The sequence below is a fragment of the Loxodonta africana genome, chromosome 16 (genome assembly GCF_030014295.1).
Source record: "Loxodonta africana isolate mLoxAfr1 chromosome 16, mLoxAfr1.hap2, whole genome shotgun sequence".
Classification (NCBI taxonomy): Eukaryota; Metazoa; Chordata; class Mammalia; order Proboscidea; family Elephantidae; genus Loxodonta; species Loxodonta africana.
The window spans coordinates 20298994-20420889 of record NC_087357.1 but is presented as its reverse complement, the minus strand read 5'-3'; the positions used below and the strand labels follow the sequence as shown (position 1 = coordinate 20420889).

Here is a 121896-nt window from a genome sequence, read left to right as displayed (position 1 = left end):
GTTTCACAAAGCAACCTTGCCCATTTTCTCCTTTCCCCGGGGCCAGATCCTTTTGGCTCTCCACCTCCTCGAAGGGTTGGACATTGTACAGGAGAAAAGCCACTGGCAAAGCTGCTGAGGCACAAGACAGCATGGTGTTTGGAAGGGCCAAAGTGCAGGATTGCAAGGAGGGGCATTGTCAGTGTGCAGCTGACCTGAAGGCCAATGGTGAAGGGTCTCAGACTCCCTTTGCTTTATTGTGTGTGGGAGAGGACTAACCACTGAAGTGAGACAGGAAGTCAATTTTCAATGACGGGACAGTCAACAGTGCCAAATGCCACAGAGAGCTGACGATGAGGTCTGCGGAGTGCCACTGGCTGTGGTCATTATTGCCCAAAGTGGTGGTGCTAGTGTGGTGGGGGAAGAGGTGTACGGAACACAGACCTGGGGCCCAGGCCTCCTGACCTGTTTTCTACAGCAGAGAAGTAAACATGTTGACTGTCTGGAGAACCACTCCAGTGTCAGCTTCCATCTGAATGCCAAAACGACGAGCATGTACAGGCTTGACATACACACAGTGGAACAAAGGTTGTGGTCAGAGGAGGACATCTCAAATATGAATAAGACCGCAAACCAAACCCAATGCTGTCAATTCCGGTTCATAGTGGCCCTATAGGACAGAGTAGAACTGCCCCACAGAGTTTCCACGGGGTGGCTGGTACATTTGAACTGGCTGGTAGCCAAGCTCTTAACCACTACACCACCAGGGCTCCTCAAGATGAATTAAAAAAAAAACACCCAAAGCAAACTCATTGCCGTCAAGTTGGTTTCGACTCATAGCAACCCTATGTGACAGAGAACTGCCCCATACGGTTTCCAAGGAGCACATGGTGGATTTGAACTGCCGGCCTTTGGGTTAGCAGCCTGAGCTACCAGGGCTTCCTGAATTCGAATAGACCCTGGGCAAACCCAGAATCTTGGCAGTGAAGATAAAAAGCAAGCTGAATCTAATACATAAACTCTTGGCTGCTAACTGAAAGGTTGGTGGTTGGAATCTGCCAGTGGCTCTGCAGGAGAAAAGACCTTGTAACCTACTCCCATAAAGACTGCAGCCTTGGAAACCACACGGGGCAGTTCCGCTCCGTCATGCAGGATCGCTGTGAGTCGGAATCGACCTGACGGCACACAACGACAACGCATGGGAGGTCAAAGATGAACTATGCTTTTTAGTTTTTATTACAATGATCCACATTCATGATGGCTCAGAAGCTCTTGTCCTCAAACCTGCTCAAATCCCCAGGCCCTTCTAAATGATGAAGCTGTCGCTGTTCTGCATCACAAATAATATCAAACACCAGCTAGACCAGCACAGTGCAACAACTCTATGTAACTTTTTATTTTGTTGGCTTGGTCAATACTGTCTCGATTATTGAGCCAACAGCACCTGGTATATACCGTTGCTATTTGTTATATTTTCTCTTTCAGCTGGCCTTCCTATGCATTTCCTAAGGTTTTGGTTTGATTTAGATTTTTTTTTGGTTATTAGAAGTTGCGTTGATGCTTTTTAAAATAGGGCAGACCTTTAAAGAGAGAAGCAGAACAAGAAATAAAACCCGGAGTGGTGGTATTTACGAATAAAGCGCACAACTTTATTCATTGCGTTGCTCTGAGTACAACAGTGGTGCGGAGTACAACGGCAAAGAAGTGCAGTTAAGTGCTGCTTGCAACAGGAGCGTAGGCAGGTGAGCGGCTGTAAAGCACAGCAACCTGGAGCCTGGCAGGCTACCTCCTCCCCTGCGGACAAGCACTTGGTACTCAGGGCGCAGACAGACAACCACTCACTTTCACAGGGGACACGACACAGCTTTCAAAACGGGGTTCTTCCAAATATTTGCTTTCATATTTTGAAAGAGGAAGGAGGGAAAGAACTGTATGCCTTCCAAACTTTGAAAAAAAAAAAATCCACAAACCCAACTTGAAATGAAAAACCTGGGACAGCTTTGATGCAGGGTTGTCAGCGACTCACAGGTATTACACACATGATGAGTGGACAGGTCTGTATACAACACCCAGAAAGAACATCCGTTTTGTGGACAATCGTCTTCTCTTCCACCAGGTAAAGCAACATATGCAGATATAATCACTTAGCGGCTCATCGCCTTTCTGAGTCAACCCGTAGAGTATCATCTCCTCCCACCTTGGGTCAGTGGTTCAGGAAGTGACTCATGGGTATTTCACTCTCACGAGAGACACTTTTGGAAAAAATCTTAATTAATGATAACAATGGCACTCAATTACACTAAGCTTCAAAAAGGCTGGAGTCATTTAATTTTGCAGCGTACACACACACAGTTTGGAAAGTTTCTTTCAGCTTAAACTGACCACCCTTCCCCTCCCCCTCCCTTTCCCTGTCCATTTGAGTTTGCCGAAAATTCAACCAGACCAAATGAAAATACAAAAATCCATATGCAAAGCATATTGGTCACCATCTCTCCACTGCTTCCTGGTCAGCAGATGGAAAAACAATTAAAAAAAAAAAAATGCCAAACAGAAAAGTTTCTCTTGTCACAAGGTAGTTCCCATTATATGTATCGTCACCATAAGGTGGTATCATTGCAAATCTCAAGCCCTATCTCTTTTTCTGGAAAGTTCTTTGAGAGGGAACAATGAAGAGTGCATTTTAGGGCACACTGATGAACACTTGGCTCCTCAAAAGAAGACAATTGTAAAAGTCAAATACAATCAGGGCTGCCATTGGAAGTACAGATGAAATCCCTTCTAGAGATACAAAGAGATGATTTACAGAAACGGAGCTTGCTTCAGGGGGCAGAGAGGGGCTGATGACGCGGGGTTCATTTTCCTTCCACCGCCTTTCATGAGAATCAGGTAAGGTGCTGTGAGCACGGAGCCTGGTGTTGCCACCTGTCGCATCAACATGACAGAGAAGGCTGGCACCAAGGTTTTTAAAAAGATCTATCTACTCAAAAGTGGTTAATTTGATTTTTTTTTTTAATTTGCAAAAGCATATAGAAAGCAACTGTTTAGAGAAAGGTGTTTGCTTCAAAGTGTAAAGAAATTAGGCGAAAGTTTTTATCAACATTACCAGTTCGACAGCTCCAAGTCAAGTTGACTGATGTAACCTGACTGGGGCGGGGGGAGGAAGAGAGCTGAAAAAGAGAACTGCTCCAGCCCTCCCTTGAAGAGGAAACTTGACTTGGAAATAACAGACTTCAGGCGGAGTGGGGAGGCAGGGAGAGACGAGAGAACATCACAGATAGAAAACTCTTTTTTTTTTCTTTTTTGCACCTTATTACCTATTACTTAGCTTTTCTAGTTTCAGAGAACCGGCTATCCTTAGTTTTGAAAGAAGTCATATTAAGAACACCTCATAACTCACCCCAAAGCAAAGTGTGGATGCAAAGTTGCACGAGTTTCCAAACGTTATTCCTGTGATATAATAACATGGGAAGACTACATGATATCCTGGCTTTTCTGGAAGAAACTTGAAAGGAAGCACTGGCTCTCACATCTCATGTATCGTGTATCTCATGTATCTGTCACATCTCTGACTTTACAAGTCACAGAGGCGTACATGAGATGTGACCTTAAACAGTCACAAGTACACTGAATGCTCAAGAATGTAGCCCTTTATAGATGCACAAGGGAAGCTCGCTGAGGACAGAATTCCTCCTCCGAGTGACCTACCCTGGCAACCTGTGTTCCCAATCTGAATGTGAAAGGCAGTGTGGGGCAAGGTTTAAGCTGAGAACATGAATGTTCTGTACTGTGGCCTGGACATTTTGAGGACACACATGCTGAGCCTGGGCTCACATCATGGAGAGAGAATTATAGCCCATACATTGGACTGGGGGTTAGGAGAACCAGGCTGCCCCATGACCTGTTCTCCCAGCTGGAGTCTTCTACTGCGTTCTGGTGTCCAATGTCCCCCCCCCAGAGCAGAGTACTGCTCAGCTTGTAGACAGGAAGCTACTGGTATTTTCTGGCAATGTGTTTTTCTGTGGGGTAGTTTAAATTAGGTAGTATGCTTGATATTGAGACAAGTCTTTTTTTCCCCCTCAAGCTGGATACAGAACTGAGTTCAAAAGATACAAGAAAAGTAGTTTCATTAACGGGAGCAGATTCAGAGCTTAGCTCTTTTGACTATCACTGCCATCTTGGGCAGGCCCCTTAACTCAGTGTCTCTGCAACATAAGGAAGTTGACGTTTTCTTCAGACTAACGTCCTGATCCTAGGACGCAGCTACTAACAGACCAATGGGCAGGAATTTTAGCAAAACCATCTGATTGTGCCCATGTTTCCCAAATACCTTGAGTTTTCCTACACTGACGTCTGATCTGCAAAGTATACTTGCGTCAGGCCTCCTTAACTCATGAAAATCTTGGAGGCCCTTTATGGTATCCATAATGAAAAGAACTTCTCTGCCAGCTGATTGCTGGGACCCCCTCGGCCACCATTGTTAATGACTGTCGTAGGGAAAGGCTGGGGTATAGTGGTCCCTATTCCCCACACCCTCACACCCTGTAAGAAGCCTGGAGGGCAGGAACCCAAGGACAGGACACACAGGCTTCGGGCCAAGGCTGCCAATGTAGGATTGCTCAGAGAGAAGATGGGACAGCAAAAATACCGGATGAAGCAAGACAGAAGTGATACGTGAAGAGGCAATGCTGCAAGCTGCAGCTGGGCTTCAGGTCCAGCAGGGGCTGGTCTCATCTCCTCATCACCAACCCGTCCAATGCACGCACATGCGTGCACCATGAGTGTGCGTGTGCGCATGTGCACACACGTATGCGTGAGAACGGTTCTCAGACATTCAGTGCATAGCACTGCAAAGGCAAGCAAACGTCGATTCCTCCTGCAAGTAGGCAGGAGAATGCTGCAAAGCAATTAGTGTCCAGTCCAGCACCCAGGGTGCAGGCGTGTGCTGCCAGTTGTAGGTCTGCAGCTCAGGCTCCGGAAATATTCTACTTGCTTTTTACCATTAGCGTCAGCTAGACAGCTAGCAATCCTAATACTTGGTGCCAGTAGGAAGAATTTCTAAGCTTTTGTCAGTGACTGATGCAGGTGAATTCAAATGCTTTCTCCTTTGGCTTGAAAACAGAGCTTTAAATTCCTAAGCAGAGCCCCAAAGCAAGAGAATAAATGTGGCTTAACTTTTCTCCGTGTGTGTGTGGAGTTGAGAGACCCTCCTTATCCAGCTCGCTTCCTATCTGAGTCATAGCGAGAAGCCTTCTGGAATCACACTGGGGTCTTATATACGTGTGCTGATGAAACCTTAGGCCCGGACTTGAATCTCGTGTTGCTGAATTTGAAGACTCGGTTGAGATGCTCTGATCCCCACACACGGCCTGGACTACATCTATGGTCTTCAGTCTGATCCCGACACTAGCTACTTTGGTGCATGGCTAAGCACCCCCCTTCTGTGTAGGAGGCAGCGTTGGGAAGCGTTGGGCATGAGCAGTTTAGCCTCATCTAGATCTTTGAGTTGTGTGCCCGCATCTATGCAGATGTCCCTTAGAAGGGTCAGCACAGCGGGACAAACATTCAGGCAGAAATGAGACTGAAAAGCAAATGCAGACTTCACGCAATTACCCTGGGTAAGTTACACACAGTTACACACACACACACACACGCAGAGACACAGACTCGGCTAGGCAAGACGAAGAGCTGAAAGGCCAAATTAAATCCATTTTGACGCAATCTACTTTGGAGTTGCAGGGATTTTGAAAAAGAGAAAAATGTGCCTTTCCCTAGCCTGTTACTGAACTGACCTTCAAAACCAAGATCAGTGTTGGGCTTGATCTGAGTCACAGGAAGCCAGGTACAGAGCAGAGGGGCTGCGTTGGTGAATCTGCATTGCTAGGACACACAACTGTTTCTGTTTTTTTTTTTTTTTGCCAAGAGTGATGCGGCCCCTGGCAAACATGGCTGCAAACATCAGCAACCTGGCTAATCTGGAGAAAGTCTTTCCCTCTCCTTTCTTTGCAAAGGTGGGGCTCAAGATATCTCCTAGTTCTTGGTGGGGAGGAAGAATTAAGCATACTATCTCAAGCAGAAAACTGTTAAGGAGGTTTTCTTTTCACTCCTTTTCTTTCTCTTAAAACAAAACAAAAAAAAAACCAGCCAAGTCCTTTGCCAACCACATCCTAGCAGACAGTAGAGAACAAGGAGCTTGTTAAAAACAACTTTTGCTGAAACTCAAACATAGCTGCCCAGCTGCCGGACTCTGGTTTCCATTCCCGCTGAGCGTGGGCAGAGCTGCACGAGGCCAGAAGGAAAGGCTTGTGCAGAATGGCTGCAGCCACATGGATAGGTCCTGGGGCTCTCTCTTCCCAGCCACACTACTAAAGAATAAATACTCACACCTTGGAGTTCTTACAACTGGGATTTTTTTTTTTTCTTTCCATGTGGCATCCTAAGGGCACTTGCTGGCTCTTCTCCTTACAGTCAGCATGACTGTTGGACAACAGTTAAAGAAAAACAAAGGAAAGTAGCTCCTGTTGTGTATGTAAGGTCATGTAAAAGGTCACATGTGAACATCACTGTTGAGTTTGAGAACACAGAGATTTCTACCCCATGGCTTCTTGGCAAGTGTTGTTGTTAGTTGGCCCAAGAGTCGGCTTGTGGGTGTTTTAATCAGATTTTTCCCTTTTTCTTGTTGCTGAGAGACAGTAGTTAGCAAATTCTCCAATCAAGTTTTGAGCCTTAATACAACATCCTATGTGTCCCTGCCACAGTCACTCCTTTTTCTAATTGCTGTCTACCCGTGGAAGTTAGAAGAGTTTTGCTTTTTTCTTCATGTCGTTGCGTCTCCAAAGAGGCAACCTGTCGAACTCCTGTATAGACATTCCAAAGACTTCCCGAAACACTTCTGGGGCTAAGTGGCGCTGCAAAGGAGGAAAGAGCAGGGGTCAGTGCTGATGGGGATGCGGATGGCTCAGAAACTTGCTCTCTGCTTTATAACTAATTATTTTTAAGAGCAAGGTGGGATGGCTAGAGAGGAGCTTGCCTCAAGCCACGGGGCTCATTACAAGGCCCTGGGCATAGGGGCTCCTTACCTGGTCAGGCCAGCTGAGGTGCCCTCCCACCAGATACCAGAGCTGGCGGAGTAGCAATGATTACCATGATAACACCGAATAAACAAATCAAACCAAACCAAACCTGTTGCCGTCGAGTCAATTCCGACTCAAACAACAACAACACAACAACCATAAAACCCCCAAATTAAACCCATTGCTACTGAGTTGATTGTGACTCAGGGTGACCCAATGTGTTAGTGTAGAACTGAGCTCCATAGGGTTTTCTCGGTTGTAATCTTTACAGAAGTAAATTGTCGGGCCTTTCTTCTGCGGCTTTACTGGGTGAATTTGAACCACCAACCTTTCGACCAACACCTGAGTACAAACCGTTTGCACAACCCGGGGACCTAGTAAAGGTTATAGGAAGTGATTTATTTTGCTGGAGGTGACCCCACTTCAGCTCCTTGGAGTGTTGAGAAGATACAGGAAAAATGTGCCACAACAATACGAAAGCTAAACAGAGAGGCCTTCAGGGTAGTCCTCTGGGAGCCCCAGGGCCTCCTTCTGGCTCAGCAGCAGTTCAGGTGGATGCTGGGTCTTACTGGGGGGACCATCCTTCTGTCCTTCCTCCTAGGAAAGTTCCCTTAAGATACTGGAGACTTTATTCTCTGGGCCAGGCTTACCTCTTACACACAGGTGCTGCCTTTTGTCAGGGAAAAGTAATGGTTCTTTAAGAGGCTCACGGCCAGAGTTCTTAGTTAAAATCATTCGGATGTAAAACAACAAAGATCAGTCTTCCATGTCTAAGGAGATCTTGGGTATGTGGACCCAGCTAACCCTTCAACAAGGAACGCGGAAACAGCGGAGGGAGACTTGTGCAGTGCTAACCTCTTTATTGAGGGCTCCCTCCGACAGGGACCTAGGGGTATGTGCAGAGGGATGGAGACGCCCGTTCCTTCATCTCTAGTCATAGTTATGGCACCGTCAGATTTCCAGACAGAATGACGACATTTATGCTGTGGCTCTTGGGTGGTACTTCTGGATTTTACCAAGCTTGTCTCTTAAATGTAAATTTGGGGTTTCCTCCAAAGTTACCTCTTAATTCTACCTACAATATTGGGTTGATCCTTTTTATTTCATTTCCTTTTTGCTTTCACTGAAGACATAAAACATTTCTTAGGAGAAGGCACAGGGAACTGCAATTGGGAATGGATTTTTTTTTTTTTACCTCCAGCCTGGTTCTGTCCACGTCTCTTAGGATTTTGTTGCGCCCTCTGTTGGTCACCATGAGCATTTCGTATGGAAATATCTGATAAGGAAAGAAAAACATCTCTTCTAGAACAGTGCTGTCCATTTCATTACCAAGCAGAATCCACTTAAATCTGCAACTCCCAGGACAGAACTTCTAAGAGGTTACAATTAGAGCATCAGAGCAATGGGTGATCCCCCTTCCAGACCAGCTGGAGCTCAGGTTCCCTAGTGCACAGGGACACACTCTCAATCATTCCTGGCTCTCCAAACAAGTGTCTCCCATAGCAACGTGCCTTTGGAGAGACTTGCTGAGTGAAAGAATACGAATGTACTATGTATTGGGGATGATGATAAAAATTCAAAGAGAATTGATTATTCAGACACAAAGAGAAATGAAGTTCTGATACGTGTGACAGCACGGAAGAACCCAGATCTCCTTAGATGAACTTTGAAGATATCATGCTGAGTGGAAGAAGTCAGCCACAAAAGGACAAGTATCGTATGATCCCACCTATATGAAATATGTAGAACAAGCAAATGCACAGAAACGAAAGTTTATTAGTGATTGCTAGGTGTGGGTAAGAGGAGGAAGCAGGAGGTTTTGCTTAAGAGCTTCTGCTAAGGTCGATGAAAAAATGGGAAACAGATACCCATTGCCCTTGCCGTCAAGTCGATTCCAACTCAGTGTTTCTACAGGACAGAGCAGAACTGCTCCATAAGGTTTCCAAGGAGCAGCTGGTGGATTCAAACTGCTGACCTTTTGGTTAGCAGCCGAGCTCTTAACCGCTGCGCCACCAGGGCTCCTGGCAACAGGCAGTGGTGATGATTACATGACATGGTGAATGTAACTAGTGTCACCGAATTACACATGTAAAAAAGATTGAAATGAGGAATGTTTTGTTTTAGATATATCTTAACACAATAAAAAATGGTTGAAATGGCAAATGGTTTGTTACAGATTTTCACCATCAAAAAAAAAAAGAGAGAGACAGAATTGAAATTACAGGTACCATCTTGTCTTTTACATGATGCCTTTTATCTGGCAGGATAACTTTGTGAAGGGTTCAACAATCTTGTTCCATGCCTAGCCCATGAGTCCTGAGCCGGGTGTGCTAGAGCAGTGCTCCTGGGCTGACATACTGAAATAAGCCCTGGTCACCAGGGAGCACAAGCTCTCGGGCATCTCTGGGTGTACGGGGTGTTCCGGAGCTAAGGTTTGTCCAGGGGCCTGGGACTGAGGAGGTTCCTGAGATGCAAGACCTTCATTGCTAAAACTGGGAAGGTCCTGGGCAAACCGGGACAACTCAGCCACCTATCTGGAGCACTCTGCTGCTGTTCCACTCTGCACTGGGCACGCCTTGCAATGCTCATGGCAGGGTCCAATTAATCCCTTGGTCACAGGGACAGATGTGCCAGCACTTCACTGTACACACAGAGCTTTACAGTGAGGGCTTAACTTGCTGACTTGGTGGGGCAAAACCAAAGAATGGCAGGTTGCTTTATGGTTTTGCCTGAATGCACCAGCCCAAAACAAAGTGGGCACAACCCTCTGACATGGTGAAAAAATAGCAAAATGAGAAATTTTTAAGGCTCTGTCCCAGCCTGTCATCCCTGTATAAGAGCAAAGAGAAGAAGATCCGCACTTGCCTTTGGTTCCAACATGTTGGGCATAGACACTCCTCGGTCCATCCGCATTCCAGGCATGTGGCCATCTGGAAGGGTCTGCAACAGAAATACCAATTCAGGAGGCACACAGAACAGCGTGGGGAACTGAGAAGATGACGGTGGGCTCCCAAACGTCCCTGTTAGAGTCTCTAGTCCTTGCCACCATATATCTCATAGACATGCCATCTTGATTACCACGTATTTTTCAAAATGAGATTCTTGCTGAATAAGGGCAGGGATACTTCTCTTTCATATTTAAGTCGGGGAGAGATCCTGACCTAATAGCTATTGACTAATTTGTGAATGTGGGCTGTATGTATGAAAGCATATGGTACGTCAAAACATCTGCCAGGTCTATTGCTACTTTCTTATTTTTATCTTGCTTTTCTTTGCATGTTTCCTTTCTCTCAGTCTCTATCACAATTTTACAAGGTTTAGGCTCTAGAAAGTAAGCAATGGTACCAGAGGAAACTGCTCATTCCTATTGTCCAATGCATGAGTTTCTCTTCATTTGGGACGAGACAAGGGAGAGAAGGACCTGAAGTACTGAGTGGTTATAATTAAAAGAAAAACAAAACAAAAACAAACTAAACTTATACATGGGCAGACTCTTGATGCTGGTCTACTTCTAACCCACAAATGACTCCCCAAGGCCAGATCAAGGAGTCCTCCAGCACCTGGCCTGGTTCATGCCCTGTCCCCAAGACCTGCAAGGACAACTTGAGCCAAGCACCAGGCCTGCCTGCTCATTATGGTTATGGACATAGGATCAGATGAATCAATCAAAATAAGCATCGTCTCAAGAGAAGCCCTTCCCCAGGGCAACGATACACAACTAGATGGAAAAATGGTTGTTCTGGTGGTGTGGTCAGCTCAAGAAAGGGCAAGTGTTCCATACCTGGTAGTCTGGAAAGGAAAGGAAAAGAAAGGATCATAAGGCTAAGTCCACAGAAGATCACGGAAACCTTACTAGAGAAACTAGCTTCTATTGCAGTTTACAAAATGTTTACCCAATGAATCATGTTCTCTTCCTGCTCTGCGTCTCTAAACACACTGTCCCCACCTGCCTCCCTAAAGCCAGTAAATGCCTGCTCCATTTTTAATCCTCAATGAAATCATCCCTCTCTCCTGGAGGCTTTCCCTGATAACCTAAAGGTGCCCCCTTGCCCCCTTCCTTCTCTCTGAATCTCCAGTCGTTGCATTTAACACACTGGGCCGCCATGGCCTCTTCAGATGCACGTGCTCTCCTGCTTGCTCACGCTCACTCTCTCTTGCACTAGGCCGTATACACTATGAGGGTAAGGGCCATGTCTTATTGATGGCTGGCTGTATCTCCAGGTATCTAGTACAGGGCTCAGCACATAGAAGGAGCAAAACATACTTCTTACAAACTCTCTCCTCATGGTTTTATATCATCAGAGATCCCCTGAAGTTTTACTAAATGCTGTCTTAGCTCACAGAGGCTATATGTGATCCTATATTGGGATGCATGACGGCGTGGACATAGCCGATATGCTTGGGATAACAAAGCCTCTCATGGACCTCAGCCAAGAGCGGAGGATGTGGCCAGCATCAGTCAACGGCCTGGCCATGGAAGACTCACCTCGGACTCCACCGCTGACGTCCCCGTAGCTGTTATATTGAGCAAAGTCTGTGGAAACAGGCTGAAACAAGGAAAACACGTTATAGCAACCATTTCGGAGTCAGCCGAAAAGGGAATGGGATTTAATAAATCCCGGGGATTCTTTCCGAGTGAAATTCCTGGACCATACTTTTCTTCCCTAAGGCGCCCTGGTGGCGCAAAGGTTAAGCACGCAGCTGCTAACTGAAAGGCTGGCGGTTTGTACCCACCCAGCAACTCCTCGGGACAAAGACCTGGCGATCTGCTTCTGTAAAGATGACAGCCTAGAAAACCCTGTGGGGCAGTTCTACTCCATCACATGGGGTCACTAGGAGTTGGAAGTGACTTGACGGCACCCAACAACAATTCTTCTACTACTATCAAATCCGTTTTTTTTTGTAGAACGTCCAATGCCACTGCATAAGAGGCTTTAAATCTCCTGCTGATAAGTAAAAAAAAAAAAAAAAAAAATCACTTCCCTACTTAGTTACACAATTGCATTTGTTCTACTTTTTGCCAGGAGGATGGTAACAAGCGTTCCCATTTCATTTTACAGCAGAGATGATGACTCCAGTGATTCCCTTTTGCTTGACTGTAAATGTTTTTGCTGCATAATTATTTGATCTAGTCTTCCTCTAAGCTTACACAGGCTATTCTTTTGCCTACAGTCAATTTCTCTTTCTCTCAATTGAAGTATCTGATCTTGCCTGTGACCCAAAGTGATTTCACCAGGAGGTCCAGGAGATGGTCATCTTCATTATATCCCAACATTTAGATCAAGTGTTAGACGTATTCAGGTAGTACATGAGCACTGTAAAGGGGACTGGGGAAGGAGTTAACACAGAAATAATTAACTGGAGCCACACATAATGGTCATTTGAGGATAAGAGGAATCTTACCCGGTGAAGCCCATTTTTGCCATAGCCTGGGAGGGATGAGGTTTTAGATGATGGAGCATGTGAAGCTGAATGACAAAAAAAAGGAAAAAGACTGTTAGGGAACTGAAGTCCAATTTTCCCACGCGAATTTGGCAGCGTAAATTTACCTTGCAGAAGGAAGTTTCAAAGTAGATAATTTAAACAATATTGGGCCCAAGTATTCCCAAAACTTCACCATCATTTGTGTGACGCTGGGAATGGGTGGCCAGTGATCTCACTGAGGAGGAGTGGGGAGGGAAGTACAGCCAGTTCGGCTAGGGCTGAAGCTACCTGTACTTCCTAAGATCCCGGAATGTATCTAAGTGCGCAGCACACTTTATCTCTTTGACTCCTCGTTACAACCCTAATAACACAGTTAATATCTTCATCTTACAGAAGAGGAAATAGGGGTAAGAGGTGTTAAATATTTTGCCCACGATCACTCAGCTAGCAAACAGCTGAGCTAGGATTTGAACCCAGGGATGTCTGAGCACAAAACCTCATGCCCCAGTTGGTAAGGTAGCAATAACTGACGTGGAAGGTAGCCATGTAAACAGTTAAGATCTAGTAGGCAGCCAGACCCCTGAGGGGCCTGGTATAGGGTATCACGTCTACCAATAATCTGGATGCCTCACAGGCAGCTAGGCTGGGGTGGGGGCTGGGGGGCAGACCTGGCTTTGCATTCTAGCTCTACAATTTAACACCTCTGTATCTTTGGGAATGGTATTTAATCTTTTTAAGTCTTCATGTCTTGATCCACATAGGTAAAGTGCTATATACTTTTGTAGAACAGAAGCTCTGAATTAGAAGGACCTCTAAAGATTTAAGATTAAATAACCTAATCTAAGATCAATGCCCATGAGGTACTTTTCTGAGGCAGCAGGGTATTCTATTAAGAGTGTGGGCTCTGGAGTTAGAATACCTGGACTCCTAAATCATAGTTTGCTAATTATTAGTTATGTGACAGTGGGCCTGTTACTTAAACTTCTTATGCCTCAGTTTCCGTATTTATAAAATGGGGACAGTAACAATAATATCTACTTCATTGGCAGACTGGGAAGATTAAATAAAACAATACTTAGCAAAAGTACTGGCAGATAGTAAATCCTAATGATACTAATTTTAAAGGTACCCACTGGACAGAAAATTATGCTGCTGATTCAGAACATGTGAGAAAAGATCTTGTGGGTTAAGAGAATTCACTTATGACAAATATAAACAGGTCAAAATGTACTGACACACTATTTCGGATCCAGTGGATCAACGATCTCCTTTCAAAAGTGTCAAGAATACCGTCGGTCCTCAGATTCTGTATGGAATAATATCAATGTAAAGTCACAATGCTTTGAAAATGCCTTGCTTATTCTCTCTCCAGTCAAAAAAGCACCCTGTTCTCTATAAAGATCTCCTTTTTGCTACTTCCCTCTGAGATGATTGTTCTAGAAGGTTGCCCTAGCACATGGGACTGACTTCTCAGAATTAGATCCTCCAAGGGCTCCCCATTTCCGGCAGGAAGGAAACACAGGTAAGGAAGAACCATGACATGCTCATCAGCTGATATGAAGTGGGCTTTCCAGGCTCCCCTTCCTGTAGACCAGCAGAACTGGTCTTGCCTCTCTTGGGATGGTCAATACAGGCTCCTTGCGTGTGGGAGGCCAGCTCTCAGCTGAGGGAAGGTGGTGCGTCTGGGGCTCACCTGAGTTGATGGGAGAATCATAGCGACTGGCTGCGAGAGAGGCTCTTTCCCGGCTCTCCTTCTCCCTCTCCATCTCTTCTTTCAATATCAACTGCCCCAGGCCTGAGTTGAGCTAGTCGCAGAGGAAAAAAAAAAAAGTAAATCCTGCAATTACTTTCATGGAAATGCAGTTTCTTTTTAGAAGATCTTGCAAGACGTTAGTGGCTCTGGAGGGGCCTGGAGGCCTGTGGTCCCCGTGGCTTGGAGATTCCTCAAGAGGAAGGTCAGGTTTTAGACCCTGAACTCCTCTTAGCCTTTTCAATTCTAAGGCTCTATTTCCCTAAAGCCGGGCTGTCAGAAGAATATTCTTCCTCCTTTTCCCTCCCCCCAAACTGCAAGCAGATGACCTCAGGAGCTATGTGCAAATCTGTGTGAATTCTTTATGTGGGTGGTGGTGGTTGGGAATGGTAGCCTTTGAAAAGACGTGACACTGATTTGTTCAAAAACAAAAGAAAAAGTCATACACGCTCATTGTACAGATTTTGGAAACTAGAGAATAACAACCCATAGCCTACCACTCAGAAATAAGTACCACCCAGTATTTTTCTCCGCACGTAAGATATAAAACTGGGATCACACTATAAATGCAACTATGTATCCTTTTTCCATATAACTAATATCATGTGCATTTCCCTATGTAATTAAGGATCTTTGGAAAACATCATTTCAAGGGCTTTATCAGCCCCTTGTTGGTGGGAGAGTTTATAATCATCTGGCTCCCTCCACTCCAGGCCATAGTTGGCTATCCCTCTTTTGGTCTTCTGAGACTCTATAGGTCCCATGCTAGTGAAGGACGGGTATGATGAGGGCGTCTTAGGGGCAGTCCCCCTTCTTCCTTTTCTCCTGGCTCAGGAGTACATACAAGGCCCCCTATCCCTGGGAAAGATTTGGAAAAGTGCTCAGTCCCAAGGGGATCCCAGCAGCAGAGTGGGACTCTGGGGGAAGGAAAGAAATATTGTCCCTCTCATCCAACCTGTACACCACCTTGGCTCCAACTGGCCCTTAAGCATCCTTTCAACACATAACACCTGCACACACACACACATCCCCTACCCCGTCTCACTCTTCTTGCAAAAGCCCAAATATTCCATGTCCCTTTGGTCAATGGTCTCAATGTCATCTCTAGAACCCACTGTGTACTGGCCTATTGTAGTTACTAGATGCCTGTCTTGTCTCGCCTACCAGATTACAAGCCCCTTGAGAGCTGGGGTGACCTCTTCCTCATCTTGGCGACCTGCACATAGCAGTGATTCAAAAAACATAGAGTGAATGGAACTGAATGGAAGACAGCAACAAGGTAGTTCAAGGACAAACCTTCATTAACTGCTCTTCTTGAAGCTGCCGGCGTCTCAGAAGTTCCTCGTCATCTTCCTCTCTGCCACTAGATCTGCGTCTTGTATCAGTTCCTAATTCCACAGCAAAGACAACTTCTCACATCAGCCCCACGACAAGGGATCCTTAAGGGACTAGTCCATCTGTGCTCAGTTTGTTAGGCTGGCAAAGTCAGCAATGTTTTTTTTAACATTTTACAGTGAACGACACAGAGGAAAAGGTGCTCACCACCCATTCAGCACTACTGGCTGGTTTCTAGAGAGAAGAAGCCCAGCGTGACAAGCCAGTTCAATGTGTGGTGCCAGTGAAGCACAGATTGTGGCCTCCCAACCACTGGCCTGCTCAATTAGAACTCAGATTGCTTTTGTGATTGGTCTAAGTCATCACACGAACCATTTGCTCAGAGCTCACTATAGCAATATCTACGGTTATATTTTACGTCCCTGGGGTCAATTTTCAAAAAGCGAGGAATCCAAATTCATCTACCTACCATCAAATAGATACGATGGTCACTCTCCTTTGAGAAGTTTTAAAGTCTTGTTGTTTTTACTTTTTCTGAATATTGAGGCTTGTCATAAAACCATCACCCCATCTTTTACCCTCACGACAGTCAGTAACAAACACATCTTTTGTTTTTAAGGGATGAGTCCCTAACATTTCCTTTTTCTCAACACTTCAAAAAATGGTCACAAAGGAATTTTATACTAACAGAGTTAAGAGTATTAGTATAGTTTGGAAGTTATTTAGTTGGGCAAAATCATGTAGAAGTTTTGAGCTTCCAGGAAAAGGAGAGACAGGCAGGGGAAAGAATCTGTCTGAATAGCTGGAGGGATCAGGATAAATTTTTTTCCCTAAACTGCTTGGATTAAGCTGGCTGTGCAAGGGAACAGGAAAGCTTGCTAATCTAATCAAAATAAACTTCAACTGATAGTTTTTATCATTTTGATTAATGGGCCCACAACTTGCCACATATTACAACCCAAAGGAGCTTTAAACTATTTAGATATAATGGTTTTAACAACAAAATTTTCATTCTTCCTGCCCAAGCTCCCCCAAAGTTTAGCTGCTTTACTGTCTCCACTAAGCAACACGGCTGAACCAGGAATCTCAAGGGTCTCAGGAACTTTCTGAAAGGCACAAACTGGTGGAGAAAAGCTGACTCCTGGCTCAGTTCTAAAACTCATAAATGCCAACATGAATTTTCTTTCTTTAGCCCACACTAATAGAAATGATTAGACACAAGTTGGCAAGAATTAGATAACTCTCAAGTCAACGTGATCTATAGAGAGTCATGAATAATGAATGGAGGTGGTGGGTTTTCCTTCAACTCTTTCTACAAATTTAAATTGCTCCCAGATCCACTTACATTGTTTATAAAGTTATTCTAAAAATAACTTGCTAAACAACAGCATGATGAAGAAAAATGAGAAATTTTGGAAAATTGAAGGCCTTTTAGGTTGTCCAAAGTAATGGGATAAGACAGTCCTATCTTTGTAAGTCTGACTCATGAATTTTCAGTATTAGCCCGTGTTTGCTAATACCTCTTTTTAGGCCATGTGATGTCATTACTGACAAAACAGTGAAGACAGAGACATAACTGTAAAGCATAAATCTGTGGTTCAAAGCAAAGAATGAAAGAGCTCAAGTGTGACATAGCACAGAATTCATGGAAATGATAGATGTGAAATCAAGCAACTTCACACAAGTAATATTTCAGAACACTTACTGCTCTGCAATAGCCCTTCTTAGTAGCCAAGAATGTGATCTTGCAAGAAAAGTGCAAGTGCTTAAATGTTAAGACTGGTTGTTAAGAGAAAAATACCGAAAACCCAGAAACCGTCTAAAACAAATTTCACTGCAAGCAGTCATGCTTATAAGGACACTCGGTAAATTCACCCACCAGACTCTGAGTATACAGAACAATGTTCTTGCTCTGAGGTCTTCATCCAAACATATTAAAAAGAGTTCTGGTTTTGCAGTCCTAACTCCGAGAGTTGCTGTGAACCAGCAGTTTTAGACTAGTTCTGTGTCTCAGTGGGTTTGGTTAAATCAAGGCCCTGGCAGTTGGTTTTTGTAGTTTTTAAACATTTTCCACAGAAGTTAATACCACACTAGGCTTTTACCCAACTATACTACCTCTTGATCATATTTTTCTTAAAAATCATTAAAAAAAAAAAAAAGGACACATTTTCTGGCATATTTTAAGAATTTCACTTTGAGACCCCCTAGAAATTTGTCCATTTGACTTAGCTGTAAGGGTTGCATACCTATGGTGGCAAGTGAGGGGGGACCAGGCCAGTGGTCTGTCTCAATCTTTGGTATTTCGTTGGGGTCTGGAGCCTGGGCTGCTGGGAACTTGGAAAACTTGATGATGTCTTCTGAAGACTTGCTCTGGGCTGCCAGGGCAGCTGCATCTAGGTGGGAATCAGGGGAGCTTAGCTGTGGTCTGCAAGGCAGGGGTGGGCCAGCCCCAGTTCCATGGGTTTTGGTTGTTGTCCTCTGGCAACATTTTCAACCCTAGAAGGCTCTGCTTATCACCACTGTTCACTGCCCAGTCATTCAGTGGCGACCAGTGACAACTCAGCTCATTTTCTTTACTTTCAGTCAGGAGCAAAGCTCCATTCCATGTCTGTTCTACATAAAACAAAACAAAACAAAACAAAACCCTGTTCTCCAGCTGTGCTGTCCAATACTGGCTACATGTGGCTATTTAAATGTAAATCATTAAAATTAAAGAAAATCACAAATGTAGTTTCTCAGCTACACTAGCTACATTTCAAATGCTCAGTAGCCACAGGTGATTAGTGGCTCACTGTCTCAGACAGTGCAGTTATAGAACAATTCCGTCACCACAGAGAGCTCCACTGGCTAATACTCCTCTTTTTTTTTTCCCTCTAGGGGAATTAGAAATTTAAATTATTAGTTTGAAATTAAAGAGCTAAATTAAAACCACAACACTCTTTCTTGGCTGTATTTGTTAATTATTAGAGGGCTGGCTTGCTTCGTATCCTTGGGTAACAAGCCACAAATATACTGGTCCAGTTCATTTTAATTCTTACATACTATATATATGCTCTGGAGTCCCAGGACAAATGGGGATGGCAAGATCCACTTTCAGTTCACAGGAATTTAGCACGGCTCTGTGGCTTGTGTTTGCCATGCCTACTAGCGTTTTGTTCAAGGGTCTGCACATACATGTAAGTCATCCAGCTGTACAACAACAAAAGCCAGGCTACCAGCAACGATTAGTTAACACAGTTCTTAATGGCTATCCTTAGAGGAGGACTCGCTGGCTTAGAGCCCAAATCTAATCACAGAAAGCCACAAAAAACAAAACAAAACAAAACAAAAAAACCTGTTGCCCTTGAGTTGATTCTGACTCATAATGACCCTACAGGACACAGTAGAACCGCCCCATATGGTTTCCAAGGCTGTATATCTTTATGAAAGCAGACTGCCACATCTTTCTTCCACAGGGCAGCTGATGAGTTCAAACCTCCAGCCTTTCGGTTAGGAGCTGAGTGCTTAACCACTGCGCAACCAGGGCTCATAATCACAGAGATGGAGCAACCCAAATTGAGTAAAATGGTCAGTCCTTCCCGCTAACTTTGTAAACTGGCCTGGAATGCTACTAAACATTTCAAAATAAAATGCCATAAGTAAAATTTCCCCATGAACTCGGATATTTTTATATTTACATTTTTTTTTAAATCTGGAAATAACTTTCTGACTCTTCAGCTCCAACTCACACATCCTTTGAGTAGCTCTCTGGGCCTAAATATACTTAAGTGACTTGATCAAGGTTAGGTCTTGGTCAGGCATGGAACAGTACTTCTCTGAACATTAATCTGAGAAAAAAAAATTCAATTTGGAAAACTAGTGCATACTACATTTTAGCATATTAAAGACCGGGAAGTACTGCATTTAAAAAAAAGTGTGACTTTATTTAAATCAGGTGGTGTGTGTTATTTCAATCTAGCATTTCCTAAATACATCAGAGCACAGATACTTCTTTTTTTTTTTTCCCGGTATAACTATTTCTATTGCATGGAACTTTAGGAAGTACTGCTTTTGCTATTCTTAGTTAATTTATAACTTCAGTCAAAGTAAATTCCATGCAAAGAAGCCAATTAGCCCCTTCCAAACAAATAATCTAACATTACCCAATCTCCATAAATCTTAATCATTTGATCATTTTTGTTCAGAGAGGCATGGCCTAAACAAGGACTCTCTAAATTGATAAACCCAACTCTGGGATGCTTATTCTCAATTAAAAACAAAACAGAAAAGCATGACTTCAAACAGTACTTACACATTAGAATTGGTGAAGTCAGCAGTTAGTTAAACATTCACATGTAAATGAGTGGGTGGGAAGACATTAAACCATAAAAAAAAACACAAAAACAATGTTAACAAACTTAAAAAAGCAAGCACACAATGTAAAACCTTAAAAAAAAAAAAAAAAAGAAAAAAAATCAAAAGAGTTCTAGAACCACTACAATACACACTTTCTCTTTGTCTCCCTAGAATTTTGGACTAATTTTTTTTTCCCTTGTATCTTTTCAATTTTGTTTTTTATATCATACTAGTAATCCTTAAGGGGTAATTAATGTCAACTGGGTTCGAAAGGCAGCCTTCAAATTTCCAGGCACAATTTGTGGATAATTATTTGAAATTACCCAAGGGCCAGTCTATCTATTCACAAAGATTTGTGGCCGATTGAGCCCTTTAGAGACCCAACACTGGTAAAGGAAAATGTGATTTACATAAAGGAATGTGATTTTCTGGGCTTAAGAATTCTATATTACCAGAAAATGGAAACACGATAATAAATCCATTTCAGTGATATTTACTTGGTAGGAATTTCAAAGATGATCTTGTCTAACTCACTGGTTTTTACCAATGAGAAAAGTGCCTGTGACATCAGAGAGCCATTTGGGAAAAGAGCTGTGACCAGGACTGGGGCTTCTGGTCTTCAAAATGACTATTGAGGCTGGTTACATTATCTGATACCCTCCCCCCCCCAAAAAAAAGACTTGTTAGGGTGTTTATGATTTGTTTTCTGTGCAATACTTCCCCTTCTCTATGGTAAAAATGACACATGGTTTCATGGGCTCAGACACAGGCTACAAGTCACCTAACTAACCAAAGTGTTCTCCATCTAGAAAATTAATTTCACGGTATCTGCATCTTAACCAAAAACCAAGCCCATTGCCAGCGAGTCGATTCTGACTCATAGTGACCCTACAGGACAGAGCAGAACTGCCTCATGGGGTTTCCAGGGCTGTAACTCTTTATGGAAGCAGACTGCCACATCTTTCTCCTGAGAAGCAGCTGGTGGATTCGAGCCTCCGACCTTTCAGTTAGTAGCCGAGTACTTAACCACTGCACCACCAGAGACCATAAAAGCATAATCTGCCCCAGAATCAGTTTGTTTCTCAAAAATGGCAGCAGTTAAGTCTTTCAGGGAACAGCAAAGAGAAGGGATTCAGCGGGCTCTGCTACTAAAAGCTACGCGGAGGGGAGCGGGTTTTACCATGCTGTTTGTAGATGGGTGGTTTTCGGTAAATGTTGATCCCTTGATCTGTGGAAATGAAAAGCAAAGATGTGTGATTATGGGAACCAGTTCAGCGATGGAAAAGACAGATCAACCAAGGGGCAAGCCAAACTGAAGGCTCTCGAATAAAAATAACCCAGAAGGTAAACTTTTGTATTACAAAGATTGAGTCTACCGGAAGAAAAAAATTAGAGAAATGAGTGAATTACTACAGGTGAGTGAAATGGAAGTCTCTGTAATACATCTTAGGACATAATAGAGAGATGTAATTAATTCATGAGCCATTTATTTAAAATACACACTTCATTCAAAGTGGGATTAAAAACAGGAGGAAATGCAAGCAGTACAGGGACTCTAATGGTGGGGAAGACATAACCAGTTTGGGGACAAATCCCCAAATTGCTACTGTCTAGAAATTGAGCTCCCAGTAGATACCAGCGGCTCAATTTACTTCTCAAATAGTGAGTGGAACAGTGGAAAGCAATGTAGTAAAATTACGAGTATATTTTTAAAACACAGAAATACTTTTTATGTGCAGGCTAGTCCGACGTGATGATGGGATGCCCAAAAAATCCTAACTTGTGTAGGCCAAATTAAAAAAAAAATAAAGAAAAAGAAAAGAGATGCTAAATACTATTCATATATTCATTCAGGATCCTATTTGATTATCCACCATTTTACTTCAAGTGCGAAGACTCAGGAAATTTGAAAAGGTTCTGTTTCCTCCAGAATCGTGGCAACTATATGTTGGTGGAGTATTAAAGTTGCAAAAAATCGCAAAGAAAGAACATCGATTTTCAAGATTCAATGAAACTTTTTTTTTTTTTTAAAGGCAGTCCAAAACCAGGGCCGAACTGCATTGAACTTGCCTTGGTTTTATTAGGTGAGTTTAGAATCCAAAAGGAAAAACTCTTACAGATTCCAAATCAGCTTACTAACGTGAATATAAGGAGTAACTTATTAAACCACTTTCAGTAGCTAAAAGAAGCAAAGCAATGCACTTCCAGTGGAAACACCACACTGCGATGCCTGAGACGGCCAATTCTGCACTCACAAACTGAGCTGACTCAAAACATGAAGGTATTGATGGGTTTGGATTTTCCCAGTTCCTGGTGGCAGAGTGCTACTGACAGCAAATGCTTGTGAGTACCAGAGCGAAGCTTGCAGCACCAAGCCTAAATTGCAAGATATCTTTGTGGGTTATGGAGGTGGTCAGTTACCTAGATGTTGCAGAAAGTTCACCCAATATATGCAACTTTACACCTCTCTAAAAAGAAAAATCCATGGAAACAATCCCCACATTGGAGAGAAACAGGAAATATCAAAATACCCTCAGGCAACACTGTGGTTCCATCTTCATGACAAGAAGATAGATAACTAGATTGCCATTGTGATAGTCAATGACACCAAACCACAGTGATATCTTAGAAAGCACTAATGTAAAGGTAAGATGAAAAATTTAGTACAAACAAAACAACTCAACCCCCTATATTTTGCCTCCTACCCTCCACCCTCTCCAGAAAATATGAGAAAGCTCAAACCTTCAATACTATCCTGGCTTTTCACATATAAAACTTTCTGAAAGGCCCTCTGGGTCAGATCCTGCAATTTAGGGTTTGTCAACTATGTGCATCCCAATTAAAAGAGCATGAGAGATGGAGACAAGACAGAGGTTACAAGGCTACATTCTACACTGTGACAGGACACCAAGACACAGACTGTGTCAGCTCCTACCTGGAACATGGAAATGTTTGGGGGCCTGAGCGTATGTTGGAGTTAGAGGGCGGCTGTCTGGCCGGTAAGGGAGAGGGGAGTTCCGGCCGCTGGACGGCTCATTGCCTCCAATGAGAAGAATGGAGAAAACAAAATGAGAGAAGGGACAGCAATAAAGAAAACAAAGCAAGCATAATCAAAATCCAAAACAACAAACTGGAAGGAGGTACACCAAAAAAGAGAACCAAAAGCAACAAAATCAATTCATCAACGTAGTTGGCAAAGGTGATGTCGGGTTTAGTTTTCCCAAAGACAGTGGCGTTCAAGTGGAACCAGGTTAGAAGCAGCCAGCAGTCAGGTGCATCATTCCAATGGCATGCGGTTGGTGGTTGGCGGCTGTGAGCCAGGAGCAAACCAATCAGATGGGAAGGATAATAAAAGGCAGGAAAGTCACTTGCTAATGATTCAGGATCAGCTGTCAAATGGTTAAATCACAAGCAAGTAAAGGGAAGGGCTAGGCAAACCCAAATACAGTCACTTTCAGGCATGGGAGCAGAGGCTGGCAATTGGAATGTGTTCCTCTGAACTGAAGGCTAAGTCTGGGGTCACCCAGTCCTTACCCTTCGTGATAAAAAATGGCTTCTTTGCAGCATGACTCTGATTTCCTTACTTTGACATACACAAGACAGTCAGAACCCTTTCTGTTAGGTACTTTGAAACCACTATTCATCTTTCATCTATTCATCTTTCTCTTTAAAGATAAGCCCCCTCCCCCCGCCCCCACCAGTCAAATAATTCAATCAATGAAACATTTACTGTACACCTACTGTGGCTGGGCATTAAGCTACTACTGAGGATAAGTCGATGAATCATGTTTCATTCATTCTTAAGGGACTCAGAGTCTACTTAAGGAGACAGATTTAAGAAAACGAACTCATACCATGTAACTGGGTCACTCAGAGGTACATGAAAATGCTATGAAACTCAGATGAAGGAGCAATTCATTCTTCAGGAAAGCTACAGGGAACATGTTAGACTTGAGCTGGGCATGGGAGAGTAAGTTCACCAGGTGGACAGGTGGACAAAGGGGTGGGAAGGCAGGTACTTCAGGGGGCTGGAGACTTGTGGAAACAAGCTGTGGCAGGGCCTTGGTGTGTGGAAGCAGCCAGTGGGACAACTGTGGCTGGACTACATGGCACTCTGGGAGCGGAGGATGGGGAAGAGGCTGGAAAGGAGAGCTGGGGCTTGGCTGCAAAAGCCTTGAGCGCCATCATAGCCACAGTGCTGCCTCCTGGTCAGGAGAACTGCAGGGATGACCTGAGGTGTGTGCAAAATTGGAAAGAGATCAGCTACTGCCCACAATTCCTCCTGCTTCATGTCTGAGCAAACATCTTGTCCCAAGAATACACCAAAAGATGTAGGGCTACTGAATTAGAAATGCTATTAATTTCATTATTGAGTTGTAAGAGTTCTGTATATATTCTAGATACAGTTCCTTATCAGATACACAGTTTGCAAATATTTTCTCCCATTCTGTGGGCTGTCTTTTTACCCTCTTGATGGTGTCCTTTCAAGTACAAAAGTTTTTAATTTTGATGAAGTCCAATTTATCTTTCTTTTAATGCTACTGATCTTAAATCATAAATCTTCGCATCAGCCAATTTCTTCAAGTCAAAGTGTTCTAGATCTGGTCAGCAAAGTACGAAGGATGCTAATTGCTAGAGTTTTAAAATAGCGTGTTAATAGAGTTTTAATATCTCTCTCCATACACAAACACATATATATGTAAAAGGAACACAGAATTGTACCAGTGGGCAGCAAGATATTCCAAGGACGGATCAGAATTTGTTGTTGGCTTGAATTTCAACTCCAGGCTTTTGGTTATGGTCTTCTGAAACATTTATCTTTTCTCCCCCAAGAGTCAGTTTAGTATCCAATTTCCAATATGTTAAAATGTTGACTTTACTATTAAAGTTGGATATTTATTAGCTTCTAAAATTACAAAGCTCTACCCCAAACTGCCGATTTATTACAAAGCTAATTAAAAAAAAGTTATCTCATTTCTTATCACTCTCCTAAAGAGAAATAACTAGATCATGTTCGAAAAAATTAGTGTAAAAAACACAGGTAGAGGCAAGGAAGGGAAGGAAGAAGATGGTTTACATACTGAAGGAAATCTTATTTTAATGTGAGGCTTATTTAGAACTAGATCTCATTCATCTTTGTGTGGCCAGTGCTCAGCAGAGTGCCTGGCCAAGAGTAAGTGCTTAATAATGTCTGTGAATGAATGACTAAGTCAACTAATTTTGCAGCTATGTACTGGCCGAATTTAGCAAATACCACTACAGCCACTGTCTTTCTCAGATCTTATAGTTAAAGCAAGCCACGTGCTAGGACACAGGATGGGATCACAATAGCGCCCCCTTTTGTAACTTCCTTATTAGAGTTACATAATCCTCAATAACTCCATGCTAACTGTGTCCCTTAAGAAGAATTTCTTGCTCCTAGAAACACGAGAAATGATTCACAAGAGAAACTCATATTTGAAAAACAGAAGAATTCTTGCGGGCTACTCTCAAAATCTCTCTAGAGTCTCAACCTGCTTGCTTCATTTTAGGATGTCTTTTGAAGACTCTTTCCTGGTATCCCGAGTACTGGCTGCTCCTGCTTCTGAACCACACTGCTCCCCTGGCCTTTATCCTTTACCCTCTACTCTACTCTACGCTTTTACAACCTCAGATATTTCAGGGACATGATCTCCCTGGTTTTGGTTTTTGACTTCGAATCAGATGAAACACTATTAAATTTGTTTTGATAATTATTAGCCAGTGTCATGGACACAGAAAAATACCTGCACAGGTGGGATACAAAGGTTTAAGGCTCTCAGAACCAGACATTTGTCCAGGCATTGAAGTCTATCAATGAGATCCTTGCTGGGGAGTGGCGGTGGAGTCCAACACTTTTCTGATGTTGGTGAGGACTCTCGAAGGCTGCAGAGGAGGAGTTGGAGTCTCCCCTGGGTGAATGCTGGCTGAAGGCTGTTCCTAGTTGGGCACACAATTGCCTGGTTCTTTATTTGGTTGTGTATCTTCAGCAACCATTGACATTTCCAGCTGCTAGAAAAACCCACCAGAATGTTCAAGTCTGCGTAGATAGATTTAACTCTACAGTCATTTAAAACCTTCCCACCAAACATTTTAAAATGTCAGGTGAAGACATACTCAGGAACATTCATTTCTGTGGCTGCACAATCAGACTCCATGCATCACACCGGCTCCCTGGGGAACAAGGTCTCTGATAGATACTATTGCCAGGTGCCCAAATCTTAGCCTTTGAATACCAAAGTCATTAAATTTTTTTGGTATTTTTAAAAGAAACATTCTTAAAAGCTTCTTCCCCTTTTCTAACTAAAACACCCACTTTAATAAGTAATGAAACTTCCCACTCTGTCCTGCCAAAAAGTAACTGGTGAGGTCTAAAAGGTTTTTTGTGCTTAGTTCATTACTTGGGCGAAGGAATACATGGGGCATCAGATGAAACATCACATTTAGAAGGTATTAACAACATCATCATCATCATCACCATCTAGCAGCCCAAAGTAAGACACTGTTTAAATATAATAGTGTATCTAGCATGTTAACAGCATATATATCACACTTGCAGTCATTTTGTTAAGTAAGTCCTCATACTGGGCCACCCTACTTGTTAGAGACCTTAGCTATTATGGCAAGAACCAATCCTTAACATTTCTTGGTCTTCATTTTTTATCTCCTTCCTTATCAGCCTAATAAGCCAAGTTTATAGTCCCTGGGAGCTCGTTCACTTCAGTTACAGCGTTCTCACTGCACTTAATGACTCCAAATGCTTTGTCCTCACTGTCCTCCTTTTGGGTACCATGAGCTTAAGTGACTAATCATCAGACAAGTGAAAGGAAGTGGCTGAGCATGCAGCTGCTGTGGGAATCTGCTGGAACACTGCTGAGCCTTCTGGACTCCCAAGTGTTTATATTTCAAAACATATATGAGTATCCTGAGGGAGCCTTAACGTTGGCTGCTTCTAGAATTTTGTGACAGTTTTGAGACTGCCAGTTCTTGTCTAAAACTTCAATAAGGGTTATGGTTTCCTTTAGCAGATGTCAAACATATATTTGCATCATAGCAACTCATCTCTACGGCAGAACAGGAATGATTTCATTTAAAGAGGCTTAATATACGTAGCCCTCTTGCTCGCAAATGTAATTTATACTTCCTGGACACAGAATGTAATGTCTAACAGTATTCCAAAGGGAAAGGAAGAGAAACGCAGCAAACACTGCACAAACAAACCCAAAAACAAAATGAAAATCGTGTTTCTAAATCTCTAGGCACGCACTTGACCAAACCGTCCAACAATGACATACTGACATAGAATGAGGCTGAAAAGGTGAGAGAACAAAAACAAACGTACAGCCAGGAACAGGATGGACTTTATAAAAAAGGATGTAGAAGCAAAGAAAACTGAGAAATAGCCTTGGGATGTGTGTCTCAGCTTTATACCCATGCAAGCATCCTCAGTTCAATGAACCGTGGGGGGCCTGGGCAGATGTGCGTCAGAAATAAGAACCAGAAAGTGGGTGTGGGCAGTGCAAGGCCAGGCTCCTGGCTGTCAGAGCAGCTAGGGCTCAGTTACATACCCCTGAGATAGACATCCTACACTGGGGCCCCCAAGCTCCCCAGCTTCCACTCATTTTAAAAATAACTTCCCCAAGATCACAAGACAAGCGCCAGGATACAAAGTAAATGTTCAAATATAAGGGCCAGGAAAACCCTGGAGATTTGCCCATTGTAAAGATGTCTTGGATGTGTTTCTCAAATGGCTGTTAAGTTTCCTCTGTGCTGAAATTTCCAAGTAATGGAAAGGGCTTCTGTGTAAATGGTTATGTGTTTTTTAATATAACTAAGAAGTAATTCCTTGGAAAATCAACACTTAGCCATTTAACTCTATTGTGCTTGTTAAGCAATGTCTTTATTGTAAAGTTCTCCACGATTTATTTTGTAATCTAGCAAAAACCTCATCTGATTTAAAAACTGAGCATATGCTGGTTACATACTGATATTCTGCACCTGAAGAACATCACCTATTCAATACAAACAATTGGTATATGCCCAGTGCAAAGAAAACGGAAGACAGCCTTCGATGTTCTTTAAGAGTGAGGCCCTGGCCAAGCTAATTCGTCTCAGCTGAATGCTTTTATAATGTAAACCCACAATATGTGACTATGTTAAAAGCTTCAAATTTGGGCTGAAAACAGAAAAGGATGTCTTAGCTACATTTTTGATAAAGCGCTGTTTGGGCACACAGAGGTGCTGTCATTTTCGTAACGATTTGGTAATTTCTCTTGAAAAGTATAAATGTGTTATTTTTGTAATTCAAGTGATTGAAATTTAAAATTAGCTGTTTGTCTTAATTCTCAATGAGAATGCAATTTTCTAGTTAAAAGGGGATGGGAAATGCAAGTTAATGCTGGATACGAAGGCACCCAATATGACGACAGAGCCCTGGTGGCACAGTGGTTAAGAGCTGGCCTGCTAACTAAAACGTTGGTAGTTCAAATCCACCAGCCATTCCTTGGAAACCCTACGGGACAGTTCTACTCTGTCCTACAGGGTCACTATGAGTCGGAATCGACTCAACAGCAACAGGTAATATGAAGGAGCACTTCTGGGAAGAGAGGGTCTGGGTTCTAGTTCAGATGCTGCCACTTCCTGGTTGTGAGCCCTTGGCCAAGCCTCTTAAGCAGGGCCTCAGCTTCCTCCTCTCCGCCGCTAGGCCTTCTTTACAGGGCTGCTGTGAAGAGCAAATGGAATGGGAGCAGTAAAGCACATTCTGAGGAGGAAATCAGGGGCAGACGTAAAGTAAGTGCTTACTATAAACAGGGAGCTTCACCTCACATGCCTCTAGTGACCTAGGAGAGGGGTATCATCCTTCCCATTTTACAGTAAGGAAAGTGATACTCAAAAGGTTAAGTAAACAACCTAGGGCCACACAGCCAGCAAGTGACAGACATAATATTCAAATCTAGGATGCCATATTCATGGGTTTCCATCTCTCCACAAGGCTGCTCACAGACATCAGTGTTGTTTAGTCATGGGTGTTTTGTAACATGTTATCTAGACAAACTTTGTAGACCTTTACAAGGCACATGACATTTTTCATTCTACAAAAAAAATATCTCTTCGGAATGATGAAACATATAAGAACAAAACATGGAAGTTTACATCTTAATGAATTTAAAAATGTATTTTCTCTTGTATTTGAAATCAAACGAAATCGTAATTTGGCTGAGGGCTTCTGTATTAAAGTCTGTTTAAAATATACTTGTGAAGTTCTTTCAATCACTTCCTATGGTTTTATAAACGTTCTCTAAAGAACCATCCTGTAATTTAGACAATAAAAGCTTTTCCCCAAAGTACTAATTAGCAATAATCTTTCAATGATAATTTTCAAAAATAGTAATTTTCAATAATCTGTCGAGAATTTTAGGAAGTGTTACACCTACTGAAAATGACTGCCTTCTCTGCAAATGGCAAATGGTCTGTGTCTTCAGTAAGGATGTCAGCAGTATTATTTTCGAAGCATAGAAAAACGCTGAAACAGCAAATTTATAAAGTAACTGCATAGGGGTAAGTGCAGTACATCTATTTTTTAGGACTCAGTTGCTCCAAAATCCAAGTGAGCAAAAAGAAAATCACTTGGATGGATTGCAAATGAAAGCTTGGGAAGACAGAACCACACTGAGGCCACTCATTAGGTGGGTTAGTGATGTGAGCAGTTGGGGCACACAGTTGGACTCCTTTAGGACCGTTTTAAGACCCAGGGCAACATCTATGCTTGCCTCCTACTCCCTCCCTTAGCTGTTTTTATTGGTTAATTTGGTTCAAATGAAGATTATGGAGAAAGTTAGCATCCCTCTGGGAGTTTATACTTATTTTAAGTTGTGGCCCCTTCGTACCTTCTTCAAGGCTTGTGGCTCCCCCAGGGCATGGAGGGGAACAAAAGCCCCCGTTGAGAACTGCCACAGAAGATAATGGACAATGAGGAAAACAAGGGCGATGCCATGAATGGGATGGAATAGAATGTGAGGCAGGCTAACTTTCCAGCCCAGCAAGGGAAGAGAAAACAGAAGGTGAGGCTCTCTTCTTCACTGTGTGGAAATCAGGGCAAATCAAAAGAAGACCATTGAAGAGTTGGCTCATGGAGAGAAACTTAAATCACAGTTGAAACTGTGAACTGACTCCTCAGTTGCCATGGGTCTTTTTATATCGCCTAGACTTGTTTTTTTTTTTTTTTTTTTTAGAGTTGTTAATACTGTTAAGTAGCTTCTCACCATCAAGACAACATTTGGATATTTGTTGTTAAACACATTTGTGTTTGCTGAGACATATCGCATATTAAAACCAAGAAAAAAAAAACCCAGTTATATATTACGTTTTGCTTTTGACATAGACAAAAACAAAATAATAACATGTACTTTTCTAAGCAGTAGAGCGTACATCTTATAGGCTTAAATGTACTTCCTGTTTCTTCATCTAGAGCCTTTAGAAATGACATATTTCTCCTAAGGAGAGGTGCTATGCCAGTTCTAAGGCACGGCTGGGTGTAGTCATGGCACATGGCAGGCATGCTGAGAGGTCAAAAGCTTGCAGCTAACTCTTGGAGATACACCTTATTAGCCTTCCCAGGGTGCTAATAAATCTCCACTACGCAGGGCGCTGCCTAGAGAGGCCTGACTCCTTACCTTTGATATAGGGAATGAAGTGGTGTCGGAAGGGGGAGTTGGGGCGGGAGTCACTGTGGGTGGAGCTGAGGCTGCTGGTGCGCAGGTAGGACAACCTCTGCACACCAGGAGACAGCAGCTCTGCGCAGCAGGGAGTCGGGGCAGGGCCAGGGGAAAACAGAAAAGAAGAACAGAAATTAACACAGGGAAACCATCTTTGTTCCAAGAGAGAAAAAAGTAAAGAACGTTAATCGGAAGTCTGAAAAGAAGGAAGGAAAAGGGTTAAGAACGCATCTGCTAAGGGTTAGGTAGAGGGGGGTGGTATTTGCAAATAGGTTCAGGTCAGTACAGATTCACTCTCTGGAAATCAATGGCTTCATTAAGAAGGAACTATTTCTAAAACATTCTGTGTCAGAATGATGCCAGCCACTGGGGAGCCAATACTGGGCGTTATCGTTTAGACTCTACAACAGCTATTTTTTTTTTTTAAGAAACTTCATAAAACAGCCCTCTGAAACCCATGTAAAAAAATAACAATCCATTCCAGAAACTTGAAAAAGTAGTTCTTGTATGTAAGGGGTCAGATTCTTTGTTAAGCTGCCAACGTCTTCCATTGGAAGTTTAATTTTATTTTGTCAGCGTGGAAGGAAAACCTGTTCATGTTCCCTAGGCAACAAAGAGCTACTCGTGATCCTAAGACAATGCCGCAGTAGCACTGGGGATCTAGAAACTTAGTGAATCTCAGAAGAATGGACCATTAAAACTAACACAGACCTAGGGCATCTGGTTCATCATCTGGGATCTAGAACTTGGGGAGTGGAGCCTTTGGGGTGTTCTATAAATTATGTCATCAGAACCCCACCAGCTTCTCTCTAGAGGGGTGAACCTAAAATATATATATATACCCTATCAATCAGCATCACACATATACAGAAATATATTGTGAAAGGAGAGGTGGAGAAGTACTTAGAATGGGAAACATGTTCTAAAGGCTACTGAAAACAAAACCATGATTGGAACAGATGCAAAATTTCCCAGTGCTCGTTATGGACATGGCCTTTTGGGGGAAGAGGTGTCCCTGGCTGACCACTTGCCCACTATTCAGTGATCTCTGAAGTAATAACTTCCCTGTTCCCCAATGCCACCCTGACAACACCATGGCTGGGGTCTCAGTGACCTCAGCAGAAATGCTGGGGTGGCAGCATGGAGAATTTTTCATCTCCCAAATAGACAAGGGCTCAAATCCAGACCTGTGCCCAGGGCATCAATAAAATGATTACAGTTCTACATTCAAAAAGAATGAACTCCACCCCCTCCCCCGCAAATTTCACTGAGTGTAACTCATTAAATATTGAGTAGTTAGGAGCCTAGAGAAAACTTTGTTACTGAAAGATCAAGTAGGAAGAATTCAATCCTCTACAAGCATTACATCTATGGCTTTAAAGAGAAGATTGCAGCCTTCTTACATTCTGTTAATTTCCTTTGGTTTTATTTCTTATACATTTTATAAAATCACTTGGCGTGTGAATGGGCTTGTCCTCATCAGACCGTCCAGGGATAAGAAGCTTGACATGAAGTCTACACAGATGCGCACAATCACTGAGTTTGTCTAGAAAGCCACAATCTTCCTTCAGAAATCTATTGCTCAGGGAATCATGAATCTGTGCTGAGATCTCTATTCTTCTCCTCTACATATGAGGCCCCCACTAAAAGCAACAGGGACCAATTTCTGTGGAAATAAAGATCAACCGAAGTCCATTACTATCTGATACATTCTAGCGCAGTATATTTCTGAGATAGATATAAATCTGTGTTTTATAAGCCTGATTCAAAATTTTAGGGTTAAAATGGATCTTGAAAGTTACCTAGTACAACACCAAAGACTCCTAGAAAGTGGGTAACCAAGCCTGTTTTGTGACACCATATCACTGGATAAGGGAAACATAATAAATCTGTTAACAGACAGCTACTACTGGGTTTTAGATGATGCTGATATGCCTAAAAAGTGCATCAAGATATTTTCTCTTAGAGAGCTTCCTTTTTAAGTCTCAAAATGACAAGATCCTTTTCAAGCCAAAAAAAAAAAAAAAACTCCCTTGCTTCCACAAGCAGTTTGTTGTCAAAAACGTAATATTTTACAAATCATAATGAACGTAACTATAAAATGACTGGTGGTTCAAGGAAATGTATAAAATATACTTGAATATTACATTTTTTTTTTTTTTCTGGGGGAGAGGTAGAAATATTTGGCAGCCAGATTTTTCAATACAGTATCAGTGGTGGGGGAGAATCACAAACGAACAGAGATTATGATACAGGGTGAATCATGGAAACAGGTGCCCTTACCAGGCCTGTGAAAATGCTGGGGAGACCGAGACGTGGTTGGAGCGTAGCTGTGGCGGCTGTACACAGGGGAGTTGATGGAGCCCTGGCTAGTGGATCGGTGGATCATCCGATCCCGAGTGTCCTGGTAGCCCTGGAAGCAAAGTCCGAGAAAGAGTGAGCACAAAACAGACCTGCGCGCTGTCAATCACTGTGAAGTGAAGCCATGTTCCAGAGATGCTGCGAGGAACGATAACACCAACCTGTGCGCGCATATTTTTTAGGACCATATTCCTTAAGTACATGAGTTTAAAAAAAAAAAAAAATTTTTTTTATATGAGTACATGAGCATCTAGTGGCCAATGAAATTTTGCTCAAAGTCTGCAGTACTTGTGATAACTAAAATTTTAAGTCATAAAAATGATAAACTCCAATACTGACAGAGCTGTGGGAAAAGACAGTAATTCCAATGACTGCTTTTATACTATACTTTTCAGTTTTCCAAGTGTGTCTACACTTTTATCAGATCTGCAGAGCAGGAAGGAACGTAGCCTACGAGCTATCACCTCCCTTCTCCTACTAATGCAGAGACAGGGTTCCAACGAGGTGAGTGACCTGTGTGGGTACGTGGTTACTACAGACAGAGCACGCTTCAGGACCTGTCTCGCCACTTGTTCCAACTGCCAACCCACCATGTCTGTAACAGTCATCTGGTGACACTTTAAATTCTCTTGGAGAACAAGCTGGTTATGGCCTTAAACCCAGTAATTCTACTTCCCACTTTGGGAAACACATTCCAGGGAAATAATTTAAAATGATCTTTAAAAGGAATAATTTATTTAAAGATATTTATAACAACACCCTTCATGAAAGAAAAAAATTTACATGCCCAATGAATTAGGAATAATTAAGCAAATTATGGCATATGAATTCAATGGAATACAGTCACACCATTAATATGGTACCTATACCCAAACCTAGAAAAAAAATGTATTAGGGAATAAAACACACACATACACAATAAAACTGTTAAGAGAACAAAGAATGTTTTACATTTTAGGAATTTGTTCTCCTATGAAGTTTCTACTAATGCCATAAAAATAAAAATTCAAAAGAAATCTGTGAATGACTATCAATTAAAAATCCAGTAACTGCAGCTTTGTGAAATCTGAGAGCAAATGGCAAAGAAACTGGTTTGCCCTAGTTGGCTATAACAATAAGCTAAGTAAAAACAACAGAGGTCCTTAAATGATATGCTTCAACCTTACAACTGGTCAATAACAGAAGTTAACTCTTCACCACCTTACTCATAAATTGTAAGACTAATAGAAATTAATAAATTTACTGCCTTCAGTCATAAGCCATCAGAATACTACAGAGTTTTTACTCTGAAATTACAGGGACAGCCTTAGGGTCAGCCCAGTTTTATAAAAGACATCTAGAAAGCTAGTTGGGTTTGAGACCAAACTATTGATTCTTGATATAAAGGAGTGGCCTCCAGAGAAAACAGCTCTGACTAGAGAATACACAATGTCCATCACTGGTGATTTCAGATGATCCACTACACTAGGATTCAAGTGAATTAATTACAGGCAAGAGGAGAGAGCCCCTCACTGGGACAACTGGCTTCACTCACTGCAAACCCTCTCCTACCACTTAGAGGCGCAGACTCAGATCAGTGGAAGGCTATTTGTATCCCCTATGCTATGAGTCGGAATTGGCTCCATAGCAATGCTTTTTTTTTTTTTTAAATGCCATATTTTACAGGTAAGTGCTCCTTCCATTCATCAGAGTCTTGTAGACAGGTTTTTTTTTTGTTTGTACTTTTGTGTTATGCCCTTTCTCAAAAATTCCAGTCTAGGAAAGTTCCAAGCAACTCCCAAATTCCATTCCTTATAATTTCCAAAAATGGTACTTACTTCTGCTGATGGAGTAGGAGACAAAGTCCTTGGAGACTAGAAGAATAAAGGAGAATTTAAAGTCACCACTTTTATTAGCTCTTTACCAGTTTTAATTAGAACTGACTGCCAGAATCCCCTGGAAACATTATTCAAAATACACAAGGCAGCAACCTCACCCATCTTCTAATTCAGTCTGCAGGTGAGGGGTCCATTTACTACTAAGAGTTACAGTATCTACTGAAACACAGGATTTTGTGAACAGTGTTGCTGACTGCATTATAACCACAGCAATCACTGAAAATAGTTTGATGACTGAAATCAGACCGTGATGATGGCATCTTGCCCTGGCCACCTTGCCAAACTTACAACCACTCACCTGCCAGCTTCTGTCCTTCCAGGCACACTGGCTTCCTGGGGCCCATCATCAGGCCAAGAGCTCCCGACCTCAGGACCTCTGCACATGCTGTTCCCTCTGCCTGCAGTGCCTTTTACTCTGACACCGGCAGGGCTCACCCTCTATCTTTGGTGAGGTCTCTGCTCCAATGCACGACCACACAGCGCCTTCTCTGAGCCCGCCTTCCCCAAACACGCTTTCTCCTTACTCTGCTTTATTCTTCCTCGAAGCCCTTATTACCACATAAAATTACGTTACATAGCTTGGCTCATTTATAACTATCTATATACTCCCAGTCACTAGAGAGGGTCCTGGCATATATTAGGTATTCAACAAATACTTTCTGAAAGGATGGATAAAATGTTACAATTAAAATGCAAAAAGCCTTCAAAGAGAAATGAAATGTAAACAAAGCCTTCCCGAGAACCCCCTTAGTGGTGGGTGTCTCAGTTCCAGAATTTGCCCCTTTCCCCATGTTCACAATAAGCTGCTACACTCTCCTGTGCCCCAGAATTACTCAAGAGCCTGTTTTACTTGTAGCTACTTCGTGTCTCCAGAGCATCTTCGCCATGAAAGACGGGCTCCCTGAGGGCAGCGGCCAGGACTGCCCTGTTCTAACACCAGAATTCTGGACCCACAGTTCATGCTTCCTAGAGGCACAAATTGCTACAGGCAACTTCAAACTTCTCCTCCAGTGTTTCTAAAACGACAGTATATGGTTTCTATGAAAGAAATCCATCACCTGTCTGTCAGTCTGCTGTACCGTGGTGGCCAGCATGTTGCTGTGAAGCTGGACAGCATGCAACTAGTATTTCAAATACCAGCAGAGTCACCCATGCTGGGCAGGTTTCAGTAGAGCTTCCAGACTAAGACAGAGTAAGAAGAAAGGCCTGGAGATCTACTTCTGAAAATTAGCCAATGACAACTATATGGATCACAACAGCTTGCTTTGGACTTGTCATCAGGAGGGATCAACTGCTGGAGAAAAACATGTCTGGTGAAACAGAGGGCCGGTGAGACTGAGGGAGAGACCCTCAGTGAGATGGACTGGTAAAACAGCCACAAGGATGGACTTGAACATGCCAGTGATTGTGAGGATGACGTAGGACCTGGCAATGTTTTGTTCTGCTGTACAAAAGGTTGCCAAGAGCTGGAGTCCACTTTATGGCTATCTATCTATCTGTCTAGCAAAGAAATGTTAATAACTAATGGAAAAATAAATGAACAGCTTGTAAAGTTTTCTAAGTTGTAAGATGCACGTGTTGGGTAATAGTTCACTAATATGTCTCATTTTTGATCCAAGGGACACCCTCCCATGAGATCCTGTGTGTAGGCAAACCAGAGTTCATCATTTTAGGCTGACAGCAGTGATGGTGATGAAGACAGCAGCCAGCAGTTTTGCTGAGCACTTATTATGTGCCAGGTACTGTTTTAATCTACATATCTCATTTAATCCTTTACAGAAAACCTAGGAGTAAGTATTATTATCTTAAGTTCACAGCTAAGTAGACTGAAGTATGCAATTTTTCCGAAGTCATAAGTTAGTAAGTGTCAAAGTCTGGTTTCAAGCCCAGAAAATTTCACTTCAAAGCCCAAGCTCTTGAGTACCTGGTCGTTTTGCTGCTCAAAAGAGAGCTTCTAGGAAACACAAACACACACACACCTCATTACACCATAAAACAACCTGCCTTCCCTTGCTTGTATGGCTTGAGCACTAGAACATTCTTGGCCACCTCCTCTAAGACTAGCCCCTTTGCACCTTAGTTCAGGCAACTCCCCTTGCCCTTTGATCCCTACAAAACTCTCTGGGGCTCAATGGCAACTGAGCGACCCAGGCGAATCAACATGCATTTGAGGGCAGCCACAGATGCAGCTACAACTAAGCGACCATTAGGTGGCACTACATGAAAACGAGTATCACTTTTTGCCCAATGGAACGTTTCAATGCAGACCTGTGCTCTGGAACAGAACCCAGGTTTAAAAAAAAAAAAAGAGGTGCATATAAAAATTCAGAGTGAATTAAGCAGAGTCACAGACGTTCATGCCTTTTCTTTATCTCATGTAAGACCTCAAAGCACTGTGTGCAGGTCTCTTGCTGCTGGTTGTTTACTGTCTGTTTCAACCTTGAACACCTGATTTCAACCCACTACCTGGGTAACAGCTCTCTGAGTAGATTCAAATCAGTTATAGATGATACCAATTTTTCAAAATAAAAGAAAAAAAATTCAAGGTGAGTTGAAGAGGCCAGGGAAATGGACGAGAGCCCCCTAGATCTAGGTGGGAGGACAGTAGCAGGGAACTCCAATGTCAGGGTGGTAGGGGGAGGGGGCAGCAAGGGGCTAAAGAGGCTCTGGTCTGGAGGCAGGATGGATCTGATGGCTGGACATTAACAGGCCCCAAGGGGACAGGTAAGAACAACAATAGTATCTGACACTTGCTGACCATTTACCACGAGTCTGACCCTCTTCTAATTGCTTTACATAGGTTCGTTTGTTTAATCCTCTCGAACATCCTACGAGGTAGGTTCTATCATTATCCTATCCACTTTGCAGATGAGGAAACTAGGATGAGAAGAGTCGCCACATGGCCAGAGTCATACAACCAGCATGTGGTGACTTCTGAGTTGAGCCCAGATAATTAGATCCCAGAACCCTGGCTCTCACCACTCTGCTGTACCGTTGCCCCTTCTCCATGTGTCTTCTTTTCTTGCACATTCTAACTATCTTCAGATGCTGAAAACTGAAGCTGTCAAAATTTAGGAAGCTCTCTCTCTCCTCATGGACCACCATGAACATACTTCTAACTTGCCTATGACCAAGACCACCTGGAAGACCCTCCCTCCTCCTTTATTCCCTTGGAGAGCCTTCCCTGACATCAGCTTCCATCTCAGCATGTTGGCTTCACTATTCTACAACCTGGTACTGACGCATATTTCTCCTTCACCGTTGTATATGCGGTAGTTCCTGGGAGGTGCAAATGACTGACATGCTTAGCTGACAACCAAAAGGTTGGAGGTTTGAGTCTACCCAAGGGTGCCTTGGAAGAAAGTCCTGGCAGTCGACTTCTGAAAAATCAGCCATTGAAAACCCTATGGCATTCAGTCCTGCACTGACGCACATGGGATCGCCATGAGTCCGAATCCCCCCAAGGCACGTGGCCAGTCTACTTTCCCACCTCTCTGTAACCTCCCCCTAGAGCAGGGATCTCGTGAGAGGCTTTGGAACACCTCAAAGCACCTAGCACGGAATCCTGCAAACAGCATGCAGTCAAAAGGACACAGATTTATTCTGACTCCGAACAGTAGTTTTTATGCATGTGACAAAAGGTAATTACTGTACAATTTGCAACCTCTAGGAATTTATTACCTCTCCGAGACTCTGTCTCTCCTGTTTGTCATCATAGCCTGAAGTGTAGAAATGTTCATAGGTAATAAGGTCTGGACGCTCAATATCATAAATTGCCTTGACCTTGGGAATGGCTGCTAAATCCTTGTAATCCAGGATTTCATTGTCTACTTTTGCCTGGCAAAATGAAACAGAAAGAAAAATGACTGTGCAGTCTCATGTCTTTGGGGGAACTTTTATTAGTGAATTGTATGTCTTACTTAAAGAGTAAAGACCTTAAAAATAAACAAAAACCAAAACACTTTGCTTAGACAGTCATACTCTTTAGAAAGTTGCCTGTTTAAGCCATATATGAATCATGTTTTAAAAAAAGTCAGCAAAATCTTAGTGAAAAGTCTACATAGAAGTCATCAAGTAGAGAACTCTGCAAACCTTAAAGATAATTTCCTAAATTTATTAAAGAGAGGGAAAACAGAGGGCAAAAAAAAAAAAAAAAAATCCCAGATGGCAACAAACCAGAATTGTATATTTAATAAACTAAATATTTAAATACCCTTATGGCAGAATTTAAGAACCCTAAGAATTAGCATCATAAAATATATAATTAATCTCCAAATATATGCAAATTATCTACAACAATGTTTTAAGCCCTGTGTCATATCACTGCATTCTACAGGTGACCTACTGTATCATTCCAATGACGGTCAAATATAAACTTAATTACCTGAAGTAAAACGTGATTGAGAAGCCTGATCTACAGAAATGAAAATCGGGCCTCATAACAGAAAGAGAAATCACCTCAAATTAGCTTCTGTTTTGGGTTAACTGCTCTGTTTGTATGAGCCACTGACTTACCTGTCCCAGAAGTAGGTACTTACATAGATAGTATGACCTGGTGAGCCAGGAATACTGGAGCCGGGTCGAGAATAAATACTCTCGGAGGAGGTCCTGGTAGGCTGCAAAACAGTGACTTGTAAGGTTTCAGATTGTGGCTTCAGAGTCAAGACTGAGCTGGGTCCCTAAGCTTTACTAAAAACTAAGCCAGTTAGAAAGGAATGATTTGTGATCTTTGTGAATACAGGGAAGTATAGCCTAGAAGTAAAGGTAAATGAAAATGAGTGCAATCCAGCTTTGAAAATGCATTTGGGGCTTTTCTCAGGACTTCCTCCCTTCCTCCCCTACAAGACCTCTGGCTTTACCTTCAAAACACATCCAAGCTCTCTCTTTTTCTCCATCTCCATTACCACAATTCTAGTCCCAGCCAATCAACCCTTCACTCACTGGACTAATGCAATGGCCTCCTACGTGATTTTCTTGCTTTCATTCTAGCCTTCTTCAAATCCATTTGGTACCCAGTGGCCAGGCTGCCTGGGGGACACAAGCAGTGAAACCTTGACTACTATCTGAGAGGCTGGCAGTTCGAACCCACCTAGAGGTGCCCTGAAAGACAGGCCTGGTGAGCTGCTTCTGAAAACCCTAGGGAGCAGTTCTACTCTGCACATAGGGTCATCAGGACTCAGAATCAACTTGATGGCAACTAACAACAACACTCGGTGGCCTGGGAGATCTTTGAAGAACATAATTTGGATTGTCACAATCCTGCTTTTGGCTTCACTGTTCACTTAGAGTAAAATCACAACCTCTAGAGCCCCATGATTTTGTTCCTGCCTTCCTCTTCTAGTCCACCCCTCACTCACAGAACATGGCACACTTTCCTGTCCCAGGGGTCTCAGCCTTCCGCTCCTCTGCCTGGAATGCTCTTATCCCTGGTTCTACTTGGTTAATTTTTTTAATCTCCTTCATCCTTGGCTTAAATAGCACCTCGATTTTTTGATTCAGACTTAGTTCCCCCTTGTTATTTTCTCTCATGATGTCCTGCTTATTTTTCCCTTCGTGAATAAAATTTATAATTACATATTTATTGGTCTCCTTGCATCATGTCTAGCTCCCTCACTGACTTTAGTCAAGGTCTCTGCCATCACTGAATTTTTTTATCATTGTATATACCGAATGCTTCATGCAGGTACACAGAAGGCAAGCAATAAATACTTTCTGAGTCAATGAGATGAATTTATTATTTATAAACAAATAGTTTGTGGACATTTGACTCATGTTAATTGCACGGATCTGAGCCTAACCACACAGAAAGTAACTGGAGTAGGAGAGATGGAAGAAGCCGGACTTTTATGTAATTAATATACGTTTGGAGGACCCTGAGAGTGCACGGTGGTTAAATGGGGGGGGAGGGGGGACATATAAAGTAGGATCGACTACCTCACAATGCTGCTTGGCATACTCTGGAAAGTTCTGCAAAGAAAATCAAGGGCCCAGTCTTAGACAACATCCCCATCTCTGCGGCTATTTCCTGGAGAGAACACTTTATAGTTCCACATTAGGAATAGGATCTTTTCTTTTCTTTTTTAGTACTGCTTCTACTGATATTTGGCACCTTGAATATGAGTACAACTAGGCCAAAAGAACACCTGCCAAAAAGGATGTTGCCTGACTACGTAATTCACATCCAAAAGCAAACACCTGGTCAACTCAAGACAGCAATGATTAGACTCACTCTAAAATGAGGACTGCACTGAGAATCACGATCAGTCATTTTCAGCCACTGTCTCTGGTATCTCTGAGATACCAGGGCAGGTGGGGGTTGGAGAAATCACACTGTGTCCAAGTGGAGCCAAGCTCATTGCCTCTGGGCCTCCTCCCCAAGACCTGTCATGCACAACCACTTGCCTTCTAGAGTTACAATTTTGCAATTATAGATATATCTCAATATGAGAAAATTTCCAATCTTGAATAATGCTGAAAAAGAAAAAATTCACACAAGGACACTACTCAAAAAATGCCCAATTCCGAGATCCATTTTCCAGTCAAAATGTATAAGTGGCACAACCAAAATATGACACTCCATCAAAAAGAGGTGTCACCTCCTAACATAGCTGAATCAATGCCTGTCTTTGTGGGATAATTATTACCTACAGGTAGTTCATCAGCTCCAAGTGGCCAGTATCTAATATTTGCCAAGATATCAGAATGAAATCTCTTAAATAACCGCACAAGAATATTAAAAGCAGCTAATATTTATAATAATAATAAAATTATTATTACAACCACTTACTACACGGCTGTGCTAAGCAGTTCTCTGGCATAATCTCATTTAATCTTCTCAATAACACAAAGAGATAGGTTCTGTTATCACCAGATTTACAGATAAAAAGTCTGAGTTATTTACAGATAAAAGTTTGAGTATTCCAAGTCAGATAGCTAAGAAAGCAACACAGTCAGGATTTGAGCCCAGACACCCTAGCTCCTGACCCCAAGCTCTTAACTACTGCACTCAATTTTTGACCATATTGTAAGGTCACTGTGACCATTTATTTCCCATCTACATAGCTATAGGACAAATGCGATGAAAGCAATAGAAAAATACTGAGATCAAATAGCAGAAGAAGTACCTACTAACTGAAAATATTGCCACTAAGCTCTGTAAGGAGGAGCCCTGGTGGGACGATGGTTAAGCTCTTGGCTCTAACTGAAAGGTTGTCGGTTCGAACCCACTCAGCAGCTCTGCAGGAAAAAGGCCTGGTGATCTGCTCCCGTAAAGATTACAGCCTAGAAAACCCTACGGGGCAGTTCTACTGTGTCACATGGGGTCACTGTGAGTTGGAATTGACTTGATGGCACCTAACAACAGCAGCACCTCTGTAAGATATCACTATTACTCACTGTGTTGGGGTGGGGCAGGAAAGGGTGTACTGCAGGACAGTCAGCTGTCTTCAGTTACTGGGGTTGCTATGACAAAAGCCTGTTTTCATTAACAAGCATCTGGGAGATCGTGCAAGCAGCCAAAGTGCTGGAGCTTTGGGGGTCTCACACATTACTCATCCCTATTTTTGCCAAGTGCGGATCAGGGAGACTTTTTGCCTTTTCTGTAAAATGCACCTGGGGATGGGGCTGAAGTGCTTTGTTCTCCTTCTCCTGCACATGCTGGTAAGAATACGGCTGAGTAACAGCATGCACATATGTAGAGAAGGGGCTTTTGTGTGCTCACTCAGTGATGAAAAACTCCACAGAAAGAAAAGGTTGGCTCTAGTAATCTATTCCAGTTCAGTCTCTTTCTACCTCCCTTCCTCATTGGATTAAAGTATTCCTAGAGTTTTGCAGGCATTCTCTGAAGCATTTATCTGATTCATTTGTGCTATGAAAATTCTTGGGCTAACAGGCTTTTGAAGAGTTGCTCAACAATTTGGATATTTGTCAAGTATCATCTGAGTCTTTAAAGGTTTTCAGATTTGAATCACCTTCTCCAATTTGCATACACCTGCCCCAGGTTCTCTAACTTCAAATGAGATATTTTAGATGTTTACAGTCAGACATTTTTCAAAGTCAAGTCGACTGCTTGCCAAATCTGCTATTGCTGTGACTCTTCTTAGGGCGATCACTTGGCTCACCATTTGCATCTTCAGACCATCAGTGTTATTTAAGAAGTGCTCAAGGTGTCCCTCAGAGATTTAGAAACTGTTCTTTCTTTCACTGCATTTACCATTGCTTGCTTTGCTTCCTTCTAACCTCCTAACCTTACTATGAAATTTACTTCCATGGGCATCTTGCTTACAGGTTGAGCTACATTCTTGCTTGTCTGTTTTCTTACAATGACCCTTCTTGGTTTTCCTGTCTATTATTGAAATAATGGGATAAAACACTATAGGAGCCCTGGTGTCACAGTGGTTAAAGTGATCAACTGCTAACCGAAAGGTTGGTGGTTTCAAACCACCAGTAGCTCCATGGGAGAAAGATGTGGTAGTCTGCTTCTGTGGATATTCACAAGCTCGGAAGCCCTATGGGGTTGCTATGAGTTGGAACGGACTTGATGGCAGTGGCTTTTTGGCTTACGGAGAGTATAATTCAGTGGGATTCAAGGCTGGTTATGAAGTCAAATAACCTGGTTTAAATCCTGACTCTACTAGTTATGTGACACTGTATGTTTTTTTTTTTCCTTTTTAAAAACATCCTTGAGCCTCAGTTTCTCCATTTACAGAACAGGCAAGAGATCTTAATAACACCTACTTTGTGGGATTAAATAATAGGTGTAAAGCTCCATTGTCCGTTATTTTCAATTCTAGGCCCCCATGCACGCTGCTCTGACACAGGTCAGGGCAATTGCTCAACATTTTCCATGTCCACTGGGCTGGCCGTCCTTAACCAGCACTGCCTTCTTTGGCTCTTTATGGTAGGATATTTTTTTTTTTTATGCCTTTCAAACGTTACATAGACTAGGCTTCCCTAGACTTCTATAGCTCTCACACTTGGATTCCATCCACCCAGAACTCAGACATGTTAAGCAACTTATCACAATATTTGGGGCAGTAGTCCCTCCAGGAGTTGACAAATGTCCTTCCCCTCCTTGAAAACTCTATGAAGTGATCCTGAGTCCTCCCGTAGACAGGGACTTCCTGCTGTTATCTTGGCTGTAGTCATTAATGCCTTCCCTGGCCGGATGGCACTGACCTCTGCTTGCCTTATCTGCTAGGATGGGGCCTGGTGTGCTGCCTCTTGAGCTGCTTTCAAGGCTGAAACAACACACTTGGCTGCCTGCTTTTTGCCACGGTCCCTAGTGTCGTCCAAAGTGTATTTGCTCAACCAGCGGAGGTTAGCGGTCTCTCCCTTATGAAGATAAAATTATTTTTTAAAACTAAACAATTTCTTTTGGAATTTTAATCCTATTTAGAATTTCACATTTTAATACTAAACATCTAGAATTCTATCCTGATGAATTTTAAGTTGTTAACATTTGTATACACAAATTTTTTTTAAAACCCTTTTCTTCTTTGGGCCTATTTTCCCCCTAATACATATGACTTGCTGAAGGTCTCTGATGGCCAAGTCATTTCCAAAAGGCACAGAACTATCCCTCCAACATAATGGTTTATGTGCAGTTCACTCAAATTGAAACTCATCTTCAAAAAGCACTAATTTACTGACATACTTTCCTTCATACGAAATACCACTTCTGGTTACTTCTTTACCGTTAACTCTAGTGTCACCTCATTTCAGAGCCCCTGAATTTCCACAGATGATGCTTACGTGCAATTATTTACCTCAAGTTACCATTTTAAGCCATTCAGGTATCCAGGTTAACAACAGGAACTCAGTAATTGTGAACTGAATCCAATAACCCAGTAAGTCAGCAGTCTGTTTCTGCAATTCTCTCTAAGAGTTAGGATAAACAAAATGACTTCCTTGCCTATATTAAAAGTGAAGATGATTGCAAATATTTATCCCTAAAGGTATACCCACTTCTGCTTTCCAGAGAAGGGGAAACAGCCAGGACCTATGATTAAGCGGATAAGAACAGATGTAATGTACTTTACTTTCCTTTAAACACCTTTTATTTCATGCCCTGCAGAAAAAAACCCACTTGAAAGCACATTTGAAAATTTAATTTTTTCTTGTAATGCCATCTTTGGCAAAAATAACAAAAAATATATGGGGAGGCTGAAGAGGAGAAAGCAAAGTAGATACAGAAAGAATTATAGGTGGGCTGTGAGCTCTCAAAGTATTTTGCTAAGAAAAACTAAACCAAATATATTGCCATCCATTCCGACTCATAACGACCCTACAGGACAGAGCAGAACTGTCCCACTGGTTTCCAAGGAGCGCCTAATGGATTTGAACTGCCGATCTTTTGGTTACCAGCCATAGCTCTTAACCACTGTGCCACCAGGGTTTCCATTTTGCCAATAAGATTAGACAAACAGCTTAAGTTTTTCAACTTGAATTTTGGCAGAGGGAAGAAAGGAGGCTGCAGTAGGAACCTTCTAGCTGTCTGTGGCTGACCCCACATGACCTTCATAGAGAAGGGCCCATAATGCCCCACATTTACTTTCCCAGCACACGTTCATGCAGTCACTTTTGATTTCAACAAAGCTTTGGTTTTCCTCCAAAAAAAGAAAAAAAGATCAACTAAGAGAGGCCTCACAGAAAGACTATTTCATTCATTCATTTCAACAGAAGAGAGAAAAAATGACAATCACTAGTAATAGCTAGATGCTTGAAAATGCACATTACTTCATGCAATTCTTTTTAAAAGTCCTCTAAATGCCTATCAGTTGTTTTTTCTCCCTGTGTCTTGACTTTGTCCATCTATACTATCATTCAGAAGGCACAATCCCAGAAGGAAAATTCCATTAAAGAGATCTTTTTATGTTTCCATTCCAACTCTCATCATTCTTCCAGTATGGACCATTAAAAAAACACTTACCAGAGCTCTGCCTGGCGAGTATGTGGAGACATGACATTGTCCATTATTTTCAACTCTAGGCCCCCATGCACGCTGGGTCCCTCACATGGAGAGCACTGGGAAGCGCTATGCTGTCCCCGCCCTCCCCCCATCCCCAGGAGCCGGGATGCAACAACTACTTGATCTACTTTGCATTCATCCAAAGCCATGCTGTAAGTAGGAGAAAGAAACTACAGGCGGCTGGCAACCAGATCGGAACGATCTTGTGAACACGTATGGAACGACTACGGATATAAGGTGATAGACACCTTATACAAAGTCTGCTGATGTTGACAGTACCTGCCTTGGGTTTTTGTTGAAGTTCATTAGACAAGGTGGTGATAGTAGCTGCAGAGGAAGGAATATTTTTAAAATCTGCATACACTGAATAGAACGCTGCCAAGGTAAAAAAAAAAAAAGGGGGGGTGGTGGTGAAATCAACCCCTCTGGAACAAAGAATTTGCGTTTTGAGAGGAAGCAGGAAGAAGGTCCTCATTCTCACACATCCCTTCTCTGGGCACAGTTTCACAAATGCCATCCGCCTTTACTATGGCCAAGGGGCCTCGACTTTTTTCTAGTAGAAATCTTAATACCTATACATTTGAGAGTCTAATGAATTGTAAAGACACATCAGAGAGGATAAAATATTTGAGCGAAGTGAAAGCTGTGAATAAAACAGTACGTATCGTAATGACATGAATGAAACAATAGGCAACAACGTTATCTCCTTCTAAGGAGCCCTGGTGGCTCGGTGGTTAAAGCAATTCCTTGTTGTAGACATATATAAAGCTTCTCGTTCGCTCCTCTCTTTCAATGTACACACAATATTTGTTTGGTTATTACAGATTTGAAAGTGTATATATATATTTTTTAATAGGTGAACGTTAGTTTCAGAAGAAAAAAAAAACACATGCCAATCTTATACGGCAGTCAATTCACGCTTTGGCCGCCAGGGGCACAGCAGCATCCCTTTTAGAGTGACAGCAAGTGATTCACTGAGATTTTTAGAAACTTGGTCCTAGGAATACCAAGTGCTTCGTCTGTAAAAATTGCAACCTGAATTACAAATACTCAGTCTTATGCTGTGTGCATAGGCAAATTTGGTTATCTATTTAAAACTCTGCTGGGTAAGAGAAACTGGAATATGTTTTTCTTAGGTGAGGCTATTTTAATCATTTTTTAAACCTGTAATTCAAGAAAAAGGAAAATAAACACTTTCAGAATACAAACAAATACAAGGCCTTTCCTCCTACAAATGTGACTTTCCTTCACAACAAAACCAAGGCTTATTTCTGGGCTCGAAGCACTGAATGCCCCCGTGAGAAGCATGGTCAGTTTATCTAACAATTAAAGGTGCTTGATTTTGGGTGGTGAAAAGGAGCTGCTAACGCAGGCCACAGGCTTGAAAGGATCCGAACATCTGTGTAACCTGAGCTGCCTTGCTGTGGAGTTTTCAGCCTTCTGAGAGGTTCGGACCAGCTATTCCTCAATCACCAATGGGTAAGGGAAGACCTCGCCAAACAGCCTTTTCCCTGCCAGGCCCCAAGCTGTTTACAACTTTTTTCGATGGAGCTAGAGTTGACTTCATTGATATTAATGGCAGAATAATGGGAATCAGATGTCCGTTCTGAACAACAGGAGAAGAAGGCAGGAGTTATTAAAAACAGATCTCTCTCTCTCCTTCACTTTCTAAGATGTTCCAAATCTCTTGAGCTTAAGGGTCTGGAGTAAATTAAAACTTCATGCCTAATAATTGTGTTTTTTTTTTAACAAACCATGAAAATACATTGCTTGGCTATATCCGTAGACTAACAAAATGTGACACTATTTGAGTTACAAAGTATACCTTCAGAAATACCTAAAAAGTATCGAAAAAACAACTGCTTGTCAATGAGAGACACTAATTCGGAGCAACACTCCTCTGTAGTAGGGGTGACCTGTGTTTGGTGGCTCCTCTGGATTCATGAGAACACAGTTTTGCTGTCTGTGCAAACCTTGCGATTGGAGCTAAACATTTAAACTAGAATGAAGATCAGACATTAAGTAGGAGTTGGCCTGTAACCCAGCAAGTCAGGTGAGCGCAAGACACCCTGGGCCTGGAGTCAAGAGAGCTGAGTCTGGTTAAGTCTGGTTCCTTCTGACCTGGGTAACCTTGGGTGTCTACTCGATTTCCCTAACTTCATGTTACAGATGAAGAAACTAAGGAGGTTGACCGCTAAAAGGTTTCTTTCCATGCTAAAATTTTATATTCTAATTTCTAAGAAAGAGGGTGAAGTTTTAATAAAAGTACACAAAAAAGTCTTCTCAGTCTAGTGTAGTCGTCAGGCACAGAAAAGAGGCGTGGGCCCACAGCCCAGGCCACGGTGCTGTGTTAAACCCAGAATCGTCATCACAGGGCAGGATGGGTTTCATCTGGGCAAAGGTGGATTGTGGGAAGTCGGTTGTAATCAAACAGGTCAAGGTTTCAATGGATTCTCAGAGAACCCTAAAGAAGTTCGTGTCGTCTCCTGTCTCCCTGCTTGTCTGAAGAGCTGACCAAGTACCCTCCCTGCTTCCAAAGGACGCCCAGGCAGTTCGTGTTGCTCTCTTCCTTGACCACCATCAGTAACCCCCCTGGACAATAGACTTTGTCAGTTTTCAATGCTCTCCTCCACTTGTCTTCTCAGATTTCTCTATCATGATTCCCCTCTTGGTAGAGTGGAAAGAGCACGCATTATGGGATTACAAAGACCTGGGTTCCAATCCTGGCTCTTCCACTCACTGTAACTCTGAGGAAGTTACTTAACTATGATGGGCCTCAGTTTCCACATCTGTAAAGTGGGAATAAGGATAGCTGCCTCACAATGATTCTTAGGGAGAGCAAAAAGGGGTGAGGGTAAATCACCCAGCACCCACAGAGTAGATACCTGGCCTCACTTGTTTCCTTCCTCAATTCTCTACTCCATTCTTGAGCCAGACCAAGGCTGCTTTTCCCCAGCTCCATGTGTCTGCTGCTCTCTTCACCAGGCCCACCCCTTTCTCCTCATCTCCACAAGTTCTAATCTTACCCAGCCTGCAAATTTCGCTCAAAGACCGCTTCTCTCACGTGGTGCCCCTTGAGAACGCCTCTCCCCTGACATTCCAACGAGCTTGCTCCCTCTAACCCCTGTGACGTGTTTCTAGGCTAGTTTACACCTATTTACTTACCTTTTTTTCCCTACTAGTCTACATCTATAGCATTCAGCCCAGCACACAGACCTCAGTGCTTGACAAATACTTGTTTAATGAACAAACGTGTGAGCGCAGAACTAAAAAGCAGCTTCTAATGTGCTTGCTTTGATAAAGACAGCACTTTAGACACTCTCTAAGGGAAAACATCAGTCAGAGAAGGAAACGGCCAGAACCAGAAGGTGAGGTGCACGCAGTGGGGTGAGAGAAAGCATCTGCCCTCCACAGGAGCTAGACGAGTTATGTGGGGAAAGCGACAGGCGGAGTAAAAGCGACAGAAGCCTGGTGCCCAGGACAGTGATGTCGAGCTGCAGCCCAGACACAGCGCGAACCTGCAGAGTCGGAGACCGGCCTGTGCGTCGAATCAGACTTTTGGGATAAAAGAAATCGAATGAAGAACGGTGAAGATTTGGCAGCTGCCGTGAAACATGAGAAAGGGAAGAACGAACAAAGAGATATCCTCAGTTCAGAAAGGCTATTAAAAAAATAAAAATTAGTCAAAACTTATTTGATAGTAAATGCCAAGTGGCCTCACTTTGGTTGACATGTCTGTGTGTATGTGTTGGCCAATTTCTGGCCCATGTTTAAAAGCACATTAATGGGTTTTCAAATCACAGTATATTTACCTCAGTTCCAACCCCCATGATTCCTTTCCATTTGTTTTGGCTTAGACTTTCTTACAATATATGAAGAGCAAGAAGCCAGTGAAGCCAACTGACAGACACCCTTCAAGGACGTGTTGTAAGAGACTTCCCACGAGTTCTTCAATATCAAGAATGTGGATTACTCAGTGGGGTTGCTGAAAGATTCTTAAAACATTTTCATTTTGCTATGGAAACTGTACTAGTGTGACACCCAGTAAAGTGCTGGAAAACTTGGCTCAAGATCTGTGATCTGCAGACACACCCTAAAGAGAGCACGAGATTTATTTCCTTTATTTAAAACCCGTCCCCCTTTAAATCCCACCAACGTCAGCACGTGCCCCCCACTCAGGGCACATCTGAACCTCTTCCCCTCAGAGACGCAGCCTCCCTTTTACTACTAGGCTCCTCAAAGTGACCAGAGGGCTGACCTCGCCTCCCAAGTAGTCAATGTTGGGTTTAGGAAAAGAGCTTTGGAATTCTCTGGAAATCTTCAATAAATGAAGAAAACAATAGCTCCTCTTGGTCAGAATGTGTGAAAGTATTTCACTGGCTGTTTTTGTAAGTTTATCCAGAAAGTTCCATCAAGATTCTATCAAGAGCATTGATGCTTTTTTAAAAATCACATTAGTAACACGATCTACAATTTAAGCAATCCTTGGCGGGGTGTGGTGGGGGGGGCACATTCCATTCAGTCTGGTCCCATTAGCACACCTCTCTTTGTCCCCCAAAAGGCTTCATCAGGGATGAAGTAAAAATGATTATTCAAAAAACCAAAAGCAACACTGCAGAGATAGTGCAAATCACTAGCTACTTGGGTGGTTTCTGGGCAGCATCCCCAAGCTATGCTATGGATTTTTTACATTTTTATGACAAAAGTGGCAATAAGTACTAATTTTAATGTTCTAGTGTTTTATCAAGATAACCCATTTCCAAAGGACCCATGGTTCCTCAAAAATTCCAGAGTCTGGAGCCCAAATGGGCGAGGGCGAGGGTTCCAGCTTGCACCTGCCTGGATGATGGACTCCAGGTGGGTGTACATGCGCTTGAGCCGAATCTGAAGGTTAGAAACAGATCGAAACCATTCAAGTACTGGTAGACAACTTCTCCAGTTCAGCTTGTCTTTACTCAATTATTCTGAGAAAAGTGGCTTTTTCCCCCACTTAAAATATGCTTTTATATAATTATTGTGAACTCTAAGAGAACTGCTTTTGTTCTCTGGGCCACAGGGAAGGCACAAGTTTCCAAAATATCTAAATGGCAAAATGTCTTCACCTGATCTTATGGAGGCCAGTTAAGAAAGAAAGAAAAGCAAAGGAACTCCTGTGTATACATGTGTTTCATGAAAGAGAATAAAGACAAGACCCTGGAAAACAGCAGTAGAAATCCTGGGGTGGCAGACAAAGAGGTCTGAAAAGGGTCAGAGCAAATGGTAATCATTTTTCCTGAAGCCAAGTCATACATTTGTGAGTTACGTATTAGTGAAGGCCACAGGAATAAAAGATGGTACAGGTGCTGGAGCGACATAAATAGCTCTTCATACCTGCTAATGGCAGATCAAGAAGAAATTATGCCACACACCAGGACCTGGTCTCCAAAACAAATCCAGGCTACTCTTTCTCTGAGACTTCAGCTGAAATCAGACTGCAGTTTTCCCAAGGCACCACGAGGTTAGCTAAACTGAGGCAATGTGGACTGGGAACCAGTCTGATTATTGCTCTGAAAAATACAGGACATCCCAGGTGAAAAACTGGGGGTGTCTGAGCAGGGTGCACATTAGGGTCTGGACCTTACAACTATGTACAACTCTTTGCTTCTGAAATGGATAAAATATTGTTAGCTTGCAGGTGTTCTGAAAACTAAGACTAGGAGAAGGCTTTAAACTGAGAGATGAAGAGGGTCTCTCCTTTCACCCATGTAGTCAATGTTCTACGATAGTTAGCAGAGCATTTTGACGTTACCTCAGAGTTAAGTTGGAAGCCCTCGTGGCATAGCGGTTAAGAGATACGGTTGCTAACCAAAAGGTCAGCAGTTCGGATCTACCAGGCGCTCTTTGGAAACCCTATGGGGCAGTTCTACCCTGTCCTATAGGGCTGATATGAGTCGGAATCAACTCGATGGGATGGGATCAGGGTTAAGTTACAAAACAATTCAGAGCATTTGTTCACATTGGTATGTCTGGGCACATCATTATTTCCCCCAAAAGTGTTATCTGACAAACCACCAGCTTTTGGATGGAGGATACTCTGTCAAATTTGGATTTGAGAGGTTGGTAAAATGTACCAAGAGCTGAGGGAAGGATGTGGACGTTGGGTTGGTGTGGCGCATTATGGACTGAGTACTGAGGATGGACGTGGAGTTACGGTTGGAGTGGTGGATTAGGGACTGAGTACTGAGGGACGGATGTGGAGTCTGGGTTGGAGTGGTAGATTAGGGACTGAGTACTGAGGATGGATGTGGAGTTACGGTTGGAGTGGTGTGTTAGGGACTGAGTACTGAGGATGGACGTGGAGTTACGGTTGGACTGGTGTGTTAGGGACTGAGTACTGAGGATGGACGTGGAGTTACGGTTGGAGTGGTGCATTACAGACCGAGTACTGAGGGACGGATGTGGAGTCTGGGTTGGAGTGGTGGATTAGGGACTGAGTACTGAGGACGGACGTGGAGTTACGGTTGGAGTGGTGCATTACAGATCGAGTACTGAGGATGGACGTGGAGTTACGGTTGGAGTGGTGCATTACAGACCGAGTACTGAGGGACAGACGTGGAGTCTTGGCTGGAGTGGTGTGTTAGGGACTGAGTACTGAGGATGGACGTGGAGTTATGGTTGGAGTGGGGCATTACAGACCGAGTACTGAGGGACAGACGTGGAGTCTAGGCTGGACTGGTGTGTTAGGGACTGAGTACTGAGGATGGACGTGGAGTTACGGTTGGAGTGGCGGATTAGGGACTGAGTACTGAGGATGGACGTGGAGTTACGGTTGGAGTGGTGCATTACAGGCTGAGTACTGGGGGATGGATGTGGAGTCTGGGCTGGAGTGGTGTGTTAGGGACTGAGTACTGAGGATGGACGTGGAGTTACGGTTAGAGTGGTGCATTACAGACCAAGTACTGAGGGACAGACGTGGAGTCCGGGCTGGAGTGGTGTGTTAGGGACTGAGTACTGAGGATGGACGTGGAGTTACGGTTGGAGTGGTGCATTACAGACCGAGTACGGAGGGACAGACGTGGAGTCTGGGTTGGACTGGTGTGTTAGGGACTGAGTACTGAGGATGGACGTGGAGTTACGATTGGAGTGGTGCATTACAGGCTGAGTACTGAGGGACGGATGTGGAGTCTGGGCTGGAGTGGTGTGTTAGGGACTGAGTACTGAGGATGGACGTGGAGTTATGGTTGGAGTGGGGCATTACAGACCGAGTACTGAGGGACAGACGTGGAGTCTAGGCTGGACTGGTGTGTTAGGGACTGAGTACTGAGCATGGACGTGGAGTTACGGTTGGAGTGGCGGATTAGGGACTGAGTACTGAGGATGGACGTGGAGTTACGGTTGGAGTGGTGGATTAGGGACTGAGTACTGAGGATGGACGTGGAGTTACGGTTGGAGTGGTGGATTAGGGACTGAGTACTGAGGATGGACGTGGAGTTACGGTTGGAGTGGTGGATTAGGGACTGAGTACTGAGGATGGATGTGGAGTTACGGTTGGAGTGGTGTGTTAGGGACTGAGTACTGAGGATGGACGTGGAGTTACGGTTGGAGTGGTGCATTACAGGCTGAGTACTGGGGGACGGATGTGGAGTCTGGGCTGGAGTGGTGTGTTAGGGACTGAGTACTGAGGATGGACGTGGAGTGACGGTTAGAGTGGTGCATTACAGACCGAGAACGGAGGGACAGACGTGGAGTCCGGGCTGGAGTGGTGTGTTAGGGACTGAGTACTGAGGATGGACGTGGAGTTACGGTTGGAGTGGTGCATTACAGACCGAGAACGGAGGGACAGACGTGGAGTCTGGGTTGGACTGGTGTGTTAGGGACTGAGTACTGAGGATGGACGTGGAGTTACGATTGGAGTGGTGCATTACAGGCTGAGTACTGAGGGACGGATGTGGAGTCTGGGCTGGAGTGGTGTGTTAGGGACCGAGTACTGAGGATGGACGTGGAGTTACGGTTGGAGTGGTGGATTAGGGACTGAGTACTGAGGATGGACGTGGAGTTACGGTTAGAGTGGTGCATTACAGACCGAGTACTGAGGGACAGACGTGGAGTCTGGGTTGGAGTGGTGTGTTAGGGACTGAGTACTGAGGATGGACGTGGAGTTACGGTTGGAGTGGTGGATTAGGGACTGAGTACTGAGCATGGACGTGGAGTTAGGGTTAGAGTGGTGCATTACAGACCGAGTACTGAGGGACAGACGTGGAGTCTGGGTTGGAGTGGTGTGTTAGGGACTGAGTACTGAGGATGGACGTGGAGTTACGGTTGGAGTGGTACATTACAGACTGAGTACTGAGGGATGGACGTGGAGTCTGGGTTGGAGTGGTGTGTTAGGGACTGAGTACTGAGGGTTGGAGTGGTGCATTATGGACTGAGTATTGAGGGACGGACGTGGAGTCTGGGTTGGAGTGATGTGTTACGGACTGAGTGCTGAGGGATGCAGTGGTGCATTACGGACTGAGTATTGAGGGACGGACGTGGAGTCTGGGTTAGAGTGGTGTGTTATGGACTGAGTACTGAGGGTTGGAGTGGTGCGTTACTGACTGAGTACTGAGGGATGCAGTGGTGCGTTACGGACTGAGTACTGAGGGTTGGAGCAGGGCGTTACGGAGAAAGGATTGTGGGATAGATGTAGAGATAGGGTTGAAGTGATACGTTACGGGCTGAGTACTGAGTGATGCATGTGGAGTCTGGTGAAGCAGCGCATTATGGACTAAGTGCTTATGTAAAAATTCTGGCTAGGAGATACCAGATGTTCCCCTTAGAACATGATTATTCATTTTTCACATGTATATGTTTTGATTTTGTCCCTGAATGCATTGCTAAAAGCCTGGCTAGTGAGGCAATGTCTATTTTGTCCAAGGCAATCATTTGGAACAAAAACTACAGTAAGAAATGTAAGGTGGGAGGGAACTCCTTTCCCTGCCCAAATGGCATCACAACTTGGTTTGCTAAGGGAAAAACAAAAAACCATGAAAATTTAACTTCACCCACACTCTAGCCCCAAGAGTCAGTGACTACGAAAACACATTGCCTGCCAATGTGCCTGGGCATGACAGCTCTAAAGTTTCCTTACCCGCAGTTTTTCCTCTGTCTTGGTAGACTGCTTACAGTCGGGATGCCAAACGGTAGAACCTGGAAAGACACAAAGCATCACTAAGCGTAAAAGAAATGGAAAAAAGTCACAGTCCTATCAGACAGAACATTTGAGGATGGTCATAGCCATTTTTCCCACATAGAGAATGTCAGAGCCTCAAGTCAAAGTGAATCAGGAACTCAAAAAAGAAACCAAGTAACTCCGAAAGGCAGGCTCTGGGTGAGTTTTCATCATCCAGTCTGAGCTTGTTCTACAAAGGTCATAATCCTAGACCACAGAAACCACTGGCTGGGCACAGAATGCTTTCATTCAAGAGATATTTAGTTCTTGACTGAGACCTTTTAAAGAAAAACACATCATTAGTGTTTAAAAGTAATGTCTGTGTACTTACTACAAACTGCATTTAATTTTAGAAATACAGGCCATGCTTATCTAACATCATAGCAACCACACAATTTAGTTGAGGGAAATAAAGTTGAACCAGATATTCTATACTCAGAAGCAAAACTCACTGAATTTTTCACTAATCTAATTCTGCAGTCGCCTATAAAAAAAAAAAAAATAGATATATGAAAAGCTGAGCAAACCAGCAGAAACGCTGAAAGCCACCTTACGAATCTGTAAGGTGGGGAATCACTTTGCAGAAAGCAATTCAGCGTTTGTTCATGATCTTTCAAGCAGTACCAACGCCTGAGGCTAATGGGTAGGGGCTGACAGACCAAGAGGCACCACCTGGGGGACAATGCAAGTAAGCCTTAGAAAGTGTGATTTAATCTCTCATGGCCAAGTGGTCAAGCTGATAAGAGCCCTGGACCCTAAGGCTCAGACGGATCTTCCTGGTTGGTGATCATGCACTGGAGAGGGCTCTGTGTCCCTCCTTGGGACATGGAAGCTCTGTACTGTGACTCCTCCCAGACCTCACCATATGTACTCTTTGTTTGTAGCCTTTTTGGCTGTAATAAAGCTGTAGCTTTAAGTATGGTATAAAACCAAAAGCCAAACCCATTGCCGTCAAGTCAATTCTAACTCATAGCGGCCCTACAGGATAGAGTAGAACTGCCCCATTGAGTTTCTAAGGAGCGCCTGGTGGATTCAAACTGTTGATGTTTTGGTTAGCAGCCATAGCTCTTAAGCACTATGCCACCAGGGTTTCCAACTATGGTATACTCTCCATGAATTCTGTGAGTCATTCCAGACAATTAGCGAACCCACAAGGGCAGTGAGAGCCAGCAGGGGCTGGCATCTACCTATTTGATAGTCTGAAAGATGGTGTCCATCTAATTCGCGAGCTCTGACCCAGGTCTGGGTAGCTGGGATCAGTGACAGAGTGTGCTGCATGAGCGGCTGGTGACAAGGATGCAGAAGCGGCAAGATGAGGACTGGATCCATTTCCACACTTTGGGGATCGGATTCATGGCGATCCTACCATGCAGTCAGCACAAAGCTGGGATTTGCCCATGTGTCCCTGGCTTAGTGCAGATCTCAAAAGTCTCCCTATTAAACTTCTAACCTTCTAACTAAAACAACTTCTTCACTTTTTTTTTTTTAATTGTGCTTTAAGTCAAAGTTTACAAATCAAGTCAGTCTCTCATATAAAAACACCCACCTTGCTATGTACTCCTAGCTGCTCTCCCCCTAATGAGACAGCACACTCCTTCTTTCCACTCTGTATTCCTCATGTCCGTTCATCTAGGTCCTGTCCCCCTCTGCCTTCTCATCTCCCCTCCAGATGGAAGCTGCCCACATAGTCTCATGTGTCTACTTAAGCCAAGAAGCTCACTCCTCTCCAGTATCATTTTCTGTCTTATAGTCCAGTCCAATCCCTGTTTGAAGAGTTGACTTCAGGAATGGCTCTGGTCTTGGGTTAACAGAGGGCCTGGGGAACTTCTTCACTTTTAAACTAGTGAGGTGTCTACATATAAGTTATTTTTAATGCCTGGGTCAATAGACTTTCTTAGAAAAAAAGCACTCTCACTGACAGTATCAGCATTACAGAACTCACAAGACCTTTGCCTCCAATACAAAGCTCTTATCTTGTCAGAATCCAGCGCCTGCCTATATGTTTTTATAGGCCCATATATGTTAGACGTGTCACTTATATGATTACGGGTCAGGCTTATACGTAAGTCCTGTGCTCAAGGAGATCTGTTCAAATGTGGGAATGGACAGAAGAACCTGAATGAGCGCTTAAAGAGACTTCAGCAAACAGTTATTCAATCAAAAGGAGTGAGTAAATTATCAATTTAACATGAGTCTCAGCACGAATTATTAGGTTTTCTACATTTAATTGTTTAAATCTTTACCTCTTTAAGCAGCAACCTGTGTGTGCTTGAAAAGTCACCAAATTAAAAGAACTTGTGAATTATTTTATACCACTGAGCTAAAATAATATTAAATGAATGATGAGGAAAAATTTGTCATCAGAATCATAATCTAATTCCTACTTAGCAATGATTTCCACCTATATTAACCCAGGCCCCCCAAAATAAAAAAATCAAACACACACACAAATCCCAGACATATAGGTCCCTTTAACACTAACACTGACTCAAAGGCTGACTGCAAAGCAGAGGAAATGCTCTTTATGTGGAGAGCCCAGGGCAAAGGGTCAGGGCCAGGTTCAGGAGAGGCATTCTATGGAAAGGAACTGCTGAGCAGGACTCGTCACTCAGAACACTGGCTCTGCACACAGTGTCAACACTGTCCTCCGGAGGCCAGACATACAAGGAATGTGATCTGGGGAGAGCATCGAAGGCTGGGGAAGAAACTGCTCATCCTTAGGGCCGTGCTAAGGAGAGGGCAGCAAAGAGAATGAAAGAACAACTCCAGGGGAGATGTCTGAATAACCCCCGAATTTCTGAATTGGTCCCAGCTTAACAGGGGCTTGTTCATTCATAGTGCGAACATCCTGTGTTTGTGCGCTGCTTGCAATCACCCTCTCTACTCAACACCCAGAACAATCCTGAATGTGCAGAGCGGCCCCCAGAGCCTCCAAGACTCAGTTCCCAGCAGACCCGGGTTGACAAGCACTCTTGTACCTTTTTTTCCTTTTAATTGTGGTATAGATACCATCAAATTTCCCATTTTAACTATTTTTAAGTGTGCAATTCAGTGGCATCAGTTTTATTCACAATGCTGTGCCACCAGCACCGCTATTTATTTCCAAACTTTTTCATCACCCCAAACAGAAACTCTGTACCCAGTGAACAGTATCTCCCCACTCCCTTCTCCCTTGAGCCCCTGGTAACCACTCATCTACTTTCTGTCTCTACGCATTTGCCTATTCTGGATATTTCATATAAATTTCCTATACGGTATTTGACCTTTTGGGTCTGGTTTATTTCACTCAGCATAATGTTTACGAGGTTCATCTATGCCGTGGCAGGTATCAGGACTTCATTTCTTTTGGCTGAATAACATTCCATCGTATGTGCAGACCACATTTTGCGTATCCATTCATCTGTTGATGGACACTTAGGGTGTTGGCTATTGTGAATAATGCTGCAATTAACACCTGTGTGCAAGTAACTGTTTTTGAGTCTCTGCTTTCAATTCTTTTGGGTCTATACCTAGGAGTGGAATTGCTGAGTGCCTTTGTTTTTGAGTACCATGACCGGCACACAAAAATCTAAAACAAAGCTGCGAGATCAACAGAGAATAAATCTGCTCCATGCTATAACTGCAAGGTGCCACCTGTCTATTGCCATTGCAGATACAGAGCCTGTCTTTGGGGAAATGTGTCACATAAGGCCTACATGAAACCATCAGATTCAGGCACTGGTACCTATCATTTGCCTTCATCTGGCCCCTTAAAGTTCAGTGATGTTTTTCATCATAATTTTTCAGAGCGATCATTTTAAAAGTAAAGCTAGTAAGTATCTGGGTTGTCAGTTTTTTACACAGCTAGTATTTTGGGAGCGTGGGGAGAGCAGCCACAGTTTGCTTTAACACTCAGGAATCATTTCTGTTGACTTTTCTTAGTTGCATCAGAATACAAACTGAGAGCAAAGCAAAGCAGTCATTAAAAATACACACGGTGTTCCGTGCAAGCAGAAATGAAGAAATGACAAAGGCAGCTCAGACCCAGTAATTACCCAAACCGAAGGAGCTATGGCTCTTACGGTTCTCAGTAATTTTGCTGATAAGCCCTTGTCTAATTCATAACTCTTTTTCCAGCTAAAAATAGTAAAACGCACACACAGATGGTGCTGCTCACTCGGAGAGGACCCTCCCCAAACTCCCTCCAAGAAGCTTCAGCAGTTAAGAGGAGATAAAAATGCATCGTAGTTTTACCCTGGGAAAACGTCTCCACAGTATTTTCAGTTAAAAAAATGGCATGGTCCCTTAGAAATGAGTACTTGTTTGTGTGTCTTTGCCATCAGAAATTTCTCCATTTCTCTTGCAGGGACTTCGGGTACAGTGCATCCTCTCTCGCTTTCTCTCGATACAAAAGCTATGTCATCTTAATAGGATGAAGTAAGACTGTGCTGTAATTAATACCCCAAATACGAGATTTTCTTCTTCCTGAAAGCCCTGTTAAGAGCAGACTGGGAGGCCTCAAAAAATCCTCTCTAACCCCCAGAATAGTGAAAAGGAGAAATGACAATGAGCCATCAAATAAGTAAAATTTCCAGAAATGCTTTCTCTCTTTCATCTTTTGTTTCTCAAGCATATTGCTGGGGCGGGCCTGGGAAGGAGGAACTGCTGATTTTCATGTCCCTGTGTGGTACGAACAGTTAATACGCTCAGCTGCTAACCTAGAAGTTGGAGGTTCAAGTCCATCTGCAGGTGCCTTGGAAGAAAGGCCTGGTGATTTACTTCCGAAAAATCGGCCATTGAAAACCCCATGGAGCACAGTTCTACTCAGACACACATGGGGTCACCGTAAGTTGGAATCAACTGGATGACAATCTTTTCTTTTTTTTTTTCTTTTCACATCCATAGCAACGAATGTCAAGTCCTATTCATCCAATCCAAGCAACAACATGACTTCATTCCTTCATGGCCCCAGGGGCTCACTGCCCACATGTCAGCCGCTTGGCTGATTAATACTAACTGATGAGGTAGCTTTTGGCCACATTCATTTTGGGTTTGGGTAAGGCCCGAAGCTAATGAAATGCCTCCTACCCTAAAAACAATTAGATAAACAAATACAGCAAGGTTTTCTTTCTCCAGGCGGGGAACCCTTACAGTGCTCCTGAGTCCATCTCACCTTGAAGATACATTTCCTCTCCTTCTGTGAACATCTGGCTGCATCTGCTGCATCGTGCACAGCTGGGGTGATAATGTTTGTCACCTGCCTGCAAGAGAAAAGGTGGCCAACAGTCAGTCTACTCCTTGTCATGGTTCCTGGCTTCTTTTCAGGGGTTGGACATCTGGGAGGGAAAGGGAAGATACGGAAGAAGGAAAAATAATTGTCCAACTGACCAAATTTCTAACACAAACAGCCCCAGAAGCCAAAGTTAACCACACTGATATGGGGAGGGGCTCAGTGACCACTCCTCACCCCTGCCACGAGGGGGCGCCCTGCCTCTTGGACTCTTTGCCTTCCACTTCTCCCTTGATCTAGCTTTCCTGGGTGGCTGTCAGTTACCTACATGTACCTGAGGTAGGTCTAACTCTGTCTCCCAAAAACTCCACCTCAAAAGCATTACGATTCGAATTTATGCTGGAGGCCAATGTTCATTTGTGCTAAACCAGTAAAAACAAACGGTCCCCGTCATTACAAGAACTAAAGGCTCTTGCTTTCTTGGCTAAACAATCTGAAAATAATAAAATCTATCCAGCTTGCATCGAGGTGAGAAAAACCAGAGTAAAAACGGCATTCATTGCTTTTATCTCAGAAGGAGCCCAGATCCTCTTCCATGCTGTTTACAACCATCTTCTGCCGATGTCTTACGTTAAGAGTTTTCTGAAGAAGCCATTTTACTGAGGGAGCTCCATCTTATTCACGGCCATCTCACATTCCTAAATACGACAGATGCCATCACAGCAGGTGCTGACTCCCCTAAAGTGCAGTGTCACTGGACTCAGGGACAATTCTCTAGACAGGTGCCAAGTCACATTAGAGTCATGCTCCATATACATGCTTGATGAAATCAAAATCCTCTCCTTCACAGCTTAGCAGAAACTCCTCACTGCCTAAAAATTATCAAATTTAACGTGGGGTTAAATGGTTTTGTCAGTCAACTGTGAGGACATATCTTTTGCACTAACCATGGCGAGCCAGTGCTGAGACGCCAGAGTTAGAAGAGGCTGCACCCTGCGTTAGAACCTGCAGGAAATCTCAACAGGAAGTCAGGGGTCGGGTAGTGATTCCTTTCTCACACCCTCCTGTGGAAACTACAAAAGCCCCTTAGCAATCAGAGCCTAAGATGGCGCTCAGTTACTCAAGATAATCAAGTGGGAAAAACAAACAAACAAACCAAAACAAACACTGAAGTGATTTAAAATTGGAAGCCAAGAATGAAATCTTTTCAGTGGTGCCTGCCAGAAAATTCCAGAAGTGCTGCTCTTGTTCTTACCCATATGCTAATTTTTGGGGGGTGAGGTGGGGGTAAGAAATGTCATCACAAAGCTGATCCTGCCCTTAGCCCACCCGGGTCAAGTATGAACTAAACGAGGAAAGGATTTAAACAGCTGCCATCAAGTGGTCTCTGACTTACTGCGACCCTGTGTGCGCTGGGTGAGTAAGCTGGCCTTAGCAATGGTGATGAACTGTGAGGCATTATCCCTGTTAGGTATGTGCTTAAGGTGGGGGTCTCAGTCCCTTGGTAGTGCAAACGGTTATGTGCTCACTACTAGGCAAACGGTGGGTGATTTGAGTCCACCCAGAGACTCCTCAGAAAAAGGCCTGGAGATCTACTTCTGAAAAATCGGCCACTAAAAACCCCATGGAGCACAGTTCTACTCTGACACACATGGGGTCGCCGTGAGTAGGAACTGAATCAACAGCAACGGGTTACTGGTTATAGATGAGGAAGCTGAGGCCTGGAGAGGTTTAATAACTTGTCCATGGCCACCCAGCTAGGAAATGGTGGTGCCAGGATTTAAACCCAGACAGTCTGGCTCTGAGTGCATGGTCATAACTAGCTGCTGCTGCTGCTGTTAACTGCCATCGAGTCGGCCCCTGACTCATGGCAGTCCCATGTGTCACAGGGTAGAACTGGTCCATTGCGTTTGCTTGGTTGTAATCTTTACAGAAGCAGTTCACCAAAACTTTCTTCCATGGAGTTGCTGGGTGGGTTCTAACTGCCAACCTTTACGTGAGCAGCCGACTGCAAACCACTTGCACAACAAATAACCACACAGTACTACACTGCTGTAACTACAGCGATACTGGGGTGAATGGCCAAATGAAATCTTGAAATAATAACAACAGAAATATCAGCATAATACTCCTACACACAGAGATGGTTCCAGGGCCATTCACAAAGAGAAGACTTGCTAGCGTGGCTTGGGAAGCTGGTGAAAGGCTCTCCGGGTGCCCACCCTTTCCTAAGAGCAGGCAGAGGAGGGTGACTACGCTGGAAGAGCTACTATGCACTGTCATGGATTGAATCGTGTCCCCCCAAAATACCTGTCAACTTAGCTGGGCCATGAGTCCCAGTATTCTGTGATTATCCACCATTTTATGTGATTTTCCTATATGTTGTAAATCCTATTACTCTGGTGTAATAAGAAGGATAAGCAGCAGTTATATCGATGAGGTTTCTAAGATTAGGTAGCGTCTTAAGCCAATCTCTTTTGAGATATAAAAAGTAGTGCCAGGAGTAGATTGCGTCCTTTGGACCTGAGGTTCCTGTGCTGAGATGCTCCCAGACCGAGGGAGACTGATGCATCACAAGGACCTTCCTTCAGCGTCAACAGAGAGAGAAAGCCTTCCCCTGGAGCTGGCGCCCTGGTCTGTGAGAGAATAAACTTCTCTGTGTTAAAGCCATCCACTTGCGGTATTCATGTTATAGCAGCACTAGGTGACTAAGACATGCACAGGGGATGCAAGATACATCAATGCCCCATGTGGGAGGGCCTTGCTCTAGAAATTATGAGCAAAAACACTGCTAAGAAACAATGCCCTCACTGTGTCAGGGGATAGCAGTCATGACCCATGCACTTGCTTCATCCCAAGATGCTGAATGTGTTCACAAAGGCAGTGCGCAAGAGCCCAAGGGCAGCTGCACAGCCCTTCCCGAGTCCTCTGTTTTTGCAGCAGTGAGGGCCTGGGGGCTGCAGGTTCGGTGCTCCAGGACAAGGGAGCCAAAAGTCTGTCCTTGTTACTGACCTGTCTCCCGCTGGATCTGGATATTACTGATGATAAAAGGCCCAGTGCAACCCTCAGGGAAACAGCACTGTTGCCTTTCAGGACCTTTTCTCAGGTTTCCTCCCCAAGAGAAAAGGCTGGTCTCAGTAAAGGGTATTTACCCCTTTGCATGTGTGAGCTACGTGTTGGTTTCATTTCTCCTTGTTCAGGCACCCATGATGGTTCCCAGACAAGCCCTGCTCACAGGGCCAGGAAAAGCACCAAAGCTGGACCCAGACACGGGGTCACATGCAAACTAACAAAAAATGGATGTCGCTGTACCAAAATCATTCAAACTGGGGTCATTTTGAGAAGAAAGGGAAAGTATCTCAAACCATGAGCAAAATGAAAGACTAAATAGTGTCCATACGAGAAATAGGCAATAAACATGCAATTCATTGGCTAGAGGAGGCTACTGATTATAAACCCTTGAAGCACAGTCTGGGCTTTGCTGTGGTGGGTGATGTCATAGGTGATGGCTACTGGGTACCTGGCTATGCCTGAGCCGATAAGCCAGGTGATCCCCTGGGCTTTGCCAGAGTTCTGTCATCACTATTCTCCATCCATCTTTGTACCCCTCTATTTTAAGAGCTTTTACAACCTCACTTTCTGCATTTTCACATATTCAAACTGCACATGTTAAAAGTCTGCATTCTGGCTTGTATTAAACTCTATGAACAATAAACAATTTGCTTACACAGCTGCATTTACAAAGTACCTGCCTACACATTTGACGTGCTAAAAACTGCTTGCCTTTAATAGTGCTGATTAAGCCAGTCTCCTGTGGTTATTGCTAGTATTTGGTTAATTCCTAAATTAAAGTGTGAACTTAAGCACACAAGCTAGAATCCTGGGGAAATACTAACCACTCTAAGGCAAAATTTGGTATAATGCAGTGTTATGGATCGAACTGCACCCCCCAAAAATGTGTGTCAACTTGGCTAGGCCATGATTCCCAGTATTGTGTGACTGTCCTCCATTTTGTGATCTGATGCAATTACCTATATGTTATAAATTCTAATCTCTATGATATCAATGAGGCAGGATAAGAAATAGTTATGTTAATGAGGCAGGACACCATCTACAGGATTAGGTTGTATCTTGAAGTCAATCTCTTTTGAGATATAAGAGAGAATTGAACAGAGAGGAGATGGACCTCATTACCACTAAGCAAGAAGAGCCAGGAGCAGAGCGTGTCCTTTGAACCTGGGGTCCTTGTGCTAAGAAGCTCCTAGACCAGGGAAAGACTGATGACAAGGACCTTTCCCCAGAGTCAACAGAGAAAGAAAGCCTTCCTCTGGAGCTAGGGCCCTGAGTTCGGACTTCTATCCTCCTAGACTGTGAGAGGATAAACTTGGGTTTGTTAAAGCCATCCACTTATGGCATTTCTATTATAGCAGCACTAGATAATTAAGACAGGTAGATTTTTTTTTTTTTATTAACTTTTATTAAGCTTCAAGTGAACATTTACAAATCCAACCAGTCTGTCACATATAAGTTTACATACATCTTACTCCGTACTCCCACTTGCTCTCCCCCTATTGAGTCACCCTTTCAGTCTCTCCTTTCGTGACAATTTTGCCAGCTTCCCTCTCTCTCTATCCTCCCATCCCCCCTCCAGACAAGAGTTGCCATCACACTCTCAAGTGACCACCTGATATAATTAGCTCACTCTTCTTCAGCATCTCTCTCCCACCCGCTGACCAGTCCCTTTCATGTCTGATGAGTTGTCTTCGGGGATGGTTCCTGTCCTGTGCCAACAGAAGGTCTGGGGAGCAGGGCCGCGGGGATTCCTCTAGTCGCAGTCAGACCATTAAGTATGGTCTTTTTATGAGAATTTGGGGTCTGCATCCCACTGATCTCCTGCTCCCTCAGGAGTTCTCTGTTGTGCTCCCTGTCAGGGCAGTCATCGACTGTGGCCGGGCACCAACTAGTTCTTCTGGTCTCAGGATGATGTAGGTCTCTGGTTCATGTGGCCCTTTCTGTCTCTTGGGTTCTTAGTTGCCGTGTGACCTTGGTGTTCTTCGTTTTCCTTTGCTCCAGGTGGGTTGAGACCAATTGATGCATCTTAGATGGTCACTTGTTAGCATTTAAGACCCCAGACGCCACATTTCAAAGTGGGATGCAGAATGTTTTCTTACTAGAATTATTTTGCCAATTGACTTAGAAGTCCCCTCAAACCATGTTCCCCAGATTCCCGCCCCTGCTCCGCTGACCTTTGAAGCATTCATTTTATCCCACAAACTTCTTTGCTTTTGGTCCAGTCCAACTGAGCTGACCTTCCATGTATTGAGTGTAAGACAGGTAGATTTTGAATGAAACACACTGTCAACGAAGTAAAGAAAGGAATTCTGAACTCCTTGTGGACAGGGCGTAGGGGAAGGGCTACAAGATTTGGCATCAGGAGGCCTGGGGATCATTCCTTAGTTTGTTACCTATAGGACCTCAATCATCCGCTTCAAGTCCCAGGCCCCCCAGCCATAGGATATGAGGCGCTGGACTAGACAATCTCAAGTCCTGTTCAGCTGTAAAATTCTATGCTTCTGCATGATAAATCCCATACCTATATGAACTCATTGAGCAGTGTTAATGGAAAAGCAATTTGGGTAGAGAAAGGAAATGCTTGATGGCAGGGAATGGAGCTTAACCATAACCAATAACCCTATGGCTCTGGTACCCAGGAGGAATTCTGATGCCCCAACTAAGCCCTGTGTCTACTGGAATATGACACTGGGACAGAGAAAGAGAACTGTAATTACAGAACCAATACTTTGGCAGATAATCTGTTTGTCTGATAATCTGCTTTGCTCCTGGACCACAGCTATCCTTTTTAGTACTTTTCCCTTCCTTTCTCTTGGAGTGCTCTACTCCTGAGATGAGCCTGGGAGGCATGGGAGATGGTCCTTGAAGTCAGCCTCCTTCTGTTTGTAATGAGTGCCCTGCCTAGTTCCAAAAAGGATTTGCAGGTATTTATCAGAGATAACTTTAAAACAATCAAGTAAAAACCTTGGTGATAAAGAAAAAAAAATTAAAGACCCAAACTAAGGCCAAATATATATATATTGTTTTTGGTGATTTGAGCTTCTTGGTAGTTGAGGCCAAAAGGGAAAATGATAGGCCACAAAAGTTTCACTGATTCATCAACAGGTGGCTGGACAAACAAAATTTGGTGAATCTACACAATGGACTATTATTCAACCATGAAGAAAATGAAGTTCTGATACATGCCACAGCTTGGATAAACTTTAAAAACACTATGCTGAGTAAAATAAGTTGGACACAAAAGGACAAGTATTGTATGATCCCATTTATGTAAAATATCTAGAACAGGAAAACGCAGAGACCAAAGTTTATAAGTGGTTACCAGGTGTCTTAGTCATCTAGTGCTGCTATAACAAATACCACAAGTGGATGGTTTTAACAAAAAGAAATTTATTTTCTCACAAAAAAAATTTTTTTTTTTTTTTTTAGTAGGCTAGAAGTCCAAATTCAGGGCATTAGCTCCAGGGGAAGACTTCCTCTCTCTGTTGTTTCCGGAGGAAGGTCCTTGTTACCATTCTTCCCTTGGGCTAGGAGCTTCTCCACGCAGGAACCCCAGGTCCAAGGACATGCTCTGCTCCCAGCACTGCTTTCTGGGTGCTATGAGGTCCTCCCACTCTCTGCTTGTTTCCCTTTCCTTTTATCTCTTGTAAGATAAAAGGTGGTTCAGGCCACACCCTACGGAAACTCTCTTTACAGTGGATCAGGGGTGTGACCTGAGCAAGGGTGTTACATTGCACCCTAATCTTCTTTAACCACTGGCAGAGATTATGATTTATAACACACAGGAAAATAACAAAATGGAGGACAACCACACAATACTGGGAATCATGGCCTAACCAAGTTGACACACATTTTTGGGGGACACAATTCAATCCATGACACTGGGGAAGGAAGGGGCAGGGAGAGGGGGAACTAGTGCTTTAGGGGCACCGAATTTCTGTTAAAGGTGACGAAAGAAACTGGAAATGGACAGAGGTGATGGTTGCATAGCATGGTGAGTGTAATGCTACCGAATTGTACACGTAAAAATGGTTAAAATGGCGAATGTTCTCTTATATACATTTGATGACCGTAAAAATTAACTAATTAAAACAAAAAGTCTATTTGGAAAAAAAAAAAACAACCACACCCAAGCACATACAATTTTTACTAGAGAAGCAAGGTTTCCTGATTCAAAATTACTACCAGAGAAGCAAGGTTTCCTGATTCAAAATTACTACCAGTCATTTTAAGGCAGACATTCCACAGGCGATGCCAGGCATTGTACCAAATACTTTAAGTGACTTGTCTCTCAACAGCCCTATGATGTAGGTGCTATTTTACAGTAGGGTTCTATAAACAAGGAACTCAAGCCAGAACTCAAAGAGAACAATTTATCCAAAGCTCCCAATACTTCCAAAAGGCAAGGCTAGGCTTTGAACCCAGGTAGCCTGACTCCGGAAACCCTGGTAGCATAGTGGTTAACTGCTATGGCTGCTAACCAAAAGGTCAGCAGTTTGAATCCGCCAGGCACTCCTTGGAAACTCTAAGGGGCAGTTCTCCTCTGTCCTATAGGGTCGCTATGAGTCGGAATCGACTCGATGGCAGTGGGTTTGGTTTTTTTTTTTGGTTAGCCTGGCTCCAGGCCCACATTTTAACCATCATGCTAACCTGGCCCCTAAGCACTAAACCAAAAATCAAACCAAACCCAGTGCTGTCGAGTTGAGTCCAACAGAGTAGAACTGTCCCATAGAGTTTCCATGGACAGCGCCTGGCGGATTTGAACCGCCCACCCTTTGGTTAGCTGCCGTCGCACTTAACCACTACGCCACCGGGTTTTCATGCACTAAAAGGAATCCTTATATAAAGGACCTTTAGCTATGGAACAGAAAATCATCCTCCACATTAATTTCACCGATGGAAGGAAACATTCAACTAGTTGTTTGTTACATAGACCCTTGGGAAAAACCTAGGGTATGGCACTGAAAGCTGAGTAATGTCACTTCCACCGAGGAAGTTAAACTATCAAGGCCTGGGTTTGCAGTTTTGTGTTTTTTTAAGATCTAATTTGATTCAGAGTTGGTGCTCAGAACACCCAGAGGAATAAACAAATTGCTTTCCTGTCCCTGAGACTCTCACAAACACAGCTCTGATTGATGGTGATTTCAGACAAAGGACATGCAAACAGTTGGAGTCTAGCGCACAGGCCTAGATCAGGAGTTCCCCAACTTTACTGTGCATAAGCTATACCTGGTGAGCCTTTTTAAAATGGAAGTAGCCCTAGGGCAGGGCCCAGAAGTGAGCACTTCTTTTTAAAGCATCCAAATGAGTCTATGCAGCTCACCATGAACTACACAGACAATGGTCTGGGTGGTACCAAAGCCCAAGCCTGATGGTAGAGGAGGAAGCCTAAGGGGGTAACAAGGATGTACTGCTTACGTGGTAGGTGCAGGGGTGGGAAGGGAAAGGCACAATCATTCCAAGTTCCCTGCTTTGTTCCTGCAGAAAGGCAGCACAGGGGCTGACTCAGCCTTCTTGTGTTCACTGTTTATTCCCTTGAAGTGGGAGAGGTTTCCAGTGCAACTGGATTGGCTTGATCTGCAGGCTGAGCACTCACTCACCTGTTCTGGGAGGCTTTTTTTTCCGGGTATAGCATCATGAACGGGCAGGATAGTAAGGGTGTGCCCTGGCCCAAAATTTGTATCCTGGGCCAAGGCGGATACATGAATCTACATAGTCAGCTTTCCCAAAGCCCAGAGGGCTCTACACAAGTCTGTGCAAACCCTGACTGTACAGATGAGAACATACTATAGCCCCTCCGCCTTACCAACTGCAACCCCTCTGAGTTGAGCAGACTCTGCTCTGAACACACATTCTGAGTCGGCAGCTTGTCTTCCCAAGCAAGGATGCACATAATTATTCGAAGAAAAAGAAATCATTATATTCTAATGCTCTGGTTCTCTTTGACCAGCTGCTGAAAACATAAAAGACAGGGTACCAACTCTGTCCTTTTCATGGGGGGTAAGAAAAGAAAAGGAGTCGTTGGGTGGTGCAAACAGTCAAGCACTTGACTATTAGCAGAAAGATTAGAGGTTTGAAGCCACCCAGGGGCACCTTGGAAGACAGGTCTGGTGATCTGCTTCTGAAAGGTCATAGGCTTGAAAATCCTATGGAGCAGTTCTACTCTGTACACATGGGGCTCACCATGAATTGGAATCAACTCGACGGCAACTAACAACAACAAGGAATGAAAAAAGCTGCAACATCTCAGCATAAGCATATATTGGCTTCTCACAGACGGTTACTGCTTTCTCATCTCCATCCAAAGAATTAAGTGTAAAAACTTTAAAGGAGTCTTGGCAGTTTCACAGTGTTATATAAATGTTAGCTGTAAAGTGTACATTCCTAAAGGACCTAACCAGTGTCACTAAATTGATCTAAACATTCAGTGCAATCCCTATCAAAATTCCAGCAGGTTTGTTTGTAGAAAATGACAAACCGATCCTAAAATTTATATGGAAATGCAGAAGACCTAGAATAGTCAAAACCATTGTGAAAAGAATAGGGTGAAGTTAGATGACTTAAACTACCTGATTTCAAAATTTACTAAAAAGTAATCAAGACAGTGTGGTATTAGCACAGGACAGACATTCAGATCAGTGGAACAGAAGAAAAAATCCAGGAATAAACCCACACATTTACGGCCAACTGATCTTTAATAAAGAGCCAAGGAATAGTCTTTCCAACAGATGGTGATGGGACAATTGAATATTCACATTCAATTAAACAGCTTAAGTCCCTACCTCACATCACACACAAAAAATGAAATCAAAATGGATCATAGACCTAAAAATAAAAGGTGAAACTATAAAACTGCTAGGTAAAAACACAGAGAAAATATTCCTGACCTTGGTTTAGGGCAAAGGTTTCTTAGCTATTACATCAAAAGCATGACCAATGAAGGAAAAAAAGTTGCAAAATTGGATGTTATCCAATTAAAACCTTTTTCTCTTCAAAAGACATCATTGAGAAAATGGAAAGACATGCCACAGACTGGGAGAAAAACAACAGACAATATATATGAAAAAGGTCTTATACCCGGAACATATAAAGAACTTTTATAGCTCGATAATAAGAGGTTAAACAACTCAACAAGCAAGATACCTAAACAGATACTTCACTAAAGAAGATAACGAATGCCTAATAAGTACATGAAAAGGTCTCAAACATTGTTAGTCATTAGGGAAATATGAATTAAAACCACAATGAAATGCTATTACACACCCACTGCAATGGTTATAATTAAAAAGATAGACAATACCAACTATTAAGGAAGACCTGGAGAAAGTGGAATTCTCATACATTGCTGGTGGGAAAAACTCTTTGGTAGTTTTTCTTAAAAAAACTGAACACAAATTTACTATTCTACTCTTAGGTATCCAGCCAAGAGAAACTGATGACATATGTACAAAGACTTATATGAGAATGGTCACAGTGGCACTATTCACAATAGCATAAAGGTGGAAACAACCCACATGTCTATCAACTGATGAATGGATAAACAAAATGTGATATATTTACATAATGGAATACTACTAAGCAATAAAGAGGATACATGTAACAGCATGGAGGAACATCATAAAATTATATTAACTGAAAGAAGCCAGTCACATTTATATGAAATTTCTAGGAAAATAAACAAACTAAAGAGATGGAAAGCAGATCAGTGGTTGCCTGGGGCTGGGGGCTGACTGCAAATGGGTAAATGAGGTAACTTTTTGGGGTGACAGAAATGTTCTAAAACTGGAATGTGGTGATGGTTACACAACTGTATAAATTTACTAAAAATTCATCAAACTGTGCACTTAACAGTGGGTGAATTTAACGCCATATAAACTATACCTTGATAAAGAGACATAGAAAAAAAAGAAAAGAAAGGAAAGGAAAACAACGATGGAAAAATAAACAAAAAAAGACCTGACCAGGAAGACAGGATAAACGTTTCTATCCACTGTCCACTGGACAGTGTCCACAGTGACAAAGCGGGGCATGAACACATTTATTTCTTTTCTGGAGTCATGATTCCTTTAGGAAGCTATTGAAAATGTGGATTCTTTTCCCAGAGCAATGTATTTCCACGTATATGGACAGATCTATACACATGCAATATTGCATTGTTAGCAGCTCTACGAAGATTTCTGTGTTTTCAAAGGGGTTTTAAAAATAGTTTGCTAGTTATTACTTCCCTGTCCCTGAGGATAATAATCATTATTGTTTTCCATTGCACATGAGGAGAAACTGAACTGGAGAGAAGTGAAGTAACTTGCCCAGGACCATATGAGAAGTTGAGAAGAAAACCTGGACTACTGCATTCATCTTCACGTAGCTACTGGGAACGTCTCGTGGTGGTGTTTTAGCTACGTGCTTTAGCACAATATTTAGTTCTTCTCTGACCCTTTGAAATAGGTGACATCATTCTTGTTTTCCGGTGATCGCACTGCAGCTCTGAAGACTTGATGCACCAAGATCAAGGTCCCACAGCTAAGTGTCAGGACTAGATCTTCGCATGCAAATTGGACTCTCTGGTATTAACACCACTGCGCCACATGTCGCTTCTCTTGTTTCAGAGAGATAATAATAATCCCCTAGATAAATAATTCATGAACGAGGTATAAATGATGGCTAAGACGACTAAAAAGAAAACGTTTAGTTACATACATTTTGGGTACTTTGTCAAATTTCAAGGCAAAGCAAATAAAGGCAAAGCAGAAATCTGAAACCATTCAAGACGGATTTCTGCTCTGCAATTAACCTCTTCTCTTTTGTGCTTCCATAGCTCTCTGCCTGAGTTACCACACGTGTTTAATTTTGCCCTCTATGATCATGGCTGGCCTGTCTGCCCACCTCACTGTACACCATGGAGTAGAAAGGAGGCTGGCTGTGAAACCAAGAGACCCCAGGGTCAGAATTCTGAGCTTGCAAATGGTGTGGCTTCGGGTGCTTTTCCTGACTTATTTCTTCATCTGTAAAAATTGGCATATGAAAACCGACCATGCAATTGCTATGAAAACTAAATAACCAAAGGTAAGTTGCTGACAAAGTACCTGAAAGCAGTCAATGAAGATGAGTTTCTCCCTAGATTACAAATTCCCTTAAAAACATGGGTCACAACTCCAGGATTTCTCCTTTTCCACAAAGCAAATTCCACAGAAATGTCTGGTAAATAAACATGCAAACAGAAACCCTTATGAGAACACCTCTAAATCAATCAGCAACCATTCTTTGAACAATTGTGGTGGCCGGGTGGGGGAAAAATGATGAACTTCTGCTCCCCAGCTACCACGTAAGCATCACCTGTTTCCAGGCACTGTGATAAACCCAAAAAACCAAACCCACTGCTGTCAAGTCGATCCCAACTCATAGCGACCCTATAGGACAGGGTAGAACTGTCTGATAGAGTTTCCAAGGAGTGCCTGGCAGATTGGAACTGCCGACCTCTTGGTTAGCAGCCGTAGCACTTAACCACTACACCACCAGGGTTTCCAGCACTGTGATAAGCACCTCAAAAACCTCATCCTACCTTACCCTCTCAGTAACACTTTGAGGTAGGTATTATGTCCATTTAACAGATGAGGAAATCAAAGCTTAGGGAGATCAAGAAACTACCCAAGGTTACTCAGTTAGCAAGGGATGCAAGTGATCTGAACCCAGGTCTATTCAACTCCAAAAACAGTGCTCACAACCACTGGGTCCTATAGCCTTCCCAATGCTTAGCAGCTTGGTTAAACCAGGGTGGCCCCAGCTTAGATTAGCCCTAGCAAAGCAGGTTCCCTATAACTTCATAGTATCATCTTTCAACTGACTGAATTTTAGGTAAGCAGAAAGTCTTGAATATACTTTTTGTTCCTTTCTTTGGAAGGGGAAAATTTAGGCATGTATTTTTGTCTTTTATGTGAACTTCTTTATTGACGTATAACACACACTAAGAAAAACGCACAAGTCTTAAGTATACTGCTCAATGAATTTTGACAAATGGAACACATCATGTAACTAGCACCCAAATCAAGAAAGAGAACATCATGTACACCTGGAAGGTCCCCCTTCACCCCCACAATCCCCTCTCCCAGTTGCTACGCCTTCTAATCGATATGCTGACTTCTAACCCAATTTGCTAGTTTTGCCTGTTTTTGAAGTTTACATGTGTAGAAACAAATATGTCTGGCTGCTTTCATTCAACATTTTGTGAGAATTATTCACGATGCTGTGTGTAGTTAAAACACAAACCAAACCCACTGCTGTCGAGTTGATTCCAACTCATAGTGACCCTATAGAACAGAGTAGAACTGCTCCATACAGTTTCCAAGGAGTGCCTGGTGGATTCTAACTAGCGACCTTTTGGTTAGCAGCCGTAGCTCTTAACTGCTATGCCACCAGGGTTTCCTGTGTGTAGTTATACTTCATTAAATCCATGATCGTACAGTATTCCCTTGTGTAAATATACTACATTTTATCTGTCCATTCTATTCCCGATGGCACTGGGTAATTTTTAAATGTTGGCTGTTTTGAATAACGTTGCTGTGAAAATCCCTGCCCATGTCTTTCGGTGAAATGACGTACACGTTTCTGTTGTATATACACATGGAATGGAAGATACAGGGCAAGGTCATAGGCTATGTGTATGTTCAGCTTCAGTGGCTACTGCCAAACAGTTTCCAAAGTGGCTTTTGCCTTTTGTTCCAGTTTTAATCCGAGAGGCGTTTGAAGGCATTAAATAAGAAGAATCAAATTAAGAGCGTTTTGCGCAATGGATTCCCAAAGTGTTTTTCTAGCCTCTGTGAAGTGAATGATCTTTTATAAAAGGTCTCTAAGTAAAAGCTCGGGAGTTTAATCCTATCAGGTATTCATTATCCCAGGACCTCCAGAGTACTGCTGAGCAATTTCAATCCTCCCTTCATCCTTGTCCTTCTGTTGACAGGACTCTGTGAAGTGATGAGCAGTCGTTGATGGAATGCAAATAACCCCCATATTTAATTCCTAAAATTGACTTGATGTCAGCAGACAAAGGCTGATATGGCCTGGATCACTTTGGGTCTTGGCCATGAAGCCAAGGGCTGGGTGGACCAAGAAGTGATAACTAATTCATTTCTTAGCCCTCAAAATGGCTTCCTGTAGTCAGGACCAAGGCTCGGTAAAAAGAATTGTTGTTTGGAGGTTTGAGAACTTCAGTAGCTACTGAAAAATCTAGTCTTTCCTCTCACAATTGAGTTTAAACATTTCTTTCCTTATCGATCATTTTTATTGTTAATAATACTCAGCATTTGTTCCATGGTTGAATGTTTAGAAAGTACTTTCACATTTAATCCATCCAACCCTCCATAGGGTACCCTAGTATTCTTATGGCATTTAAAGGCTAAGAGAGGGTCCCAAAGTTATAGAACTAGTGTTCAAATCTAGGTCTTTAGATTACGGCCATTCTCCCCTTCACCACATCCTGCTTCATCAAGGCACTAGAAGGACTGGAAATTACTTTGGTAGCTTGGACAGTAAAAAAATAACATAAGTTTTTTTCCCTTTTCCATAAATTATTGTGAGGAAATGCAGAAGCTAACCACCTAGGTAAGATCCAGAGGATCTTTTAAGGCTATCCCTTGCAAACTAGAAACTCATTTACCTGTTGTCTTTGGATGGATTCTGACTCATAGCGACCCTACGGGACAGAGCAGAACTGCCCCATAGGGTTTCCGAGGGTGTAATCTTTCTGAAAGCAGACTGCCATATCTTTCCCCAACAGGGTGGCTGATGAGTTTTAACTGCTGACCTTTTTGTTTAGCAGCCAAGCGCTTAAACCCTGCGCCACCAGGCCTCCTTAGAAACTCATTTAAAGTAATGATAAGTTGAAATCATTCACTAGAAAAGGATCCCAGTGCCTGGGATCCCCTGAGGAGGGGTCGTTTGGTCCATTTTAAGCATGTTACAAGCTGGCTCCGGTTTCCGTATGCGCAATGTCAGGAATGGTAAGAAGGTGGATGTTTGAGAAAGCTGTGTGGCTGAAGTCTCCACTGAACAGACAGGATGGGTGAATATGCTGGGACCCAGAAAAGATCAGTCTACTAAAAGCTGTATGTTCCATAATATTTAGAGGTTATGAAAGTATTGGTTTTGCCTAGCTTGCAAGGTTGCTGTGTAAAGAAAACTTCAGTAATTTATAAATTCACTTTCAGTAATGTGACACAGGGAAAGGATGAACTCGGTTGCAAAGCACCAGATGATAGGACTCCGGGCCATTTTCTTTCCAAAAACTTAGGCTTTGAAAGAAAGTTTAAAGGGGCCTTTTCAGGAAGCTGGAGGGAGAGACTCTCTGGAACCCAATGGAATGTCACAGTGAACAGTGAGTGAGATGTTAAGTCTGCTCTGTGTGTAGTTAAAAATATATATATATTTTATATATACACACACATGCACACACATATACATGTATAGTTCCAGGGAAGGCTGACAATGAGAAATTCATTATGCTTCTGGCAGGGGCAGATTATCCAACAGGGAAGGTAAGTACAGGCTTACCTTGCTTACCAGGTCATCTGTAGTAAAACAATTTTATTATTTTTTCACCACATCAAAGATTCTGCTTCTAGGTATGGCTGGCATCTGTCTGTTTTCCCAACCCCACAGCACCTTCCTATGGAATCAAAGCCTCTTTTCAAATTACAATCCCTGACAGGGGCAGATGACCCGCTAAGCAAGGTAAGCACGGGTTTACTTGTGCTTACTTAGTAATCTGTAGTGAACGATTTCACACGTTTTTCACCGCATCTTTGATTTAGTGAAATCGTTCACTACAGATTAGTAAGTAAGCACAAGCAAGCTCATGCTTGCCTTGCTTATTGGATAATCTGCCCCTGGATTCTGGATTCTTAATACAATCTGCTTTCCAAACTCAGACGCAACCCTTACGTTCAAGGTCAAAGGTTTTACACTCTTCCCTTTCTTAACATCAGAAGATAAATATTTGCCTTCAAGTTCAACACTCTTGAAACCTAACCCCAACTGGATAATTTTTGTGTCTTGTGCAAGGGTAAAAACGTAGGCTTCTTATTACTCGTGATCTCATTCCTGGTCTCCTCGCCAGCACAACAGCTCGCTGGAGTAAGGAATGTACAATTACAGAAATCTAAAGGGTCTTGTCCAGGCCAACTGCTCTAAGGAAAGACAAGTCAACTATCAACAAACATCTCCTGGTGGCCAAACGGCACAATTAAACATGTTTGGGGGGGGAGAGGAACAGGAAGGAGCACCGTGGTACCAGATAATGGGATAACCCGTTAACTCGTTGCCATAAGGTGGATTCTGACTCACAGTGTCCCTAGAAGACAAGAGTAGAACTGCCCTATAGGGTTTCCAAGGCAGTAATCTTTAATTTTTTTTTTTTTAATCTTTATGGAAGCAGACTGGCACATCTTTCTCCCCTTTATTTAATACCTTTGTAATAATTCTACAAATTATCAGAAACATGGAGCAGTTTTTTTTTTTTTTAATTAGAAGCACTTCAACTTGTTACAGAGTATGAAGCAAATGGGTTATCCCAATTCTGTGAGATTCCGGTCTGTCAACTGCTTTTCTTCACCAAGCTGTTATCTCTAAAGTACATTCCAGTTCAGTGATTTCTGTCCTTCCCCAGGAATTACAAACATTTCCCCATCACACCCTGCTCTTTTTCCTTCCTAAATATTTCTATTCTGAAATCTTATAGGGCTTCACGGGAGTTGGGTAAGCCATGGTGCGTTGTATGTGGTAGCTGCCTCGGCTTTGGTGTCTTGGGGCCTCCATTACAAGCTCCTCCTAAGAAAACCATTCCTCTGAGTTATCAGGGCTGTTGTACAGATGACTCAGCTCTGGGATGCCGACAGCACACTATCAGACTAGAAATATTTTTTCTTCCCCAGGGTTAGTGGTGCCTTCAGGGTGGGAACCAATACTGGAGCAGCCAGAAAAACACAGCTTGCTTTTAAAAACATCCTTGTCTGGTTTCCCATCCCATTGTGCCTGCACTTCAGCCCCTTTCACAAACAACTCAGCCTTCCAGCCTGGAATTTAGGAAGCAGTGTCTACGGTTTGGGAGTAGTGGGGCAGACTGCTTCTACAAATCACTGAGTCTCAGTTCCAATTGTCAGTAGGAAGGAACACCAGAGGGAAAAGCAAATTCCAAGGGGAAGGGGAGATGTCTGAAAGAATTCAGGACCCCCTAGCCTTGGCAAAGGACCCCTGGTGGTGCCGTGCTTACAGCGCTCAGCTGCTAACCGAAAGGTTGGCATTATGAACCCACCAACACTCTTCGGGAGGAAGACATGACAGTCTGCTTCCATAAAGATCACACAGCTTTAGAGACCCTATGAGGCAACTCTACTCTGTCTCCTAGGGTCACTATGAATCGGAATCCACCTGATGGCCGTGAGTTTTGGTTTGGTAGTTTGGCAAAGCCCCAAATCAGAGCACAATTAAGGAAAGGCTTGGGCTTTGGATACCAAAGCATTTCTGTGTCCTGCAAAGAGAGAGAGCCATGGATTCACATTGCAGACCTCCACACACTGGCTGGGTACCTGCCCCACCCCTAGTCCTCTGGGTTCCCCTGGAAGGGCAAGTTCATGGCTGGGAGCCAGGATCTACAGGGAGTGCTGTGAAGGCAAGCGTCCTGCCAGCTACAACTCTATCACCGCTCACCAGCCCCAGCCAGATGATGGTGGAGATCTGTCAGAGGGGACAGGGCACTGTCCTGGACTGGATGCTGGGACCCAGACGACAGCCCAAGCCACATACTCTGACTGGAGATTCTGAAGTCTGGGTTCCATTTTGTGTAGCCACATACCTCTGTATCTCTCAAAATGCTAGACTGTGCAACCTGGCTGATGGCTCCTGCACAGTCCGCCCTGAGTTCCGAGGTCAAGGAGGTCAGACACTTTTTAGTGAAATCCACTGCACTAAGTCAAAGTCAGCCAGACCCTCTAACGACAGAGAGACTGAAAGTTCAGCCGCCTGGCCAAGAGGCTACTCTGGAAAGAAATACGGTGCTGTTTCCTATGGTTTTGATCTGACCTGGTCCGTCCTCTCTCTCCGCTGATCAGCACCCTGGACTCGGACCCTTCGCCACATATGTAAGGGCACTTAAATACCAGGCTTTGTCGTGCTTCCTGGTGTTTTATATTTTTTTCTACTTGAGTGAGTCAAATGTATCACGAATTTAGCTTGTTTTAGAAGATGGCCCAATGGTAGAGGAAGAGCCTTCAGGGGGTCCTTTAAAGCACCCCAGATTAGAATCAGGACACCTGGGCCCCAACTGTGAGACCCTGGGCTGGACATTTGCTCTCTCCAGGTCTTAGGCTCCTTTTTTGTAGGATGAGATGTTGAACGAGGTGGCCTTTAAGATTCCTTAGATACAAACTGAAAACAGCAACCTGAAAGGCTAGCGAGGAGGCTCAGGGGGCAGTAAGTTTATGTTAATAGGGGAGGAACAGTGTGGAAAAGGACGGTGCAAATGATTTGCACAACTTGAAGAATGTAATCAATGTCATTGAACAGTAAAAAACAGAAATTGTTGAAATGGCATATGTTTTGCTACTGTATATTTTCAACAACATAAATTATTAAAACAAAAAGCAAGATGCCTTACATATATCCATAAAGTAGTACTAGCAAGGAAGTCGCAGACAGAGGGCAACAGGAGAAAGATTCTGGGAATATAAGCAAGGATGAAATAGTAGCAGCCTCTAAGATACTAGCCATTGTTCTTTGTGGCCATTCAAGTCTGCAAGCAGCAAGGGTTCAGCCTCTATTTGTAGGAGTGACTGAGGAACTCTTCTATCCCCTCATCCCAAACTAGAACAGTTCTTTCTTCTCCATCCTCTCCTCTCTAGTCCTATGGCTACCATTCAGGTTCTGACCTCAGGACCTCATACCTGGACCACAAGCAATAGCCCCTTCCTCCTCCCCATCTCCCCAAAGCACACATTCTGAATACCAGGTCAAATTTTATTAAATACCACACAGATCACAATGCTCTCCTGATAAAAAGTCTTTAACATCTTCTCATTGCCTACTGAAAAAGTTAAACCTTCTAACCTGAGCATTCAACAACCTCCAACGTCTGGTCCCAACCTACCTGTCCAGCTTTATCTTCTACCCTGTTTCAGTATTGCCCAACCACGCTCTGGACATCCACGCTCTGCACATAAATGCTCTGGACATCCACGCTCTGGACACCCACACTCTGGACACCCACGCTCTAGACACCTAGGCTTTGCCCTGAGCCTCAAACACGCTGATGTGCCTGTGCCTTCCCACTTCTGGAATTTGCTGAGAAGCCACTCCCAACCCTCTCTCTGCATCAGAATCAGCAGGGTCATTTTTAAAAAGATGGATGCCTTGGGCCCCCCAGAAAGTTGGCAGAAGTCTGAGAGGGCTTTGGATGTTAGCATTTTTTAAAAGCTCCCCAACTGAATCTAAGGTATAGCCCAGGTTGAGAACTTTCAGACTGGAATGTCCCTTCTCCAGCTCCCCAAGACGCAGGCATTCCCTTTAATTGGCATTTAGTTGATGCTCTGAATATACATTTTATTTACACATTCATATAAAATATACACCACCTACGTAATACAATAAATTATATTATAAATGCTGGTTACTTACAGGTTTTCCCTACTAGACTTTAACTCCTTGGGGCAAGGGCATTGTTGTATTCCTTTTGTAATTCCAGAGTCCAATAAAGGTATGAGCCACATATTAGTCTTTTTTTTTTTTTTTGTATATAAATAGCCTATTTTATATAATAAAATAGAAAGGCTCCAAGCTTGGTTCAAATTTTACCCTCTCTAGGGACCACTTGTTTAATCAATCTCCTTCCCTCCTCTGCACTCCTGGAGCATTTATTTATTCCATTCATATATTGCCTTGAACTTGCAGATATTTATGTTTTAGGACTCCCACTAAATTTTAAGTTCCATTAAGGCAATGGTTGTGTTTTTTATAATTGTGCATTATAACTATAATTATGCAATCAGCTAACATAAAAAAAACATAGTGCATGCATAAAGTGTAAAAGTCTTGAGGGAATTATATACCAAATTAGTATACCAAAAATATATAAGTATATTGCTAAGAAAAATCCTAATGCTACAGAGCAACGGCAGAAAAAAAAAAAAAAGCAAAACAAAACTGTGAGATGAAGCTATATTGGTGATCCACACTGGGATTTTATTCTATTCTAAGCTCTCTTTTCTTCTCTTCAATTTTCTTTTTGTACCCTCCTCACCTCTCTCAAGAATAGTCCTGTTTCTTGTAATCTTTCTCCCAGTGTACTTCTTGGAAAAGAGTCATTTTAATTCTTTCAGCATGCAACAAATGGGTCACCTGCAGGGAATATTTCCAACTCTTAACAGAAAAAACAACTGTCTATATTCTCCAATTTTCCCTTCCTGCTGCTGGGTGCGTCATGAAGTGTAAAAGCTGCCCTTTCCTGTTGGACCAAGGAGTTCTGCCTCTATCACTCTCTCAAACTTGCACACGGAAGCATCCCTTTCTTATCAGCAGAAAACCTCAGGTGGACAGCTGCTCTCTCAGCGTCTTCCTGGAGCAGAAAAGCCAGTCCAGGCAATCCCCACCCAAAACAAGTCAATTTCCCTCCATCCAATTAGTCAAGTCAAGCTGCTATTTCCTTGCTGCAGGCTGGCCATGGGGAGCACCAAGATGATTCAGGTGAACCTTCCCAGGGGAAAGATACTTACTCCAAAAGTAACGAGTCTATTAAAGGCAGAGGCCGAACAAAGCAATGTTTTTTTCCTGTGCATAAAGGGGGCCAGAAAGAAAATGTGTTACAATCCAATGTGGTGCATGCACGCTGAATACATAGCATGTGTGAGTGTCATGAAGTCCGCAGGTAGAGCAAATGGTTAATGCGCTCAGCTGCTAACCAGAAGGTTGGTGGTTCCTGTCTACCCAAAGGTACCTTGGAAGAAAGGCCTGGCAATCTACTTCCAAAAAATCAGTCATTGAAAACCCTATGGAACCCAGTTTTACTCTGACACAATGGGGTTGCCATGAGTTGGAATCAACTCAACCACAACTGTTTTTTACTAATGTCATGCTCCATCCTCTAGGGACCGGCAGCCTGCCCGCATGTAAGCCAAAAGCCTTTAGGCAAGAACTTTATTCATCTCTGCATTCCCAATAAGTGGTAAATCCGGGTGCCCAATAAAGAAAGACCCTGTTCCTGGATCAAGAAGAGGAGACAGTGGTTAACTATGATTCAAGGGGTCACGGGAGACTGTGCGAAGATGGAACCAGTAAGTTGGGTAACCAGAATCTTGCTATTATTACTGTTTCTACCGAAACTCAAAAGAATTTTTTTCCACATCATTCACATTATAGTCAAGAAGGTACCCACCTATACTACTCCACCCCCCCTTCTCTTCCCCTGCAAACAAAACAAAACCCAGAAAATCTCAATCTTAAAGGAGCCTACCAGATTTCTCTTCAGCTAAAGTTAATTTTCTATATCATTTTCCACAAGCAATGATCAGGTGAAAGTTCACTTCTTACCCTTTGTACATTTAATAACTGTGATAAACTTAGAGGGAAAAGCTTAGAGGGGATAGAAAAAAGAAGGGAGAGAAATATTGGTTCTTCATTGTAGAAATGCAGCTATCTCAGGAGAAAAATGTGTCTCAAATGTCCCCCAGCCTACAACATAATGGCTCAGAACAGGAAGAAATTAGCTTTATTCCAGTAACAGCCAGTATGCTACCACCTCTTAAATCAAGCAAAAATAATTATCACAAAGAAACCCACTGGCAGGCACCATCCGGCCATAACGATTTCACACTCAACTTACCGCAAGCTGGTTTATACCACTATGCAGCAATTTCATCAGGTTGACATGGCTCAGTTCCCCCCTTCCTGACCTAAAGTAATAACCGACAATAAAAGCCCAACTAGGTCTATGGAGCTGGTGTGCTCAGCGTCAACATGAATTTAAAGTCCCCCACCAATTCCAGTGGCTGGTGAGAGCCAAGGGCATCCCCTCATTAAATAGGAACCAAAGAACTGCTGAATGGGTTCTTAGCATTTCCTGTCTAGTCCAAGGCTAGTAAAAACCTGTTATTGTTGAGTCAGTTCTGACTCATAGTGGCCCTACAGGACAGAGCAGAACTGCTCCATAGGGTTACCAAGGAGCGGCTGGTAGATTTGAACTGCCGACCTTTTGGTTAGCAGCCAAACGCTTAACCACTGTGCCACCAGGGCTCCCAGGGCTAGTAGATACAGGCAACCAATTTTTCCACGACAGGTGATAAAACTCAACACTACCAATAAATATATTCTTTGCCAGAGAGACAGCAAGGATTGGTGCCCTGGCCAATTCTAGTTAGCTACTGAGACATGCCAAATTGGGTCGCGTTTCACAGAAAGACTTGAAAATGTCAGCACAAGCCTGAGAATTTCCAAATGGTGCCATCTCTCAATTGACTATACCCAAGGAGTAACTGTGTCTGGTCTACAGGCTACGCAGGTGCCTCTTTTACAATTATCCACAGATGGATTATAAGGTAGCTTTCTCTATACTGCTCATAATACACATTCAGAGAATAAAAAAATGTTATTTTCCAACATTCGCTAGCTAGGCCAGTAGCTGTCCATTTGATTCTAACTCATGGCGACCCCACGTGTGTCAGAGTAGAATGGTGCCCTACAGGGGTTTTCAGTGACTGATTTTTTGGAAGTAGATTGTTAGGCCTTTCTTCCAAGGAGCCTCTGGGTGGACTCAAACCTCTAACCTTTCAGTTAACGGCAGCCAGGGATTCCTTATACGAGCTAGAGGCAGATGCAATAAAGAAGTGAAACAAGCATTTTGAGTTACGAGCTGCTTTGATAATTGATGCAGTCATTCTCCTGAATTACTTTTTACAGCTGAAATTGAACAATACCTTTTCTGGCAGTGAACACACATGCAAATAATAAAAAAAAAAAAAAAACTGCATTCAAAGTACAGGCAACAGACTTCCCACAATGCCATTTAGCAGAGTTTAAAGCTATTTCTCCACTAGTGTGATCTTGTTCAGAAGTTTAAAAGCTTTAGTTTAAAAACTTAAGTAAGAGACAAAAGGCGTCTGTCATTGAGCCCTACCCGCCACAGCATCTTTAGGGACTAAAGATTAAATTATTAGTCACCTTATGCTTTCTTTTGAATGCAAACGCGCTGACCTCTCCGAGAAATGAAAAATCAATAAAGCTTCTGAGGACCTTCCGAGAACCAGAAAAAGTCAGTCCAGGTTAATGCCGCAGGGGGTGGAAAAGCAGGAGCCCATGTACAAAATCACGTTAAAAGCAAGTCAAGACAAAGGTCACTTAAAACTAACACATGACTGCATTGCTACATTCACGTTAGGTGAGTAATTTCTCAAGCTCACACAAACTGGACCAGCTACTCCAAGCCAGGGGGCAGTGATGGTTCAGTGGTAGAATTCTCACCTTCCACGACAGAGAACCAGGTTCGATTCCAGGCCCATGAACCACATGCACAGCTACCACCCATCTACCAGTGGAGGCTTGCCTGTTGCTATGATGCTGAACAGATTGCAGTGGAGCTTCTAGACTGAGATGGACTAGGAAGAAAGGCCTGGCCATCTACTTCCAAAAATCAGCTAATGAAAATCTTATGGATCACAACAGTCGAATCTGCAACTGATCAAGGGCATGGTGCGGGCCCAGGCAGTGTTTTGTTCTGTTGTGCATGGGGTGTCTCAGAGTTGGAGGCCAACTTGACAGCTGCTAACAACTCCAAGCTCACAATTCCTCCCGTGGTCACGTAAGGCTACCCTATTTTTTTGAAGCGTCTCATCGTCTCCCATCTCCAGACACAGGAGCCGCTATTCTCTCCCATGACACTACCCTGGCCTCAGTGAATGGTCCAGGGCTAGGCTGGTACCATATTACTACAGAAGGGCCCTTTCCCTGCAGATGAGACGCTTTGAGCCGCTGCAGCCATGCCTTCTTCATGCAGACAGAGCTACTTCGTGAGCAGAATCCTCACTTAGATATAGATGAGGCAGGGTGCCCTTGAGAGAAGGCTAACAGCACTGGAGCCTGGCTTCAGTCCCCGCTCCCTCCCTACCAGCAGCTTGGTGATAAATCAGGGTGCCCTTCTGCTTTGGTTGGTGTGAGGAGAGCTTCTGTCACTTGAGACCACAGGAGCTGAGTCTGAAGCTAGTCAGCATCATTCCTCAATTCAAAAAATTAGAAGCCTTTTGTATCCAGGCACCTTGTGTAACACAAACAACAGCTGTTTCCTCAAACAACCCTCTTAAACACAGAGGACATATCCAGCCACACCCCTTTATTTTTTGCATTCATAACTTTCTCCTGGATAATTACACAAATAGATGGCACTGGCTATCGGCGCCTCACGCTGGATTTGGTCGAACCTTGCCCAGTTAATGCCGGTTTATTCCAGGGACAGGGCTGCCTTTCAGCCAGCACCAACGGAAATCAAAACTCCCGAGGATTACAAAAGAAAGCTTTTCTTCCTTCTGTTTCCTTTTCAGTTAAAGTACCAGATATGGAAACGCTTCTGTCAGTAGCCACTTCTACTGAACTCAGTCAGAAAACTCCTAGAAGCCTTGATGCTCTGACTGGTGCTTTCTTGTGACTGATCTTAGGGTTGCAAATGACTACCAGCAGATGACATTCCCAGGGCTTTGGAGGGGTTTCTGCAAAGGGAGGGGCTGCTCATTGTGACAAAAAGCCAGTTGCCATCTTGTGGACTCCCACTCACAGAGACCCCACGCGTGTCAGGGTAGAACTGTGCTCCACAGGGTTTTCGATGGCTGACTTTTCAGAAGTTCTACTCTGTCCTGCAGGATTGCTGTGAGTCACTATGAGGTCTTTCTTCGGAGGTACCTCTGGGTGGACTTGAACCTCCAACCTTTTGGTTAGCAGCCAAGTGCATTGACCCTGGCACCACCCAGGAACTCCTCATTATAACAAGGATGGCACTTTGTCCCTGACCTCACCTGGAGGAGGAGAACCCAAAAGGGAATGAGCACACTGATTCTTACAAAGGAGAGGACATTACTGAACACCCAGGCTTTAACGAGAGGTGCAAGTGTGAGTGGGGGTCTATATTGTTAGCCGTGGCCCAGATATGGCATTTTTAAAACCTCACAGGAATCAACCCAGTCATAAAAAAAAAAAATGATGTTAAATCTAAATTTCCTCTGAGAACGTCATCATCATGGAAAATCGTTGGGTAGCTTCCCGTTTGTAGGCAGCACTGTGCTGAGAGTGGGTCGGGCAGAAACTATCCTCCGTAGAGAGACATGATAACACATGTAAGGCTAACCTGAAGGCCCGCCCGGACCCGTGGACCACCATGAAGCCAACCACCCATCACCTTTGACTGTCTACCAGTAATCATTTACATATACACAAATTCTTTTGTATGTGGTATGAGTTATTGGTGGAAACTAAAGATTAGGACACAATGTGCCCATTGAAAAGAATGTCACAAATCTCTAAGCACTGACATCGAGTCACTGCCAGGTGGGAAAAGGAAAGCATAGAACAACATGTACAAAATGGTCCTATTTATACAACAAAAGTATATATATCCTCCCACACGTATCTGTATACAAAAAATGTGAGAAAAGCAGGATATAGAACTATATATTTTATATGATACAATGCATGCAGCCAAACTCCATATTTGCAAACACACCTATATGATCCAGGGAGAATATGGGCCAGATTCTCATCAACAGCCACCTCGGCAGTGGGATTGGAGAGGGAATGACGGATGTTTACTTTCTACTTTATGCTAGGGTTTGCAGACTACGGCCTATGAGTCAAATCTGGCCCACTGCCTGTTTTTGTGAATAAAGTTTTATTGGAACACAGCCACGTCCATTTGTTTACATAGTGTCTATGGCTGCTTTTGCCCTACAACAGCAGAGCTGAGTAGTTGAGACTAAGACCATATGGTCTGCAAAGCTGAAAATACTATCTGGCCCTTTATAGGAAGAGTTTGCTGCTGCTCTCACATTTTATAAGATTATGCACTGTGTACTTGTTTCTTTATTCATTTATTTATAAAGAGTATACATTGGTTAGGGAGCCCTGGAGGCACAGTAGTTAAGCACTTGGCTGCTAGCTGACCTGGTGTTGAGCCCACCAGGGGCTCTACAGGAGAAAGATGTGGCACTCTGCTTCTATAAAGATTTACAATCTTGGAAAGCCTATGGGGTAGTTCTACTCTGTCCTATATGGTTGTTATGAGTCAGAATGGACTAAAACGGCAACAGGTTTGGGTTTTTTAAAAATATACCTTTTTTTGGGAAACCCTGGTGGCGTAGTGGTTAAGTGCTACAGCTGTTAACGAAGAGGCTGGCAGTTCAAATCTGCCAGGTATTCCTTGGAAACTCTATGGGGCACTTCTACTCTGTCCTAGAGGGTCGCTATGAGTCGGAATTGACTTGACAGCAGTGGGTTTGAGGTTTTTAAAATTACTTTTTTAAGAAAATTTTTATAATTTGTCTACTTGGACAGTGCCAGGGGATAACTAGGCAATTATCAGCCATTTCCTGGAAGCAGGTAGGAATTCAGGAGATTTTAGGACCAGAGAAGAAAAGATCTAATGGGCTGGAAAAGGAAAAGTGTTCCAAAACCAAGACAACATGAAATAAAGGTTTGAGCAAACACTTCTCAAATATCCACTGAATATACAGCAGAAAAATACGACTCAATTCCCTAATACCTTGTATCCATGTGGAAACCCTGGTGGTGTAGTGGCTAAGTGCTTTGAGTGCTAACCAAAAGGTCAGCAGTTTGAATCCACCAGGCGCCCCTTGGAAACTCTATGGGACAGTTCTACTCTGTCTTATAGGGTCGCTGTGAGTCAGAATCAACTCGATGGCAATGAGTTTGGTTTTTTTTTTTTGGTTTTGCGTCCATATGATTGACTTTAATATTTCAGAGGCCTTTCGGGGACACCTGTTTTCATCTATACAATACACACAGAAGTGGTTAAAGAAGGCAGGGGGTGGAGGAGCAGAGAGACTCTGAGGTCTACTTGTGGCTCTCCCACAAACACTGGGTCTCAGTGCCGTCACCTATGAAACAAGAGGGTTGGATGAGACGAAACCCATGGAACTTTGCTATGATACTTCTAGGAACTAGGGTAGGAATCCTCTTTAACTCAGAAAAGCAGGTAGACGGGAAACGGAAATTGCACTGCTGGCTGGTGGCACCGTCAGGTCCAGAAACCAACCGACTAAATCGTGGGCCATTTTTATTCCTAGTCCATGATGGAATAAATGAATTCAAATTAGGCGAGGCCCCAACTACCAAACAACTCTAGTCTGGGAGTGGCATTCCACGAACAATTAATCAATCAGAACCTCCTTTCAACACTCAACACAGAGCCAGTTAATCTGCAAATCACAAGACATTTGATTTACCATGAGTACCGGCCAAGGCTATTATGCTCATTGAGAAGTTGTGTGAAAAGTCCAAAGTCCCTCAGACCTTGCTCAGTGATGGTTAAAGGGCCAAAAAGTGGCTCCTATTCTTCATGATGAACAGAAAAGGTGATGAGTATATGTTACTTTTTGGGATTCACCCACAGGTTCCCTTACACAAACCAATTGAGCACTTCTCAGGGATCCTACCCCCAATGGGGCCTTTGGTGTTTTTTGACACCCACAAATGCTACATGGGCACCACATTCCCGCTTATCACACCCCCCACCTAGGAAAAAGGGAACTAGCTGGGTCAGTCCCAAAGCTGGGTAAAACTTCATTGTAAGCCAAGGAAAGCTTTGACAGGCCAGTGTGCTGAGGCTGCAGAGTCTGCCCTCTCAGCGCTGTCCTCAGGATACTCCAGAACCGGAAAATTCGAGCTATGAGACAATGACCCTACAGGCCAGTGCAGGCTGCCTCACTCACGCCTGAAGACCAGCCACAGAGGGCGAGTGAAGGCAGTTATCTCCCGTATCTGCACCCACAGAGGCTGAAATTTCTGTGCCCGGCCACAGTAAACAATTTCTACCATAGCTCTATGTAAAGAGCAGTTTTATCATCTTAGAACTGGCTCCATGGAGGCAGAATGCAACCCAGCTTGTGGTGGCGTTGTATGTTGCCAAGTCGATTCCGACTCATAGCTAGCCTATAAAACACAGCAGAACTACCCTGTAGGGTTTTCTAGGCTGCATTCTTTATGGGAGCAGATTGCCAGGTCTTTCTCCCGCAGAGTGGCTGGTGGGTTTGAACCACTGACCTTTGGGTTAGCAGCTGAGTGCTTAACTGTTATACCACCAGGGCTCCTTGACCCAGCTTAGAGAATCACATTTCTCTGTTGGCAAGGGATTGCCATCTTGGCTTTCAGCTCCAACAATGAAACAGCCTGGAGCCAACCCAATTTACAGAGACTAGCATCACCAAGAGAGGTGTGTGATTAGAAGAACTTGGCTATGTTAAAACTATAGCAGAAATCCCAACACGCTTAAAACTTTTACTGTTTTCCTAGTCTCTTACACTTGAAATTTGCATCTATGGTAGCCATGATTTTTTTTCCCTCAGTCTAAGCTTTATATTCTAAGAGAAATCGATGTAATGCTGGGAGCTAAGGAAAGGGAAACTTATTCCTAGGGTTGTCAATAGGAACAACCTTGGCACCACTGTAAGTTTTCACTAATAGATTTGTTTACAAAACAAAAATGAGAATTTAAGCAAATAAGCCTATCAGTTAAAACAAACAAACAACAAAAAAATGACTTATGGTACACCAGCTAATTGTCCTCAGAGAGGTAGTTGGATTACAAGCTCATAAATCCAAGATCTGGGAGAGAAGGGTTTTTTGGGTGGGAGAGAAGGGAGGAGGGGAGGTCACTTGGGATTCATTCATAGCAGATGTGTGAGTCAGGCACCGGCACCCTGAAGAGGAGGAAAGGAGGCCTCAGAAAAGAGGCTTTGGAACCTGACAAGCTGGATTCAAATCCTGGCCCTGACCCTGATTGTATGTGTGCGGGCAAGCTGCTCTGAGCCTGTTTCCTTATTTGCAAACCAACAAGAGAGTAAATACATAGAGCTGTTAAGAGGACTTTAATGAAATACGTTTATAAAGTGCTGCGACACTAAGCACTGACCAGTAACTACAACGCTAACCAAAATCAGCTGCCATTGAGTCAATTCTGACTCGTGGTGAACCCATTTGTTTCAGAGTAGAACTGCATTCCTTAGGGTTTTCAATGGCTGTGATCTTTTCAGAAGTAGATCACCAGGCCTTTCTCCTGAGGGGCCTCTGGGTGGATTCAAACTGCCAATCTTTGGGTTAGCAGATGAGCACTCAAACATTTGCACCACCCAGTTATTCCTGTCTCCGAGGAGCTTACAGTGCAGGGTGGTGGTTTACAGATAAACAAGTCATTATAAGAGCATACGATAGGTGGAATAACGTACAAAGCGGGGTGGACATGGGGGAGAAAGACTGCCCAAGACTATTGCCTTGGAGAGTCAGGAAGGCATCATGGAGGGGGAGCACTTGAGTTGGGCTTCAAAGCAAAGTGGGAGTTTACCAGCCAGACAACTTGCTCTCCTTCGGGCCTCCCTCCTTGGTCTTCTTTTCTTCCTCCCTCCCTCTCTCTCTCTCCCTCCCATTTATCCATCCATCCATCCATTTATTGAGCACCTATCTTCCATCAGATACTGTTTTAGGTGCTGTCATGAAGCTTACATTCTATAAAAGGGTGAGACAATTAACTTGTATACAAACAGGTAAGAATTTCAGGTAGTAGAGGAAAAAAATGCCGTGAAGAAAATAAAACCAGGCCAGGGGATAAAAGATGACCTGGGGCTTGGGTGGGTAGAGGTAACTTTGGCTAGGGTGATGGGGCGGCCTCTCCAAGGAATAACAGAGAGGTTGAATAATGAGAAGCATGTGGGGACCTAGGCAGGACTGTTTCAGGCAGAGGGAACAGAGAGTGCAAAGGCTCGAGATAGAGTATGTGCTTGAGGGACAGAAGGAAGCCCAGCAAGGCTGGAGGGAGTGAGCATGGGGAGAAATGGAGGTGACCAGGTCGAGGGTGGGTGGGAGCTAAACCATTGAGAGCTGTGTAAGCCAGGATAAAATCTTTCAACAGTTTTTACAATTCTGAGGTTTAAAGGCAAAACGAAAGCCAGTCAAGCACATTTTTTTTTTCTTATGCTTTAAGCCTTTTTACAAAACACAAAGGAGAACTGGAAATCTATTCCCCTACTCCCTCCCCGTCCTTATGCCCTAAATTGACTAAGAAACAACACCTTCTTTAATCTGTTGCCAGAACCAGATACATTTTGCATCCTAAACAAGCTGCCAAAACAAAGCAGAAGGCTCCACTTTAACTCTGTTAGAGGATGTTCTAAACTTTGCAAAACACATTTCTCCATCTTTTCAAGTATGTTTATTTGCACAAGGTATACGGATATTAAGTACGGATGCAAGGAGCCAGCTGCAGAGAACCAAGACAATCCAACAAAATTATTATTTAGCACTATGGAAAGATAAAAGCAGTCTTAAGTGCAAGCAAGCATTTCTGCATCTTCTGATGTTTATGAGCAAAAGGGATCTCAATGTGGGCTGGTAAATCTGAGGACACAAACACATATTTGCCCAAAACATTACAGCGCTGGTGAACAATAAAAGCGCAGGGTGTGCCTCCTCTTTACTAGAGCCAGACAGGGTGGATTAACCAGTAAGCATGGTGCGCATCAGTTTACAGTAGGCAAGGTATGCACGGGCTTACTTACTAATTTGCAGTGGGGACAATTTCACCTGGGTTCGATAGCAAGGTATGCAGGGCTTACTTATGCTTACTTACTATCCGCAGTGAACAATTTTACCTGGGTTTCAGGTAAGTCCGTGCATACCTTGCTAGGTGAAACTGTTCACTACAGATTAGTAAGTAAACCCATGCATACCTTGCTTATTGGGTAATCCATCCCTGAGAGCCCCCAAGGCCACAGCACAAACCTCTGCAGTTTAAGGCACAGGTTAGACTTAGGCTTGTTACTGGGGGCACCGCCTAAAACAGGAAGCTGGGGCTGGTTTACAAACTAAAGCACAAGATGGCCTTCTGCTTCTTTATCTCCCACTATAGCCCCTTTGGAAACCCTAGTGGTGTAGTGGTTAAGAGCTATGGCTGCTAACCAAAAAATCGGCAGTTCAAGTCTACTGGGCGCTCCTTGGAAACTCTATGGGGTAGTTCTACTCTGTCCTATGGGGTCGTTGTGAGTTGAAATCGACTCAAGGGCAATGAGTTTGGTTTGGTTTTTTTTATAGCACCTTTAAAGCCAGTGGCTGTCAAGTCAGTTCTGACTCATGGCGGGTGACCCCATGTGTGTCGGAAGAGAACTATGCTTCGTAGGGTTTCTAATGGCTGGTTTTCGGAAGTAAATCACCTGGCCTTTCTTCTGAGGCACCTCTGGGTGGACTTGAACCTCCAACCTTTCGATTAGCACCAAGTGCGTTAACCGTTTACATCACCCAGGGACTCCACAGCACCTTAGATTCTGCACATTACAGAAGAGTTGTAATTTCAAGTCATTTGTCCATCTGCACACCCCATGTTCTTATACCTGGTTCAGAAAAGGTGGACTTTCCAGAGCCGCACCACTCTGACTTTCAAGGACGGACACCCTCTATGTCACACTAGAACACACAAGAGTAAACAAGGTATGTTTTTACATGTGTGATCTACAAGTTCTTCCTTTTGACTAGATTAACTTCTTAAAAACAAAGAGGTTGGGAATGCCTGTCTTTGGACCAAATACTATGACTGGTTTGTTCTTTGTTAATCCATGAGGCAGTTTTGAGGGGTATGGTTTTGAAACACCAGAAGTGTAACTTCTGAGCCTCATGAAGAAAAATTTATAAAGCTTTCCCCCCACCCAAATTCCGCAACTCACAGAGCCACTTTTCCTGCATCCTTAAAAGACCCTCTCTGGTTGTTCCCCAAACATTAAAGCCCTACTTAAATGAAGCCTGGATTTGGCCTTTAGAAAAAAGTACACAATGTGAACAGGACACAGATTGCCAACAAGACAAGTGAACTTCGTTCGCTAGCAAGTTCCTGCGTGGTCTTTCCATATAAATAAATGACACTGATTCATTTTTTCATCAACTATTGAAAAAAAAAAAGAACAACCAGGATGCATAAGCACTCTGCTATGTACAGAAAAATGGTAAAATGGTGAGCAAAATAGTAACATTTCCTACCCTCCTGGAGATTAGCACTAGCGAATGAGGGCGTAGGTTTTTACCAACGAGGAAATCTTTCTAAATGAGCACAATGGTGCAGGATACACTGGTAACTCCAAGAAGAGGGAAACTGAGGGGTTCCTTCTCAATCAAAGGCAGAAGCTACAACTCCTCGATAACACCACGGGCCAGACCAGCCCTATCAGCAAGAATGGACTCCAACAAAGGTGTTCCCCAGTATGTTCAGTCAATGCCAAACACCACCTCCTACCCCAGCCCCTCTACAGGGTGGCCTGTCTCAAGCCTTCTGGGTGGCAAAATTCCTGGAAGTCATGACACTTACTGCAAATGTACCATGTTCCTTAAGAAACACCAAGAAAAAGTAACATGTTTAACTTCCTTATAAACGTATTTTATGAGAGTATGAATGTATCCTTAAATTTAAATTCAAAACCATAGTTGGACATGGGTCTACCGAAATAAGTGCAACTAAACAAGATTGCCTGTTTCGGATGTTTTGCACCATTATTTGTTTTGCTACAGCTTCATTCATTTTGTAATCTGTGAACATTCATTTTGTAATTTGTGAACTTCATTCATTTTGTAATTTGTGAACATCTGAGCACAAACAAGCAGCAGCATATGCTAAAATATACAAAAACTTAAAATGTTAAGTTCCAGCCATTGACTGTTCTCTGCAAATTGGAAAAGGCTGTGATTATACTATTTCACTGGAAAACACTGAGGTCCAATTCCTAGAACAGTTTGAGTCCCACTGGTATAGAAGAAACAAACCCTGGTGGCACAGTGGTTAAGCACTCGGCTGCTAACAGAAGGGGCAGAAGCTGAAATCCACCAGCCACTCTGCAGGAGAAAGATGTGGCAGTCTGCTTCCATGGAAACCCTATGGGGGCAGTTCTACTCTGTCCTACAGGGTCAGTATGAGTCGGAATCGACTAGGTGGCAACTGGTTCTGGTTAATTATTTGCTGTATAAAATGGATCACTATATGAGTTTTTTTTTTTTTTTTTTTTAAATAGTACATTCCTAGGACACATTTGAGTCCTTGGGTGGTGCAAATGGTTAAACGCTCAGCTACTAACTGAAAGGTTGGTGGTTCAAATCCACCCAGAGGTGCCCCCGAAAAAAGGCCTTGTGATCTGCTTCCAAAAGGTCACAGCCATAAAAATCCTAGGGGGCATTCTACTCTGTAACACATGAGGCCACCATGAATTGGAATCAATTCCATGGCAACTGGAAGGAAGAAGGAGGCTTTTAAGATTTAGAGAAGCTTGATTTCTATATAACCATGTGGTTATCAGGTGCCGTTGAGTCGATTTCAATTCACAGTGACCCCATGTGACAGAGTAAACTGCCCCACGGGGTTTTCTCGGCTATAATCTGTGTGAAAACAGATCGCCACGTCTTTCTCCCACAGAGCCACTGGGTGGATTCAAACTGCCAACCTTTAGGTTAGCAGCCAAGCACTTACCTGTTGGGCCACCAGGGCTCCTTTATACAACCATAGCATTATATAAGGTCCATAAGGGACGACCAAGGGAAAGGCCAGGTGCAGAAGAATTTATATCTAGAAGAGTTCTTGAATCTGGCTCCCCTTCTTTCTGCCCTTAGGATGTGATTTAATACAAAATAAACCATCAAAACACTCAGACCAAAATATTAGTCCTGTCACTGTTCCTGCAACTCACCACACCTCTCTGGGGCTCCAGCCTCCCTCACCCTCTCCTTTCCCACCCGCTGCAGGAGCCCTCCAAAGCAGTTCCTCTACAGCAGTGGTTCTCAAGTGGGAATGAATGCTGCCCTGCAGGAAACACTTGGCGACATCTGGAGACATTTCTGATCGTGCAACTTGGGAAGGGGTGCTACTGGCATGTAGCAGCTAGAGGCCAGGGATGCTGCCAAACATCCTATAGGAGAGGCCCCCACAACAAAGAGTTACCCAGCCCAAACGTCAGAGCACCAAGGTAGAGAAACCCTGGTGTTCAGGAGGCAAAGTCATGGTCCACGCAGTGGGTCTGTGCCCAAGTTCTGAGTGGTTCTGGTTTTTTCTTTGGTCCTTTTAGATTAGCTTTTAGTTGGAGGGAGAAGTCTGCAGACTCCAGCGGCCAGAATATGTATTCCCTGAAAGGTTTAGATGGGCCGCTGATGCAAGGTGAAACTCACTGACGCATAGAAATGCCTAAACAACCCACTTGAAAACATTTCCTCAAAACATTCAGGGAAAGTGCTACAAGGAGCAGCTTGGCAAGGCCCCACAAAGTCTGTAAAAGCCTTCTGAAAAGTAATTTACACCAATGAACTGTGGCAAATTCACCTATTCTGTAAGGACACTGCAACTCAACATGCCTTTTTAATCCACTATAGAATGGCAACAATTATATTTTAATTAGTTATTTTTCACTTACTTTTCAGAACCTGTTTGGGTCATCTAAATAACTTCACGTCCTCTTAACATTCCTCAAGAGATTGTCTCAGAAAAAATAACTCGATTTTCTTTAAAATCTCCAATCTCGGTTAAGTGACAGATGAAGCCGCTATAGTGACCACATTCCTGCTGGGTTTTGGCCAAACTCTCTTTATTCTCTTTCCCAACTCGTAAATCTATTTCTATCACAGTTCAGATGATTTTTCTTGTCTCATTCCTTCTTTAGAGCTAGCACAGTATACTTTAAAACTTTTCTTAAAAAACAAAATACAAGCAGAAAAAAAAAACTTAGAACATGGTCTGACTAATAACTAGGTTTTCAGGAAAATTATTTTCATTGTAAAGGCAAGAATCTCTAGATTTCTTTCATTTCTTGCCCAAAGGTGGTAAGAGAGGCAACAATCAAACTCTTTCAATCTGGAGCTGCAAAAAAAAAATGAATAATATTCTAGAATTTGTTCCTTTTCATTCATAGGGAACTTCTTAAAGGAAATAAAAAACAAAACTCACACATCTGTGTTGTTGTTAGGTGCTGTCGAGTCAATATTGATTCACAGTGACCCCATGTAACAGACGAGAACTGCCCCACAGGGCTGTTTAGGCTGTGATCTTTAGGGAAGCAGATTACCAGGTCTTTCTCCCAGTAGCTGCTGGGTGGGTTCGAACCACCATCCTTTAAGTCAGTAGCCGAGCGCTTAACTGTTGTGCCACCAGGGTTCCTTTACACATCTATATAAAACCAAATCCATTACCATCGAGTCGATTCCGACTCATAGTTAACAGATAAATCTACTACTCGATTCCCTGTGGCTACTTTCACCACCAAATCCCCCAAACAGGACTCTCAAAGTCCCTTTGTCCCAAATGTGAATCTTGCACAGCTCTACAAACCACAGACAAAACTACACAAATCAGAAACCTGGAAACTGCCCTTTACTTTCAACCATGGGGGCAACAGCCTGAAAAAACACAAACATGATTTAAGACGAAAATAAACTACCTTTCAGTAAAAATAAAACCTGCCTTTCCTTCTCTTTACTCTGGTACTGTATCAATGAGAAGAAGCTCAGTAGTCCACTTTGTATCCTGAGAAAAACATAAAGTTTAAGTAAAAGGTATTTCTGGCCAATGCGAGTGGTTTCTGTCACCAGCCGACCAGATGACCACACCTGGAGGGTCTGTGTGGTCGCAAACGTCACCGAGGAAGCTAGGGATTTCACCCTGGCCCCGCCAAGCAGAGCACACCTTGTATGTACCACGCGCACCTTACCTTGCGACAGGGCTGCTTTTCTTCCGCTTCTGGTCCTGGGCTGTGCTGAGCAGAGAGCTCCTCCAGGCTTCAAACTCACACCGTGAGAAGCAGCTCTGTGAACGCCAGACCTCAGCCCACGGGAGGCTCCGTCCCGCCTCGGTTACATAACCGGGCTTCTCTCTGAAGCTAAGGAAACGGGCATCTTCCCAGACCCACTCCGGAAACAAGGACAGAGCAGCGCAGGGCGGGCGCTCGCACGCCTCCCTGGCTCCGCTGACTAGTTACACACCAGCAACCACTACGGGCCAGTCCATGTTGCTCAAAAAGGAGGGGGTAGATTTTTTCTTTTTAAACGCAGGTGGGGAAAGTACCATTTCTTCACATTCACTCAGCATTGTCTGCATAACAAATCTGACAGTGATTGTCCCTGAGGCAGAAGTTTGCACTGAAACCAGACTGTCAAGCGTTTGAAGTTTCTTTCTGGGATTGGAAATGATGGAAAGGTGTACGACTGAGCTGGCAAACAGCTCTCTCAGATCACGGCTTCTGAGAGACTTATGATGGAATCCCTGATAAAAAAGTGTAATAAAAACAGGGTTCAACTTTATCTTAGTGTTCATTACTTCAGAATTTACGTATTACACTGTAGTAATTTTTGACGGTAATGTGGTTTCAAAATAGACTACTCATCAAGTCTGCTCGATTGATATTTTTGATGTGCATTTTGTATGGTGCTCCTTTTTAAAAAATTTTTTTTGTTGTGCAGAACATACACAGCAGAAAATACACCAATTCAACGATTTCCACATGTACAATTCAGCGCCTATTCAAGTTGTGCAAAATTACTGAATACCTACTATGTTCCAGGCACTTTACCTACATGAGCTCATTTTCAACTAAACTGTAAAAAAAAAACTGCAGAAATTCCAAATGAACCAGTTTCAGAAGGTGTAATCATAGGTCCTTTGTGTACGTGAACGAGAAGAGTCAGAAGCCATCTGCTGTGATAACACAGCTCCTTTTTAGGACTAGGGCAAGATTCTGTAAACATTCTTACTGTTTTTTTTTAACAAGACTAAAACTAATTAGGGAAAAATTCCATGGTGGTTATTTGCCCATGAAAATCACCTAATAAACAGATACTTTTTAAATGTGTGGAATCTCTTCTCAACTGGTCCACACATAATCCCACACAATGCTGAAGAAATGTAAGGCGGTTAGCAACACATCTGTGCTGCCAAAATGAAGAGGACGCTAGCGGACTGTACAGTGTCATAATTACAGGGAGCCAGTACATTTCTAGTGCATTTGCCTTCTGAGGAGTCCAAGACTCCATGAATGTGCCTTTGTCATGCCCTTGGGGAGCCAGGCTTCTCCAAGGGCAATCTGTGGAGCCCTTGTACCAGAATCACCCAGAGCAGGGTGGCACGTTGCCACACAGACTCCCAGACCCTGACCTGGACCCCTGAATCGGAATCTCGGGGTGGGGGGTGAGGCCCAGGAATCAGCACTTTAAGCAAGACGCCCTGGTGATTTTTAGGCATAGGGGTTTTAGAGCTCCAGCCTTGGAAGGCAAAACCTTGGGGTTAGGTAATTACAGATTACCTCTGTAATCCTGGCACCGAATCTAGAGTTTGAACATTGACAGGCAGTCAGATATTTGTCAGAGTGGAAGGAGCTCCTCTTCACAGAGGAGGGAGGATCCCTGCTCCCCAGGAGGCACTCCTTTCTATTGTCCTGTATTTGGAATACCAGCTCCTTGTTGGGATTTTATTTAGCAACCACTTCTGAGTTTTCTGAGATGAGAAGAAAGAGGATGGGTCATCTTCTGATTTACCAAGCAAATCTCCAAATTTGTGAGTTTCCAATGAAACTCACTTGACCCTTTCCAAATGGAAAATCACCACGCAGGGTCAAGTGGTTCAAGGAACCTGCCGGGTTGGCAGCCCTCTGTGAGCAGTAATGAGATGCCTTTTCCTACTGACATACCTTCTGTACAAGTGTGTGGACACGGTTTTGGGAAAGAAAGCCAAAATTAAATAACCAATGGGGTAGGCACAAAGGATCTGTCTGAGGTAGTGGAAATATTCTAAGATTGTACTGTAGTGATGGGGGCACAGCTCTGTAAATTTACTAAAGGTCATTGAGTCATGCACTTAGAACGGAAGAATTTATGGTATGTAAATTACAACCTCAACAAAGCTGTTAAAAAATTTTCAAAATGGAAGGTTGGTTGAAATCTGCTCCAAAGGCACTCAGTGCTATGGCTAAGTAAGGCTCAAAGAGCTGATAAAGAAGCTCCTCTCTTACAGCCCATAGAAGCTAAGAGACATTTTCATGCTCAACATTGTTGAAGGCCCTGTCTGGGCAGATGTGCTGATATTACACAGAACAATTAAACAGAGTAGCACGAGTCCTCCATGAGCTTCTACTTAAACCAGTTATACTCAGGTGGACACAACAAAAACACGTTTACAGAGAAACAGGCACGCGGACATTTATTCCACATGTGAGTGAAAGAACGGGTATTTAGTAGGGTGGTGAAGGATGTATGCCCAAAGAGAATGTGAAATCCTTAATGTTTTTGGAAAGGCCATGGCAAAAATTCAAAACAGGAAAAATAATCATTCATCAACACCTCTTATTTAGCAGCTGCTAGATGGCTGGTAGGGTGATTCGAACTCACCAGCTGATCTGAGGGAGAAAGATGCAGCAGTTTGTTTCCATAAAGATTTAGAGCCTTTGAAACCCTGTCAGGCAGTTCTACTCTGTCCTATAGGGTTGCTCTGAGTCAGAATCGACTCGATGGTGGTGAGTTTAGGTTTGGCTTCCTGGTAGAAGGTAACAACAGACACTTGGTGAAATAATGGCAGATTGAATTTACAGGAATATGCATGTGAACAGCTAAAGTTAAGTGATTTAAGAAATTATCAAACCAAAGACTCAACATGATGGTTAACTTGTACATCTGAAATAATCACCTACATCTACATTTGAGAGTAAACAGAATGACTCCCTCCTTCAAAGTATTAAGCTTTTATAAAACCTGTTTGTTCTTTTAATAAATGGAAAAAAACAATTCTTGAGAAACCCCTGTGTCAGGCACTGTCACAGATGATTTATCTATCAGCCAATATAAGAATAATCACATTGAGAAGTATTATTATCCACAGTTTATAGCTCAAGATGCTGAGAATTAGAGCCTAAGCAATGTGGTAATGATTACTCAGCCCCTAAAGTGTGGCTACGGAGTTCTTGGGGGAGCAAACGGTTACACGCTCAGCTGCTAACTGAAAGCTTAGTGATGGAGTCCACCCAGAGGTGTCTTGGAGGCAAGGCCTGGCGATCTACTTCCAAAAGGTCAGCCACTGAAAACCCCACAAAGCACGGTTCTACTCTGACACACATGGGGTCACGTAAGTCAGAGTCAACTCAGCGGCAACTGGTTGTAAGTGTAGCTACTGGAATCAAATCCCAGGGCATTGGCCTGTATCGGTAAGTTCTTTCATGTCCATCTTACCCACTAAGGCAACATCGAGCTCCCAAATTCCAGATTCTGTCTATGCTGCCAAGATGCCTGCAGCTTTCAGTTTTTTGCTATTGAGCCATTAAAATAGATGGCTTACAAACAATTTTCATTTGCAAGTCCACTCCAAAGTGTCCTTATGTTTGGAGGAATTATTGTACCAGTTCATTTCCACTGGGCTCGATGGCCACCAGTCCTAAGCCTCACTCCCCCTGACTAGCTGGCAGGCTAGAAGCAGGTCCATCTGCTGGAATTGGCACAGCATCCTCCATGAGGTGGGAAGCCAGGAGGTGCAGGAAGCAAGAACAGTCAGGGGTAAAACAAAGGAGGAAGAGGCCTAGTGTGCCAGCAGCAGGGCTGCTTCACTGCCTGGGCCCAAGGGCACCAAATGCACCATTTCCTATGGAGCATTCTTCACCTCCTGGGCCTTATGGAAACTCACGTCCTACGTCAAGAAGCTGTTCCCAGAACTGAATCTGTCCTGGTGACAGAGACCTTTGGATGGTGCTCTTTTTCAATGCATGCCACTAAGTTAAACACACACTGAAAGAAGCCAAGTGGACCAAAGCACAAGGACAAGACAGAGCTGAGGTAGCTCAAGACACCACCTTTTGTCTGAGTTGTCATGAATGCAGGAGCTAGAGAAGGTTGTTTGAGGCCCAAAGGGTAGTCAATGAGGTGCACCAGAGGCACAACCCCAATTCCAGGAGAAAGGCCAGATCTGGGTTGGGAAGCCAACTGTCTGTCTTTCCATCCACCATCAGTCAGGTAGGCAGGCCCAAATGGATGGCTAGCCTTTTCTGATAGGGGTGGTGTTCCAGGTACAGAATGGGTTCAGGTGAGCCCACAAAAGCCAGTTTACCTTATAATTAAGCTAAAATAATATCAATCTGCAATAGAAAATGTTTAAAACTTAAAAAAATTTACAACCTGACTACTGACAAAAAGGATGTGAAATGAAAAATGACATGTTATTATAAGCATGCAATTAAACCAAACAGTAAAATCAAACTAAATGTGTTTAAAACCAAAGAAACAAACAAGGTGGGAAAAAAGTGACCGAAAACTTCAGGAACAACAGCAAATAGATATAAAGCTCTCCCTTTCATCTGCTTGTACCTACCAACCCTCAAGACCCAAAGCCAATGTCTTTTCTGATAATCGACGAAAAGCTCTTTTAAACTCAGGGCATTTATTGTGTCTCTCTTACTTGACCCTCATACTACTGGGGATCCCAAGTTATCTTTCTGTACTTACATAAACTGCCAAAGATTAAACTCTTTTTCTGCTTCACCAAGAGAAACCCATTGCTGTCAAGCCAATTCCAACTCATAGTGACCCTGTAGGTCTGAGTAGAACTACCCCATAGGGTTTCCAAGGCTGTAAATCTTTACAGAAGCAGACTACCACATCTGTCTCCCATGGAGCACCTGGTGGGTTTGTACCACTAACTTTTTGGTTGGCAGCCGAACACCTTAACCACTGTACCACCAGGGCTCCTTCCACTAAGAGAAAGTCCTGAAAATTATCTTGGAACCATTGAAGGGCATCTCTACAGGGCAGATGAGGCACCTTGGAATCAATCACTTATAAGAAGGTATATAACCATCCCTCTTAATGTTTATTGTGGTAAAAAACGTGAACAGAGACAAGCATGGGATGTGTGGGGAATGGTAAGAAGGGAAATGTTTGGTACTCTGGGCCCACAAGGAAGCAAACATATGAGCCTTTCTGAGGCCAAGGATGTGTTGGGTCCTGGAGAGTACAAAGGACAACTCTGGGGAGTCCCTGGGTGGTACAAACAGTTAAGGTGCTTGGTTACTAACCAAAAGGTTAGAGGTTTGAGTCTACCCAGAGGTACCTTGGAAGAAGACCTGGTGATCCACATCCAAAAATTCAGCCATTGAAAACCCTATGAAGAGCAGTTCTACTCTGACACACATGGGGATGCCATGTATCAGAATCGACTTTACAGCAACTGTTTTTTTTGAGGGGTCTACACTTCTGTGCCACCCAGAACAGTGGCCAGACCAGGAGTTCCATCCCTTCTCTATGCTTGGAGGACAATCCACCTTGGCAGGCATTTGCACAGCTCACCACCACCACTGAGCATCACCCTGGGACTCTGAAGATGCTGCAGTAGCTCTGGGACTCACGAGGGCTGGGGGTGTCCTTGGCACTAACAGGGGGTGTAGTTTAGACTTGGACACCCTATTACTTTTAGAAATATAAGTCTCTATCTGAGAACTAAGTCTTTCATTTTCTTTGTAGTCCCCAGTGTTGGGCCAACAGCGTTTCCTCAATAATATTCCTCGATTTCTCTGGAAGAACCCTATTCTACCTGTCGGTTCTCTAGTTCCCCCCTCACACATTTCACCCTCAACAAGCTAAACTCTCTGATGTCAGGCGACAGTGAGAAACAAAACATCTTTTTAACTCAAGATAAATGCAAACTCTTTTCAAACTGTCATTTCCGGATAAGGAAGTCCTTTCATTTGTGCTGACAGGAAATGGGGTAGTTTTTCCATAAATACTGAATCTTTACTGCTTGTGAACACCGTCTTTTGTTGCCCTGGTATTTCCTCTTGCACTAATGTAGGAGAAAGTAGATAACCTGGGGTGAATCAGATAGATTTTCCTCAAAGCATTTATCATGTCAATGTGCTTATACTCTATTGGGCCAACTCCCAACCGGTTAACAATGGTTAGGACAAAATATTGGCTATTCTTCACAAATAAGATGTTGTAACCAACACATCATAACCCACATGTTCAACTTAAACTTGTGTTTGGTTTCCAACAGTGGGAAGATTCTACATTCATCAAGTCACACTATGATCAAGGGCATTCTGCACTAAGATGTTTATGGAAATGAATCCCCATTCTTGTCCTTTACCCACTGTTCTCAAACCTGATCAGTTAGACTGTTAATGGGCTGGAAGAGAAAAGAGAGGGAGAGAGAAGTATCCTGGCATCTAATTATGCCAGGGGTTTTGCACGCTTTTCTTTCTTTTTTAAAAAAATCATGCAGCCTTATGAGGTAGTAATTCATATTCTCATTTTACAGATAAGAAAATTGAGAATAACTGAGGTTAATTAACTTGCCCACAGTCATGAAGCTGGTAAAACAATAGGCTGGGATTCAAACCCAGGTTTTCCCAATGCTGTATCGCCTTGAAAATCTTTGTGTGTATGTGTGTATATACACACATACGTATATAAATATATACATGCACTTTTTTTAAGTGAGATAGAATTCACCCTTTTAATGTATACAGTTCTGATGTTTTTAGTGTATTCATAAGGTTGTGCAAACATCACCACTATCTAATTCTAGAACATTTTCATCACTCCCTCAAAAAACCCCATACTCATGAGCAGCCACTCCCTATTCTCCCCTTCCCTCAGTCTTTGGCAGCCACAATCTACTTTCTGCCTCTACGGCTTTGCCTATTACAGGGACTTTATATAAATGGAATTCTACCATATGTGGTCTTTGTGACTAGCTCCTTTCACTTAGTATAATATTTCCAACGTTCATCTACAACTAACTGTACCATGTGTTGTTGTTGTTGTTAGATGCCATCGAGTCTTTTCCTACTCATAGCGACCCTGTGCACGACAGAACGAAATACCGCCCAGTTCTGCACCATCCTTACAATCATTGTTATGCTTGAGCTCACTGTTGCAGCCACTGTGTCAATCCACCTCGTTGAGGGTCTTCCTCTTTTCTGCTGACCCTGTACTCTCCCAAGCATGATGTCCTTCTCCATGGACTGATCCCTCCTGACAACATGTCCAAAGTATGTAAGATGCAGTCTCGCCATCCTTGCTTCTAAGGAGCATTCTGGTTGTACTTCTTCTAATATAGATTTGTTCGTTCTTTTGGCAGTCCATGGTATATTCAATATTCTTCCCCAACACCACAATCTAAAGGCGTCAATTCTTCTTCTGCTTTCACGCGCATATGATGCAACTGAAAATACCATGCCTTGGGTCAGGTGCACCTTAGTCTTCAGGGTGACATCTTCGCTCTTCAACACTTTGAAGAGGTCCTTTGCAGCAGATTTGCCCAATGCAATGCGTCTTTTGATTTCTTGACTGCTGCTTCCATGGCTGTTGACTGTGGATCCAAGTAAAATGAAATCCTTGACAACTTCAATCTTTTCTCCGTTTATCATGATGTTGCTCACTGGTCCAGTTGTGAGGATTTTTGTTTTCTTTATATTGAGGTGCAATCCATACTGAAAGCTGTGGTCTTTGATCTTCATCAGTAAGTGCTTCAAGTCCTCTTCACTTTCAGCAAGCAAGGTTGTGTCATCTGCATAATGCAGGTTGTTAATGAGTCTTCCTCCAATTCTGATGCCACGTTCTTCTTCATATAGTCCAGCTTCTCAGATTATTTGCTCAACATACAGATTGAATAGGTATGGTGAAAGAATACAACCCTGACGCACATCTTTCCTGACTTTAAACCAATCAGTATCTCCTTGCTCTGTCTGAACAACTGCTTCTTGATCTATGTAAAGATTCCTCATGAGCACAATTAAGTGTTCTGGAATTCCCATTCTTCCTAGTCTGTCTTAGTCTGGAAGCTCAGCTGAAACCTGTCCTCCGTGGGTGACCCTGCTGGTGTCTGAATACCAGTAGCGTAGCTTCCAGCATCACAGCAACACGCGAGCCCCACAGTACAACAAACTGACAGACATGCGGGGGCTGTACCACGTATCAATACTTTATTCCTTTTTATGGCTGAATAATATTCCATTGTATGGATATACCACATTCTGTTGAACTTATAGTTTAAAACATAGGCATTTCTCCAGTGTATGGTCAAGCGATAGTCTGAAATTAGAAAAGGTGACCAGTGTCTCTATATTGACTATTATCAATATAGGAGTCTCTTCCTGACTACTCATTGAGCTGTGGGAAGTCCTAGACTAGCGCTCTGACGACAAGATGCTCCCCAACCTGAGACAGCATCATCCATCTCCAGTACTCTCCAGGGGCCATGCCAGATGCCCTGTGGTGCCTACAGCTGATGAAAGGAGACAAGACACTATGAGGTTTGATTCCACAGAAGTATGACAACTCTGTGAGCAGGGTCACTGATTTTCAGTGACATTTTACAATGGTAAAAAGTAAACCAACTAAGAACCAACAAACCAAATCCATTGCCATTGAGTTGATTCTGACTCATGGTGACCCCATGTGTTACAGAGTAGAACTGACCTTCGTGGGGTTTTCTTAGCTGTAATCTTTACAGAAGAAGACCACCAGGCTTTCTTCTGAAGTGCTGCTAGGTGGGTCTGAATAGCCAGCTTTTTGGTTAGTAGCCAAAAGCAAACTGTCTGTACCACCTAGGGACCTAAACCAACTAATAAGCAAATGTTTCTTGTCCCAAAAATAGGTACAACAGGGCTACTAATGGAACAGCCTTTCTCCATTTCATCAGGAATGGTAAATTTTGGTCCTTTGGCAAGTTATGTGGCGGACAAATTAAGTATGTTTTCTCAATGATTATCTCCAGGTAGATCATGAAGGTGTGTGTAGGTATGTGTGTGTATGTGTGTGTGTGTTTCATCATCTTCTGGGAATCAAGAGAACCTGGGTTCTAATTTTGGTTTTGTTACTAATTAGCCCCAGAGTCTCAGGTGCTCAGTAGCCTGATCTGTAAATTGAAGCCACTAGTAGCTGCCTTGACCACTTTACAGGTCTCTTGTGAGAATGAGTATTTATGAGATCACATGCAAATACTGGAAATAATATACCAAGGCAGGATTTTATGCTGGTTCACTGTCTGCTGGGACATAGACCATCTCAATATATGAAAGAAGGTGGCCCACTAAGATCACTTGACTCTTTTCCCTTTCCTGATCCTCAGAAAATATTTGGGGTCACAATTAAGTGCCGGAAAGCATAAACCCCTCTGAGTCCAATGAAAATGAGAAGAATGCAATTGGTTTTCTACATAAACATGGGTTATTATTCTTGCTTTATGTGTATATGACGTACACAAGACCAGAAAGGGGAACGCTGGCATTTTGGCCCGTCCTTTGCAAATTACACTTTTAATGGTGACAAAAAGATGATATGTCATGCAAGTGCCATGGGATAACCTACGTTTTCTCTCACTAAATAATAGGTCAGCCCAGAACATGACCTACTCACCGCTTACATATATTACAACACAACATGCTTAAAATATCTACACCAAAAGGGGGGAAGGGGACAAAGGCCTCTGTTTAAAAAGTGAATGTTTTACTGAAGCAGCATAAACATTTACCTCTTGATTTTATGGAAAAGTAGTTTTTTTAATCACTCGAAAAGTAAAGCTACCAGATTTTAATCTCTCAGAGAATCAAGAAGAAGGACCTGGCTGAATCCCACTGTGGTTCCATTTCCTACACCCCAGGGGGTCAGCAGGAGGGGTCTAAAGCAAGTCTAAAGCCTGTGCTTCTGTCGTTCTTCTCCAAGGTAACAGATAAAGACAGGACAGGGTTTCATTAATGGCACTCAAGAAGACTTGCCTTGGGCTACATCTGAAGGTGTCTTTCTTACATTGTGTAGCAAGCAGGCTCATACGGGCTATTACAGTCACCGTTGCACAAATGGCAAGGTGAGTACCATGCCGTATAAGACACGCACCTCCAGCCCTTGATGTCCTGGGTACCGTGATGTGAGGAAGACATGAAAGGGAAAGCCTATGAGACTGGATAAGGAAAAGCAGAGCCCTGCCTTACCCTGGTGCGGTAACAAAGCAGAGAATTCTGATGTTCCTTTGTCCTAGTGGGAAGGGCACACAAGAGGGATCCTTCCCACACGAAGTCAGGTTGGTACCTACTCGGTGACGTCACCTCTGCAGAGGGAGCAGAGGCCCCTGGGGTGCCGCTGGGATGAGAGCATTAGTCTTGAATCTATCAGTGCAGCTCCAGGTAAACACAGAGATCCCCTGAAGGAAAGGGAGTTGGGCCAGAGAGCACAACAGACTAAGACAAAGGGAAGCCCATCCTTCGTCAGCCAGGCATGGCAGAACAGTCTGAGATGGGAGAGGGGGTGCCGGGCAGCCTCTTCTTCACCCTCAAAGCCTCTGTTTTCAGTTTGACATTTGCTTTTTTATCTTCGCTACCTTCATTATGGAACTATTTTGTTGCTGATGATAAACTCTTTTCTATTTTCTTTCTTCATGAAGCTGGCAGGCAAAAATCTGCACCCAGGAAAGGACGTTTGAGGGAGTAAGTGGGGGTCTCCTAGAGCTGTACACCAAAGAAGGAAGGAAATTCATGCCACAGAGAAGCGTCTCTCATCTTCAGGCATCTGAGACCCAAACCTGAAGTCTCCTGTAGCTTCCTGTTACCACCGGGCTGCTAAAGCACAGGTGGGGGGTAGGGTGGAGGGGGAGTTGTTTCAGAGAAGAGCTCAGAAAAGGGATGGAGACAGAAGGCAGTCAGCAACCTCAAGTGCCACGCTAATTTGCTCCTGGACTCCTTAATTAAGAGGCAGGTCGTAAACATCTTCAGGATGTTCCTGAATTTATAGGTTAATTAGCACAGGCTTTTAAAGATGCGCTATTTATGGCACGAGCTCCCTAAAAAGAAAACCTTGCTGTAGAAAACAAAACTGAAAGCAAATCATGATAAAAGAAGCTACACTTTGAGTGCACCGACAGTAAGCTCACGAGCGTATACCCTATACTGAGTGCCACGTGCCAGTTTCCAGAAATATATCTCCAGAAAAAAGAACAGCTGGCTCTGACACCTTAAATCCCCGACATGAGAGCCGCAGAACTCAGGTCATCAGAGCCAAAGGGACTTTAGGAATCAAGCAGTCCAACACTTGGGTTTTACATAAATTGTTATTCATGGTCGTTATGATCTGTAAATCGCCACAAACACCAAATGAGTGAATACTGAGCCATTGCTCCTAGGGGAAACACGGGGTTAGGCTCCTGTGAGCCTCTGGTCACAACACTTTCAACTGATCAATACATAACCTTGTCTTCTGTGTTTCTGTTTAAAGACACCTTATTCAATATACGTTGTGATTCATTAACATTGAACACGTGGCAAGAGTTCCATCGTTGGTGTCGGGCTACGACAGCACTGTAACTCATGCCTGAATGAAGCGTATCTAACATATGTGTTTTCCCCATAAGGCACATCACAGCCTTGTGCTCAGGAACACTGGACAGCACTTCAGCACCACGCATGGGGCCATTTTAAATAGTAAAATCACTGAGAAAAAAAAAAAAAGCACAAAAATGTGAAAAACTGAGTGGCTAAATAGACCATAAAAAGGACACTTATACCATGAGAGCTGAAAGTAGAAGGCAGAGTGTCACCTATCTGACCCTAGCTGGGACCACGCACGTTGGGCTACTCAAATTCTCCCTGCTCTGCACAGGCTCCAAGAGCACGGCAAGTGCTGGTTCTCAAGTTACAAATAAACGTTAGTGAGTTGGGGAATTCACAAATACCATCCATGAATAATGAGGACTGACTACTGTACATATATATATTTATATTTTTTACATTTTTCTTATTATTTTATTTTTAGTAGAAAAATACACAACAATCTGTATATATTATAATGCTTTCAATAAAGAAAAGAAAACTTGAGGCTCGAAAGAGTTGAGAGGCTTGCCTAAGGTCACACTGCTGCTGAGTTCTACAGCCAAGAGTGGATCCACGATTCCCTAATCACCCAGAACGCCTTCTCATTAAACTGCTTGGTTCTCAGGCCCTGTCCCGCCCCCTCACTCAAGCTGATGCGATGTTGCATAGAATAGATAACTACGAAGGAATAACACAGAGACGGTGCATTTAGAGCAGGATGGAGCCTCAGAGGTCATGTACCAGTCCCTTTACCTGTGAAATGAAGACAAGACCCAAGAGCCTGAATGACCTGCTCAAAGTTACTCAGGGGTTCCTGCCACAGCTGAGCCTGGAGTTTCTCATCACTGTCCAGTGCCCTTTCTCCTCCTCAAAGCTTGCTCAGGTAGGTGTCTGCTGGCTTCCCTTTTGGTTAGCAGCTGAGGGCTTTAATCACTGCACCACCAAAGCTCTTTGGGCGCTGCTTAGTGTGTCAAATAAAAGCCACTCCAGAGCTTTAGCTTCCACTAATGGCACCTGCACCATTTGCTGGGTTTACAGTATCTTCTGACGTTCATGTTGGAGCTTCTATTACTGCCCTGTTCTGACCTGCTGAACAGGCACCTTTGCAATAACTACTTGGGACAAACTCAATCAGAATACAAATCAGGGATCACAGAATTTACAACACACCCGCAATCCCAGTGTGTTGCCAGCAATGGGCTCAGAGAAGGAAGGGCGGAGGCGGGTAGACTGTGGAGATCAGCCCTGTGTTATATTGTAGCCAAGCCAGACTGACTCAGGAGCTGTCATATGTCAGGGTGATAACCAAGCAGGACTCATTCTTCTAGATCACACACCCATCTGGGAGGGACAACAAGCCAGCTGGGCGGATCCTGACTCTAAGGCTGAACGTGGTACAAACTACTCCCAAACCTCCCAGCTCTGAAAGCAGTCTATGGAAAGCATCCAAGCCTTAACCCTTACAAAACAGCCTTCCCTGAAACCTGAAGGTAATTTGGTAAGAGGCCTTTACAAGACACAGTGAACAATGAAGTACCTGGGCCTTGAGGGAAGAAAAGAGGGTAGGCAGATATTTCTTCAAAAAGGCACGTTCTTGGACCTAGCTTTATTTTAGATATTACTTTCCACAGCTGTTGAACTAAATCTGAAAGTAATCAAGACACACACCCCCACCCTAGCCCTTTTCCTCCCCAGCACTTTCTGGGGAATGCAGTTCCATGTGCGGACCAGGAGACAGTTGCTTCAATCATGCCTTTTTGATTGGGGACTGTGTTCCATATCTTCTCACCTCTCTTCCTACAGCTGAACATCTAGGAGATGGTTCCAGTGTTTTTAATTTTTTGCAAAATGAAATTTCCCCATTGCTCCCAACTCAACAGGTTTATTTCTGCCCTACATAGCAGATCAAACTTGGGAACCTCAAGGGAAATGCTGCTGGGTCCCATTCAGGGTTCCCCCTGAGAGGAGCCGTCCAGGGTCTTGGGAGGCATGCCAGGCTCATTCAGGGGAGAGGCAGGGGCACCCCAGCCATGCATTCTGAGTGCTAGGACATGGCCACTTGGACTTCAAAGTGCCGTTTGGATGGGTCACACCCATCTTCTCTAACAGCCTTCCTGGGCAGGTGCTTCTTCTGGACCAAAACCCTAGAGCTGAAGTATACTAGGGCTGACCATGAAAGCTTTATTGGAAAGACCACGAAAACACCTCCACCCTGACCTGTGTGTGTGGAGGGTGGGGGTCCACTTCTCAGGTTTTGTGCCAGCTGGTGCCACCACTGTTTTGTGCCCAGACTTCTGTTGTAGTCTCCTAACTGGCCTCCCTATCCTCAGTCTCCCCTCTATCCATTCTTTATGCAGCAATCCGATCCAATCACATTATACTCCAGCTACATCAGTTCACTGGCTCCCCACCACTCCTGGGGCAAAGACCACACTCCTAAAGGTGACTTTCAAGGCCTTTGCACTCTGGCCTTCCCCGCTTCGCTGGCATCACCTCTCCCACCCCATGCTCCTGCCCCCTGGACTTTTGGTTTGTTTCTTGCCTATTCTGTGCTTGTCCCCACCTCCGAGCCTCAGCAGGTGCTGTTCTCTCTTCCTAGGACAGCTTCCCCTGGCCAAGAGTCAGCTGCCTTTGAGAACAAGTCTTCCTGCATCTCTCAACTGCAAGTTGCTGCATTTTCCTACCAGAGGTGGCCCCTCTGTGTATCATGGAAGAAAGGCATTGCAGAGCCTGCTCTGGGACCAGCGGGTCTAAGGGGAACCTTTGCTGTGAAATCCCACGAAAGAGAGAGCAGCCCAGAAGTGCCTCGGTGGGAATCTAGGATTTATGTACTGTGTTTCTGAACCATGCCCTTTGGGGAAGTTTGGGCGTGTTTGCACGGATTCCCAGTGTCTGATGGAAATGAAGTAACAAGCTGCACAACCAGTCCCAGTCCCAGCTGCCGGGTTCCCGGACCCACCTCTCTTTGCACACGTTCTCCACCCTGCAATGTGGGACGTGGTTGTTGGCAATGTTTACTTTTCCAGTCAGAATTGGTTAACACCCCGCAGGCCTGTGATAATGGGGCAGTGAGTCCCTCTGAACTCTGGCCCCATAATTTCATGTGAGGGGCCTCCAACTCAAAAGTAACTCGGCTCAGCCCAGGGGCAGAAGCTGGTGGGGCAGCTGCTGAAGAAGCAGGAACAAAGTTCTCTGGCTCGAGGCAGTTACACCTCAACTTCACAGGCTTGGCCTGGGCCACAGGCTCTTCTCGATCACACAGGATGTGGTTTTCTAAGGGTAGGGAAGTCTATGTCTTTACCTCTCACCCACCCCTTCTTTTCTCAGCCTCGATTCTGAGCCTCTGCTCCTTGAGACTATACATGCACATGCACACACTTACACGTGTGCACACATACCCACACACACACACATACCTACACCCTGCATACCTGTACACACATCCCCACACACCTACCTATACACACACCAGACATTCTCCTTCATTCCAGTTTCCACACAAGCATTTGGCAGACATTGCCTGTAAGGGCAGTACAACACACCCATTCTCTAAGACATCAGACATGTGCAATCACTTTCTTTCCTCCTCTGGTGGAAAAGGGATGGAAGAGATGGGAAAAGAGGCTCTGGTGTGTTCCTGAGGGCCTCTGAGAAAAACTGCAGTGGCTTTGAGGGGCGCCCATCTATCACTTACCTCCAGGACTTTCCCCGTGATGAACTGGTGACAAGCTTCACATTTCACCCCAAAGAGCCCCTGATAGTCCTTCTCGCAGTACGGAGCACCATCCCTGCAAGATAAAAGCACATTCAGCTCCTGAAAGGAGAGACCGCGAGTGGGAAGACACAGAACCCACACTTCTCTGAGTCTGTTCCAAGAAATGGTAGTAAAATGTATGTCCCTCCTGTCCAGCATTAACATGCCTGGTGATACGGTCAGACGTGATCAAAACCCATGAAACCAGACGATCTAGAGGGAGTGCTTGGTTCGCCGGGCCACACAGACATAATGGCTGAATCTCCACGATTCCCGTTGCTGCTTCGACCTCACTAGCAGAAACCTTGCATTGTTCTCTTTCATGACCAGCCCAGATGGACTCTGGACAGGGTCAAAATGTTCGCCCACCTGTGAGGAGGCCCAAACATTTCCTTCTCCCCACGCGCTGTCTCTGTGAGCTCACACAGCAGATCAGGGCATCCCAACAGTGTTGAGACACCCATCTTCTCAGGCCTTATGAGGCCTGAGGGGCCTAGGCCTTCTCTTCCCGCCTCAAGCAACTTCCTCCATTTACCTCAAAGTGCAGCATAAACTTCATCCTTTGTTACGTGTGCCCATCGTGTGGAAAAGTTAAAAAGTACCACTCTAGACAGCAGGTTACCTAGTACTGCAAAGCCTTCGATGTTAGTTTAGAAGCTGGTCATTTCTTCTGACTTTAGCTCTGCCTCAGAGTCACCTCTGAGTTTCCTTTCATTTCTAATACAGGTGTTTCAGTTTTCCCCTGGACCTATGGAATTAGATTTTCTAGGGGGTGGGACCCACACTACTTTTTTTTGTTCGTTTCGCTATATTTTAAAATTAAATTCATTTAATTTTTTTTGAATAGGTGATATATTTGCCTGGTTGGAGAACTTTTTAAAGCATAAAAAGGTATGCAACAGAAAATTCTCCCTCATTCTCCACCTGATCCCCAGGTTCACTCTTCCTCCCCAACCCAAAAGGTAGCCACTGTAACTAGTGTCTCCGGGATACATTTTTAAAAAACTTCACTGGACCACCACTGTAGCTATTATCCACAAAGGATATCTGATGTGAATTTGAACCTATTCCCTGGCAGGCCATTTTGTTCATTGGTCACGCAGGCCCAGTGTGTTTTAGGGGGTCTATAAATACGGTTGAAGATTGGGAAAAAGGTTTACTAGCTTCAAAATAGGGGAAAATGTAGCAAAATTAAAATTATTAAATGCTTAATTGGCTACAAAATATAACGTAACATTACATCAATATCATTAATTGTTACATTACCAGTTCCAGTTGCCATCAAGTCAGTTCTGACTCATGGTAACCCAGTGTGTATCAGGCTGGAATTATACTCCATAGGGTTTGCGATGGCTGACTTTTTGGAAGAAGATCGCCAGGATTTTCTTCCAAGGAGCCTCTGAGTGGACTCAAGCTGCCAACCTTTGGATTACCAGCCAAGCCATTAACTGTTTCCACCACCCAAGGACTCCAATTATTAAATTAGGCAACTGTGAAGATTTCATTAAATACACAATGGCCACAGTCTTTCAAAAGCAGGAGAATAAAATTCTTCTCAAAAGTTTTATAGCCAAAAATTCATACTGATTGTGGGAAGCAAGCGAGTCTCAGCATGTGTGATGGCCATGGGGTGGGGTCCCCGAGAGCAGGGCCTTAGAGGGTTGCACACCCAGCCGCCGTTTCTTACTTGCTGATGTACTCGCCAGTGAGGACCTTCCCGCAGGACTTGCATTTAAAGCACCCCAGGTGCCACTGCTTATCCAGCGCCAGCAGCGCCTGCCCGTTCTTGATGTCTCGTCCGCAGCCCGCACAATCTGGAAAAGAGGAGCAGCCAGTAGAGTTACTACACATTTGCCTCACTAAGTCCAGGCACAAAGACCAACTCTGAGCCCCAGTGTGCATCCATCACCTGCTCCATAATTACCTACTTAAGCATCATTTCCTGCTGGGTTCTTCACCTGCACAAAATCCTTCCCAGCAAAGTCTCCCAGGCCCCATCCTCACACAGCAGGGACTTCAGTGGATCCCAGGGCACTGGATGTCCTTTATCTATTTATTTCCTTGCTGGTTATTTAAACACATTCTGAGCTTCGAACCCACCCAGCAGTACCACGGAAGAAAGGCCTGACAATCTGCTTCTGTGAAGATTACAGCCGAGAAAACTCTATGGAGCAGTTCTACTCTATAACGCGTGGGATCACCATGACTTAATGGCAATGGGTTTGAGTTTTCTGGTTTTTTTTTTGTTTTTTTGAGCTCTAGCTGACCCAGAGAATATTAAATCACAGTGTCCTGGCTGTGATTTTCAAAAAGCTCACACAGACCTTTATTCATTGATGGCACAGGTGAACAGTGAAGTACCTCACGCTGGAGGCCTCACTTAACACTATATATGTGGTTCCGGAAACACTGCCCATAAATCTCATTTCTGTAAATGGGACTGACTCTACTTCCTTATCAACCTAAACCACCCGTTCGAAGATTTACTAAATGATCCCTCATGCTTTAGCTTTAAATTCTTCTTGGCAAATTCCTATAAATCAAATACAGGAGAAAGTATGTCTTAACAGTAAAGACTGTGGGCTCTGGAATTAGAACGCCGCTCCTGAATCTCAGCTCCACTCCTCATCGGTCAGCCACTCAACCCAGGCAAGTTACTCCCCCTTTCTGGTTTCCTCCTATGAAAATGGGGACATTATTAGTATCTATCTCAAACCTCCCAATGAACATTCCATGAAAAGACGGACTTTGGACAGTGGTTGGCACACAGGAAGTGGTTTGGTAAACATTTACAGTTATTATAATTGTCATTATTATTATGGTTATTCTGATTATGAAATACTTTCTTGCATTAGGGAAGTTGAGTATTTAAAAGAACTCTGAAGAATGTAAATCAGTATAACTTTTTGGAAAGCAATTCAATATTTACAAACATTTAATATCAATGTACCTGAGAAAGTAAAAGTGCTGCAGGCAAGTAGCCCACGATGTTCCCAGGTGACCATAAATAGATTCACAGAACAAAGCAATGCCTGGACAAGGCCATCTTGGCCACGTTTGGAGTAAGACAGAGACAAGGCCAGTTGGCACACAAAAGCGGTTAAACACTCCCCTCTTCTGGCCACATCTGTGGCCGCTGCTCCTTTACCAATGACATTGTTGTTGTGTGCCATTGAGTCGACTTACAGCCCAACTTTAATTCTCTTTCCTTCTAGAAAAACACAAGATCCCCCACCACAGACTTGCTCTTGCTTCTAGACAACATCCAACCCAGAACTGCTCCTGCTTCTTTGAATCCTCCTTAAATTAGCTAGCACAAGGCCACATCCTCTAAGTGGCCCTCGGAACTCCCTCCTACAGAGAGGATCCAGGATCCTCTGGCGTGTTTCCTCCCTCGCTGTGGCTAGCTAAGTAAACCTAGCCTTTTCTGTGGACTACAGATGTGTTTCTGATGGCCTTTAGTCAATGGACATTAACATACCTTTAGACCCAACAATTTCATGTCTAAGATTTTATTCTACAAGTAAATTTGCTAAAGAATATAGAGAAATACACGAGTATAGGCCCTGCAGCATTTTTGTAGTGCCAAAAAAACTGAAAATAGCGTATATGGACATGATGAGGGACTAATTAAATTAGCATTTAGATGATAATAAGGAGGCCTGGTGGCACAGTGATTAAGCACTCAGCTACTAACCGAAAGGTCGGTGATTTGAACCCACCAGCTGCTCAGGGGGAGAAAGACCTGGAGGTCTGATCCAGTACAGATGACAGCCTAGGAAATCCTATGGGGCAGCTCCACTCTGTCCTACAGGCTTGCTATGAGTCGGAATCACCTTGATGGCACACAACACAACAACAACATAGATAACAATGGAATAGTAGGTCCTGCTAAAAAGAATGAGGCAGATTTGTGGATGGACAAGGAAATATATCCAAAATAAATTAAGTTTAAAAACAAGCTGTAGAGTGGTATGCACAGCATATGTCCATTTATAGAAAAGTAGTAAAGAAAAGGGTATGCATGTGTTCGCACACATGCTTATATATGAAAAGAACGTTTCTGGAAAACACAGGAAATTCTTAAGCAGTGGTTCCCTTTGTGGAGGAAGACTTTACTTTTTACTTCATATCCTTCTCTGCTCTTTCGATGTTCTCTCCTTTTTTTTTTATACCACGAGAATGTAAAGAAAATTTTTTCAGATAATTTGAGTAAACAGAAAAAATATAAAGTTTAAAAAATTATATCTGCTTTATAAGTACTATCACAGATTAGGAGTTCTTAAAGTATAGCCCATTATACTGAGTCTGTCATTATATGGTCACAAAAATGGAACTTTTTTTTAAAGTAACTTTTATTGTGCTTTAAGTGAAAGTTTACAAATCAAGTCAGTCCCTCACATAAAAACTTATATACACCTTGCTACATATTCCCAATTACTCTCCCCCGCCATGAGACAGCCTGCTCCCTCCTTCCACTCTCTCTTTCTGTGTCCATTTTGCCAGCTTCTAGCTCCCTCTACCCTCCCATCTCCCCTTCAGGCAGGAGATGTCAACATTGTCTCAAGTGTCCACCTGAACCAAGAAGCTCACTCCTCACCAGCATCCCTCTCCAACCCATTGCCCAGTCCAATCCATGTCTGAAGAGTTGGCTTTGGGGATGGTTCCTGTCCTGGGCCAACAGAAGGTCTGGGGGCCATGATCACCGGGGTCCTTCTAGTCTTGATCAGACCATTTAAGACTGGTCTTTTTATGAGAATTTGGGGTCTGCATCCCACTGTTCTCCTGCTCCCTCAGGGGTTCTCTGTTGTGTAAAATGAAACATTTTTGTAAAAGCTGGGGTCTATATGTATCCCAGGAAACCCTGGTGGTACAGTGGTTAAGAGCTATGGCCGCTAACCAAAAGGTTGGCAGTTCGAATCCACCAGGTGCTCCTTGCAAACTCTATGAGGCAGTTCTACTCTGTCCTGTAGGGTCGCCATGAGTTGGAATCAACTCGATGGCAATAGGTTTGGTTTGGCTTATATGTATCCCAACATCTCATCAAAACTCTTACGGGGACCTCACATCTGGTAGATATAAAGATAAAAATAGAAGACCATGATACTTACTAAGAAATACGGTTTTTAAAGGGTACATTCATGGGATGGACTAAAATGAAGTGACAAGTTTCCAATCTAAATTGAACTGAAACATTTCTTTCTGCTTAGATAACTCCCACTAGGTGGCAGCAAAGACTTAGAATAAGAAGGAAGATGCTGGGCGATAGACTTTTTAAAGCAGGAGATAAGCTTTAGAGGTGGCTTTTCAACTCTATAAATGGAGGCTAGTGGGCTCAGGGAGGCAGGAGGAGTTACTCCAGGTCTCCCTGCTAGAAGAGCAGTAATCTAGGGAGGTGGATGGTGCGGGGATTGTTGGAGCGGGGAAGACTGGGACAAGTTACTCTCTCTGAACCCTTATTTCCTCATCTGTGAAATGCTAATAACATCTACTTCCTAGGAAGAGAAGAGATGGTGCATTATGAAGTGCTTTCCAGAACACTTGGAATGCTTGACACAGTGGCTGCAACAATGGGCTCAAGCATAACAACGATCGTACGGATGGCACAGGACTGGGCAGTGTTTCGTTCTGTGATACACAGGGTGGCTATGAGTCGGAACCAACTCGATGGCACCTAACAACAGCAACAGCACAGTCCCTCTCTTCCTTGGTTAGGGGCAGAGCTGGGACGAGAAGACAGATTTCTTGATTCTAAGTCTTGTTCTCTTTACAAGTGCCTTAGTGCTCAGACATTTCAAAGCTATAAAAGACCCTAGAATTTAAGAACAGTAAGTACCAACATGATCATTTTGCACTGAGGGCTTTCTATGAACCAGGCACTATGTGACGAAGGCTTTATAAACGTGGTACCAGCTAGTCTTCACAATCCTCCCAGTCAACTGCCCTGCAGTCTAGAAGGCCTCTGATGCCATAAAAAAACCATTGCCGTTGAGTTGATTCCGACTCATAGTTATCCTACAGGACACAGTAGAGCTGCCCCATAGAGAGAGTTTCTAAGAAGCGCCTGGTGGATTCAAACTGCCGACCTTTTGGTTAGCAGTCGAACTTTTAGCCTCTACACCATCAGGGTTTCCTTCTGATACCATAGGTGGTCTTATACCTCTCTGATCCTCAGCGCCCTGCACAATGCCCCATGGAGGGGGGATGCTCTGTAACTGATTTTGATCATCTTTCTCAAAGAAGGCAAGTGACCCACCAAATGCTGAACATCGAAAGCCAACGAGCTGGTAAAGTTAGGCTGGAAGTAGACACTGGAGTTGGGTCTCCTTCATCTCAACCCTTAAGACATAAATTAAGCCAATCAAGAAGACTACCTCCTAGAAAATGGAATACTGGCCCACATCAGCTGACCCATAATATTCTAGTCTATTCCACAGAGCCTACCATTAATCTCTAGACAAAATCATATTCTTCACTTAAGCCTTACATCATGCTGGAAAAGATGTGGAGAGAGAATATTCCGGCTGGATTGTTTCTCTTCCCAGGCTCCCTCTAACTGAGCTCTTTGATAAAGAACAAAATGTCCTACTCTCTATCTTCATGTTTTTCAGCTGTTGAGAAAATTGTTTCCACATCACTGAAGCAGCTGCTGATAAATATAGAAAGCTGGTGATCGCCACTGGAATTAGTGTCAAAGTCAGAAATAGGTGAATACGGAGCAGCATCAAGGAAATAAACCCACTAGCAGCTTGCCAAAATTCTACCAAGGAAAAATAGTGACCAAGTGTGAAAAGATAAACAAACAAAAAACCCTTAAACCCTTCCCCCAAGCCAACAGAAAGACTGGGATTTGTCTACTCATGTCCAAGTTAAACTAACATCCAAGAACACACCTGGTTCCGTATTTATATAATTTTGTTCAGAGGCAATCAATATCCTTGAGAATAGGAATCCTGCCTCATTTAATATATTGCTTTTTTTTTTTTTTTTTGGCACAGGGCTATGGACACCTGGGCTTCAAAGGTATTTAAGCTGAAGAATGGGACATGTGGTCTTGGGAAGGAAACTGGTGTTCTCTAGTTTAGGCTGATGTCATTGCTTGGACAACACTTATGGTCCTGTCAGCCCGGATACCTATATGCTCCTTAAGAACTATTTCTGCCTGCCTGGAATTTCCCTTTTGAGAAAAGGAAGGGCCAAAAATGTCATACTCTGTGAAGATTTCTTTTGGAAAAAGAAGGCTGAAAACATGGAGCTATAGAAAAGAGAAGGCCTTTCTGAACTCTGTGGTAACAAAATTCCATTCATCCCAACCTTCCAGGCCTACACTAATGATGGTGGTAGCTACTATTCAGAATCCCTGGGTGGTGCAAATGGTTAAGACAGAAAGAATGGAGGTTCAAGTCCACCCAGAGGTGCCTTGGAAGAAAGGCCTGGTGATCTACTTCTGAAAAATCAGCCATTGAAAACCCTGTGGAGCACAGGTGTACCCTGACATACATGGGGTCACCGTAAGTTGGAGCCGACACCATGGCAATTAGTTTCTGGTTAAATATCATTCAGAGCAGCTACTCACGTAAGAGCCAAGCTTCCAGAATACAGAATAGGACTTTTCCTTACGAGGAATTTTTGGCCAAGGTTTCAGAGTTGAGGAGAATAGTGATAAGTATCCATTTTCCCAAGAAGCACACTAGACTTCCTAAAGACAGTAGAATCTGTCTAATGACTATGGACCCCTATTGTTCACCTACCTCCAGATACAGAACAGAAAAGTACAGAAGAGAATCAGCAGGAAGCTGTGCACACAGCTGGGGTGGTGTTTCCCTACCCTCTGCCGTGAGACGGTTTAGAGGACCCTGCAAGAAAGGGAGACCAGCCCGGATGTTTACTGGGTTGGGAAGCTCAGGCCCTAGTCCTGCCATAAGACCCAAGAGAAACTCAATGGAAGAGCTCTTGACAAATTACCTGTGTGACCTCCAGCTTGGAAACTGCCCTTGAAGGCGGAAGTGGGAGCAGCATGGGGATGCACAAATGGCTTGTGGATGGTACCGAGGCCCAAGCATCTTGAGTGAGCCCACCTGAGAAAGCTGCCTGCTGACGGAAGGGGGCCGGACTGGCAAGAGGCTATGAGGAGACCATGAGAAGGCAGGAGCAAAGCCTGGGAAAGTGGGGGGTGGGCTGGTCACAAGAGGTTAGCCAGAACTTGCATGCCTTTGTCAAGGAACTCATAATGGGGCCCCCAAAAATTGTCATAAGCTAGGATTAGTCAAAAAAGAAGCATGATGGTGCCAGTGTTATAACACCCCTTTACCTCTTCTCCTCCTCCCCTGGCCAGAGCCCAAAGGAGCCACAAGCAGGCCAGGAAGGAGGTAAAGAAGAGGGTGTGCCCCCTTCCTCGCTGCGGGCCTCCAGGTTGGGTGGGGCCTGAGCTGGGAATACACGGGCAGCTTTGGAATTTTAAACTGGACTACTTTTTAAGAGCCGAAAGTGACCAGAAAGCTATGGGATCTGCCTAAGATAGTCTTAAGGGATGGGAAACAAGTCTCTGATATATGATAATAAAAGCAGCAAGAGGAAAAATAAATAAGTAGATAAATAAATAAATAAGGCTTTTTTGCCCCCATGTGTTTTATCCCATTCAATTAACCAACTGGACAACTCCCAGTGGTTAAGGACTTAGGAGTCAAAGAGATCTGGAGTCAAACTCCAGCTTGGCCCCTGAACTGAGGGACCCTGGACAAGCTAGGTAACCACTGGGCTTCAGTTCCTTCATCTGTGAATGGGTAGGTTCCAGGGTAGTTGTGAGGATTAGAACGAATATGCATCATCACTAAGCAGAGTGCCAAGCACACAGTAAACACTCAAAGTCTCTGAGTAGCCTCACATCTGCAACAATCCAACACCATCTACGTGTCACTCTTCTCCTTTAAAAAAAAAAGGTCCACGGTCAGCATCTGGGGAAAGCATTTTGGTTTCTCTGGTTTCATAACCATCGTAATATTAACATCTTATGTTACCCAGCTTTTAACTTTTGAAAGGTCTTAACATCTGCTATCTTGTGCCGCCCTTACAGCTCCCCACTCGACTGGGAGGACAGAGATTACACACATTTTACAGAGCAGAGAACATTTTAGAGCCAGAGTGATCCTGAAGACCACCTGATGTACTTGCTTCATTTTACACTGAGGATACTAAGGCCCAGAGTGGGTCTGGGTTTTGCCCAAAGCTGCACAGCTAAACAGCACTCAATCAGACTGCTAAGCCTGTTTTCTCTTCCAGTACACATGAACCTGGGCTTTTGGAGCCTACAGAGCTTCTTAGGGCTTTAAATCCCAAACATGGATTTGTTTCCCTGGCTATTCCACTGTAAATGGGAGTTAAGAAAAACAAACAAACAAAAAACAGCCAGGATAAAAGCAGAACATGAGATATTGACTTGAGGATAAAGACAGGATAACCAGAAAATTATTGCCAAAATAATGTAAATTGTAAAAGGGACCAGAGAGCAACTTTTCTTATCTAATTGATGCTTGCTGAGGTACTGTGAACTGCTCCATAGAATTTTCAAGGAGCAGCTGGTAGATTTGAACTGCCGGCCTTTTGGTTAGCAGCCGTGGCTTGCCATATCTCTTAACCACTGTGCCACCAGGGCTCCCTGAGGTACTGTGATATTATAAAACAACTGCAAAGATTTAGAAACAGTTCACGGCATTCCCTTCCCTTACTGTAAATTTTTTTAATTAAGAATAAAAAATAATAAGTTTCAGTATTGAAACTGTTTCCCAGATAACTTCTAGGAAATTCAAGCTTTCTCTGAAATACTTTTTTAAAATTATAAAAGAAGAAACAATATTTTTCATAAATGAAGATGAGCACATAAGCGCATGGCTATCCACATGGATCAAAAATAAATAGAAACAGAAAAGCATTTCAGATTTAGTTTGTTATTAATAGATAGTGGAGTAAGACTTTGGAGACTATAAAATATTCAAGTGGTGTCCTTTAAAGAGGCTGTTAACTAGAGGCACATATCCCTGGCCAGGACTCAATCTAAGGAGCTTCGAGGAAGAAAACAAATTTAAGTTCCAGGGTTGGGTGAAGCTGAGGTCCTGAATCTCATGACGTCTTATCTTGTCATTCCATTGTTCCTACAGGACATGGATTCTCCCATTATCTTGTGTGATAGAGCAGTGAAGTGGTAATCTCGTGTGATAACGTTAGAGAATAGTTGCTCTACCCAAAATAGAGAG

General features: G+C 43.5%; 1 protein-coding gene across 7 annotated transcripts; it reads right to left on the bottom strand.

Annotated features, from left to right (window-relative positions):
- Positions 1-1606: 1606 nt before the first annotated feature.
- Positions 1607-96545, bottom strand: ABLIM1 (actin binding LIM protein 1). Of its 7 annotated transcripts, XM_023546690.2 has the most exons (18): positions 96271-96545; positions 60176-60263; positions 54943-55001; positions 39403-39480; positions 38546-38701; positions 34805-34840; positions 32910-33039; positions 30585-30704; positions 22829-22933; positions 21074-21121; positions 15520-15611; positions 14167-14278; positions 12453-12517; positions 11536-11596; positions 10831-10838; positions 9915-9989; positions 8245-8325; positions 1607-6884 (listed from the first exon to the last, which is right to left on the bottom strand). In XM_023546690.2, the coding sequence occupies exons 2-18, from the start codon at positions 60207-60209 to the stop codon at positions 6771-6773; spliced, it is 1374 nt and encodes a 457-aa protein (XP_023402458.1). In that variant the 5' UTR covers positions 60210-60263; positions 96271-96545; the 3' UTR covers positions 1607-6770. The 7 variants fall into 7 exon arrangements, with proteins under 7 accessions (XP_023402458.1, XP_064125344.1, XP_064125345.1 ...); XM_064269274.1 differs by lacking the exons at positions 10831-10838; positions 30585-30704 and adding an exon at positions 17805-17951 and having other exon boundaries at positions 96271-96541; XM_064269275.1 differs by lacking the exons at positions 10831-10838; positions 30585-30704 and adding an exon at positions 17805-17945 and having other exon boundaries at positions 96271-96541.
- Between the last annotated feature and the right edge of the window lie 25351 nt (positions 96546-121896).

Bases quoted from the DNA above. Each gene is read 5' to 3' on its own strand.
- ABLIM1 (XM_064269274.1), bottom strand. From the start codon at position 60,209: ATGTTCACAGAAGGAGAGGAAATGTATCTTCAAG. The intron at 9,990-11,535 runs GTGAGTCTTCCA...TTTCTGTTGCAG, and splicing joins CGTCAGCGGTGGAGTCCGAG to ACCCTTCCAGATGGCCACAT. The intron at 8,326-9,914 runs GCAAGTGCGGAT...TTTCCTTATCAG, and splicing joins CCAACATGTTGGAACCAAAG to ATATTTCCATACGAAATGCT.